The following is a 144,179-nucleotide window of genomic DNA, read 5'->3' on the forward strand; positions in this document are numbered from 1 at the left end:
TGAGTAGATTGAAGAACGACAGCTTGTGCAGAGGTAAAGCACATATATGCTAAATAAGTATATACGCTAAATAAGTATAATGGTGGCAGGATGCCTCATATCTCCGGGTAAGTAGTATTTTTCGCACCAAATATCTATTCTACTATTGAAACAGTCTAAAACACGCAACATGTTAAAAGTAATTATCTTCACAAACTGTACGATTTCTAGAGTCGCATATTTTTCTCGATATCATGAAGACCGATTTTGAGAATCCTCCTTAAGAAACTATACCTCCCTTATTGCGCAGTGATGCGTTCTTGCCTTGTAATCGAGGGGTCCCGGGTTCGATACATGGGTGGAGGTACAAAGTGGTCCGAATGTTACTTTAAACTGTAGGTCCATTCCCGATTAGCCTTACTGTGCATAAAGTGGACTTAGAAACACCAACTCAACTCTACTCCTTAACAAACTTTTCGAAGTATCGAAAATTTAAAGAAGAACAAGTAAATACATTTTTGTAACTTTGAAGTAAATTATTATTATTGTTGTTATTATTTTGGGTATTTTTGGTTCCTATGAATCTGCCTCACACAGTAAGCTTATTTTGTTGAGTCAAGTGCAATAACAAACCCTTGCAATAAGTCACTGGAAAGACATGTGAGGATGCAGATATATTTAAGCACCTATAAAGAAATAATAACCCGTGGTTCGACAGCCCTGGAACACCTTGGCCTATCTCCCGAATGCCAGTCTCCCTCCCACAATCCTGTCTAGAGGTGTGGAGATCTTTAACCAGTAATGGGGTGACATGGGGGTCAGCACGACGAAAATTCCACTGCCAGTGGTCTTTGGTAATATAGCTAGCTCCCCCAACCGGGGTGGTAAGATAGCTAGCTCCCCCAACCGGGGAGGTAAGAAACAGGGGAATCTAACATCCAGCAAAGCACAATACAATAAGCATATACACTTACATGCAATAATAACATAAAAGTACACTCATGGAAACATATTACTTAACCCTACATCTTGTAGCTGGTCAGCAATTAATTATTACAATATACCAAAACCAGTAATGGTCAATCCGACCGTAACACAACTTAACGAAGGCACGTTGATTGCTAAATGACGCATTTTCCTTGTGTTGCAGAGCAGGTTCAGTTATTTATTGGAGTATTGCTATGTTTTACACAGTCCGTTCGAAGAATTTTGAGAATATTGATGTTTTGTCAAAGGGACCACCCCAGAATAAATATCTGTGGATGTTTTACAGGTTTCATCATATTTAAGAAGGTAATTTTTCCGGTGCAACTTTCCTCCGTACAACATGTCTTTTGCCACTCAAGCTGAAGAGCCGATTCATAGGTGTAACGACCTTGGCAGATAGAAACTCTGATTGGCACCATGTTGACAAAAGACTCAAGAAGTTCCGCAACAGACAGAACTCGAAGCGCTCGGATCTTACGGTGACATATACTTTTGTTGAACACAAACGGATGCAATGGTAGGAAATGCAGTGATTTTATGGGCCGTCCCTTTCTTGGAAGTCTGGGAACTTTTGAAAACACACTTTCCCTTCATGCACACTAGGGGGCCTAAGCCAGGTCACCCTCTTCATCCGGCTCTGGTTATCGGCCGCGCCGAAACGCACTGCAGGTAGCTAGGACTTAATGGGTTAATTACTTTATGATTCAGCATGGACATAGGCTTTTCAAATTACAAGAGATAACATTCTACTGTTCGTCCCTTTTCTGGCGGGAGATGAATGACAAAGATGTCGCGGTTCGTTCAGGTTTCCACACTCAACCCTTGTGCTTATAACCTACAATGAAGGGAAAGGCCATAATAAGCCTTTGTAATGTATCGACTTATATCCTTCCTTGGTAAGTTTCCACTCATTTTCAAGAAACATCTGCTTCTTTCTGCCCTACTGTGTTGATTGGTCGACAATTGATGACTGTCAGCTAGTTTGAAGAACAGTTTGATCCAAGAAGTGGTTTCATAGTTAGCTTCTGTAAACGTGAGATTCCGGTAGGATCACGGAGTGCTTGAGATCTCATTTTCATGCATTGCGAGTGAAATTTCGATCGATTTGGTTCATTTTACTTTGCTCTTCTGCCACATTTGCTTATTGCGAAGATGGAGATGAGTGATGATATGATTAAATTGATCAATGGACATAACAAACACCCATGCTCAGTCCGGAATTCTAACCCGACACACCTGGCATCGTAGCACGATGTGCTAACCACTCCGCCACGGGGGTAGACGAAGTGAAATTTCGAGTGTGAAGCTGCCAGCTTCTTTTCATCTCGAAAAAATTGAAGTAGGATTGACTGATCGACCAAATGTCCAACACATTGACTTTCTAAATTTTTGTCCGACTACCACACAGGAGACCGGGTTTGACTCCCAGGGTGGTGGATCTCACATGTGATGAAGAATAAGTCACATTTCAATTAAGGATTCAAACGAGGTATGTAGTCAACATTTTATAGTACATGTACATGCTTTAGAAATAATACGTTTTAAAATTCTGCATATTTTGTGATTTCTCTTCATTTAGCCTCGAAAAGGGCCGTTGCAGGAGCGGAACCTTTCTTGTCGCACAATTTAAATTCGGTCCTAGTAGTGTATTGATCCATTAAGAAAAGGTTATTGGATCGTATTTAAATTGATCCGGAAAATATTCCTGCACCGAATTTTAATTGATCCTGGTAAAAATGTTCTTGGACAGTGTTTAAAATCAGCCGCAAGACAAGGTTCCTGGACCGAATTTCAATTTTACCGAAAAAAGAGTTCCTGCACCGTATTTAAATTCATACGGAAAAAAAGTTCCTGGACCAAATTGAGGCCTAGAACCCATTTACACTTGTTGATTTTCTCTCCCGGATGTGAAATGAATTTATTTACAATACCTGGACCATTATCAACCCTGGGATTGTTAAAGATTAGGGAACGCATACATTCTAATTTGTTCCGTTATAGAATCGCAACCTTTTCTCTCGCACAACCTACTAAATTGGTACCAAGTTCCGAATTGTTTCATTTCAATACGGAACTTTGACCCTATTTAAACTGATACGGAAAAAAAAAGTTCGTTGACAGTATTTAAATTCTTGAGGAGATAAGGTTCCTGGACCGAAATTCAATTCATCTGGAAAAAAAATCATGGACCGAATTGAAAACGTTACAGATGAAGAGGTTCCTTACGGTCCAGAACCCATTTACGCTTTCTGATTTTCTCTCCTGGATGGGAATTGAATTTATATAAAATTCCTGGGCCTTTAGCAACTCTGGCCTCCACCCGCAAATGCAGACGCTGTGGCTGCTGCTTAGGCGGGAAAGTTGACTAGACATACAAATAAAATTAATCCAAAGTTATATAGCGAATAATAGTTACTTCCATAATAATATCATGAAATATGGAGAGCCAAATTACTTATCAAGCATTTTCTGTTATTTGTCTATCCTAGTGGGAGCGAAAATATTTTGCCCTTGCTGGTGAACTCGTTTCCTGGAAATTCAAGACGGCATTTTCTAATTTTGATTTCTATTTGGGCCGACAACTCCGTGGTGGAGTGGTTAGCATGTTAGGCTACGAAGCAGAATGTCCCGTGTTCGAATCCCGGCCAGAGAATGTGTCTTCTTTGTGATGGTCCTTTCATCAAGTTAATCTTAACTCATTCTCATCTCCACGATTAGCCAAGAAATGTCAGAAAAGTGAAGTAAAATGAACCAAGTCAATCAATAATTTCTATTTCGTTATTTTACGCCGCTTTTCTACCTCTTGGGTTAAATGCGACGAAGAGATTGATTGATGATCCGAAGGAATAGCGATGCAAGACATGATGCAACCGCACCTGTCCAAGGCCCGAACCTTGGACCTCTGGTTTCGTAGTGCGCCATGCTCATGCTTCGGGAGTGGAATCCTTTGAATGAAAAACTATAAAAGGGTGAAAGAAAACAACATTGTACTGTGCAAAAAAAAGCCGTGTTTAGGTCCTCTAAAGAAAACTACAGTTATTCAGTAAAATTAATTTTGAAGGACAAAACCTCAGAAATGTTTTTCCATTCGGTGACGCGTGGTCATCACATCGAGTCCCATCTAGTTTTGAGAGTGGAATTCGCTTACATATTGATTTCAAGTAGCTTCTCAATTGTCCTCACGATGTTACGCCATCTCAGAAATTTTGGAGTTTCTACCAGGGATCGAACCTTGAAAGACTAGAAGAACGCAGTAATTTGAGCGCGCGGGAATTTTGTTGTTTCTATTGCCATCATATATTCAGTTTTGCACGCGCAAGGAAGATTACTTTTAAGAAACTAGATGTGTGCATAAAATGTCATATATATCGTCATCATTCTCCAATGTGTACAGTACGACGCCACAAATGACTTGTGCATGTCCCATAGAATAGTGGTTAATGGTGTCGCCTTGCACTAAAGGCGGCCGGATTCGATTCTGGTATAAACAATATACATGGGATGCCTATCTTGAACTCATTACACAATCATTTCATTTTTGAACCGTTGTCATACTTGTGCACCTGATTCCAGCACCTTGTTATATCTAAACAGACGGAAGAGGGTTTTCTCTACTTCTCAATTTTCTTCGAGCAAATTTACAAATCTAAGGAGTAAGGACTAGTGTTGCACACGAGACGAGACGAGACGAGACTTTGGTCTGTCCCGTCCCGTCTCGTGAAAATGCTGTCTCGTCTCGTGTCTCGTCTCGAAAATATTCGTTTGTCCCGTCTCGTGTCCCGTCTCGAAGGGTTCTGTCCCTTCTCGTCCCGTCCCGTCTCGTTTTGTCTCGTCTCGTCTCGTAAAAGTGATCCGGGATATCATGCCAACAAAAGTCAAAAGTAGCAGAAACACGAAATATTTTTCCGGAAAGTGGAATAAAGCTCCAAACATTTTACCCATTGCGTGTTGAGAATAAATAAGGTTCGTTAATCATAAGGACATTAATATTAAAAATGCAGTTTGTTGGTTACTGATTGCTAGGTATCTTATGAAATCTACCTTGTGGTTTTTCTGGCTTCCATACAAGAGTGCTCTTTTCATTACTGCTATACCTTTTGGAAGTTTTGAAATTTTCCACTAGACCTTCTTTCTTACTGAATGTCGAACTTCCGTGCACTATGAAAATGTACATTTCTTCTTTAAATTCTAAGCTTGGCGCTCGGGAGCAACAAAAAAGTTTTTGAATGTGTAGTACGAACACAAAAGACTATTTAAAATTTCAATACTTAGTATATTACAAATAGAAAGCATTTATTGTTTTTAATATTGTTAAACATCTTCTATGACATAAGTTTTCAAAAAGTGTTTCTTTGTGATATTGTACAGTTTCTTATGCTCAGCTTATGACGTACATATTTCTTTGTTTTCTCTTCAGCCTCTAAGTCAGATACCACCACCGCTTGATCTAATTTATCCTTCGGCAGACACGCATCTAGAAATATATGTCGGGGAAGGTGTCCGAGCCAAGTGTTTCAGAAAAAATAATAATAATAACATTAACGACAACAATTAAGCAAATGTTTAAATTAATACATTAATATAATTCATAGGTCTATTCACTTGAATATGTAAATTAATCAATTATATTATTGTTATTACATGAAATGTTACAAAGTTTGTAGAAGAATAGTAATATAACAGCACGAATATTAGCTAATATCTAGCTTACGTGTAGTTAAGATCGCCTAAATTTGCATAAAAACAACTGTCCTGGCAAGAAGTTTAATGTCAAAAAAGGTGATGAATTGAATATTTGCTAAATAACAAAAAAGGATGTTAAGTCCACTTGACGAAAAATAAAATTCCTGATTAATATTTTATTCTCACTATTATAAGTAGTAGTGTACAAAAATCTTCATTGATACTGTCATTCAAAGCCGTATAATCGCAATAAAATCCTTGTTCGGCATAAAAAAGTAACCCTCGATTATGCTAAAGAAATATATTTTTGTTTAGCTAGAGCAAGGCCTCAGGAGGATGCAAGAAGCCGTTCCTGCAAAAGTGTATGTTGTACGAAGCGAAGAAACGTGACAAAACCACCACGTATGGAAGGCAAACCTGCATATATTTTATATCGCACATTTACAGAGCCGTGCCTCCTGAAGTTATAAAAATCCCAACTTCAATGATTCTTTTAGACATGCTATAGTTGAAAAAAATATGTTTAGATGCACCAAAAGTGCATCATTATCAGATTATACATATAACGTGTTATTGGAATCAACATATTTGTGTAAATTGGGTGCCTCCCCGATTACGTAGTAATAACGTCGAGGTCTTGTAATCAAGGGTCCCCGCGTTCGATACCCAATGGAGGCACAAAGTGGATCGGATCGCACTTTAAACTGTAGGTCGGTTCGCGATTTAGCCTATTTGTGAATCAAGTGGACTTAAAACCCAATATCAACCTTAAGAATATTAGAACCCACTAATTCACCCGCAGCTAAGTCAAATTTCACATATCCCTCTTCATCCTCGTTCATAGACTTCCTGCAATACTCTTGTGCATGTGGGTTGCATCCCACCAAGTGCGAGAAATGTGAAGAGTTATTCTTTCCCTGTACTGCGTTATTTCTTTTCATAAGAGTAAGGCTAAATTCTCGTTTTATCTGAACTTTTAAAAAATGTGCAAAATACGTCTCTATCTTTAAACAACCACCCTTTCTCATGTATGTGTAAAATAATCCCATTCTGTCTCAGAAAACCTCTTCCTACGATCAAATGAAGGAAACAACTCTCAAGTCTTAACAATTATAACTTTTTGCTTAAATTTCCTATAATTTATACAAACAGTAGCACACATCACGTACTTTGGTGCAACACTGTCAACAGCTAATGTTACTTTCCTTGTCCTAATAAATTTACTTCCAACTAGTGACGGCGCCAGGGAAATGTGACTGGGGGGGCGGGCGGAAGGCTGGCAACAAAATATTGTAAGGGGGCAGTCACATTAAAACGCCCGAAAACACTACATATATATATATACATATATAATAATACTTATAATAATAATAATTATTATTATTATTATATTCATGTATGGTGTTTTGTGTTTGTCTTTTATTTAGAGTGGACGTTTACTGCCTAAATTTACTTCTTGATTACGAGTTTATCTCCACATGATTCGTTTTAATAAAGACATTAATTCTTTTTTATTGATATTGATAAGTTGCGTTGTCTCTAGTGGCCTATTTCAGTATTAAAAGACATTCATAATTTTATAATTCATCGTCTTTCTTGAGATGAAACTACTGATATAAATATTTTAGTTATAAGATAATAATATAAATGACGAAAAAATGCTTCGAAGAGTTTAATTTTCTTGCAAAATAAACGTGACGTTGGAAGAAATGAATCTCCTTAAGTATTAGAAACAATATGAGGCACTTCTCCTATAGGAGAATTCTGCTCTATGTGCTTTGGAGAACACATTGCCCACCTTTGGTACGTCCAGGACTTGACATTTCTTCTCAATGGCAAGAACAGCCAAATGAGGGAGGCAGTTTGCATCCAGCATCCTGTTTCGAGCAAGCCTTTTCAAAGATTTTAAGGACAATCATCTTCGTTATGCTGAAGAGTTTTGGGCAAAATTTGTGTTTCACCTTTTAGGGAAATGTTATCACAGGATTAAAAAATCAGACAAAGGTTACAGTTATCTCATAATTCAAGAAATATTCTGACCCTGGCATTATTTACTCTTACTCTACAACTCCAACGTATGTCTGTGCTACACAATTACAGGCACCTATGGGGTTCGTGGGAAGACGTTCTTCGATTTTGATATGTACGAGAAAGAGCGAACCTGCATCCAATGATTGAAGAGTGGCAAATCCTAATAAGCATTCTTTTACCTGCCCGCGATGTTTTGAATCGAATTTTAAGTGTAATTTGCATTTTAAGGTTCACGTTCAATACATTTCCAAATAATATCCCCTCATTAACTTAAAGAGTATCGAAGAAATTCCCTTTGTTACGGTTTCCTCAATTCAATTCCCTGAATAGTAAGAAACCGCGATGAATCCACAACAACTGACATGGAGTGACGGGTTTTCTTCGATCACCTTTGGTCCTGGGTTTGATACCCAGTGGAGGCACTTTAAACTATAAGTCCAATCCCGATTGGCTTTTTCTGTGCATAAAGTGGACTTAAAACATCAAATCAACCAACCAACCAAATCTTGAATCAACTTTGAATGTCTTTTAATAATTAGCGTTGTCACTAACGACCACGATTAGAATAATTTGCCCGTACTACAGATGATGTCTTGTGGTCCTGAAAATATTCGTGATGTTTTAAAACCATCCACATTCAACACTTTTTCCCAGTTCTTAAGACTGGTTAAAACTTAGGTTAATCTCGGCTATTACAGGACATAAATGAATGAGAAATCACCTATGCCCAGGTCGGTGCTCGAATCTTGAACGAAAGTCAGATCACATACACATAGCTATATATATACTAAATAAATTAATATTTGTTAATCAAGTTGGTATTATAAGCAGGAAAGTGATATCATGCAGAATAAACCACTTTGAAAAGGTGAAAATCGTCATACTATTATTAATGAACTCTCTTATTATTCGATATTTAATTAACTTCAGTTGGAGGGCCCGGAAGGGGGGTGTGGCGAAGTGTCTGACATGGGGCGTCCCCCTGCCTCCTCTGGCGTCGTCACTGCTTCCAACCCTCTAATAACTTCGCTGCTGATAGCCTCACCTTCGAAATGGAAGCTTGTGCTGTTTTCATTTTCAGCTTTTCCTGCAAAACTTCCTGTCAGCAAGCAAAGCAAATTACAGAATTTTTATTGCCCCTCCCTTGCATCAACCTTCATTCCTACTTTAGGCCTGCATTTATGGTACTTACCCGCTACTGCAGGTCAACCTCGCCCTATGTTTGGTGTTTGCCCCCTGAAGCAACGGTGTCCATTCTTCAAAGCGAAACCTCTGTCAGTGAGGAACGGCGAGAAATAGTCTCGGAATACACCCTGGCCGTAAACAGGCTCCCGCCACCCTGACATTGGTATCAGCTTCCCTCTGAAGTTTGATAAAACTACTTTGTGAAATTTGTTTAGTAACGATTGAAAATGTAGACAGTAGATACTACATGTATTTTGCTCATAAACTTGAAGGCTAAATTCACAGAATAAAAAGAACAGCTACAACATTCCTTCGTCTGATTTACAGAAAGGCTAATCGGGACTGGACCCACACTTTAAAGTGGGATTCAAATCACTATGTTCCTTCACCGGGTATCGAACCCGGCACCCCTTGATTACAAGGTGACGACGCTACGACTGTACCATCGGGGAGTCCCCATAGAACAACGTTTCCTTCTACGACGATTATACAGAACTTAGTGCACTTCCTTCATTTGAAATTTATTCTATATCAGGCTCAGTATTTCGTTATTACAATCCAAGGAATGGTATTCTCCTTAAATAAGAAATAATGAAATAAAAAAAACATTCGAAATAATCTTCAAACGGACGTAAAAAATCGAATCCAACCACCTGTAGAATGCCTGAGGGAAACAACAAGAATCTTCTCAACAAAGACATTTCCGAAATTTCCATAACATTCTAAAAATTTCGCAACCCGTGCAAATAATCACGTGGTAAAATCTTGTCTGTAAACACTAAAATCACCAAATTACTTCTTTCCATAATACCCGTATTTTCTCCTCCTCTTTAGCTCTCAGCTGTTCGGAGTGGGATAATGCAAGATTATTTGTCCCTAATTATCTCTTTCTCTTATTCTTGCTAATATCTTGGACTCCTTAATAACTTTCCCAACAACTCCTTATCAATTTGTACTGCCATGTTTCCCACAATGTTTTTCCTACTTCCTAATAACATTCACTTCTGTACACCCTTTGATGTAAAAATTAAATAATAATAATTAACCCTATCCGTCGGTCCGTTTATCTTTCCAACCTATAGAGCTGAGACTATATTTACAAGATAAATCTCGGACTCAGATACTCCACGATCTTTTGGCCCCTCCTTCCACCATCTCTACCTTCTCTTTACTTGATGTTATTCAGAATTGTATTAGTATCTGGAGTACTATCGTAACATAAAATTATTAACCTGGAATGAATTGAAAAATAAAAATGGGGAGTAACCCTGTGTTTCGAAAGAGTATTGAAAATAAGTTTAGGTATTCATTCATTCATTCCTCTCTCTAGAATAGTCTTATTTTGATTTAACACGCGCTTATCAACGTTTCTAATTCAAATACCTTTTTCCGAGCAAACAAGTATTTGCAACTGATTAAATATTTTGCTTTTATTTTTTCGAGTCATTCGAGACGAGACGAGACTTTTTAAAAGCCGTCCCGTCCCGTCTCGTGTCTCGTCTCGTTTTCGAGACGAGAAAGGCATTCCGTCTCGTCCCGTCTCGAATTTCAAAAGGCTTGTCCCGTCCAGTGAGCAACACTAGTAAGGACTAATGAAATTCTTCTTGGTGCCTCAAAAATCTGACACAAGAGAAAATACATGGATTTTTAAAGACTGTCTCGAAATTTTGGGGGGTACAGGAGAAAATAATGTTCTCTTCCAACAAGATTATATATATACACTGTACATATACTTATGTAGGCCTATATGGTATATTAATAGTTTCTTAGTTTTTAATGGTTTGATAGAAAAAAAATCTTAAATTTTGGGCCCCCCCGAACTGATCAACCTAGCTACGTCCCTGTTGACTACCATGACTTTCTTGACTGGTAGACACCCTGAATAACTTTGTTCTCTATAACCCTGCTCTACAATCAAATTATATTGAATAAACATGGTAACACCTTGTTCCATCAGTATAATCCATAAGGCAAGAGATACTGCTCAGGCATTGAACAGTGACGTTATCAGAAAGTGGTCCCAAAAGTTTGTTTATTAAGTGCTTCCGTTTTTCCGTATTTTTAATAGCAGGACAAACTTTTTTCTTTTTGGGCAATGACTGAATCAAAATTGAGTTTGGAAGCCCAGTCCATAGACTTGTAACTTGCACGATTTTTTTCTGTTACCTACTTTCCTCATTAATATTATGTGACGCTCAAAATGTAGGACATTTATTATATTTTTCAAATTCCTCCCAGACGCCGGATATAAGGCTAAAATGTACGACATGTCCGGGAAAATCCGGACGTCTGGTAACCCACAAAAACAATAAGGAAGATCACAGTGTAACATACCCAACAGGATATCCTCCCATAGTGAAAGTCACGAGTGAAAGTGAAAGTGTATTGTGCAAGTGCCTTCTGTTTATGTAATGGTGTCATCCAAGACTACTACAAGGAAAGGCTGGGGTCAGACACGCCTCTTTTCGCGACTGCCGCGGGTGTGACGTCATGGACGGACAAAACCCAGCTGAGTCTTTACCCCATATGGAAAGAAACGTGGAAAGGCTGATCTGTTTTGTTCTTTTCGCTCCATTTTTCTTGTATTTCTCGATTGTTGGGTTCAGGGTGCGAAATCCTGCAGGGGACGAGGGGGATTTCCACCCACCAACAATCTTGGCCACAAAAAAAAAACACCAAAAATTTCCCGGGGGAAAGAGTTTTTGTTATAACAATGAAAAGATAAGCAATTACTTTAAATTTCAAATATACTTTACTAAGAATAATATTGAAAACACACACAAATTAGTGTAGTGAGTGTTGAATGCTTTCTGTCTCAAGAGATCATTAACAAATCTACATCAATATGTATGAAAGTAACAAATTAATTTCTAATTAATAATCACAATAATTATTTTAATTGAGTAATTTATTTTTACTTTTAATAACATTACAAATATGCACATCGTATAATTCACACATATGTTTGTGGGGAGGGGGGTTGTAGGTTACGAACTTTCTCCCCCTCACCAGTTTTCAATGATTTCGCACAATGGTGGGTTGTGAGGTGTTGCAGTTCACAATGCCTTCAGTGAGGTGTTGCGACGTGTCGTGATCTCCGATGAAAAAAAAAACAGCGGGCGACAATATATAACTGAACACATCGCATCTAACGAGACTTGTTAGTGGATTGCAATACCAGTAGTATCATTACACAACATCAGGCTACCATACACTTCAAAATACACAACTTGCTATTTATATACGAGTGATGCTTAAATGACAACGTAGTTCAACTTCCGTCCTCCATTGTTCTATTATTTATTTAGGCAAATTTTCATCACAATCCCCCCCCCCCAAAGTTAAGTGGACTGAACCAGCTTTCAAATACCCGCCTGTAGGCACCCCTGTTCGACATTTCACTGATTATATATACGTATAAGTATATAAAGTGACCCTCGACTTTCTTCAGTTCTATGTCTCAAGTTTTCGTTCAGTGAAAAATTTTTTAAAGTGTGTGTTACATAATACACACGGAACTTCCTCACATTCCTCCCTGTGTAGTTCAAAGATTCATAAGACTCAGAATTGTAATCTGAATAAGGAAATTTAATTAAGAAATAAATACCAATAGTCGAAGCAAAGTTAACAAATTTGAAGAAGTTAAGTGAAAACAGCTCCTCTCTCACTCCTAAAAGAGAGCAATAGAGGAGATTGTTTTCTTTTACATATTCAACTTATCCATAATTTTGGCTTTCTGCCTTTCTTTATTTAACAAAATTATTTTACGCATTCAACATATATATTTTTCTTTCTGCCCTAACAAAATGCGTTACTAAGCCAAGCGTCAGGTCAACCTTGCAGCAGGTTTTAGCATATGTAGATCCAAACGTGCGCGCAAGAATATAGTTCCACTGAGACGGGTTCTATTCCGACACAACTGCATACTTGCAAGAAAACAGTTATTTAATTTGTAATATACAGACAAAATAATACATTGATTAGCAGGTATGGACTTAATTGGTTGCAATCACTGTGCAGACGAACTTAGAACCGCAGATTCTCCAACTCGAATCTGTATTGCGTTGAAGAGACATTGAAACTTTAGAGCGAGTCGAGCGAGACTGAATGCGTTGCAGAGCGCGTGAAATCGCTGATACCAGTGTTGCACATCCCACTATTTTAACCCTATGTTTATTGTAGAGCGGCGAGAATGGCTGAATCTCCTGTTCAGCGCGCGGTTTTACCCGAATGTTATTTTGGGCTTCATCCGAAAGGAAATGTTCTTCAAAGTCAAGCAAGTTGTTTTAAATGCATAATCCTCCTTGCGGCAACAAGATCAAAGTAAAACAGGGCGTGAGGTGATTTGCCGTCAATGTGCACACGAATTGTATCACGGGTGTTGAATGATTTGCGGTTTGAGTTTAGCAAGAGGAAACGATTGTTTGTTGTTTGACGACAAAAGAATCTCCGCGGTATTAAAATATATCGCAGTGAGAAGAAACATGTTTATTATTTGGACGAGACGTCCTTCAACTCGGTGAGTGGGGGAAGGGGGAATAAACCATGGAAGGATACCACCATGCAAAACCACCGCCAGGGCTGAAGAAACCGACGATGAGGGGAAGGGGGAGGCTTATTGTTTCACCCACTGGCGGCAATGAAAGCTTTGTTGAAGGCGCATATTTACTGTTCCGCGCAAAGAAAGGGAAGGGTGATTATCAGCAACAAATAGACAGACCAAGATTTGAATCCTGGTTTAGTGAAGTGATTCATAAATTGAAACCAGAGTAATAGCGACAGACAATGCACCTGATTGTATATATCACCAATAACAAATCATGCTTTTTTGGTGGTACAACTTGAAGTGCGTGTGTCTTACAGTAACGGATGTATTGCGAACGAAGCAACCAAGTTTTTCATAAATCTATTTCTTTCTAAACCAAAAACAATAATTTGTCATTAAATTCAAGAGGGGCCTATCGTTGTTTACTTTTATCTTTGTTTATTTTTATTTTTGCGTGCTCGAAATATACACACATGCTCTCATGTTTAGAAGTTGTTTCGCTCTTATATTAATGACACATTTATTAAATAATATATGCGCAGAAAGTACTTTTAAAATGTTATGTTTAAGGAGACAAAGAGAAGCAAAAATACAATCCACTTGACATGCATGCGGGTTTTGATGTGTTGTGCGGTTGGCAATACTGTAGATTTTCTCAGTGTCTCCGATGTAAGCAGCTCGGCGGTTGAGGAAAGACTGGCACGGAAGATTCTGAGCTCAGTTCTCGCGCGGATTGATACATAAAACCTGCTGCAAGGTTAACCTGACGCTTGGCTTAGGTGTATTAACCGCAATTTTACATGAAACTAATGTTTCACAGAGGAATGTGACGACTTATAAACTACCGATAAAATGTGTGCGTAAATGGCTGTGTAATCCAACTGTAAGGACATACGTTATGTCGGATCCTAAGTAAGTCTGTGTATTCACTCCCAATTAGCTTCTGGGCATAATTACGGCTCTTTTTTGTTCATAATTACTGCTTTGATTCGGCTGCGAAACCGGAGCGTAGAGCGATCTGTCCGCGCGTGACGTCACGCCTGACGTCAAGGACCACGTGATCAGGTATGGCCCCAGCCTTCTACTCTAGTAGTCTTGGGTGTCATCCCATATTGAACACTGTAATTGGGCATGCGCCTGTTGTGTTTCAATTAAATAAATAAATAACTAAATAAGGAATAACGACTAGACAAGAAGAAGTAGGATCAAATGAAGCAGTCCCGATGGCTAGAAACCGCAAAGGACAGGCGGTGTGAGCCACGACAAAGCAAGCAAGCAAGCGACTTAGGCCGCGTCCGAATCGGCAGCAGATGTCACCTAGAGCACCGTTCCATCCGGGGACTCAGCCAAACTCCGTTGTCCGAATTCGCGACAGACGTGGAGTCGGAGGGAAGAGCAGAGAGGCGCGACAGATGCACGCTTGAACTCGCTGTGACGCTGCGCTTGGCAGCCATATTCTAACTTTCACTTTGTACAGGCAACATATACTGATTAGAGGATGTAAAACTCAGTTATATTTTAACATTTTATCAATAATAGTAAATGTAGAAAAATTGTAAATGATGAAATAGCGTGTTACATTTTTAATATGAGTAGTAAATAGGTGGAAATCATTGTCATGTTTGTTTCGCGTCTGCCTTCTGCTTCCGTGCGATGCGCCTGCGCGCCAGAGCGCGGTGGGTGAAGTTCGGACTGACACCTAGCGGGAAAAGTGACAACCGTACTACAAGGGGACATGTAGATTCGGACGACTTGGACGTCACTTCGACGGCACGCGAGAGCAACGGGAGAGAACGGGAGGGAGCGCTTGCCAATCCGGACACGGCCTTAGACGGCAGACGAGAGCAACGGGAGAGAGAACTGGACGGAGCGCTTGCCAATCCGGACACGCCCCTTGTGAGGCAAAAGCTAGCAGTCCAGCGTCAACTAGAGCATTCCTACTGGAAATCCAGTTCCGTTTGATTCAGGCTTAACGTAGCATTACATATGGTAAATGAACACGCCCCAGTACATAAAAAGGTCAGGCCCATTGAAATCCTAGAAAACATGAACGTTGGCTAGAGTAGACAGTGTTTTGTTTGATAGAGTCAGAGAAAGAAAGAAGAAGAAGATATGGCCAGGCAACACTGCATCTGCGATGATCTGTGGAACCTCAGCAAGTTCCAGTTCCCGACCAACAAACAATCTACAAATCACTCCTGGACCTCATAACAACCTTATGGGCATCAGTGCTCCAAATATCAAACATACGCGAACAAAAGATTCTCATACAGCAAATACAAGCTCTCACGACCCAACTGTTATCCATAATAGAAGGCTGATTACCTATCCATTTTTGTTTCTCTTTCCTCCTCGTCTTTTCTTCCCCCTTTTTATTTTTTCTCCTTTCCTCCCCCTCCATGTCATTTCCTGTTATAATTCAATGGAACGTCCGCAGCTTTTCGGCCCGAAAATGTGAATTACAGAAACTTGCATCTCCTTAGCCTACAAGAGGTGAAAGGAACTCGATACGAGAACTACAGACTTCCACATTTCATCTCTTACGGTCCCCCTTTCCCCGCAACACAACGAGGTGTTGCTATTTACGTTCATGAAAATATTCCACATTCCCCCCTCTCTCTCCCCTCCTCCCTTCCTCTAATTCATCAGTTTAATGTCGAACTGGTTGCCGTACGCATTCAGTTTCATCAACACCTATTCACACTCCTCTCTCTCTATATTCCTCCCCATCACTTTTCGCAGAACATCCCCTTATCCACCCTCACTGACCTCCTCGCCTTCCTCCCAGGACCCTATCTCATAACCGGTGATTTCAATAGCCATCACAAGCTGTGGGGCAACGTCCTGACCGATAGATTAGGTTACACCATAGAAAATTGGATCCTTGAGAACGACTTCATTATAATGAATGACGGTACCCCCACCCACTATCCCCACAATGGTTCCCGTCCGACTGCTATCGATTTAACATTAGTGTCTCCAAACCTATTTTCCCATATTAACTGGACCAACGATATTGACTTACGAGGGAGTGATCACACGCCGATATTTATTTGTTTACCCAATACCTTTTCGAAAACAGGCGTGACTGACATTCCTGTCCGTCGATGGACACGTGAGTCTATTAATTGGAAAACTTTTCTTAAATTATACTATACGGATGATATACCCTCCCACCGGACGATGACATACACCAAATTCCTCCATATGATAACGCTAGCACTTGACCGGAGCGGTACGCGCCAAAAATACTTTTCCAACGATCGATTTCCTAAGATTCATTGGTGGAACAATCAGTGTGCCGCCATCAAAAAAAAAAAAAAAAAAAAATAGCACTCACAAAACTCTATGCTAAACACCCCACGCCCGAAACATGGCTGGAGCTCCACAAACTTCAGACGCTCGCAAAAAATACATTTACCAAAGCCAAACGACTGGCATGGAAACTTTTCTGTCAGTCCCTTGATGTGACTCTCCCCTTAGGAGTCATATGGCGCAAATTTAACTCATTACGACACCCCTATGTTTCCCGCCCCCGACCGATTAATAATGCCTGGGAAGTCGAATTTATGGACCTCCTAACACCTCCTACGGTCACCCTACCTCCCCCATCCCTAGCCCAGACAAACACTTCATTCACAGCAGATTTTCCCGCTGTCACAATATCGGAACTTCAACATATCCTAGAGAATACCCCCTCTACTGCCCCAGGATATGATGGCATCACTTACGACACCCTCAAACACCTCCCAGAACAAGGACTTAATATCCTCACGGCAATCTTCAACTCTGTTTATCGTAGGGGTAAAATCCCGCGAGGTTGGACTCAACATGTTGTCGTTCCAATATTAAAACCGACTAAACCAGCTACCCATGCCACGTCCTACCGCCCCATTGTTCTTATACCAGTAATGGCGAAATTATTCGAAAAAACTTTACAACACCGAATAACGTGGAATTTAGAGAAACGAAATTTTTTTCCTCCCTCTCAAATGGGATTCCGTCCCGGGCTTGGAAGCCAAGACGCAATATGTACCCTCACAGTGGCACTTCAGAATAGCCAACTCTTGCGACAATACTGCTTTAGCTTATTCATAGATGTTGCTCACGCCTACGATTCGGTCCAAATTCCCATATTATACCAAATTCTAGCTCATCTTCACATTCATCCGGTGGTAGCTCACTTAATATGGCACTTATATCAAGAACGAATATTGGTTTTTTGGTTCCCCCATAACGTTACGGGACCACGACTAATCCGGAGTGGTGTCCCCCAAGGCTCCCCACTCAGCCCAATTCTTTTCAATATATATACACAATACTTGCATCAAACACCAAATTCTACTCATCATATCCTTCAATACGCTGACGATTTTTGTTTTTATAACAGCACATCAGATGCAACTCGAGGCATCTTAGACCTACGCAAATTTATCATTCAATTACGCGATCAATTAGCGCTCCGCGGCTTAACATTTTCCCCGGAGAAATCCCAGATTATTATTTTCAATCCGTATATGCTTACTCGCTACCCCAATACCTTAACTCATTTACATCACATCCCGGTGGTCCAAACCTGTAAATACTTAGGTATTCATTTCGACCGTAAATTAACTTGGCAACCACATCTTCAATATTTGATCACAAGAGGGAAAAAATTGATTAACATTCTGAAAGGGCTTGCCACTACCAAATGGGGGGGCCACCCCTCCATTATGCTAATATTTTATAAGAATTGCTTTCGCTCACTTTTTGATTATTCGGCGCCCGTATTGGGAGGGATGCCTGATCGCTGGCTCCAAAAAATGGATATCTTACAACGTCAGGCACTCCGCCTTTACCTCGGATTAATGGCATCTAGTCCCAATGTAAGCGTTTATGGAGAGAGTACTGAACCGCCTCTCTCATTCCGATATCAATACGCTACCACGAAATACATCTTGAAAACATGGGAACGACACCCTCATCCCTTCAATACCGAGTTCGCTATTCAACGCCAACTGGAAGCAAATCTAACTCTCGATCGCTCTCGCCCTCGGCTTTTCTTTATATCTTGTTATAATATTGATCGCGACGCCTACCATCTCAGCTTTACATTTACATCCCCTTTGACATACACTTTACCAATACTCACCGCCCCTCTCCCTAATATTAACTTTACTGATTTCGGTCGACACGAATATTACAAAGAACTCTGGCCCGACCATACTTTTATTTACACAGACGGGTCCAAAAATGCCGACCGCGTTGGATGTGCCTTTTATATCCCTCAATACAATGTCGTACGACAATTTTCCTTATCGCCAGAAGCGTCTATTTACTCGGCAGAGTGCTATGCCATTTATCAGGCCTTGATCCATGCTCGTGAAGCACAATACACGCAAACCCTAATTCTCACAGATGCCCTCAGCGTACTATTCACGATCGCTCGTTGTGGCAAGGATGCTTACCGGTTGCAACTCTTTCCCATCTTAATTTTACAAGAGTATTTTCACCTCCAAAACAAAGCCCAACGCGTACAGTTTACCTATGTCAAAGCACATAGCAATCTTAATCCCCATCAAGACCTTGTGGATCATTATGCCAAAACAGCTGTGGACGTTCCTCTCCCCTCTCCTATCCGACTTGCCTATACTGATCTTCTCCCACGGGTCAAAAAAAAAATTCACTCTCAGTGGGAAAATTGGGTTCATGACGCAGTGACAAAAACCACTACTTACAAATGGTTCTATGATAAACTCCCTATTCGACCCTGGTTCCATCACTTAAAAATCCCTCGTGAAGTGATCACCTGTATCCTACGCCTTCGCACGGGACACGTGACCACAAACGAGCATCTGGCACGCATTCATCAAACTCCCTCTCCCAATTGTACCTGCGGAGAACATAAACAAACCCCCAACCACTTATTTTTCCAATGCCCGCTATGGAACACACAACGACAGGCACTCCTCCACAGACTCCTTCGACAAAAGGTTGCTTTCCCCTTCTCCTTGCCCACTCTACTTTCATCTCCTTCCCCCTCTATAATGTGGATTCTCTATGGATTTGCCCGACAGTGCGACCTTCGCTTTTGATTCCATCCCTCATCATTCTTGTATTATAGTGACAGTGAAGTGAAGTGTAAACCAATATTGTGCTGTTTATATTAGTGCGCGAACTTCTAACCCTCAACGTTCTCAGACCGTTGCCCAAGACTGCTACCATTTAAGCGGTGAGGGGCATGAAGAAGAAGAAGAAGCGAAAGCGATGATCTGTGATCTGCGCTTCGTCTGTTGTTTTTGTCAGGTCAGCAAGCTTGTTGTTTATGCATTTCAAGCAGGATGGATAAAAACCACAATTTTTATTTCAATCAGAGTTTTAACATTTCAATCACAGTTTATGATTTGTGAAATCATAACGTTGGTTGTATGTTTTGCGGCACAGTAAGTAAATATATGTACTCTTTTTTTCTATGTAGAAACTTTTCAGCGAAAGATACAGGCTCGACCAGGACTCGAACCCTGGTGTCTGGCATGCCTGCATTTTTCGCTGAAAACATTCTACGTAGTGCATCTCCTGTGTGTGCCTAATCTGCAGTCGTTTTTATATGTTTAAGGCGTATTCTTTTCTATGGTCTTTACATAGTAGGCTATTACGACTTTCTTGACTAAAATAATGAATTTCTAACTACTTACTGTAATAAGTTCCTGTAGCATTGTCGAACATCGGGAAGGTGTTTTGTGTGATGTGGGAATGTTTCATAGCTGAAATTCATGTTGTTCGTTGAAAATTAATTCTCCGACGGAGATTAGCTAGCCCCACGAACCATTGGCACGTGGATAGGTTAGTTCTGTTAGGTTAGGAAACATAGTTAAAATTTGGTGTCGTGTTAGTATCAGGATCTAGAAATTGGAAATAATTGCGAACCATTGGCACTAGCCCCACGAACCATTGGTGCGTGGTTAGGTTAATTCTGTTAGGTTAGGAAACATAGTTAAAATTTGGTGTCGTGTTAGTATCAGGATCTAGAAATTGGAAATAATTGCGAACCATTGGTGCGTGGTTAGGTTAGTTCGTCTCGGGCAAGCGAAAAGGCCTATCAGAAAGACATACTGGTAATGTGAAAAATTGCAATTAATTTCATCAAAACAACGTTGATACACCTTCAGGAATGTTCTGCGAAGCAGATACTTAAGTACGAATGTCAAAAATTGACGAAACGAAAAAATTAGAGGTGTCCGAAGGATAGTAAATTTTTAACCCTATTTCCCACAAACCATCCATGGGTAGCCCCAAAAACCACTGACGTTAGCCCAAAAAATCACGATAGCCCCACGAACCATCACGGGGATGAGGTATGCCTTCTAGGTTAGGTTAGGCCTGTTAGGTTAGGTTCCATTAGCACACTTTTCGTTCAATTTAGCACATACGGACAACATCGGCTTGTAGCACAGCAATAGCGCGTCAGACATAGATTTTCGTAGAAAACCACATGCATTCGCATTAAAATGGATCAAAACTACATTCCCGAACATCAACAACGGTACAGAAAATGATTTGCGTAAGTACTTTCTCCTGTAAATTTGAAGAAATCCATCTCCGGTATAGTAAAGTGATACTGAAAGTATGAAACAGGCTGCAGAGTGTAATGTTTCCTGAAATGTTTCAGATACAAAAATTTTGAACTAACCATAAATTTCTCCAAATTTGGAGCATTGATTAGGGTAACGGTTCCGATTGTTTTATGATTTCTCCTAGCACAAAGACTAATTATCGTAGAATTTTGGAAATCATTGTCACACGAAATTTGAACCTTCCTTAAAGTAATGAGCACTGTTTGGACTCGAAAAGATGTTATTTATGTTGAAAAAAACAACTTGAAAATTACCTTACGCACTTCTCATGGACAAGATATTCTCCGTCGACAAGTGACAGTAAATATCGTAGAAGCGTGGGAATGAATGTAGAAGTAAATCGGAACCTCAGTAGAATGCATTTAGGGACTTTATTTTAATGCTAAGGGAACCAAACGTAACCTGCCTAACCTAACCACGAAAGCATATATTGATCAAAACCTTAAGTAATCGCTAAAACTCCGCAGTATGTGTTAACAGACGTACATCGAAATCGAACCATGTAAAAATTGCATTCGTAGCATGATGAAATCGTAATAAAACAAAAGGAACTTGGGCCTTGATGGGAGTTATCACCTTTGCAAGTGTTCATTCATGATCGAGTTCGAGTTGGTGTTTTAAGTCCACTTTATGCACACTAAGGGTAATCGGGACTGGACCTATGGTTTAAAGTGGGATCCGAACCACTATGTGCCTCCACTGGGTATCGAACCTGGGACACCTTGATTATAAGACGACAACGCTACCACTGTGCCATCAGGGAGGCCAGAGTGTTCATTGATCAGTATCACCAGGCCTGTAGCGACTAGGGGCTCCTGAAACCTACAGCACCATGCACAGAGAGCGTGCTCAAAGAAATTGCAAAAATGTTCAATTGATGATTGATAATGTCAATTAATAGACAATTTTTGCTTCATTAAAAGCAATTTTAATTAGAATAATGTGTAATACATAATTTATAGGGATGTTTTTTTTTTTCAAGCAGAGCTGAGTAATTTTATATTACAAAATTTTCTACTGAAAATAAACAACATGCTGTATTATTTACTTTAATTATTATTCTTAACTTCATTCCTCTTATTCTGTTAAAACACTGCTTGAATGATTCCAAAAGTAATAGTAATAGTACTTTTTGAAAAATATTCTTCAGACACTGATGCATAACTCAAATATTATTAAATATCCTAGACTCCTTCTTTTTCTTTTAAATCAGAAATGCAAACTACAAATCTTGAAATTTGTGTTTCAAAATGATGTGAACGATTTCAACTCGTTATATTTTATTCATAATTTGTCAAAAGAAGATTGTAAAAGTTTCAAAGCCGGGAAACTGATTTCTTCAAATTTACAGGCGAAAGTACTTACGTAATTGAGTTTCTGTAGACTTGTGATAAGTCGTACAAGTGTTCTCTCACTTCAGTCAAGTTATTTCACCATTAATTCATGTTTGTATGTGAGTGTGCTAATGGAACCTAACAGGCCTAACATAACCTCGTAGGCATACCTCGTCCCCGTGATGGTTCATGGAGCTATCGTGAATTTTTGGGGCTAACGTCAATGTTTTTTGGGGCTACCCGTGGATGGTTTTTGGCGCTAACATCAAAGTGCTAATGAAACCTAACCTAACCTCGTATGCATACCTCGTCCCCGTGATGGTTCATGGAGCTAACGTCAACCATCCACAGGTAGCCCCAAAAACCATTGACGTTAGCCCCAAAAATTCACGATAGGCCCACGAACCATCATGGGGACGAGGTATGCTTACGAGGTTAGTTAGGTTAGGTTCCATTAGCACTCAGTTTCACCGAAAAATACCTACGGAAGGGGACAAACAAGGAAAATTACTTACTCGATATCACGAAAATGAAAATTATTTTCGTTAAAAAAAGCTAAATCCCTTGTTAAACAATCTTTCGCAATGCAGAATAGGTAAGTACGTGGATGGTCATACGATCCCGAATGGTTTTTGGGGTTATGCAGGAATAGTTTTCGGGGCTATGCGGGAATTTTTCTGTTAAGATGGTTGAATCACTGCTTTGCCATTTGAAACACAGCATATCGATAATGCTAGTCAAGATTTGCCTGCCATTTTGCGTGTTCAGGAAGCGATAAAAGAATGAACAATAATTACTTGATATGTCGACAATAGATACTAATTTAGTTAAGAAGAAGAACTGAAATCCCTTGTTAAACAATCTTTCGCAATACATAATAGGTAAGTATGAATGTCAACAATTACAGAATAAACGAGTTACAGACGTTTCCCAGCTTTGATAGTTTTACCTAAATCTTTAAATTTGTGTTTCAGAATGATGTGAATGATTTCAACTAGTTATATTTTATTCATAATTTGTCAAAAGAAGATTCAATTTAACATGTAATGTAACTGCCAACGGTTATTGTGAAGTTAACTCACAAATGGTCAATGTGAGCACCCTTCATTACTCTGCACTCTGCACATGACAGTCCGGGAATATATCTTCATCCAGGCACGTTTCAACATGTTCTTCTCAATGGTTTGCAACGCAGTGTTAATGCGATCTAGTTCTTTGCTGGTAGATCTTCATGAAATTGTGTACAAAACTGACGCACACTCACGACCGACCTACTCTTGCAAAGTGCTTTCTTCTCACCAGTGGCAGCCATTTTACAACTGGTCAGCCTGGCACCTGACGGCAGAATTTAGAACTACTGCAACGTAAAAAAAGAAGGACGAGTTTGAATGTATTTCATTGGATATTCAATCAGTGATTACGTTGTATTATTCATGGAACATGTTATTGTCACTCAAATCATCTTGATACACCTTGTCTAACCTATATTATTTTTTTAAAGCACTTTTGTTTCATCATTTCAAAATTTGTAGCATATAAATGTCACAAACGATGGTATAAGAAGAAAATATCGAAGGAGGAACATAAAACGTCTGTGCTTGTTAGGGGAGGGGGTGCCAAACCACAATCTTGCCTAGGGTGCCAAAATATCCAGCTGTGGTGCTGATATCATCTAATCACCATTCACCCTCATTACTGTGATTAGTTAAGAGTGGTAGAAATTTTTTGTAAGCTCATCCATAGCATTTATTAACCCTTCGTCATCCACTTTCTCATAGTAGCACAAATGTCCTGTGCACCGCACTCAGTGCCGCTGTTTCACAACCAACGTTATTTACATGAATTATTGATGCAGATCGATGTTGAATTACACTAGCATTTACTGGAAATCAAGCAAAATGTATATGAATGCAATCTTGTCCATTTCAGACAATTTTATTAGCTATTAAAAGAAATAAACTTTTAAAAATTAGAAAAAGTATCTCATAGAATTACAGGCTTAGACGTTTGAAGCAAATGCAACAAAATATTATTCTAAAAATAATTAGAAGTTTGCCATATAATGAAGGACCAAAGAAAAGAACGCACCATTCACAATATTTTCAATGTATTTTTTAAAACAAATTGCAATTGTACGATTTAAAGCGGCTTGGAGAGGAACTATTTGTGCCAAATTCTCAGTCAAAATCTTACTGACTCACTGAAAAAGCAATCAAATATACAAAATACAACTCGAAAAACTTACAAAATACTTTTAAAATGTTCAAATCTCAATTTTTTTATGAGATCTATGTAAAAAGACACATATTGACTCAAATAAAAGGAGCCAAATGTTGCCACTTTTCTATATCGTTATTTTGACAACTCTGGCATTTTATATGGGTACTGCAATGGTTTCTTCATACAAATAGTTTGTATTCTGAACAACCTACCATCAATTTATTATTCTTATTTCCACTAAATTCATGGCTTATGTGCTATGATTTAAGGTAGGAAACGTTCCTGTGCACGATACTGACTGCTGCCTAATAGTGACCGGTCACTTCAGATGCGTGTAAGCAACTAAAGGTGCGAACACCTCTGTGTTTCCATGGAAATAGTGTAGATAGGTTACCGAGCACTTTTCTGGTCATTATTGCGCTGGTAAGGAACATAATTCAAAATTTTAAAAAAGGGAGCTTTGAGTGCTGCCACGTGGGTTACGGAGGGTTAATGTTAATTGTGAAGCAAAGAACTTACTGTAACAATCTCTAAAAATTCATGTTATTAACATTTAATTTTACGATTGCATAATTTTTTAGTCTTCTTATAGCATTTATTGTGATGTATTTCATGCAATGTTTTGTTTTTACTTTCAGTTTTTAGTATTAAGCAGTCAACACTATCAAGAGAGGGAAGACAATTTCATCAGTATTCCAGGTAGTGGATGAATCGTAATTTGTAAAAACTGAAATATTTAACCATGGATACACAAGACATATTAAATGTTTTGGGTTTGTCAGATGAAAATATGGACACGGATTTTGAAATTGTGATAAAAATGGAAGTAGGACTAAAGTGTGATGCAAGTCAAGATTCAGTACAGGTTGAATCTGCTCCAAATCAGCCTGTAGAGATTGATAATACATTTACAATTCCCCTAAGTCCAAATGATATGAGTGTGGAAAATGCATGCCTTTCAGAGAAAGTTACCGACGCAATAAAAGCTAATATCATAGCTCAGTTGGCTTCCATGGTGGAAAATGCAAAAACGCTAAAACAGAAAGGTTCAAAGGCTCAAGATTCAGAAAGTGAAAGTTTTTGTAGTAATAAAAAGGATGTCTGTGGGATCATGTCTGACAATGTGAATTCGAATGGTGACGATTCTTGGTTTAGCATAAAAAGAGAACAATTGATGGACATGATCTGTAATGAGCTTGACACAGTGTTAAATGCAGCAGATAATAGTGAAAATATCTCAATTATACAGCAAGTGAAGCAGGAAAATATAGAGGACAGTGAGACAGAGAATGAAGATCAAAGTAGCTTCTTTCCTGCAGAATCATCAATAGTCATCAGTAAACATGGCTACAATACGAGAAGCAGGAAGGCGTCAACAATTCAGACTTGCACTGTGAAAGAAGAGTAAGTACTTCAATCTATTTATGAAAAGTTATTTCCATTGTTACTAAAATTTACAGTAGAAATTCAATTTTTATTCAAAATATTTGTAAGTAGTTCCTTTAATAAGTAATGTACAGTATATCGTAGCTACTCTATGACCCAATTAGAATTAAGCATAATTCCCAGTTTTCAAGGTGAATTTTCGAAAAGTTCAATACTTGGTGCAATGAACATTTTATGCTAAACATTTACAAATTGTTCCTGATGCATCTTAATTTAGGAACCCCTCCTCCCAAACATGTTACATAAGTGTTAATGGAAATTGTTATCTTTCTTCCAATGGTCCTTGACTTCCACAATTAAACAATCGTGCAAACCAAGTCATTTGAAAAAAACAAAATGTAGTCAATGGAAGTGTTAATGACCATCAAAAGTTCTAAAGTTTTAAAAGACAAACCAGAATTAACAGATTATGGTAATAATAAGTTGCTGATTAATATAAGAGAAATTAGTGATTAACCCCTCCCCCTTCCTTTTTATACCTCTAAAATATAGAGTCTGCTCTGGAGTATGGCTCAAAGTAAATCCAATAAGTAGGGACACAAATTTATGGTAAATAAAAACTGAGGAGAGCGGTAAATAAAATGTTAGATCAGCGGTATATACCAGCGGTGAAAAAAAATTGCACACACTTTTTCATTATGAGAGGAAACAACATACAAAAGAGCTATAAATTGATAAACTACTTAATTTTTATATACTGTACACATGCACAAGTACTTAGCTGTACAACCAAAAAGAAAACATCGACACAAAATCACTTCATTTCTAAATTGCATATCTCAAGTGATTTATTCATTGTATGTATTTAAAGGATATCCTTGCTGTCCAACAAATAAAATAATCACATCACTACTGCACATACACAAACACATGTTGAAAATCACATGATGATAAACAAAATTTATTCATGACTGAACACAAATGATACTATTGTATCCCTTGATGTGCGGGAACAGACTAATGTTATCGCTGCTACAGCTAGCAAGTTCAATGAAACTGGAAGTTGAGTAGACATTCGGGGGAAGAAAGGAATGCAGCTTGACAGGGAGAAGTTTTCGAACTGAGATTATGTGCATGGGAAATCCCAATTTGCACCATCTTCCGGATGTGATCGAAGATAAAACGGTCTTCAGCTGCAAGTGCTAGGAAACTTTAGGCAAACATTTCGTTACAAATGGACAGTTTGCGTGCACAACCTCGATTGCCGGGTTTTGCGTGTTTTCTACATAATTTGATGATATTTCACGGTTATTTCCCGAAAAAGCTTTCATTTCGTGGAAAAGCACACATTTCGCATTACTTCGCGAATAAAGCTCATGAATATTTCATCATTGGGGGTGTAGTTACATGCAGAAAGTTCAAAATTGCATCTTTTTTCCACATTTCGCGATTTCGCGCATCGCGAAAATTCATTGTCCCTATCACTAAGTAAATGTGACCTTGTTTCTCACCTGTGAAAAAAGTTTCCAGAATTCCAACTTGTCCAGGGAGGATTCGTCGTCACATAGCAGAATCTGATGAATGCTCGCACCTTAAGAGTAATTTTCAGATGGGAAAGAAAAGATCCTGATCCAAGTTGTAAAGTCAAAACTTGCGCAGATTGTACTGTAGATGTTATTATCAGAAACAAACAGAATTAGTTAGTAACTACGGTTATTTACCTAAACATCACTCATATGGCACTTAGAATAGAGCTGTAAAATATGTCTTTTGGATGATTAGCTGTAGTTATTTTATAGTGCACGAGTAAGTGTTTGGATCAACTCTCTCTTCTAAATCTCTTAATTTTGTAAACGTCAAGGAATATCATTTGATCCGGTTGCAGGAGTTAATACTAAGAATTAAAAAAAAAAAACTTCTTTCAACTAAAATTATCGACCAAAATTGCTTTCTAGTAGTGTTCATATAAAAAGAAAACACTCTATTTGGCGACTATATAATTCATAAACATGATGGAAAGTTTGCCTGTTTTTTTTTTACCTAGGAATGTGGATTATTTGATTTCTATGTTGTTGGAAAATGATTAATTTAATTTATTTTTGTTTGGACAGTTAATTGTATAGTTCTCCAGCTTAATCGTGAGCTAAATTAGAAATTGATAAATTTTGTGACATAAGGGAGAGACTTTCGTATGTTGTGTTGTAAATTAGTCCCATCCTGGGTATAACTGAAGTGTGAGTGTGACGTATCCACAGACTTTTGACATGTTTTGAAATAAATCACTTGGCCATGTTCCCCTGTGAAAATCAAGAGACAATTGAAATAAGTGTATAATTTTTCCTTCTCTAAGTAACCTCTAAAAGCGCAGAAATACAGGTTTCCCATTAGCACCATATGTTTTTACATCTGAATGTTTGCTATTGATTTGAACATTGGCGGTTTTCGAAATTACATATTATACATCGATGGCCAAAATAAACTGAAATATCAAAATCTACTTTCGAATCTTGCTGCACTTCACTGTTTATCACGTCAATAAAGAGAAGAAAAAAATTCTGATCCTGACAGGGTTCGAACTCGTGACCCTTGCAGTTTGTTAATTTATACCAAAGCAAAATGAAGTGTTTCTGTTTCTCGGTCGCAGAGAAGAAACAGCTGGATTGGCAGGTTCACGTGACTACATGACTGGTGCTTATCTTACCCGAACATGGCGAATACTTGACGTTGGGAGACTAAAGCAGCTCCCGCGAAAGCTAACAGACAAGAGGAAGCTTTTATTCAGGTAGTTCGTAACAAGGAAACAAACATTCCATGGAATGTAACGTCGAATTTACTTAAAACCAATTCATACGATAAGTAACCCCAGACGTTGCCTGCGTAGTATGGAATGTGAATGGAAACTACATATTTGTCCCTTTCATCTCTCTATGCTGCAATGGTTGTATTGCTATTAATATTAGATTGCAGTCTTGATTCAGCTGTTTCGCTTAACATTGCACCTTGAAAGCAGAAGTATAATAAGTATAATATAAGAAGAATAATTCAAACAGCTAATTATCCAAAATACATATTTTACAGCTCGATTCGAAGTGCCATATGAATGATGTTTAGGTAAATAATTGTAGTTTCTGATTAATTCTCTGTTTGTGTCTGATAATAACATCTACAATCTGTGCACGTCTTGGACCAGGATTCTTTCTGTCCCATCTGAAAATTACTCTTAAGGTGCGAGCATTCATCGAGTGGGTCACTTGTAAATAACTATCTATATATAAAACCAGGAGAGTGACATGTGAAAGATGGAACATCTTAATATACATCTGCTGATGTTCCTCACAACTTACTAATTTAATTTCAGTGATTTTCTTTTTGAGAATATTAACTGTATGTTTTACCACACAACAATTTTCAATTTTAGCACTTGTAAATATCGAGGCTTAGCAGCAACTGAAAAAATCTCAATTTCAAGTACTCTCAAAAAACAGTCACATTCTCTGAATAAGTAATAGTTTCAATACATATTTTCTTATTGGCACGCAAACAATAAAAAATTTCAGGCTGCAATTGGTGTGACGAGAATAAAATACATTATGTAGCACCCATTTGGTAAGAAAAAATATTTTGGAGACACGGGGATTCGAACCTAGGATTTCAGCTTACAGAGCTGGCCTTTAACCGACATGGCCACAAGCCACGGTGAAGAAACCAAGCTATTCGACTAATATATCCATAAGATTGCATCTTTTCTTCTCCAGCTCAAATCTTTTGATGTCGCTTCTCGCTAGATACATTCATTTGAAAGCAATAGGCTTCATCAGATAGGGTTCATATGCTGTACACATTATGACAAAATACAAGTAAAGCTTTTACATGAAAATTAATGAAGACATTGGGAAGTTGTGCTTAAATGGAAGGTTAGTGTTTCCAAGCTTAAATGATTACCGTTCTCTAGTTTCCGTCAACATGGCAGATTCTGCTATGTGACGACGCATCTCATTAACCAACGGCACATAAATTACATTATTTTGAACTATTTATTTCAAAAAGAAGAGTCATTATTCTGGAATCTATGGACAGGGTTCCCATGCAAACTCCAAATCCATTTTCCCTGAGTTTTCCAGAATCCTCATATTTTATCCAGACTATTGAATGCACAGTAAAAGACTACTATAATTTTACAATGGCCTCCTCCATTTCCCCTCATAGCCATACCATCATCTTCTTTATTACTGTTGTTTCCTGATGGAAATAACAAAGCTAGTTCAATAATAAAATAAAATTACACTTCTTTGCATGTAATTAAGAACAAAGATGACCAGTTTTCTAGAACTTTAAACAACTCTGAAACAATTTCTAACATATCTGATGTAGAACATTGAAATATTTTCACTCTTTTCATAGATGTTTATAAATAGATACAATATCAATTAATCTGTAATGCGTACAATAATAGTTAAGACAAACAAATTATTTGAATTGTTAAAACATATTAAAATGAAGTGACAATTATTAGTACCGATGTAAAAAGGAATAATAAGTTACAGAGACTGATATATAAAACAAGAAATGTACTTAATGTCTGATGCAGCTAATTAAGAAACTTTACTTCTCAGAAGCTTCAAGTTTTTTTTAATTGTTCTGCGATAGCCTTTCCTTCTCCTTGCATCTTTTGTTGTTTGGCTTGTAAAGCACGGATCTCACTTGCTTTACGTTTCATTTCTTTCCTTTTGTCTTCTTTGTGATCACATTTCTTTCTCATCTTCTGCAATGCTTCTTCGCATCTAATACGTGCACCTTTAACACTCTGGATCATATCTTGGCTTACTTCTACATTTGACACTCCTCCTACCGCTTTCACTGCATCATAAACGTGCCGAATAGCCACAACAGACTCTTCTTTTAAGTTTTCTATTAAAACCTGCTTATTTACAGAAAACCTACTTTCATATGCATTGTCATGTGAAACCAACTTAACAGTGCTCCATAACTCAGAGAAGTCATTCTTGCCTTTCATGACACCTGTAAAAAAAGAATCTAGTGCATCAGTTTTGATTGAAAAGTTACAAAACTTCTTTTTTATTTCCTTTTTACTACAGACATTGTGCACGGATGATCTGGTGAATTACTTTATCACCAGTTACAGCCTTCATTCTCTTTCTCCTGAGAAGTTCCTGTATCAGGTCTTCCATGCGCTGAGCACATAACATATATTTTACATCATGTAAAAGATCGAAATCGGCTAATTAAACTTTAAAAAGCGCAAAATTTATGAGGGTATACACTTGGTCACCAGCCCTGGAATCACATTTAAAAACAAGAAACAGACGAAGAAATAGATATGAGTTCCTTGCTGAAAGAGAAATACCACAACAGCTTGGATTATCCACAGACAGGAGCATATTATAATCCCTCAGTTTTGCTTCATTGGGAACCATTAATCAATTACAAGATTTTCCCTGAGATTTGTATTTTTTCAAATTCCCTGAGATTTCCAGGTTTTCCTGGTGCTGTATGGAGGCATTCTTTCATTTGGTAAGAATTTTACAAGAGTCACAATTCTATTTTTGTGCTCCATTACGATACCAACGTGCACGTGTAAAAAAAGTAAAGCCCGACAATTTTTATTTTACAAAAATTCCATTTACTCTTAAAGTTAAATGAGAGGACAACCATTGACTTATTTTTAATAGCCTGGATAACTGATGTGGTTGGGGGGATATCTCCTCTGATGTTGTCATGTGCCAGTTTCAGATGACACAATGAAAGGTGCAAGGAACAAATGTTTCCCGAGAGTGACGATAGATGGCAGCATGCCATTTAAAGAGGAGCAGAGTTAATTGTAGAAAATAGGAGCGGAGAAGAGCAATTATATATATTATAGCAAATGATAAATATATAAAGGAAGCGTATAAAAATTATAGAAGGAGTGAATAAAATGTTGTATATAGCAAATTAAGATAATTAAGAACATGCTCATATATGAAACAATTAGGAAAGTTATTAAGTGAGCAAATGAATTCAGAAATGTATCTCTTTTTTGATTCTCTGACGAGGAGAACATCGTCAGCTTTTGTATTTGTCGGTCCCTCGGTGGCGCTGTGTTCAATTAGACACCCCGAAGCACTTATGGTTGCGCTTCTTATTAGACGCACTGAGCCATAGGCAGCGCTTGCTGTTAGCGATCCTGGGCTATTCCCCTTTGGTCGTTACATAGGAGGTGGCGCTATTGTCAGTTTAGTCGACCCTACTCTTTCTATAAGTATAGCTTGTATCGTTTACCAAAGAAGCGGGGAAAGCGAGCGCATATATATATAATAAATAAGATTAAGCTTTAAAAAGAAAGACAATAAATTAGAAGAAGGAAAAGAAGAAGAAGCCTTTTCCTAAAATAGAAGGAAGAAAAGAAGAAGAAGCCTATTCTATAATCAAAAAAGAAAAGAAGAAGAAGCCTTTTCCCAAATCAAAGATAGGAAGGAAGAAGAAGCCTTTTCCCAGAAATTACGAGAAGAAAGAAGAAGAAGATTTCCTTTCAAGAAGAATATAACCGACGTAAATTTGAAATCAGCATATATATATATATATATATATATATATATATATATATATATATATATTTCAATGTATATACAAGTTTTGCTTTATATTTTCTCTATATTTTAGATCCGCATTTATCTATATCCTCTTGGCTATAAAACGCTTTCTTATTTGGAATTCTCGAATAAAGAACCTATCCTCTGAGATTAAGATATTTCTGTAGCCGTGTTAAATAACATTTAAGTACGTACCCCCAAAGGGCGAAGCAATGTGCCCCCCTGGCTGTGACACAAACTCTTCTTCCTTTCGGATTTCTATTATTATTCCCATTGCATATTCAGTGCCAACTTTGTGAATCTGTGTGCCAAAATGTATGGGGAAGGAGTTTTTTTTTTTATTCTTCAATCCTTCTCCTGGATTAGGATAACACTATTTCTGAAAGATTTCTTTTTCAATCATTTTCAGGAATTACAACAGCACTATTTCCGTGTCACTTATTCTATTGGCATTTTTTTTCTTTTCGTTATTTAGTGTTGCTTTTCTTCCATTATTTGCTACTCGCGATGATGAAGGCCAAATTCGAACCCGGAGCCCTTGCATTCTAATGTATTGTGATAACTACTTCATCACGAACGTCAAAAATGTATTTTTTTTAAAATATATTTTTCACAAATTTTTCACATTTACATTACTTTGATTGTAGACGTGGACAGTTCAGTTAATTAATATTTACACTGCAATCTTTCCGTTAGCCCTTTTCTTTGAGTCTGAGAGACACAAAATTCCCTGCTTGTGGTTAACACATTGGGGTCTCATGACGGGTATAGTCCGCAGTGCACAGTCAATGTGGACGAAAGACGGGCATAGCTTGTCAGTCACTTTGCCGATTGAACTACGGGCTATGTTCGTCTCATGTGCGTGTTCTTCCTTCAAGCCTTTTGGTTGAAATTCCGACCGCTAGGTGACTCATGTCCTATTTTTATCTCGCACCTGGTACTGTTTGTTGTCTGTTGATGTATGTTGCATTGCTTATAATGATGTTGTTAGATCCAGACCGCATAGCGGAAATTCTGCATTCCATTTGTTCATTAGGTCAGTGGTGAATACGTATGTAATTTATAAGAAAGTAAACAGGGAAAATCATAATATGTCTCTGGAAGAGTTCATCATCCAAGTAGGGGAAACACTACTCTTCAAAGCGGGCGAAGATATTCAAGGTCAAACATCAATGTCAACTACAGCAGATAGGCTAATAGGCTGCCATTTTCCAAGGAAAATCCCCCCTAAAGAGAAAAAGTCAAGGCCCTGTAGGTCATGTAAAGTTTGTGTAGACAGGCACAAAAAAGGAACTGGCAATTGGGCAAGAAAAGACACAACATTTTACTGCCCCAGCTCTGACGTTGCTCTCTGCATTCCTGAATGTTTTGAACTTTTTCATACAAAAGCTAATTACCTGTAATTTGTAATTATTTTTTGTTATGTGCACATAAGAAGTATTCTTATGCAAGATTCAAAAGATGTAAAGTAAAAAAAGTAAAGTGTTCCCCTGTGTTCAGCACAACACCATGAAGGCGTATAGGGGGTGTGGGGGTAACGCCCCACACTTTCTTGATCCAGTCGTAAGTGGGGGTGATGTGATCAGCACCACGCCCCTGACCGCCTTTACCCCCCAGGTTTCCCCAGGTACCCATGTTATTCGATGCTGGGTGGGCACCGGGGCCGCTTCCATCGTTAGAAAAGTTCCCGGATTTGAACTGGCCGGGGATCAAACCCGGGACCTTTAGCATGGCAGTCAGACGCATTACCGACTGAGCCACCTGATAGTTTATGTAGCTTTTGCTTTGTTAATTATTGAAATTTCCAGATTATGAACTTAAAATATCTCTATATTAACATTTGTTACAATGTTGTACTTTTTCTTTTTTCACAAAACATTGCTGAAAAAAATATTCAAAAATGTCTGAAAATGGAAAGAAAATTTAACAAATTTTTGTTCATTGAAAAGAGGAAGTTTTGTAGATTTAAGAAATGTGTGGTAAATAAAAACAAATTAAAAATATTTTTTTCTATGATTGTTTGAAAAACAACCAAAAACCGCAGGCCAGAGGTAAAAATGCTGTATTATGAGGCCAGACCCGAATGTGTTCAAATGATTGATGATAGTAAGCAACACTGCTGCTTTCCAAACAGTTACTTCAGCTGTACTGCCAGATACGAGGCTGGACTTCAACTCAAACGAGTGTGCCACTTTCTCTGAACAGAAGTGTACAAGGCCTGCCAAGTGGTTTTCCATTTGGTGACGCGTGTTCACATTGACTCCCATTTAGTTTTTAGAACGGATTTCTCTTCTATGTTGCTTTCAAGTAGCTCCCCAATTGTCCTCATGATGTTCAGCCAGCACAGAAGTTTTGGGGCTCCTGCTAGGGATTGAACCTTGAACCTGTCGTACCAAAGATAAAAGCACAATCATTTGAGCGCATGGACATTTTATTTCCATTGCCATCATATATCCACTTTTTCACACACAAATTAGATAAATTTTAAGAAATTAGATATGTGCATAAAATTACTTATGTATCATCGTCATTCTCCATTGTGTACAATCCAATGGCACAAAAGACTCTGGCCTGTCCCTTAGGATAGTGGTTAACGTGATTGCCTTGCACTAAAGGGTGCTGGATTCGATTCTGGTATAAATTATATATATATATTTTTTTAAATTTATTTGAAAAGTCCTGAATACAGAAAAATCCATTTTACATCAGGATATCAACCGGAAAAGAAATAAACAAAATAATAAGATGGACACATACACACACATATACATATATAACAAGAATAATAACAACTAGATCAAGAATAATATTATTTATACTTCAGCTGCTTTATGCACACCGTTCTGTAAGTCTGCTTTGATAAATGGAAGCCCGGAGCGTCTTTTAATGAGTTGTAAATGGTTTGTAGCCTGTAGAGAAGTGATCTTTGTTCTAAGGATAGCCTTGAAGATTTAATGTAAAAGAAGTTGTTGCATTTACTGTTGGGACGTGGGATTCTGATATTAAGAAGTGGCAAGAGTTCGCTGGTGAAAAGTTGTCCATTAATGATTCTGAAGAGTAGTGTTAAATCTGAGAGTTGACGGCGAAGAGAAAGGTCATGAATTTGTAGAGTGGATAGAATTTCTTGTTTGGAGAAGTTTGCAAGGGCTGGGCATCTGTGTTTGACTATTCTGACGAAGAAACTTACTACTTTGTTTGTTTTCTTTAAATTGCTTTCACATGCCATTGACCAAATACAGGAGCCATATTCAAGAATAGGAACAACACACATTGTAAAGTAGGTTTTGAGGGCAGAAACGTGAGTTATGTCTGTAAATCTGTAAATTAGCCCAAGTGTTTTCATCGCTTTCGAAGTTATGTAGTCTATGTGATGGTTGAAAGTCAGTTTGCTATCAAAAATGACACCAAGATCCTTGTGCTGTCGTACAAACGGAATAACCTGGTTGCATAACTTGTAGGATGGCACTGTGTTATTGGATTTTAGGGTAAACCTCATGACAACAGATTTATCCGGATTTAATTTGAGATTCCAGTCTTGACACCAGCGTTCAATGTGTTTGAGATTGTCTTGGATGTAGCATGTGTCCTGAGGTGAGGTAATGTTTCGGAATAATTTGCAGTCATCAGCATACAATAATACTGAACATTCGGAAGAAATATATTCGTGAATGTCATCCATGAAGAGAGAGAAACACAGGGGCCCCAGAGAACTTCCTTGGGGCACACCGGAAACTACAGGGAGCCACGACGAAGAGCAACCAGATACGATAACCTTTTGCTTTCTATTGTGCAAGTAAGATGAAAGTAGTTTAAGAAGAGCTCCGTGAATATTGAATCTATTCGATAATTTGTGGATGAGTTGCGTGTGAGAGATAGAGTCAAAGGCTTTGGAAAAGTCTAAGTATACGACATCCATGTCTTGGTTGGCATTCAGGCAGTTAACTGCTTTGGTAAGCAAGCAAGCAAGGTTTGTATCACAGGAAGCATGAGGGAGAAAACCGTGTTGAGTGGGAGAGAGAAACGGAGAAACATGTGCAAGGATACGATTAGAAATGATTTTTTCAGCTAGCAGTGCAAGTGCAGGAAGTAAGGAAATCGGCCGATAGGAAGTGACATGAGTTTTGTTTCCGTGTTTGAGGATAGGGACTATATTTGCTTGCTTCCATGTACAAGGAAACACACCTTCGGAGAAGCATTTATTAAAGATTGTGCTTATTGGTTTGGATAAAATATGGGCTAAATGTTTCAGAAATATCGCAGGAATATCATTAGGAGTGGTAGCTTTGGAACTTGAAACAGATTTTAATAATTCTTGAACTTCATTGCAGTTAGTTGAGATTTGAAAGAGTGTGTAAGGAATAATGGACCTGACTTCCGGTAGTGTGGTAGCAGCATTCTTTGTAAAGTTACTATGGAAGTACGAGTTAAAAAGTGATGAACGCTCATCCTTTGTAGCAAGACTTACCGTTCCAGGAGACTTGAAGGGGAATACGGTCATGTTGCCGGCGTGAGTTAATTAGCGTCCAGAATGTTTTGGGATTTTTAGCAGCACTTTCTGTTACACTTTGAATATAATTATTATAGTCCCTTTGAATTAAGTTTTTGCTATACTTCCTTAAGTAAGTAAAAGTGTTCAGTGTATGAACGTTCGATCTACATGAGATAGCTTACATAAACATTTCATTTTCGATCTGTTGTCATACTGGTACACCTCATTCCAACACCCTAGATACCATTAAGTTAATGAGTTCATTCTGCATTTAGATTCCCAAATAATGGCCATGAAGTTTGTGATTCTGTATTCCTTGATTTTTGGTGGCTGCAGGAGAAAATAGCCAGCCTCCGTGGTGGAGTGGTTAGCACCTTGCGCTATGATGCCAGGGGTACTGGTTGAATCCCGGCCTGAGCATGGATATTTCTGAGTGTCCGTTCATCAATTTCATCATATTATCACTCATCCACATCTACGCAATTAGTCAAAACTGGCAGAAAAGGAAAGTAAATTAAACCAACTCAATCAATACAGCAGAAAATAATGCTCTTTTCCAACAAGATTTATATGTGAAGCGATGAAACATTAGCGATGAAACATGGCGGCTCTTATTCCATCTCCCACCGCGTGTGAGGTTCGTTCGGTGATCAAGTTCTTGAATGCACAAAACATACAGCCGATCGAAATTCGTCAGCCCATACACCTGGCCAGACATCATGAACAAGCAGATGGTGCGTCGTCGGTGCAGGACATTTACTGAAGACTGGCAAACCCACTCGTGTGCATGACCACGAGCGCAGTGGGCAGCTGTTACGGACGAGCTTGTGGAGCAGGTGCAGCTGCGCATATTGGAGGATCGTTGTGTCACGATCACAGAACTCAGCAGCCATTTCCTGCAGATTTCTCGGTCATTGTTGCATGACATTGTAACCAAACTCCTCTTGTTCCGGAAATTGTGTGCCCGGTGGGTGCCAAATCAACTTACACCCAAACACAAAGGAAAATGCATGGGCATGGCACTGACATTTCTGCAGCGTTACCATGATGATGATGATTTTCTCAACCGGATCATCACAGGGGATGAAACATGGGTTGTATACAGCACCCCAGAAAGCAAGCTGCAGTTCATGCATGGCATCACAGTGCATCTCCATGCAGGACGAAGTTCAAACAGACTGTGTCGGTGCAAAAAGTGGTGTACACGGTGTTCTGGGACAGACAAGGCATTCTGCCCAGAGGTGAGACTGTGAACGCTAACCATTACTGGGTACATTGTGACGAGCCATTCAGAATAAGTAACGCGGTAAGCTCAGTGCCGATGTGATCTTGCTGCATGACAATGTGAAGCCGCATATGACTAGATGCACTTCAGCCCTCCTAAACAGGTTCGGTTGGGAGGTGTTCGATCATCCATCGTACAGCCCGGATCTCGCTCCCAGTGATTACCACCTGTTCTTGCACCCGAAATAGTTCCTGTCCGGTTAACATTTTCACAGCAATGAAGAGGTTCAGGTGGCTGTCACACACAGTGGTTTGGCGCCCAGGCGGCAGACTTCTACGATGCAGGTGCCTGAATTCCGGCGAGAATTATGTTTAGAAGTAACTGGACAAGTGCTGTATCAGTGGCAATAAATCATTGAATGAAATAATGTTTCCTTTTTGTGCACGACCCCAGGGAAACTTACTTTCTGGATGCACCTAGTTTGTTAATTGTTAATGGTTTGATAGAAGAAAATCTTACGTTTTAGTTCCCCCCCTCCTCACCCAAACTGATCTACCTAGCTACATTAATCTTAAACAACTTAGTGAAATTGATAAAACACTTCTTAGGTCGAGACTACAGATGGATGACTTAGAGACAATATGCAAATGTCAATCAAAAAAGGTCTTCTTAAATATAATTTTTATTTGGTTAAGTACACTGTGATCTTCTGAAATACCAATCAGTGAAAAAAGGTAAGTTAGCGAATTTTTGAAATTAGGTCAAGGGATATTTCCCCATAAAAATGAAGGGTGCAAAATGATGCATCCAAGAATTTTAATCAATCAAATTGCATCACATGGCAAAACCAAAATAGTGTCATGTAAGTCTGATACCAGATAAATCAACATACAGTAAAATTTTCATCTCTGGAGAATGTGCCTCACATAAATGTCAGAAAGGAAATGATGTATTTGTGCTAATTCAAGAAACACTGAAGGAAATGGATAAAGTCTCTTCAGTTTTCCGAAGTATGTTCAGGAGGTTGATTGCAGAAAAATTCTAAAAAACTCTTACTCACAAAACTATTTGCATCATACAGTACAAGGAGTGCAAAGGAAACTGATAAATTGTGTTCCAGAATGTATTAGAACTAAAGAAAAGGTAGGCAAGTGTGACAATCTTTTGCGTGGACAGTACAATCATTTAATTGAAATATCAAAAAGAAAAATGTAAATTAGCAAAAACTAATGGTGAAAAGGTCAGAATCATCAGATTGATTACTACCACTTGATCATGAAAAAATATACGTGATGAACTGGTGGTTTCTGATCATTTAGTGAAAGGACCAAGGAATTCTGCGTGAATTGACAAAGAGAATGGATAGGAAACTGGAGTTAGCAACCAATTGGACGTGGGTACCGAATAAATCAAACCCTTTGCGAGGAGATTTTGTAGATCTTCACTTGTCATACCTTGTAATTTTAATTTCTGTTAAGTATTAAAAGCCTGTTACTATTTTTTTCTGAGGCTTTTTGAACCCAATTTTAAAAAAGAAAAAGAAAAGACTTCATTATTCTAGGTATACATGTAGATTAACCTCACACAAATGAGGCCACATACGTTACCTGATATTGACCAAACGAGTTGAATCTAAAAGTTGAGATTTTTACCGTGAGTTAGGTTCATGCAGGGTTCCTCCATGTCAAATTTGAGAATTTTTAAAGATGACCCATCTGGGATATTTAACCCAGAAAACTGTCAAAATTCCATAAACGACCATGTTTGAGTCGATGCTGCAAAAAAGGGTTGCATTTGTAAACACTAATATTTTATTTGCAGACACCCTGCAGGTAGGTCTACATATGAGAAAAATTTCAAGCCTTAGACTAAACCCCTTCATTAAGAAAATCTGGTTTAAAAATCCAATTTTTTAACTATTGTTACCTTCCACGTAGGTGCCCAAATGTCAACCTCACTTCCACGTAGTGCACCCTGGACTAAGGACTAACGAGGCTCTGGCGACTGGCCCCATGACCAGTATAATTTTGTTTGTATTGTCCTGTTCTTTTGTCCTTATGTGTGCTGAGTGCCCGTTTACAGCCTCAGCTTTTAACAGAAGTCAGAACATTTTAAGATTTTTAGTTACGCAACGTTAGAGTTGTTATTTGTCATGATAAGGGGCTGGCCCCCGTATAATGTGACGGGAGCAAAATAGCCTAAGTGCTGACGCTCCCAAAATTTTAAATTCAAATTCAAATTCACCATAATTTTCCTCCTTAGAATGCAATTTTCAGCAAAACATACTTGAATATCATAGAAAGTATGCTTCATTATCTACAAACTGAATTTTGTTTCAAGTCTCGAGCTCCAATGGTTTTTGAGGTTTCTGTAAATGCTGCATGAGCAAGAAAGCCTGCACCATGTTGGAAAAATGCCTCCCCCATAAGAACTAAAGACAATACATTTTTTGGAGCATTGGATTTGATATCTAGAAACATGTGCAAACGTATGTACTAAAAATGACATTTTTCTAAAATAGTCATGCATTCAGTTATTTTAAAATTGATTGATTTGACATGGTATGACCCCCACTAGTGTCTGTAAGAACATTGGCATTGGTGTCAGTTTAATAAACTTTAATTAATATGGGTCATTAAAAATTTGTCATTCCTTTGCTTCTTTACTCTTTATCTCCATTATGTGTTAATATTTGTTTATTTGCATCTGTTGGCAAAGTTAACTGAGAGTGCAGAGCAGCTGATAATGTTACTTACATGTGGCTACCTTTTTCCTTGTTATACATAATTGTTATATTGATTAAGTATACAGGGTGTCCGAAGTGGGACTGACTGTTAAAAGTGTGTTATTTCAACATGGTAAGGAGTAGCTAGAAACAAAACCATACATTTTAAAGCCAAACTCACCAAGTTTTATTGAAGCAGTTATAGCTCAGTGTAGCTCAGTATAGCTCCACTTGAGCTCCGTTTGCTGCACGGAGAATAAACAACCTGTATTCAATCTTGCACTGCGTGTTCTGTAGCATCTGGGGGTTTTCAGAAGCAAGAGCATTCCAAATTATGGCCCTGCAGTACTTCTATAGTTCAAATCACAAACCCTGACACCTTCTGCAAACAAAACCACCTGCATGCAGAAAGCATTGCAAACTCATAGAAGTAAAATAATCCACACGAAAATCCAGCGTTGTTACAGGATTCATTACGTAAGGTAAAACAATGGCAAATTTGTAGTATGGGATACGCTGCCGCAAATGACGTCTCACTTTAAACCCAATGCTCTTTCTTTTTTTACTTATTGCTTCACCTTTATGGTTAACTCTTTGCACCAGTAATCATTTCCCATAAATTTGGCTTCTTTCTTTGAATATATTTTACTTGCATTTTTTAGACAAAATGATATAACATGGTAATGTATATTTCTAAGGTTTGATATAGATAGGAGTGTATTTGAAATTTGTTTGTACATTTTATGTAAATTGTATCTTATGTAAATAAAATATATAATGGGCATAAACAGCCATATGCATTGCTGTAAGTCCAATAAATATATTGATGATGATCATAACAAGACAAAAAGTTCGTAAATTTATTGCGGTTGGAAACTTTGACAAGCATCCTAATAACGATTTTTGTTCCGTCAAATATAGTGCACTTCGTAAAATAACTTGGTGACATGGCAAGGCAAGATAAGTGTGAACATTTTGTAGTAATATAACTTTCAATGAGCTTAGAGATTTGTGTACATAATGATATTTTATAACATTGGTTATTTTCTAAAAATAATCATGTGAACAGCAAGGAAGTAGTGCAACTTAGTAATATTGCCTGACTTAGCCTTAGAAAAATAACATGCCGAGTTCTATCCGTGAGGGAAAGTCTCCGTTTACTCTGAGCTTGTTTTCAAAACACCAGCAAGGACAGCCTTTGAAAAGGGGTGAGAAACAGATTCTACTCAATATTTATGTAACGTTCTGTCAGTAGTATCCTGAGAAACCAGTAAATGAAGTGGTTAAGTTGGTATCCCAGTGCAGTGGTGTGTCAGTGTCTGCAGTTTTAAGGGTTATGAAAGAGAGAATGACCGGGAGAGTAACAATGTATGCGGCTGCATATTCGTCTGATGTTTTGAGAACGGGTTCTCACATTCAGAGGCTCTTATATAAAATTAATAGGTGCGGCGAACTGAGTGTAACAGCAGATGATTGCGGTCATGGATCAGCTGACGCGGAGTGATACATCGAATCGGTGACACCGTTTGTTTACAGAAGGTCTCAGGGATGGTGAATTAGACCTTAGATCATCTATCTTTTGGCGAGAGTCCCTCATGTATTTAATGTATTCCCAAAGAAAGAAGTTCAGAAGGGTAACATGAATCTTCTACAGACTGTCAATGGCAAATGCATGTCTTTTCAGCTTGTTATCTGCCTTAATTTTGTGTAACTACTGCACCTTTTGTGCACAACTTCGTGAACAGTGGTCCTTGGAATTCCTAGCTGCCTGCTCGCCTCCCCTATTGACTTCCATGGGCTAAGCATGTTTTTTCGTGTACCGACACCATTTTTTTTTGTTTGAGTGACACTAGCACCACCACCACTAGTTGTACATGTGTGAAAATTTGCCGAACCAAACTCACAAATGTACTATTGCTTTTGCAATGTTTTGTTAATAAAAAGCTCAGCTTGTTGAAGTGTAATAACTGTTTAAAAACTGTCAGTTACAATCTGGACATCCTGTATTTGAAACTACATAGTAGTATATTATTCTTATTTATTTATTGATATCCAAAATTTTTGGAATGATTCAAAGAACTTATTTAATGAAACGCTTTGGTTCGAACATTTTTATATTAACTCCATAACCCATGTATATAAAAAATCAACAACCAGTAACTATAACAATAATAATATATATGGCTGTTTCAGCCCATGGCTTCATATCTTAAACTAATATATAACAATATTCCCCTTGGTTACAAAAATGAAACATAATAACAACAATAATCTTAACATTTCTAATCTGGTTCATATCTGCACGGTGGTTTATGTATCCTTGCAGACCTTCGTGGAAATGATGCTGCTGTAGTGGACTCTTGTTTCGAACATCCTGGCTTCTCCAGACCCTCCATACCTCCTTGTCTCTGCTACTCCATTTCTTCATTGTGAGCCACAGAAGGTAATTCCATATAGTCCAAGTTAGCAAATTGATTTTGCTCACCACCAAACTCTTCAGTACATCGTGTCGAGCGTTCACCATTACCATATCTTCCACTCTCGTTCCTTCTGGAAATCTCTGGCTTCAAAAATGAAAAAGGAACATTTCTTGTGTAATTGTCCCTCTTAACTTTGAAAATTGAGTGCGATAATTGTCCTACTATCTCGCCTTTTTCATACTGCTTTCTTTCTGGACAATAATAATATACTCCAGATCCTTTCTTATAATGCTCTGCCTCATAAATAACCCTTGTTCTATCATTATGAATTAATTTATTGGCGTTTACTTTGTATGAAAATAAAATTTCATTTGGTGATTTCCCCATAATCACATTTACAGTATTGTTGTGATAGAACAACATTCTCTTTAAGAATTTATCCACAGAAGCATTGCGTCTGTGGACGTTGCCTTTTGTTATCTCTCCTGTTAAAGTCATGTACCTTTTGATGATTTGTACGTGCCTTTCAACTTCTCCATTTGCACATGGTCTATACGGTGGACTGTGAATTAATTTTATTCCATGATTGATACAAAATCTCTGGAAATCCCTGCTGGCAAATGGAGGGCCACCATCAGAACATATGGTATTTGGTATTCCAAATATGGAAAAATGATTTGTCAACTTCTCAACAGTTTCTTCAGCCGTTAAATGAACAACTTGCCAAACATTTACGTATTTACTAAATGCATCCACTAAAATAAGAAATTTATATCCATGGAAGAAAAAATGATCTATGTGTACTCTGTGAAATGGTTCATTTTCGGGCTTCCATGAAACATACTCTTGTTTACTTGGTGCTCTTGAATGTCTTCTGCACACATTGCACGACAGAACATAATTCTCTATATCCTGGTTCATGCTCGGCCACCAAAAGTACTTTCTTGCAACATGTTTGGACTTCACAACTCCAGAATGAAATTTGTGCAAATCTTGTAGAACCTTATTTCTCAATAATTTTGGCACTACAATTCGCTCACCATGGCATAACATTCCATTATTGCAATTTAAGACATTTTTATTCTGAGAATAATTTTTCAATTCTCCATCAGCTTCCATACGTGCTATATTCCTCCAATTCTTCTCTGTGTATTCATATGCTAGTAACAATGTTTCATCCTGTTTCATTGCTTCAATTACTTCCTCAACTCTTAAAGGATCTTCACTCATCAATGTCTCATTATCCAAAAAATAAATAGGTAAATCCTCTTCTTCATTCACTAAACATGACACAGGTAATCTGGACAAGACATGAGCTATCCCTACATTCTTCGTGTAATGAATGGAATAATCATAATTTGCTAGAAGTAACCTCCATCTTTGCCATCTCATAGATACTGCAGGAGAAATTGCTTTGTCCGGATCTAATATCGATTTACCTGTTGAAGAATCTGTTAGAATTTTAAATTTGTTTCCTGCCAAATATATATGAAAATGTTTTATACCTTCCACTACTGCCAAACTTTCCTTGTCAGCTTGAGAGTAACTTTTTTGACTATCTGTTAAAGTAGCTGAAAAACATGCAATAGGTTTCAGCACTCCTTCTATTTCATGTGTCAACTGACAACCTATCCCATAGCCACTTGCATCCGTGACTAAAACTAATGGCAATCGAGTGTCAAATGCTACTAAAACAGGTGCAGAAACTAATAGCTGCTTAACTAGCTGAAACTCCCTCTCACATTCTTCGTTCCAAAACCATTGTACACTCTTCCTTTGCAATAAATAAAGATTAGGTATCCTAGAACTCAAATTAGGCAAAAATCGTGCATGATACGCCACTAAACCCATGAATGTCGCCAATTCCTTTTTATTCTCAGGCACCTTACATTTTAACACTGCCTGAACATGTTCATTTGTAGGTAAAATTCCATATTCCGTGAATTTCCTTCCTAGAAAATTTACTTCATGAACAAAAAATTCAGACTTCTGCAAATTTACTTTTACATTGTACTGCATCAATCTTTCCAAAACTAATACAGTTAGTTTGTAACAGTCATACAATGTATCTGCTCCTAAAAGAATGTCATCAATAAATGATACCACTCCATCAATACCACCAAGTATTGTGTCCATGGCTCTTTGAAATACTTGAGAACTTATTTTAGTTCCAAACGGTAAACGTTTATGTACATACAAATGATCTTCATTTACAATGGTAAGAACATGTTGAGACTTTTCTTCGACTAATAACACTGATCGGCATGAAAATCCTCCCACGAGGATGAAAGGGTGTACCTTATAGATTTCGAGTCGCTGATTACGAATATCGCATTGAAAAAGTTCCAGCACGTAAGGTTTTTTTTAGGGGGCATTTTCCATAAAAAATTACCGAAAAATTGTATTTTTGTAATGAAATTGTATTTTTTATGCTTGGAATGCATAATTGTGTATTTTTACCTCAATCCAAGAATTGTTGTTATATCCTAGGAACATTCTTTCCCCTGCTCCCACAACCCCCCCCCCCCTTCCCGAAATAGAAAAAAATTCCAAATACACCCCACCCACTCCAAAAAAACAGTGAATTCTGCCACAACACACATTTTTTTGAGAATTCCAGATAAATGTCAAAACAAAAATGTGAATAATATTGCATTTTAACATTACTACTGGACGAAATATTTTCACGATGTCCCATGAGCCATAAGTGACTGGCTCTAAAATGAATGGTATCTTACAGTTTTTAACTATGTGTGACAGGCTTATTTGTGTACATTGGAGTTCAACGTTTTATTTTCGTTACACTCTTCCTACACTGTCACCTCGGCTTCCTTCAAGGTAAAAGGATTCGTAATCAACTTGTGGTCATTCGTTGGCACCCCCTTGTCTAGACGACAAACAGGATGTGGCTGGAAAAAGGTGCCAAGACATCCACTTAGTTGTCCCATGAAGCAGATATTTTACTTCCGAGGTGATCGTTGTGTAAGAGAGTCGCGTTACTCTGTCTCTGTGTATACCGTTAAGGAAAAATATTTCTGCGTGAAATATTGACATTTGTGTTAAACCAAAATGCCACGAACTTGCAAAAACTCGGTAGATTCATTCTGCTACATATGTGGGGAAGTGGTCTTCAAGGGGCAAAGTAGGGCATTGTCACCGTTCCTAAAGACAGCGTACCACCTGTACTTTGGGTGTAAAGTCGGCGACCAGGATCGCGATTGGGCTCCCAAACAAAGTTGTAACTCGTGTGCGCGTACTCTAAAAGGATGGTTAAAAGGTACACATAAATCGATACCAATCGAAACCTATGGTTTGGCGCGAGCCCCGGGATCATGTTGCAGACTGTTACTTCTGCCTGACCAATTTTACAGGTTTCTGAAAAGGCACGAAGCATAAAATACAGTATCCTGACTTGGATTCCGCGAGGAGACCTGTCCCACATGATGTTGTTCTGCCTGTACCCGTACCACCAGACTCATACACGCTGAGCAGTGTTTCATCCGACGAAGAACCTGCGACTTGTCAGGATGTTGAACAATCTTCGAGTACGCATTCAGATCCCAATTACGCCCCAGTGTCTGACACTAAGGAACCACATGTGATAAGTCAGGAAGAACTGAATGATCTGATGAGAGACTAAAACCTTCCGAAGACCAAGGCCCTGTTGCTTGCATCACGACTTCAACAATGGAATCTACTTGACCGAAATGTGAATATATCGATGTACAGAAAAGGAGAGGTGAGCCTAGTTCCTAATTTTACAAAGGATGGTGATTTGGTGTATTGCAGTGACATTCCGTCGCTTATGGAACAACTGAAATTTGACTACATCACTGAAGAATTATCTCGGGAATCATAAGTCACCTAATTACAAAGACATTGTGGGCAGGTTAATTACTTCATTTCGTACCATGGGATTTAATATGTCCCTCAAGTTACATTTCCTTCATTGTCACTTGGACTTCTTCCCTCAACAGTACAGCTTGGGTGAGGTCTCCGATGAACACGGTGAAAGGTTTCATCAACAAATAGCTACCATGGAGAGGCGCTACAGTGGGAAATGGAGTGTGAATATGCTGGCCGTCTTCTGTTGGAATGCGACATGCGAGACACCCTGTACAAATTACAAGAGGAGATGGAACACCAATTGACATGCAAATGTTGAACTTTTACTCTTTATGTAGTTGTATCTGCTTGTTTTATATTAAAATTCTGATGATAGCATGCAATTTTATATGGGGGGAGAATAGCACCTTTGCGTGGTAATTGAAACCCGCCCCCACCCCGTCCCTCAAAACTGGTACGTCTTGGAGAAAAACTGGTTGCGGATTCGAACTCAGGAGTTCCAAATCTATAAGAATCACCTAATTTGGTTCATGGGAGCGACAAAAAGTTTAATTTTGCCGAACAGTGTAATTGATGAAAAGCTGAACGTAGATCAATCTTCGTATACCACTTATGTGAACCTAACTTATGATAAAGCTGGAAGTGGATATTGTAAAGTATCTACATTTGGATTTACAGTTTTGCTATAGTCAGTACATACACGAATACTTCCATCTGCTTTTCGCACAGGAACTACAGGACTACTCCAATCAGAACTTTCTATTTCTTCTAAGATTCCTTGCTGGCACAAATCTTTTATTGCCTTGCCTACTTCATCATGCATAAAGTAAGGTAGATTGTAACCTTTCCTTTTCACAGGTACAAATCCAGGCTTCAATGGAATTCTAACATTAATATTTCTTATAGGTTCTGAAATGTCATTATTGAACAAAATTTTAAATTTTACTAAAATATCAGATTTCAACTTCGCTGATTCCCCATTCGATGTGTCTGTGTACAAGCTCCTTGTAATACTATTCCAAAATATTTTGTCCATTTGCCCTTGTATAGTATCAATTACCAAACTTCTTCTCCAATCGCCAAAGAGAATACGCAATCCTGCTCGACCAAGTATAGGTTTTAAATCATTTAAATCTCCTACTATAAACGGCATTTCATAACTCAGTGAGTTATACTTTACAGGTAAGGAAATTTGACCCTCAAACTTCAACTTTTCTCCTGTGATAGTACCATAGCCATTTTTGAGTGGATTCAACCGTAAAACGTCGCTGCTTTTCCATACACTACTCTTAGGTAGAATATTAGCATAACTTCCTGTATCCACTATGAACTTAACTGGTTCATTGCAGATATATAGCTGAACATGTAAGGGTTGAATCTCATTGCATAATATTTCCTCAACATGCTTGCTACTTTCTTCACTTTTATGCTGTACAGTATTTATTACATTTATACTGAATATATTGTGCTGGCTTCTACTGTAGTCAAAATTATTACCTCGGGTTTTATTTATCGCATCTTCCTCCTCAGAGGGTGTGGAAAAAGATGATCTTACATTAGATGTAGTCTTATTTAAATATTGCACAGCCCTTGAGGTGTAGTTAGGTTGTTTTTGATGCATGAAATCTGCCTTCTTCCCAGATGATCTTTTATCTACATCTTTTATTTCATTCTTGTATCTACAAACATTAGAAAGATGATTTATCTTGCCACAAAATCTGCAAGCTTTCCCCATAGCTGGACAACCTTCAGCTCCATGTTTTGTTTTTGAACCACATCTATAGCAAATCCAGTTAAAATTCCGTGGACTATCTTGTTGCAATTGTCCTTTATAACATTTCTTTACCTCTAATTTGTTCTTGTACATACTTCTTGCTGTGTATGTGTTAACTTTGTGGATGTTTGAGTCTTGCTGAATATGGCTACCAAATCTGTCTAGTACTTCATGATTCCTAATGTAATCACAAACATCTTTGTATGTCTTTGGAGTCTCCATAATTAACTTCCTTTTTAATGTACCTTCCTCAAGTCCAAAAATTCTTTGTTGCCTTCATTCATTATCAAACTCTTCTGGCTTAAACCCACATGTTAATGACAACTTTTTAATTCGTGATATATAGTCATCCATTGATTCACCATGCTCTTTTTTAGCATTTTTAAATTTATATATCTCAAGCAACTTGTTTGTTTTAGGTTCATAAATATCAACGAGTTCTGTCAGCAAAACCTCGACAGGAAAACTACTAGGATCATTTGGAGCTAATTTAATATACAATGCCTCATAAGCATTATTTCCAATCACTGATAACAATAAATTAACCTTTTTATCTTCTTTAACTTCTTGTGCTTTTAAAAATGAATCAAATCTTCGCACATAAGCTTTAATATTACTTCCTACCTCATAGGACTCGAAGAATGGCAACGTATTCATTTTTCAAACTTCTTACAGTAGATTTGAATCTTCTATTCAACTACAATAATCTTATTAATTGTTCAACTCACAAATGTATCCAATCCATCGTCGCCACTTATCATGTATTGATTCAAAGAACTTATTTAATAAAACGCTTTGGTTCGAACATTTTTATATTAACTCCATAACCCATGTATATAAAAAATCAACAACCAGTAACTATAACAATAATAATATATATGGCTGTTTCAGCCCATGGCTTCATAACTTAAACTAATATATAATAGTGAACAGTGGTCCTTGGAATTCCTAGCTGCCTGCTCGCCTCCCCTATTGACTTCCATGGGCTAAGCATGTTTTTTTTCGTGTACCGACACCATTTTTTTTTGTTTGAGCGACACTAGCACCACCACCACTAGTTGTACATGTGTGAAAATTTGCCGAACCAAACTCACAAATGTACTATTGCTTTTGCAATGTTTTGTTAATGAAAAGCTCAGCTTGTTGAAGTGTAATAACTGTTTAAAAACTGTCAGTTACAATCTGGACATCCTGTATTTGAAACTACATAGTAGTATATTATTCTTATTCATTTATTGATATCCAAAATTTTCAGAACTGGTTCTACCATCTGGTTAAAAACCCACCTTGGGCCTCATCATTCTCGAAATAGTCACCTGTCTCTGGTTCCAGTGATTCTTCCATTTTCTTAAAGAATCCTGGAAATTGTGTTCTTTAAGGAGGTCCAGCACTCGCTGCATTTCTACTTGGTCCCTGGTGAACAAGGTGAATGCACTGGATTATCATGATGCAAAAGACAGTTCTTTTGTCACTAAAAGCCAAGGTGACACCTTCACACATTTTCACGCTGCCACCGCAGTACGCCATGTTACTAGGTGGAATTGATGATTTGCCCTGCTGGGACTAATTGTTTGTACACAATATTGATGTCAGAGAGAGTGATGAGCATGCTTGTCATTTGTCTTCTTTTTTATTATTTTTGTTTTTGTTTTGATGAGTTTGGACTTAACCATTGGGAGTATTGTTGCTTTCTCTCAGGGCTATAACAGTAAATCCATATCTCATCATAAGTTATAACTAGTGTTGGTGATATATGGTCCAGACAATATATCACGATATTAAAAAAAAATAATATCCAGGCAATATGAACTAGATAATATATCATAATGATATTTGGCAATATATCATCACAATATTTTACTTGGATATGATATATCGTCACAATATTTTAGCAATATATCATCATGATATTTGGTGATATATATTGTGTCAGCTATATATCATCACAATATTTGGCCATATATATCGTAGACACGATATATCGCTGATATGGCAATTTGCAAAAAAATGTTGTATTGTATCGCCTGTGACAATATTTTCTTGATGATATATCATGATATCAAATTTTCGATATCGTTCATTGTAGTGATAACCCTGGACAAGAAGGTTGCATCGTCGGAGGCAAGCTGAGCAAAGTTACTTGCAGACGTCAACATGCATCTGCTTCTGATCAGCTGTCAGGATCCTCAGCATGAATTTGACACTGGTATGATGCATGTCCAATTCAACAGTCAAAATTCATTAGCATGATTTTTTTTTTCCTTTCATCAGCAAGGTGATGATGAATGGTTTGAAGCTGGTCCTTGTGAGTGAGCTGTTGAAGTTGGGCAGCAATGTAGGTCATTTTGCAGCTGGGAGGTCTCCCTGTGTGTTCTTCATTGTCAACAGATGTCCAACCAGCTTGAAGCAAGCTTACCATTAAAACACCCAGGAATTCCATGCTTTCTTCTCCTTACACCTGTTTAACTCTTTCGATGCAGGTTTTTGGCACACTGGCATAGTTATTTGTGGAAATTTTCAGAATTGCATAAATTTGTAAAAAAAAAAAAAGTTCTGGTGTACTAATATGATTTCTTCCCCTATTCTTTTAAAAAAGGCAATAGCATGGAGTTACCCTTGGTGTTAGATTTTCATTGTTATTGAAGTGGATACAGTGTTGGGCCGAAGGGAGGCAGTGGGGAGGGGGGGGGTTTGGTGGGGCTCATAACACTTCCTTTTTTTACATCATTCCTAAAAAAAGAATGTTAAAAGCATGAAAGATAGTGAAATGAGGGCTGACTACTAAAAAAAAGTGTATCTACCCTCACCTCCTTTAAAAATCTTGGGCATGCCACTGAACAGACAAATTATCCTTGTTACCATCGTTGTTTACATACACACTTTTAATTTGTTCAGAAACAAAGCGAGTTATTTCCTTCGAAAATAGTTCAAATTACAGAGACTAGATGGCAGCATGTTCTGGTATTGCTTTTTTCTTATGGGGCGACTTCGCTCGACACCAGCAGCAAGGAGAATATTCGAAATCGACTGCAGTCACTTTCCTTAAGTTACGCATATTGAAGCAAATTAACTGAAGTCGCTTGCCACCGCGAAGGAGTTTATCCAATTTATACACTGATTCCCAAGATATTGCAGTACTACCATCTATAATTGCTTTACATTTTCTGCTGTCTACATGGTACCATCAGTCCAAAACTTATGGATAATACAGTATGACCCAAAAAAAACTGGCCCCATTTTTTGATAGGCTTCATGTCTTCATTTTTTGTCGGGATTAAACTAAAGTTATAACTAGTTTATTGTGTTTAGAACATCAAATTAAAACATGAAAGCCTTTGACCTTTTCGTCTTCATTCTAGAGCATGTGTTCGAGATGACCTCCATTTAGCTCTGTGCATTTCTTGAGGCGCAGCACAAAGTTGTCCAAGACATCCTTACAAACAGACCGAGGAATGGCTCTTATCACCTCCCTGATGGTTTCCTGGAGTTCAGTGATGGTCCTGGGTCTTCCTGCATACACTCGGTCCTTGAGATAGTCCCCCTGGCATCATCATCCCCCCTTGACATCATCATCAGTCCCCCCTTGCATTGTCATTAGCACCCAGTCATTAGGGAAAACTATTGTATAATTTGTTTGTAGTGACAAGTGAAAATGTAGACAGTGAATATTATTTATTTATTTATTTGCCTTCTACAGAGAAAGGATATCTATAATTACAGAGGCATTAATATAACATAAATAATATGAATATGAATGAATATAAGTGAGATTAAATAGCATGCATACATATTACATAGTTATTAACTATAGCATAAGTATATATATATATATATATATATATATATATATTACACAACACACATAAATTATCCACATATCCACAACCAATATTATCACATTTCTCATGAATGTACAGAATAAATATGACCATAATAGGGTAGAAACAATAATGAAATAAATACATACACATATTAATGGACACATATCCATAAACTTATCCACATACATAACAGTTGGGCTGAAAAGTTCGTAGGCTAACATAGTAAAAAATATTTTTTGGACAAAATTCGATTTTATTATTCAATATAATTGCCTTCGAGGGCGATAGAACAATTATAGCGGTCATACAATTTTTCGATGCCATTGTTATAGTATGATTTCTCTTTAGCCTCAAAATAGGCCTCAGTTTCGGCAATTACCTCTTCATCAGTGCTAAATTTCTTTCCAGCGAGCATTCTTTTAAGGTCTGCAAACAGGAAAAAGTCACTGGGGGCCAGATCTGGAGAATATGGTGGATGGGGAAGCAATTCGTAGTCTAATTCATATAATTTTGCCATCGTTTTCATTGATTTGTGACACGGTGCATTGTCTTGATGAAACAGCACTTTTTTGCACAGCTTTCGCATGTTCAAATATTCATGCACAACATGTCCAACACGTTCCTTTGATATTTTTAAAGTCTCAGCTATCTCGATCAACTTCACTTTACGATCATTTAAAATTATTTTGTGGACTTTTTTGATGTTTTCGTCGGTAACAGCCTCTTTGGGGCATCCACTGCGTGCATCGTCTTCGATGCTCATTTCGCCTCGTTTATATTTAGCAAACCACTTCTCAACGGTTGATTTTCCTGGTGCAGAGTCCGAATAATGTTTATCAAGCCAAGCCTTGGCTTCAACAGTATTTTTTTTCGCCAAAAAGCAATGCTTTATTAACACACAAAATTCTTTTTTATCCATTTTTTTCACAATAACAAAAGCTGCTTTACTCACAATGCTATATCTCACGAACTAATTATCCGGCAGCTTTGAAATTTATACACGTATCTTTTGAAGGTTAGTACTAAGTAAAAATCACATGGATTTAATTCTAGTAACGCCATCTATGAGTCAGCCTATGAACTTTTCAACCCAACTGTTATATTTACATTATATATACACACACACACACACATATTTTTGTGGATATAGGGATACATATAGAACATATTTACAATAAATAATAAACACAATAGATAATCAATCATTTGTGAAAGTATCTTTGTTAAGTGTGGCTTTTATAGCATTTTTATATTCCAAAATGTTAAGATTAAAATCGATATTTGGATTTGTGGATGTTATTCTATTATACATACTACTCATTCTAATTAACACATTCGGTCAGGCCTCATAATACAGCATTGTTACCTCTGGTCTGCAGTTTTTGGTTGTTTTTAAAAAAATCATAGAAAAATATTTTTAATTTGTTTTTATTTCCCACATATTTCTTAAATCAACAAAACTTCCTCTTTTCAATTAACAAAAATGTGTTAAATTTTATTTTCATTTTCAGACGTTTTTTAATATTTTTTTCAGCAATGTTTTGTGAAGAAGAAAAAAAGTACAACATTGTAACAAATGTTAATGTAGAGATATTTTAAGTTCATAATCTGGAAATTTCAATAATAAACTATCAATACATCTTTTGAATCTTGCATAAGAATACTTCTTATGTGCACATAACAAAAAATAATTACAAATTACAAGTAATTATCTTTTGTATGAGAAAGTGGCTGCAGGACAGGACGAGACGATGTATCAGTTGGTTCTGCGTTATCTGTAAAAATTAAACAAATAAATAAATAAAATAAATAAATAAAATAAATTTTCCTTTTACATACACTATACAAAATAATAAATGGAAAAACTAAAAATACATCAGTGCATGTAGGAGAATCAAGCAAGAGTCAAGATGAATAGACCCAAAAAAATTACCTCTTCTCACTTCATTCATAAAATACTAGAGTTTGCAATACTGTTTATATTGTCGACAATAATTATTACGAATATAACCTACCTTCCAAATATTCCAATTCATCTGCATCATGAAAATCGTCGCTAACTTCAAACTCTGAGGCGGAATCCTCTATGCAGTCTGGATCTAACGAAGCCATTCTAAACAATGCACAGTACATCAACTCGACAACAAACAGTCACAGGTGCGAGATAAAAATAGCAAATGAGTCACCTAGTGGTCGGAATTTCAACAGAGGGGCTTGAATGAACACGTGCATGAGACGAAGTACGAGCATAGCCCGTCATTCAATCGGCAAAGCGATTGCATACCACAGGACGGGCTATGCCCGTCGTTCGTCCACATTGACTTTAAGTGCACTGCGGACTATGCCCGTCGTGAGACCCCAATGTGTTAATGGTGATTCTTTGTACTTCTCACTTTTAGGGACCTTATATAGCAATAAATTTCTTATTCTTAAATTACATGTACTAGCATTGAAACATATTTGGTAAAGAAACTCTCTATTTGTTTTATGTTGGTTTTGTAAATTTGCGACCAAACAAAGATGCATATTCTAGTTTGCTTCTAACTAAGGCACTATAAAGAAGCTTGATAGAAGTAGTACTGCTAAAATTGAGACAGTTTCTTATTAGTAAACCCAAAGATCTATACTCATTATTTATTATATGAGATATATGTTCATGAAACGCTAGTTTACAATCAATTATTACTCCCAGATATTTAATACTTTTCACTTGTTTCAGTTTTTCCTGATTAATGAAGTACTCATAATGTGTGGTATGTTCTCTATTTGATGTTATAATAAAACAGCATTTCTTGATATTGAGTCCAAGGTTACTTTTAACACTCCACTCACATAAGCACTTTAAATCTGTTTGTAGTTTTATAACATCCTTGGGCTCGTTAATTTGTTTATCTAACTTTACATCATCAGCATACATTAAACAATATGAATGTTTAACATGTAACTGTAAATCATTTATGAAAAGAATTAAAAACAATGGTCGTAAGTTGGATCCTTGGGATACATATCCCAGTATACATATATGACTTAGCCTTTTTATATGTTACATACTGTTTGCTATGATTCAAGTACGACTCAAAAATTTGTGTGTCAACCCAAAGCTTTTTTTTACAAGACATCAGGATTAATTTTATCAAATGCTTTGGAGAAATCAGTGTAAGTTACATGCATACTTGAACGATCATGCAATATGTTGTGTGCATGTTGGACACAATTAATTAGATTTGTTGTTGTCGACCTACCAGTAAAAAATCCATGTTGACTTTCACTTATAAAACTCTTTACATGATTAAATATTCGCATATATATAATATTTTCAAACACTTTTGCTGGTGCACTTAAAATTGGAATGGATCTATAATTTTCTATCTTTCTAGAATCTTCTATTTTTAAAATGGGGCAGACTTGCGTTAATTTCCATAGATTAGGAAAGTATTGATTTTTTATTATTAAATTAAATATTGAAGACAAAGATTTTTCTAATATTTCTGCACATGCTTTTAATACGTAAGGAGGGATTCCATCCAGCCCAGTTGATTTTTTGGTTTTAATTTTTAATTGCTTCACAATATTCTTTTGATTGATAGTTCATAAGGGATTTCCATTTTAGAATATTCTGATGGATTATGTACACCAGTATTATCTACATACACTGATTTAAAATAGGACGCAAAGCCATTAACAATATTTTGACTTGTGTCAAGTAATTTATTTCCAAAGACCATTGTAGGATTATAATTTGCTCTCCTGCCCCATTTACTTTGCACAAATTCCGAGAATCCTTTGGTACCTTTTTGTATATTTTGTTCTATTTCTTGGATGTAGATTTTGTAGTATGCTCTTTCTATCAATATTTTAGTTATTTTTCTAAGCTTTTTATATTCTACCTTGCTATATGCACTATCTTTCTTTCGTTTTCTATGATATTCCTTTAGTTTTAATTTATTAATAATTTCTACGGTAAACCATCGTGGATATTTGTTGTGCATACTAGTTTTCTTATATGGGACTGTTTCATCAAATACCTTATTAATTAAATTATAAAAATAAGCTGTGGCCTCTTCTACATTACCTACTTTGTATAAATACGCTCAGTCTATAAAAAAAAAGGTAAAGTGCTCCCCTGTGCTTAGCACCATGCCATGTAGGCGTATAGGGGATGTGGGGGTAATGCTCAGTCTATATCTCATAATAATTCATACATGCACATAAAGTTTGCTTTACAAAAGTTCCTTTTAAGCATGATATTATTTTTAATATTCCTGGCCTTTATTTCCATAGACATATTTATAATTAATGCAGGATGATGTATATCCTCCTTAACAAGAGGATATTCATCTCTAGATGCTGTAATGTTACTATCTATACACATTAGTAAGTATAAGATCTAAGGTTCTGTTATTGCCATTCTTAACATTGTTTATTGAATGTAAATCATAGAAACTTAAAAAGTTTGGCAACAATTTATAACAGGGCCCACTTTCTTGTAGATTGTATGAAGAGTCAGATATCAACAGTAAATTAAAGTCCCCCAACTATAAATAGATTATTTTGTAACTCTTCTTTGCATTCAAACAAATTGTAAAATGATTTATAGATATCAATCTTGGAAGCAGGAGAGGTAAAGATCCCGATTATATAATGCAATTGGTTACATATAGAGACTTGAATACATAACATATAAAGATTACTTTCTAGTGCAACAACATCTGAAGGTATTTTATTTTTAACTGCAATAAGAACACCACCTCCTTTATGATTACCAGTTTTTTCATGATGAAAAACCTTTTTTCATGACGAAAAACCCTATAATTATCATGAAATAATTCACTGCTTAAGACAATGATATCATATCCACTTGCTATATTATTTACATAAAATTCATAAGTTTTTGTATTGAGACCCCTTACATTTTGATAGTAAATCATAACATCAGATGAAGCCATTTATTGTTTCAAGTTATCTATATCATCAGTTGTTCGTAGTACATATACATCCTTGTCACCTCTCTTCCTCAACCTTATATTTACAGAATTATCAACCCATACAGAGGCATAATTTCTTTCCCGTTTAATTGCCTGGCCTTCTAAGGGGGGTGAGACTTTGGTTAATGTATATTGTTATTGTAACCCAAATGAAGACAATTTAGATTTCTTTGTACCTTTCTTCTTTCCATAAATTTATCCTTCTACTCACCTAACAAATTTAACAATGATGGCTGCAGATTTTTGTTGAAGAGGTTTCTTTAATCTATGACAGGTGTCTATCATTTGATTATCTACTTCAATATCTAACACTCACCCTACATTTTTTACAACTTCAAACAGATTTTCATTCTGGTTAACAGGAACACCACATGTTTCAAATGTGTTTCTTCTCCCATATTGCTCTAATTCGTCTAATTGCAATTGTGACTCATTTAATTATTTTTTTTTTTAGAAATATATTCTCTTGTTTTAACTGTTCTATTTGAAGCAAACACATTGAGATGGTTTCAGATTGTTTTTTCACCAACTCTACATTTTTGTCAAGTTTTCGTGTGCGAGATCAAGCGACTTTCCTAATTTGCATTCGGTGGTTTCTTGGTTCCTCAGATTTTCCACTTTCTTTTCCAAACCCTGTAATAGCTCTTACACATCTGTAATAGACAGTTTGACATCTCCTGATGGTTTATTTGCACTTTCTTCTTGCAAGCACCATGCCTGGATTTCGGACATTTTATACACCACCATACTTCATTTGTTGATTTAATGTATTTTCCTCATTCTCCTCTAGTTATACATTTGGTGTGATACCAGTTAAAACAGTCCTTACACTGTATTTTTGAAAGTATGTCCTGCCTTGACACAGGCTTTGAACATGCAGAACACGTACTAATTTTCAAGCAGTTCCTACGTTGCCTCCTATCGCGATATATAAAGTAGTTGCACACGTTTGTTTACATTTGGTTCACTTACAAATTTTAGCAATATAGCATTATATATGTTCCTTTACAGCTTTAGTTTAGTACTTACTGCGTTATCCCGTTATATTATTTCAGGCTAAAAAGCATGCAAACAAACTAAATTATCACATTATTTATGGAGCACAAACAACGTACGTCTTACTTCATTTCTTCTTTTTCTTCTCCTGGAGTTATGTGGTCATAATTTGATGAAGGGAGAAATTCACAGAACAAAGATCAGCTATCACATTCCTTCATTTTGTTTATGAACTGAAGTCTAAGTAGCGAAAAGTACAGGGTATCTACAAATGATGGATAGCGGTTTCATGATGTTACTGTACCTGTCTTATTGAACGTGTCACGAAGTAACGTTGCAGTTTGGTAGAGAAACTCAACAAGTTTCGTGACACATTGCAAGTTATGGGAGTTTTCTGTTCGCCGTAGTTCCGTTGAGCATATTTGTGACTTTCTGGAACTCAATGCTTTTTGTGCAATCTCAAAATTTGGAGTTTACGGCCCCTTCTTCAGTGAACAACCATTACAGAATACGGGTTTGGAAATTGGCTCATGCCACAGTTGTAGAGAACTTTATCCACCAGTTGCATGGTGCTCCTCCCCAGCTCCATCACGATGTCCACAAAATCTTAACGACCAGAGTATCAAACTGATGGATCGGTCTGTGTGGAAATGATTATCAACAACTTCTGGCATTGCCTCACGGTGACTTTTTTGTGTGGGGGGTCATGTGAAGGATCTAGTGTTTGTGCCTCCATTACTGAGTGATCTAGCAATGGTTCATCGCGTTTGGGATGGGAAGAACTTGATTATAAAGTTTATGTCTGCAGAATCACGAAGAGGGGCATATCGAACACTTGTAATGTGTCTCAAAACTTGTTGAGTTTCTGTACAAAACTGTAAAGTTACTTCACAATATGTTCAATAATACACGTACAGTAACATTGTGAAACTGCTTCAATCATTTGTGGACACCCTGTATTTAGTAGGTTGTATAGAGTTTAGAAAGTTCTTGCATAGCAGGGCCGTAGCCAGGCTGAGCTCCTCCTTGACATTAGGTAAAATATTTTGTATAATTTGTTTGCAGTGAAGAGTGAAAATGTAGACAATAGATATTATTTTCCTCACAACTTGATGAAGGATAAATTCACAGAACATAAATTTCATCTTGTTTATGAGCTGAAGTTGGAAGTAGTGGCAAGTATTTAGAAGATTCTATAGGCTATAGAATGTTCTTTCACAGAGGAGCTTCGTTATCCGTACCTTTGCTGCCCCTGTTGTGGTCTCCCGTTTAGACAGAGATCTGTGACTTTGACGTCATCATCCACATTCCTTCCATATCTGCAACAAAGGTCAACAGTTCCTAAGTTTTGGGAAGGAAGGGAAGTTTTATTCCTTCAGCTGCAGGTAGAATGTACGGTAGACACTATGATTGAATATTGTGCATTTTTTTTTGTATAATGTAAATATCTGTATCATCAAAATTAATGTGCGGTATGTAATAGTAATTGACGTTCGTACACATAGAGGTGCTGACTGTGCCAGTGACCATTATTTAGTAATTGCTAAATTTAGAGAAAGACTCACAGTGATAAATCATAAGCAACAAAATCTAAAAGTTATAAAATTTAATACAGGAAAATTTGCTGATGAAAGAATTAAGAAAAATTACCAAATTAAACTGTCAAATAGATTTAATGTTTTGCAGGATTTAAATGATGATGAAAATATAAATGAAACAGATGTAAATAAGAATTTGGAACACATACGTAATGCAATAGAATCAGCAGCTAAAGAAAGTATAGGATACCATAAACCAAGAAAAAGTAAGCCATGGTTTGATAATGAATGTCATAATCTAATAGAAATAAGAAATCAGGCTAGACTTAGGTGGTTAAATAACTCTGATGATAAAAATCTAAGCAATTATAATAGAATAAAGCGAGAAGTTAACTGCACGTTTGGAAGTAAAAAAGAGAGATTACTTGAAAAGCAAAATTAATGAAATTGAAACAAACAGCAAAATCAAAAATATCAGAGATTTATATAAAGGTGTAAATGAATTTAGAAAGGGGTGGCAACCTAAAGTAAACTTGATAAAAGATAAACTGTGGTTTTCTAGCTGACCCAAGTGATATTCTAAATGGATGGAAGAACTATTTTAATGACCTTTTAAGTGTTCATGGAGGAGATAAATCAGAAGTAAATGAAGTGCACACAGCAGAACCTTTAGTTCCAGAACCTAACTTGACTGAAGTTAAAAGATGCTATTAAAAGGCTAAAGAATAACAAAGCACCTGGCATTGATTTAATACCAGCTGAGTTAATTAAATATGGTGGAAATTCGTTAATATGTCAAATTCATAAATTAATTTGTTTAATATGGAATAAAGAAGAACTCCCTCAACAGTGAAAAGAACCCATAATTGTTCCTGTGTTTAAAAAAGGTGATAAAATGAACTGCAATAATTATCATGGAATTTCTCTACTCTCAACAACATATAAAATATTATCTAACATTCTTTTAGCAAGACTAACCCCGTATGCTAATGAAATTATAGGTGATTTAAACGTAACAGATCAACTACAGATCAAATTTTTTACATAAGACAGACACTTGAAAAAAAGTGGGAATATAATCAAAATGTCCATCAGCTATTCATTGATTTCAAAAAAGCATATGATTCGGTCAAAAGAGAGAAATTATATAATATATTAGTAGAGTTTGGAATACCTAAGAAGCTTGTTAGTATGATAAAAGTATGCACCAGTGAAACAGAAAGTAAAATTCGTGTGGGTATTAATGTGTCTGACAAATTTACAATTCATGATGGGTTAAAACAAGGAGATGCATTATCTCCATTGCTCTTTAATTTTGCCTTAGAATATGTTGTTAGGAAGGTGAAAGAAACTAACGAAGGACTAAAATTAAAAGGTGTGACTCAGTTGTTAGCATATGCAGATGATGTAGACTTATTAGGGGATGATATAAATACAATTAAGAATAATGCTAAAATATTTTTCAAAACTGCTAAAGAGATAGGTTTGGAAGTTAACAAAGAGAAAACTAAATATATGCTTACAGGCCAAAACCAAGTGTTAGGTAATAATCAAAATCTAATTATTGATAACAACTCGTTTGAACCAGTTTCCAAATTCAAATACTTAGGAGTAATATTAACAAGTGAAAATGATATTAAAGAGGAAATAAAAGGTAGGCTTAATTCAGGAAATGCATGTTACTTCTCTCTTCATAAACTTTTGTCTTCTCATTTAATATCTAAGAAACTAAAAGTTAAAATATACAAAACATTAATTTTGCCTGTAGTATTATATGGGTGTGAAACTTTGTCCCTTACATTAAAAGAGGAACATAAATTGAGAGTATTTGAAAATAAGATCCTTAGGAAAATATTTCGACCTAAAAAGGATGAGGAGACAGTTGAGTGGAGAAGGTTACATAATTTAGAACTACATAATTTGTATTCATGTCCAGATATTATTAGAATGATTAAATCAAGAAGACTTAGGTGGGCAGGCCATGTGGCACGAATGGGAGAGGAAAGAGGAGTTTACAAGATTCTTGTTGGGAAACCTGATGGTAAGAGACCTGTAGGAAGGCCAAGACGAAGACTGAGGGACAACGTTGAGATAGACCTAAAGGAAATTGGTAGAGATGGAAAAGAGTATATAGATCTTGCTCAAGATAGGGACAGATGGAAGGCTTGTGTTGCTGCAGCCATGACCCTTTAGGTTTAAGAAGGCTAGAGAGTTAGTTACTTAGTAATTTACACTTCAAGAGGTGTTTTAGCTGATACCTATAGAAAAATGTTATTTGTGTGTTATTTCTAAATTTTATATTAACTTCATACCCCCCCCCCCCCAACACACCCAAAAACAATTTACCTTCATTAACACTATTAAACTCTTTTGAAAAATGGACTTTGTTTACAAAGCCCCCCCTGATAACCCATGAGCCCGCCTGGAGATCAATTCTAGCTAAGGGCCTGTTGAGATTGGGTGAATATGATGGGTGGATAAGCTGGGTCATGCTGTTTTTGGTTAAAAATTTTGTCACCATCAAGGCTTTTTGCACCTGGACGTTGTCGTGGTGAAGCCATCACTCTCCACTTTGTCACAACTCGGGATGTTTTCATTTCAACGCATCAAGCAAACGTTTCAGAACTTGTAGGTAAAATGCCTCATTAACAGGTTAACCATTAGGAACGAATTCTGCGTGAACAATGCCGTTTGCGTCAGAGAAAGGAATTGGCAACGACTTGACTTGTCACCCTGAACGAGGTTGGTCTGAATGTGACGATTTACCATTCATGAAGTGGGAAAACCACTTGTAAGCTGTTTCAAGCATTACAACTGTTCCCCTTGCCATTTTCCCTAACAGAAATAATAATTTCACACCCTCACGTTTTTCTAACTTTTCCGCCATCACAAATATAGACGAACAAGTGAGAGGCACTTAACATAAAAATTTGCTACATGGCACCACGGCCGATGCAGAAGACATCTAGCGGCGAAAGGATGTACTACAATGGACCTGCCCACCAGAGAACAATTCAGTTTTCTTTTGGGTCCCCCCATATACTTCAAACACAAGATTGTGTGTTATTTGAGCCTGCATTTCAAAACAATCACTCCTTGGTGATGATCGGATTGGAAAATGTGATTATGTTTCCCTGTATCCAACCAAGTTATAGGATACCCACGTGGAGGGATATTGTACTTAAGCATTGCTTTATTGCAGGAAAAATAGTTGTATTTATCTTAGGAAAAAAACAATTTGAAATTCATTGTATCGGAAAGTATCAGTTGGAATTCATCTACCGATACCAGCTGATACTTTTCTGACATTTTGGTCTTTCACGGGCTCCGCAAGATTGCCACACAACACTATCTTAATATCCTGATGAATTTTTTGAATATTTTTTTAGCAGATTTCTAGGTAAATGGATTCATACAATTGCAGAAGAATATTTACACATCAATATTGATCAATATTTTGAACAAATTTTAATTACTGCAATGTACTAGTATCGTTGGGAATTGCTGAGGGTATCTGTATCGGTTGAAAGTGGTATTGGCTCAGCCCTAATTACAACATATTATGAGCTGGACCCTGTGGCCGAGTGGTTAGCACATCGAACTGCGATGCCAAGGGTCCTGGGTTTGAATCCTGCTCGGGGCTTGGTTGTTTGTGAATGTCCATTCATCAATTCCATCATTTCATCACTCATCCCCATCTTCGTAAATTAGGCAAGAGGCACAAAATGTGAAGTAAAATAAACTAAATCAATTAATCAATCAATAAGGTATTATGAATGTGGGTATTTAAGTTCAATTGAAAATTTATTTATCTTTTGCACAAATGTAATTAAAGTATAATCCGATTAAACTTTTGTTTGCTTGTTTTGTTGCAGACCAAAAGAATCGGTTTCTACCTCAGCCAAGAGATCCAAATCAAAATGTACATCTTCAGGTAATGAAAAAAATATTGATTCTACAAATGTTTCGAAAACCAATGATCAGAGTTTCAGTGGTTCTTCAAGTAAGATTGAACTAACTCAAGAGTCCTCAGAGGGTCCTAATAAACTTTGGACACAAATGTAAGTGTGTGCACCATTATTTTTAAGTTGTAGAAATTAGATTAATTTTTTTAAAAATACTCAATGTAGTGTATATTCAGGTTTTAGGTTTAGCTGTGTCCCCAAAAAGAAAACATGTTCTACTCATCAAAGCATTATATCTGACACACACAATCAGTAACTTGCATAATGAGAGTTATGCATTTCAGTTCTGTGGCTACTGAAAAAAAAGACATTTCGTTCATATTTGGAAGAAATAAGTAAATTTCCGTTCTTTTCTTCTAAGTACATTTTAAAAATTAATTAACATAAGATACCTAAGTAAGTAGGATCCCAAACTTTTTTCTTTCACGACACCCTTAGAGCTTCAAGAGTTTTCCAGTGTCAAAGTCCGAATGTAGCCCTATCTAACACTTGCAATGCTCAGTTCGTGTGGTTAGGTTGCTTGTCTTAAATTTAAAAAATAAACACATATTTCAAATTCAGAAACTTTTTATATGTAACAAGTGTCATTTCAGTGAAAATATTGGAACCACCCTTGTAAGCTAGCCAGGGTGCCTGTAGTAGAAATCAATGAACTTTTTAATACAGAATCAGAAAATGACAATTATTTTGTTCAGTTCATAAAAAATGTTCCGCACCAATGACAATGAAAATTCTCAAACTTAAGTACATTCAGCACAGTCAAAATGTATTAGTTGAAAAAAGCTTCAGATTCAAATATTTATCTGTTTTGTATTTCTGGTACAGTTCTTCCATTAATTTCACCCCTTGTTCGGCACAAATATTTGTCCGTGGTATATCTACAACGGATCTTTCAACATTCCAGTAAGGTACAGAGCACTTCATGGCCGCAGAGCAATTTAATTCGGAAATTCCATCCATCAGTTTCTGGTGAATCTCTGCGTTGAACATTTGGTTAGAAAACCAGGCTTCCTGCCATGTATTTGAGATGAAAGCGCAGGGTATTTCCAGTGATATTCTCCATTTAGGAATGAGGAGTACGAAATAAGAGCATATATAGCACGTGAATTCCAGCTGGCATTGTGAAGAGACAGTAATTTTCTCCATGTAATTACTGGGTATGCACCAGTATCTGTAAGGAAACGGAATGCTCTACATAACTCATACAGAAATCTAAAACCATCTCACCAACCTGGATTTTGAACAGTTATCATTTCACTTTCTGGCTTGTAGGACTGCTGCAAGACATTGTATTGTTTTATCACTTCGTCCACGAATTCATAGTTGAGAGTTGGTTTGGTAGAAGAAATCAGATTAAAGAAGTCAAACACATGCTTTGCGATTCTATCAAGAATATGATGCTGGCAGTCAATGTACTGTGGCTGATCAAATCCTCTTATGGTCATTTCACTTTTTAATTTTTTAACAATTCCATTCACTCGGTCAGTATTTACTGCTGTTGTGTTACATATGATCATTTTGAAGTTCTTCCATGCATCAAATTCATTCAGCAAACTTTGCAGTGCATTAAAAATATCCTTTGATGATCTGCTTTCACATTTTACTATACCTAATTCCAATTCTCTTAAGTGAACTCTTCGAGATTACCACTTGATACTCGTGATTTGCAATTCACTTACCGTCAAAATGAAGGCAGAAATGTTTCTCTTCTTACAAAATAGATTTTATTTTACGCTTCGCATCTTCGCCACTTCTTATAACAGCTTGCCAAACACCTGACTGTGATGGTGTTGGAACACTGATTCCATATTCGGCTAGACTGGAGCACACTACAGCAGCTTTATTACTTGAAAGAGATTTTTTTGTCACTAACTTAGCTGCATGTGATGTTGAAAAACGCACGGCTCGTTTTCTTTTGTCATTATCATTTTCACTTTCTTCAGATACAGATGCTGTGTTAGAAAAGATTTTATCACTACTTACTTCTGCTGATGATGCATCGTCTACATCAGTGGCAAAGACAGCGTTTGGTTTAGATTGTGAAGCCGATTTTCTTGCTTAGAGGGATGGATGGACGATTGTGCAGCAACTGTGCTTGTTACATATCCAATTTTACCTTGTGATTTAACTTGTAACTTGTATAGTTCTTTATCTTCTTGGCCCAGCCAATTTCCGTCTGTTTCTGTTATGTCAAATATATTTTCTATTTCATCTTGAAATGAATCCTTTTTCCTCTTTCTATTTTTATCGTTCTCTTCAATCAATTTAACTACTTTTGACATAATTGTTTGTTTTGATAAAATTGGAAAGCTAAATATTTCCCAGAGAACGGTAAGCTCACCAGTTATCATAGCCATTCTTTCTTTCTTACCTTTCGCTGTTTCCAGAAGTGTATGATAGCGACCAATAATTTATTTCTTTTGCGGAAGTCTAGTAAAAGAACTAAGTGTTTCAATTATAGGTACATCTCGTCTTTTTTTGCTTCAGTGGCTACATTCTGCGTCCATGATTCCGCATTTTTCTTAATCGCTGCACTTGATTTATAATATACCATTATAATACTAATATTGAACTACCAAACCTGAAAATAGAGAAAATATACACAATTAGTCACTTAATAAATAATCATTTAATAATTACTACATTAATTTACTAATTGTTACATTAATAATGCCCTTTTCAAATGTTGTTTGTGGTATTTTTCGAAATATATTTTTCAAACATAGTTGTTATTAATAATGTAGGGTTATGAAAATATTAAATTTATTGTGAAGTTCTTTCCGAAGAATCCCCGTAGTTTGAACCCACCAACAGTCACACACACTGTGTAATTAGCATAATCTGTAACTAAATACAGACACAAATACACATATCATTTTAAATAATGTTTTAGTAAAAATATCAACACATTTTATTAGATATTTTATCGTGAGCGATATTATAAAGATCTTCTTTTTTATTAGCTACAGGCTACAACACCGTACATACAGTTCTCGTGACACACACTGAAACTGAAACGGGTTGGTGGGAAGTTTTTTTAAGAGCCACCTGCAATATTTATTTTTTAGTAATCAAGTAATCAGGTTACAAAAGTTCTTGATTTGCGACCACAGGAGATACAAAATTTTGGAATAAAATTTTTAGTCATAACCCTAGTCCACACTTTGGGAACCACTGACCTAAGTAGTTCCTTTGCTTCTTTCTTTTACAAAATTTTAGTGTTTTTTCTTAATATTCCTTCAGCAATTTCATCACTAGGGAAATGGATTTTCAGGTGCAAAATTATGCTCTAGGATGGGAAGAAGAGGATCTGAAAATATTTTCGATAAGGTGCTGATAAAATGCCTTTGTTCAATGCTCTCTTTTTGTGCGCCTTCTTTATGTAATGCTCGTGGACCGCATACAGAACTGTGGATCTGCCAAATAGGTTTTGTTGAAGTTTGTGTTTTCTCTCCTGGGTTTTGCTAGATTATCTTGGGAACTAATGGGGCTGCAATGATTTTATTATACCATTTTATAGATCTCATTCTCCTCTACAAAATGAGATTATAGGATTTTATGTAGCTGTACAAGAAGAGTGTAAAATAAATTATTTTTCTGTCCAATTTTTTAACAAAACATGAAAGGAAGGTAAAAGATGCTGAATCATCAAAAAGGGGGTAAAAGTGGATAAATGTGCTAATCTCACAAAAAGATGCTACAAATTGTGTTCATTTTACTTGATTTCATGTCCTAAAATACATATCTCAAATGATCTGTATGAAAACAGCTATATTTTGGGAAAAGTGCTGCACCTTAAAATCCGTTCCGTAATCATCACTAATGCTCACCTATGTTATTATCCAATAGTGGCAGAAAAACGAAGTAGAATTAACTAAATTAATATTTTAGAATATTATGAAATAAGTGACTATAATTAATCAAGTACAGGTCATTCAACACCATTTCAGCCAACCCTTGTTGCTTCAAAATTGTTAAAAGTACAGTGCATTCGAAAAGTCCCCACACTGAAAGCTTGATAACTTTTTGCTTATAATTTATTGAACTTGTCAACGTAATGAATACATACATTTGTTAACTATATCTTGAAATTCATAAAAAAATCATTTGTAAACTTAATGTCAGTAATACTGCAAACTCTGTGGTCAGTAACACACTGACAAGACAGAAAACTACTTTCTGCACGTTGAAATACACAAAGAATGTTGAAATTAAAATTTGAATCAATGATTAATTGCAGTTTTAGCTGGTGCCGGATCATCAGGGAAATAGACTTCTCCATTTCTCCACACATCTTTCATGTGGCATTCTCAAAATATGCTTCCAACATAGCGATTCGCTATGTGCGCATAAAGATTAACGCCCACTGAGATGTGGAGCAACAGAAAGCAACAGATTAATTTTCGGGGTCTCAGTTGGCAATAACCTTTAAGATAACTTGCAGACTTTTGTCACAGAAATTCCTGTTCAGTTCTGCGTGTTTCACTGTAGTGGGCATTACACTATTTGATTTCAATAGAAGCAGACAATAGAAGTTCTGTTGCCACATTTCTCCACGTCTCAGTGGGCGACATGCTTAAAAGGCATTGCTTACAAACTGTGATTGTAAGTCTCACACCGAGGACTGTAAGAACGACAGTGCTCTAAATATAACCTAAGCTAGTACTTCAGGGTCATACCAACCCCTACTGGCAGCCTTGCCAACTCATCCACAAGAATGCCTTAGTAGTTTTTTTATAAAATATGAGTTTTTGAATGTTTAACCACCTATTTCTGTATTCTTTAATTGTTTGAATTGGCATTGAAAGCTTTTCAGTGTTGCATTTGGTTCCGGCGGTCATTTTTATTTACCTCTATGCCATGATTTTGGCATTTTCATATGTTAATGAAAATACAGGATGTATCAGAAGTCCCTTACCACCCCTTGTAAAATCCACAGTGATGTATTTTCATGGAATTTGATATGGGCGATACAAAATAGGCCTAGGGGGACACCTTTTGGAGTATGTCAAAACAGGTAAACATCACTTTCAGTTGCCAATAACTTTTCACCAAATGAAGTTATATGAAATCTGATTTCAGATTTGACATCCTGACGAAATTCTATCTTATGGTCATGCCTCACATGACCCACCTATCATTTTAAATAAAAAAGTTGTATTCATGTCCAGATATTATTAGAATGATTAAATCAAGAAGACTTAGGTGGGCAGGCCATGTGGCACGAATGGGAGAGGAAAGAGGAGTTTACAAGATTCTTGTTGGGAAACCTGATGGTAAGAGACCTGTAGGAAGGCCAAGACGAAGATGGAGGGACAACGTTGAGATAGACCTAAAGGAAATTGGTAGAGATGGAAAAGAGTATATAGATCTTGCTCAAGATAGGGACAGATGGAAGGCTTGTGTTGCTGCAGCCATGACCCTTTAGGTTTAAGAAGGCTAGAGAGTTAGTTACTTAGTAATTTACACTTCAAGAGGTGTTTTAGCTGATACCTATAGAAAAATGTTATTTGTGTGTTATTTCTAAATTTTATATTAACTTCATGCCCCCCCACCCCACACACACAAAAATAATTTACCGTCATTAACACTGTTAAACTTTTGAAAAATGGACTTTGTTTACGAAGCCCCCCCTGATAACCCATGAGCCCGCCTGGAGATCAATTCTAGCTAAGGGCCTGTTGAGATTGGGTGAATATGATGGGTGGATAAGCTGGGTCATGCTGTTTTTGGTTAAAAATTTTGTCACCATCAAGGCTTTTTGCACTTGGACGTTGTCGTGGTGAAGCCATCACTCTCCACTTTGTCACAACTCGGGATGTTTTCATATCAACGCATCAAGCAAATGTTTCAGAACTTGTAGTTAAAATGCCTCATTAACAGGTTAACCATTAGGAACGAATTCTGCGTGAACAATGCCTTTTGCGTCAGAGAAAGGAATTGGCAACGACTTGACTTGTCACCCTGAACGAGGTTGGTCTGAATGTGACAATTTACCATTCCTGAAGTGGGAAAACCACTTGTAAGCTGTTTCAAGCATTACAATTGTTCCCCTTGCCATTTTCCCTAACAAAAAATAAATTCACAACCTCAAGTTTTTCTAACTTTTCCACCATCACAAATATAGACAAACATGTGAGAGGCACTTGACATAAAAATTTGCTACGTGGCACCACGACCGATGCAGAAGACATCTAGCGGCGAAAGGATGTACTACAATTTACCTGCCCACCAGAGAACAATTCAGTTTTCTTTTGGGTCCCCCCATGTACAGTCATGGAAAATAGTTCTTGGGCCACGAGACCTATGATATCGTAACATCTTAAAGCCTGTTGTCTATGCAACCCAAATAACAAAATTGTTGCTTGGGTTTGCCTGGCGGACCTGGATTCTCGGAAATGATTGAGTATTGACAGCAGCGTGAGTCATACCCCCAGGCCCAGCCATAACAAACAACAGCTATTCGTAAGAAAATGTTCTCTTTACTGATATTAGAGTCATTGTCAAGAAAGTTCACTGAAATGGTGGTTTTCGTCAAATCATCATCGCACAACACACATGCTGTCAACCCAGAAGTCCTTGAAAAAGATTGGAGTTAAAAACAACTACTTGACAAATGATAAGACGAATCGATATTCATTAGTCCCAACTTAGAATTTTGTGTAAGACATGGATCATCATGTTCTATCATCCATTTCATAACTTCATTAATCATCCTCATCGCTTTTGTTGACGCCAAGTGCTAGAAAAGCAATATAAAATAAGCAAAATTAATAAATTAATAAATGACATTTTCAGTGATTTCACGCAGCGACTCAGTTGCATGTAGACAAAGTTTCATTAATCGGGAACCAAGAGCCCCCTCGTTGTGCTTCATTGTCATTTTCCCTCCACTTTGCCTGCCGCGATTAACCTGATGTTGATTAATGCACAATCCACAAAGTGCACCAAAGTGGCGCATATTATGAATAGGTAAACTATGTGATATTATGCTAATTTACAATTTAGTAATAAAATGTGAATTTTGGGGGCTTCAGTTAAGTGGCTGCACATCCATTACGTAATCGCGATATCATCACATTGTAGGAAGCGTGTCTACACCTACGTCAAGTGTCAGTCCCCGTCATAGGCGTGCGCAGACCCTCTGATTAGAGGGGGATAGCCTTGATTATATTTCAGGCCGGAAAAGAATAACGTAATTTCATCTCACTTGTTTAAATTTTATTGCATTGATGGGTGTGTTTATATATAGTACACCCCTCCCCCCACCCCACACACACATATAAATACATACATACATATATATATACAACACACACTCACACACACACACATATATATATATATATATACCAACAGTAAAAATCATATAAATTGTCTTTCAAATCTGCGCGTTCCTTTTCCTCCAAACAATTGTTCATGCACTTAAGAGAAAAACTTTTAGCAGCAGTACTTCTCTCCTCGATATAAAATGCATTACAGAAAACAAATTGCGAGCAAAGCGACCAATAAATTTTCAGATCCAAATTTTTGCAAAATGAAAACAATGTCGATTTAATATGGGGAAAAATTCATGGAGTGCCATATTATTCTCTTTTACAATTTTTTTGATTTAGATTGTTTGGCGTCCAGGGTTAACTCCCGCCGACCCCTAGCTACGGCTCTGAACTTGACTAGACTGCAAGAAAAGCAGACATTGCGAGCGAAGCGAACAAGAACATTTTACAAAAGGTATTTATATTTGTATAAAATTTGAAATCAAGGGGGCAATTGCAGCTCTGTCCCTCCCCCCCTCCCCCCGCAGGTGCTCTTGGCAGTCAGGAAGAAATAATGCACGAAAGACGTGAAAACAAAATCCATCTTGAGTATCCTTTTGTCCTGCTACTCTTAGATTTTGCTACTCTTGCTTTCCTTTACTTCCATGTTTGACCCCTAAAATTGATTTCCGTTCAAGGTTGTGGGGGGCTGTGGTTTCGCCACTGCACCCCTTCCCCCGTAGTTGCCTTTAGTGTTGCCCACGAGACGAGACTTTGGCCTGTCTCGTCTCGTGGAAATGCTGGGAAATGCTGTCTCGTCTCGAAAATATTCATTTGTCTCTGGAAACATGATCAATCTCGTCTCGAATTTTTAAAAGCCTGTCCCGTCTTGTCCCGTGGGCAACACTAGTTGCCTTGAACTTTCATCGGCTTGAAAATACTTAATTTTCTTTAAGAGTATAATATAGTTTAATTTCTAGGTGAAAATATAATAATATAGGGGCATAGATGTCTGAAAGGGATGCAAGGATTGCCACATCTTCCCCTTAGAAAACGAATGTCAACCAAAAAGTACGTTTTCACATGTATAATTTTATTTCAGTCATAATAATTTACATTAATTATTATAATGAGGATGCTGGAATGCGATAATGCAACACTATTATCGGGGTAATATGCCCCATGGAAAAATACCTTGCTTGTCTCTTCGTGGAAAAAATCTGCAGACGTCCATGATTAGGTGTGTATTTGCCCTCCCCATGGGCGCACGACTATGATCCCCGTGATGGAATATGTAGCGCAAAGCCAGGGCTTTAAGATCAAATTTGTTTTGTTATTGTTTTTATTAGTAATTACCTCAGTTTTCTTCCTCTGAAGTTAAATTATTCATGACGACGATTTATGATTACATTAAAGACATGAATGAACATACACAATGAATCCATTTCGGTCGGAACTCGAACTCGGAACCTTGTTCGGCAAGAAATAAACATATCCATAAGGCATGAGTGTTTCATTGGAGATGTTCCTCTACTTCCGTCATTTTATCACTAATATATTTCTTTAATATACAATAATAAGTCACAACTACCTAAAAATAAATATTATTTTGCATTTTCACATGCATATGTTTTTTTACGGTTAGAGTGTGAACTGGCACCTGTTTATTTAGATTATTCATTATGTTTCGTGTGTAGTTAAAGATAGGAAATATGCTTGAGGAACGATTAGGGCTATAAGAATTCCGTCCGTGACGGAGTGGTTAGCACAATGCGCTACGATGTCTAATGTCCTGGGTTCGAATCCCGTCGTGCATATTGGTGTTCTTTGTGAGTGCCCCTTCATCAATTTCATCATATCACTCATCCTCGTCATCGCGATTAGCAAGAGGTGAAAGAAAAACGATGCTAAATAAGAAAATAAAAAACTTATAAGAATCAATCTTATTTCCGGATGTGTCCTGTATTTTATAGTTGTGCCTGGCCTCCGGAAGGAATTTGAAAGAAATCTCAAATGTCTTATACGTATTTTGAGCATCACGTAACTTCAAATTAGATGGAGAAACAGAAAAACTGAGGGAAGTCTAAGATAACGTGGTTCCTTGGAGAACTATGCTTAAATCAAAGAGTGTGCATGGTTGCTACTGGATGTTCGGAAAAACAATTACAATTCCTAGCTCAGAAATTACTTCACGATTTTCTAGATCCGAAAACGTCCGGATATATGTACTTTGTGAAGTTTTATCGATATAAGTGTCGGTAATTTGTTCGAAGTAACAAGTAATTTTTCTCGTTATTGGAGAAATAAGGCACACAATTCTGTTTTTTTCCCAGTGTATAGTAGTTTGTTTTTTTCACATATTAATAAACAAGAACTTCCAGACTTTGTTTACGAAATTGTGAATTTTTTCCTTCCTGAATTCATGGATTGTTTTCTCTTCCTGGACCCACATCGACAAACAACATTCTGTCTTACATACACAAGTTGAAATCACATACAGCCGTGCTATTAATTAGCAGTTAAGGAATTTTGAACTCAACCGTTCACTTCAACATTAATTTTTCAGCTGAAGATGTGTCATATTCTCGTTATATGCTAAGATGTCTTAGTAACCTATTATAGTTACTGCAAATACGATCGTGTTCAACATTTTGAGACAATTTGTCCTACTTTCCGCTGAAGAGTAATGTGATAGCCCTATGTGTGATGAGAACTGTTTTTACTGTATTTCTGATATAATTTATTCCAGCATTTCCTTCAACTTCTATTACCTTGTTATTACCTCCAATGCTTACACGAATTTTCCTTCGTGCTCGACCTTTGGGTTCAGAAATGTTTACAACACCCCCATCTCCCGCGTGTAAATAGCAGGCAACAACACTCTGGAAGACCATAATGTATACAACTTGTTTACTACATATTTTACGAAAATATTAGAATGTTAGCTTGATATAACTGTGGATTGGAACGAACAAAATAAAATACCTGTTTTATACGCACACTGGAACGAGCGCAGGCCTGCTGTGAGTCACTCTGCAGTGAAGGTCACTGATCGAAGCAGTTGGTGCTTGCTTACTACAAGCAGGCGCCTTATCTTTCCTCAAGGAAACACGGACATCTTAGTTACTTTCTTTCGCCAGACTAATGGTGAACATTTACAGAAACGTAAGGAGTAGTATCGTATTCTATTGGAATTAGATTTCGTGGTGTTTAAAAGATATCATAACAATATGTAAATCTCTTTTGTGACCTACACTGAACTTATTTTAAAGTTTCATTGACATGTGAAAGCGGAAATTTATAGATCTTTTTCCTTACGATTTCTAAACAACCGAAGAGTGTGGTGAACGTGAAACTACTTATTGTTCGCATCAACGATATGCATTATACAAATGGTCCTTAATCAAAAACCCTATTACATCACAGGAAGTGATATTTAAAACAATTCTACCATGTATCCAACGCAACCAATATTCAGATTGATTCCAAGCTTCTGTTTGGGTTATTTTGTGTCGCATTTTTACCTCTTGCGATAATCGCGACGACGAAGTTGATGGGTAATGATACGAATGCAATGCTACATCTAAGCCTCAACAGCTTTCAAAAATGGATCCTCTGGCTTTGTAGAGAGTTACGGTGATTTTTATTTTTATTTTCATTTGCTATTTTAAGTCTACTTTATGCACACAAAGGCTAATCGAGACTGCATCTACAGTTTAAAGTGGGATCCTAACCACTGTGTCTGCACCGGGTATCGAACAGGGGACTCCTTGATTACAATGTGACTCCTCTACTACAGCGCCATCGGGAAGGATGAGAGAGAGAGAGAGAGAGTGAGTGAGAGAGAGAGAGAGAGAGAGAGAGAGAGAGAGAGAGAGAGTGAGTGAGAGTGTGTGTGTGTGTGTGTGAGTGTTTTACGGTGAAAGTAGCAGAACGCCTAAGCTATTCTTTTGTCAATATTGGAATCGTTAATGAATGTTATGAATGTCAGTTCAAATTGGAAAAAATAAACTACAGTAGAGCGTCGATTATCCGAAGTAATTGGGGGACATGGGTGTTCGGAAAACTGGTTTGTTCGGATAATCGAACTGTACATGTTTATTTGCCAAAAAGAAGTACTGAACAGTAAATTTATTCATAAAAACAGGCATCTCTTTAAGTATGTATTACAAAGTAACGTACAAAGGCAACTTTAGTAGGAATATATAGTATGTGGTACAGTTTATTAAACAAAAATATGTACATATTACATACGCATTTTGCATGAACAATACACACAGTACACAAAATTAACGTTTAAAAAAATCCTTTATTTTGGTCTGTCTAAGCAAGCCTACACGCTTACGAGCAGCTAAGTCACATACTTTTTTCAATACAGATATCTGAAAGTGAGTGAGTACACAGTTAGCCTGCATTTCAAAACAATCACTCCTTGGTGATGATCGGATTGGAAAATGTGATTATGTTTCCCTGTATCCCACCAAGTTATAGGATACCCACGTGGAGGGATATTGTACTTAAGCATTGCTTTGTTGCAGGAAAAATAGTTGTATTTATCTTAGGAAAAAAACAATTTGAAATTCATTGTATCGGAAAGTATCAGTTGGAATTCATCTACCGATACCAGCTGATACTTTTCTGACATTTTGGTCTTTCACGGGCTCCGCAAGATTGCCACACAACACTATCTTAATATCCTGATGTATTTTTTGAATATTTTTTTAGCAGATTTCTAGGTAAATGGATTCATACAATTGCAGAAGAATATTTACACATCAATATTGATCAATATTTTGAACAAATTTTAATTACTGCAATGTACTAGTATTGTTGGGAATTGCTGAGGGTATCTGTATCGGTTGAAAGTGGTATTGGCTCAGCCCTAATTACAACATATTATGAGCTGGACCCTGTGGCCGAGTGGTTAGCACATCGCACTGCGATGCCAAGGGTCCTGGGTTTGAATCCCGCTCGGGGCTTGGTTGTTTGTGAATGTCCATTCATCAATTCCATCATTTCATCACTCATCCCCATCTTAGTAAATTAGGCAAGAGGCACAAAATGTGAAGTAAAATAAACTAAATCAATTAATCAATCAATAAGATATTATGAATGTGGGTATTTAAGTTCAATTGAAAATTTATTTATCTTTTGCACAAATGTAATTAAAGTATAATCCGATTAAACATTTGTTTGTTTGTTTTGTTGCAGACCAAAAGAATCGGTTTCTCCCTCAGCCAAGAGATCCAAATCAAAATGTACATCTTCAGGTAATGAAAAAAATATTGATTCTACAAATGTTTCGAAAACCAATGACCAGAGTTTCAGTGGTTCTTCAAGTAAGACTGAACTAACTCAAGAGTCTTCAGAGGGTCCTAATAAACTTTGGACACAAATGTAAGTGTGTGCACCATTATTTTTAAGTTGTAGAAATTAGATTAATTTTTTTAAAAAATACTCAATGTAGTGTATATTCAGGTTTTAGGTTTAGCTGTGTCCCCAAAAAGAAAACATGTTCTACTCATCAAAGCATTATATCTGACACACACAATCAGTAACTTGCATAATGAAAGGTATGCATTTCAGTTCTGTGGCTACTGAAAAAAAAATACATTTGGTTCATATTTTGAAGAAATAAATAAATTTCCTTTCTTTTCTTCTAAGTACATTTTAAAAATTAATTAACATAAGATACCTAAGTAAGTAGGATCCCAAACTTTTTTCTTTCACGACACCCTTAGAGCTTCAAGAGTTTTCCAGTGTCAAAGTCCGAATGTAGCCCTATCTAACACTTGCAATGCTCAGTTCGTGTGGTTAGGTTGCTTGTCTTAAATTTAAAAAATAAACACATATTTCAAATTCAGAAACTTTTTATATGTAACAAGTGTCATTTCAGTGAAAATATTGGAACCACCCTTGTAAGCTAGCCAGGGTGCCTGTAGTAGAAATCAATGAACTTTTTAATACAGAATCAGAAAATGACAATTATTTTGTTCAGTTCATAAAAAATGTTCCGCACCAATGACAATGAAAATTCTCAAACTTAAGTACATTCAGCACAGTCAAAATGTATTAGTTGAAAAAAGCTTCAGATTCAAATATTTATCTGTTTTGTATTTCTGGTACAGTTCTTCCATTAATTTCACCCCTTGTTCGGCACAAATATTTGTCCGTGGTATATCTACAACGGATCTTTCAACATTCCAGTAAGGTACAGAGCACTTCATGGCCGCAGAGCAATTTAATTCGGAAATTCCATCCATCAGTTTCTGGTGAATCTCTGCGTTGAACATTTGGTTAGAAAACCAGGCTTCCTGCCATGTATTTGAGATGAAAGCGCAGGGTATTTCCAGTGATATTCTCCATTTAGGAATGAGGAGTACGAAATAAGAGCATATATAGCACGTGAATTCCAGCTGGCATTGTGAAGAGACAGTAATTTTCTCCATGTAATTACTGGGTATGCACCAGTATCTGTAAGGAAACGGAATGCTCTACATAACTCATACAGAAATCTAAAACCATCTCACCAACCTGGATTTTGAACAGTTATCATTTCACTTTCTGGCTTGTAGGACTGCTGCAAGACATTGTATTGTTTTATCACTTCGTCCACGAATTCATAGTTGAGAGTTGGTTTGGTAGAAGAAATCAGATTAAAGAAGTCAAACACATGCTTTGCGATTCTATCAAGAATATGATGCTGGCAGTCAATGTACTGTGGCTGATCAAATCCTCTTATGGTCATTTCACTTTTTAATTTTTTAACAATTCCATTCACTCGGTCAGTATTTACTGCTGTTGTGTTACATATGATCATTTTGAAGTTCTTCCATGCATCAAATTCATTCAGCAAACTTTGCAGTGCATTAAAAATATCCTTTGATGATCTGCTTTCACATTTTACTATACCTAATTCCAATTCTCTTAAGTGAACTCTTCGAGATTACCACTTGATACTCGTGATTTGCAATTCACTTACCGTCAAAATGAAGGCAGAAATGTTTCTCTTCTTACAAAATAGATTTTATTTTACGCTTCGCATCTTCGCCACTTCTTATAACAGCTTGCCAAACACCTGACTGTGATGGTGTTGGAACACTGATTCCATATTCGGCTAGACTGGAGCACACTACAGCAGCTTTATTACTTGAAAGAGATTTTTTTGTCACTAACTTAGCTGCATGTGATGTTGAAAAACGCACGGCTCGTTTTCTTTTGTCATTATCATTTTCACTTTCTTCAGATACAGATGCTGTGTTAGAAAAGATTTTATCACTACTTACTTCTGCTGATGATGCATCGTCTACATCAGTGGCAAAGACAGCGTTTGGTTTAGATTGTGAAGCCGATTTTCTTGCTTAGAGGGATGGATGGACGATTGTGCAGCAACTGTGCTTGTTACATATCCAATTTTACCTTGTGATTTAACTTGTAACTTGTATAGTTCTTTATCTTCTTGGCCCAGCCAATTTCCGTCTGTTTCTGTTATGTCAAATATATTTTCTATTTCATCTTGAAATGAATCCTTTTTCCTCTTTCTATTTTTATCGTTCTCTTCAATCAATTTAACTACTTTTGACATAATTGTTTGTTTTGATAAAATTGGAAAGCTAAATATTTCCCAGAGAACGGTAAGCTCACCAGTTATCATAGCCATTCTTTCTTTCTTACCTTTCGCTGTTTCCAGAAGTGTATGATAGCGACCAATAATTTATTTCTTTTGCGGAAGTCTAGTAAAAGAACTAAGTGTTTCAATTATAGGTACATCTCGTCTTTTTTTGCTTCAGTGGCTACATTCTGCGTCCATGATTCCGCATTTTTCTTAATCGCTGCACTTGATTTATAATATACCATTATAATACTAATATTGAACTACCAAACCTGAAAATAGAGAAAATATACACAATTAGTCACTTAATAAATAATCATTTAATAATTACTACATTAATTTACTAATTGTTACATTAATAATGCCCTTTTCAAATGTTGTTTGTGGTATTTTTCGAAATATATTTTTCAAACATAGTTGTTATTAATAATGTAGGGTTATGAAAATATTAAATTTATTGTGAAGTTCTTTCCGAAGAATCCCCGTAGTTTGAACCCACCAACAGTCACACACACTGTGTAATTAGCATAATCTGTAACTAAATACAGACACAAATACACATATCATTTTAAATAATGTTTTAGTAAAAATATCAACACATTTTATTAGATATTTTATCGTGAGCGATATTATAAAGATCTTCTTTTTTATTAGCTACAGGCTACAACACCGTACATACAGTTCTCGTGACACACACTGAAACTGAAACGGGTTGGTGGGAAGTTTTTTTAAGAGCCACCTGCAATATTTATTTTTTAGTAATCAAGTAATCAGGTTACAAAAGTTCTTGATTTGCGACCACAGGAGATACAAAATTTTGGAATAAAATTTTTAGTCATAACCCTAGTCCACACTTTGGGAACCACTGACCTAAGTAGTTCCTTTGCTTCTTTCTTTTACAAAATTTTAGTGTTTTTTCTTAATATTCCTTCAGCAATTTCATCACTAGGGAAATGGATTTTCAGGTGCAAAATTATGCTCTAGGATGGGAAGAAGAGGATCTGAAAATATTTTCGATAAGGTGCTGATAAAATGCCTTTGTTCAATGCTCTCTTTTTGTGCGCCTTCTTTATGTAATGCTCGTGGACCGCATACAGAACTGTGGATCTGCCAAATAGGTTTTGTTGAAGTTTGTGTTTTCTCTCCTGGGTTTTGCTAGATTATCTTGGGAACTAATGGGGCTGCAATGATTTTATTATACCATTTTATAGATCTCATTCTCCTCTACAAAATGAGATTATAGGATTTTATGTAGCTGTACAAGAAGAGTGTAAAATAAATTATTTTTCTGTCCAATTTTTTAACAAAACATGAAAGGAAGGTAAAAGATGCTGAATCATCAAAAAGGGGGTAAAAGTGGATAAATGTGCTAATCTCACAAAAAGATGCTACAAATTGTGTTCATTTTACTTGATTTCATGTCCTAAAATACATATCTCAAATGATCTGTATGAAAACAGCTATATTTTGGGAAAAGTGCTGCACCTTAAAATCCGTTCCGTAATCATCACTAATGCTCACCTATGTTATTATCCAATAGTGGCAGAAAAACGAAGTAGAATTAACTAAATTAATATTTTAGAATATTATGAAATAAGTGACTATAATTAATCAAGTACAGGTCATTCAACACCATTTCAGCCAACCCTTGTTGCTTCAAAATTGTTAAAAGTACAGTGCATTCGAAAAGTCCCCACACTGAAAGCTTGATAACTTTTTGCTTATAATTTATTGAACTTGTCAACGTAATGAATACATACATTTGTTAACTATATCTTGAAATTCATAAAAAAATCATTTGTAAACTTAATGTCAGTAATACTGCAAACTCTGTGGTCAGTAACACACTGACAAGACAGAAAACTACTTTCTGCACGTTGAAATACACAAAGAATGTTGAAATTAAAATTTGAATCAATGATTAATTGCAGTTTTAGCTGGTGCCGGATCATCAGGGAAATAGACTTCTCCATTTCTCCACACATCTTTCATGTGGCATTCTCAAAATATGCTTCCAACATAGCGATTCGCTATGTGCGCATAAAGATTAACGCCCACTGAGATGTGGAGCAACAGAAAGCAACAGATTAATTTTCGGGGTCTCAGTTGGCAATAACCTTTAAGATAACTTGCAGACTTTTGTCACAGAAATTCCTGTTCAGTTCTGCGTGTTTCACTGTAGTGGGCATTACACTATTTGATTTCAATAGAAGCAGACAATAGAAGTTCTGTTGCCACATTTCTCCACGTCTCAGTGGGCGACATGCTTAAAAGGCATTGCTTACAAACTGTGATTGTAAGTCTCACACCGAGGACTGTAAGAACGACAGTGCTCTAAATATAACCTAAGCTAGTACTTCAGGGTCATACCAACCCCTACTGGCAGCCTTGCCAACTCATCCACAAGAATGCCTTAGTAGTTTTTTTATAAAATATGAGTTTTTGAATGTTTAACCACCTATTTCTGTATTCTTTAATTGTTTGAATTGGCATTGAAAGCTTTTCAGTGTTGCATTTGGTTCCGGCGGTCATTTTTATTTACCTCTATGCCATGATTTTGGCATTTTCATATGTTAATGAAAATACAGGATGTATCAGAAGTCCCTTACCACCCCTTGTAAAATCCACAGTGATGTATTTTCATGGAATTTGATATGGGCGATACAAAATAGGCCTAGGGGGACACCTTTTGGAGTATGTCAAAACAGGTAAACATCACTTTCAGTTGCCAATAACTTTTCACCAAATGAAGTTATATGAAATCTGATTTCAGATTTGACATCCTGACGAAATTCTATCTTATGGTCATGCCTCACATGACCCACCTATCATTTTAAATAAAAAAGTTGTATTCATGTCCAGATATTATTAGAATGATTAAATCAAGAAGACTTAGGTGGGCAGGCCATGTGGCACGAATGGGAGAGGAAAGAGGAGTTTACAAGATTCTTGTTGGGAAACCTGATGGTAAGAGACCTGTAGGAAGGCCAAGACGAAGATGGAGGGACAACGTTGAGATAGACCTAAAGGAAATTGGTAGAGATGGAAAAGAGTATATAGATCTTGCTCAAGATAGGGACAGATGGAAGGCTTGTGTTGCTGCAGCCATGACCCTTTAGGTTTAAGAAGGCTAGAGAGTTAGTTACTTAGTAATTTACACTTCAAGAGGTGTTTTAGCTGATACCTATAGAAAAATGTTATTTGTGTGTTATTTCTAAATTTTATATTAACTTCATGCCCCCCCACCCCACACACACAAAAATAATTTACCGTCATTAACACTGTTAAACTTTTGAAAAATGGACTTTGTTTACGAAGCCCCCCCTGATAACCCATGAGCCCGCCTGGAGATCAATTCTAGCTAAGGGCCTGTTGGGATTGGGTGAATATGATGGGTGGATAAGCTGGGTCATGCTGTTTTTGGTTAAAAATTTTGTCACCATCAAGGCTTTTTGCACTGGGACGTTGTCGTGGTGAAGCCATCACTCTCCACTTTGTCACAACTCGGGATGTTTTCATATCAACGCATCAAGCAAATGTTTCAGAACTTGTAGTTAAAATGCCTCATTAACAGGTTAACCATTAGGAACGAATTCTGCGTGAACAATGCCGTTTGCGTCAGAGAAAGGAATTGGCAACGACTTGACTTGTCACCCTGAACGAGGTTGGTCTGAATGTGACAATTTACCATTCCTGAAGTGGGAAAACCACTTGTAAGCTGTTTCAAGCATTACAATTGTTCCCCTTGCCATTTTCCCTAACAAAAAATAAATTCACAACCTCAAGTTTTTCTAACTTTTCCACCATCACAAATATAGACAAACATGTGAGAGGCACTTGACATAAAAATTTGCTACGTGGCACCACGACCGATGCAGAAGACATCTAGCGGCGAAAGGATGTACTACAATTTACCTGCCCACCAGAGAACAATTCAGTTTTCTTTTGGGTCCCCCCATGTACAGTCATGGAAAATAGTTCTTGGGCCACGAGACCTATGATATCGTAACATCTTAAAGCCTGTTGTCTATGCAACCCAAATAACAAAATTGTTGCTTGGGTTTGCCTGGCGGACCTGGATTCTCGGAAATGATTGAGTATTGACAGCAGCGTGAGTCATACCCCCAGGCCCAGCCATAACAAACAACAGCTATTCGTAAGAAAATGTTCTCTTTACTGATATTAGAGTCATTGTCAAGAAAGTTCACTGAAATGGTGGTTTTCGTCAAATCATCATCGCACAACACACATGCTGTCAACCCAGAAGTCCTTGAAAAAGATTGGAGTTAAAAACAACTACTTGACAAATGATAAGACGAATCGATATTCATTAGTCCCAACTTAGAATTTTGTGTAAGACATGGATCATCATGTTCTATCATCCATTTCATAACTTCATTAATCATCCTCATCGCTTTTGTTGACGCCAAGTGCTAGAAAAGCAATATAAAATAAGCAAAATTAATAAATTAATAAATGACATTTTCAGTGATTTCACGCAGCGACTCAGTTGCATGTAGACAAAGTTTCATTAATCGGGAACCAAGAGCCCCCTCGTTGTGCTTCATTGTCATTTTCCCTCCACTTTGCCTGCCGCGATTAACCTGATGTTGATTAATGCACAATCCACAAAGTGCACCAAAGTGGCGCATATTATGAATAGGTAAACTATGTGATATTATGCTAATTTACAATTTAGTAATAAAATGTGAATTTTGGGGGCTTCAGTTAAGTGGCTGCACATCCATTACGTAATCGCGATATCATCACATTGTAGGAAGCGTGTCTACACCTACGTCAAGTGTCAGTCCCCGTCATAGGCGTGCGCAGACCCTCTGATTAGAGGGGGATAGCCTTGATTATATTTCAGGCCGGAAAAGAATAACGTAATTTCATCTCACTTGTTTAAATTTTATTGCATTGATGGGTGTGTTTATATATAGTACACCCCTCCCCCCACCCCACACACACATATAAATACATACATACATATATATATACAACACACACTCACACACACACACATATATATATATATATATACCAACAGTAAAAATCATATAAATTGTCTTTCAAATCTGCGCGTTCCTTTTCCTCCAAACAATTGTTCATGCACTTAAGAGAAAAACTTTTAGCAGCAGTACTTCTCTCCTCGATATAAAATGCATTACAGAAAACAAATTGCGAGCAAAGCGACCAATAAATTTTCAGATCCAAATTTTTGCAAAATGAAAACAATGTCGATTTAATATGGGGAAAAATTCATGGAGTGCCATATTATTCTCTTTTACAATTTTTTTGATTTAGATTGTTTGGCGTCCAGGGTTAACTCCCGCCGACCCCTAGCTACGGCTCTGAACTTGACTAGACTGCAAGAAAAGCAGACATTGCGAGCGAAGCGAACAAGAACATTTTACAAAAGGTATTTATATTTGTATAAAATTTGAAATCAAGGGGGCAATTGCAGCTCTGTCCCTCCCCCCCCTCCCCCCGCAGGTGCTCTTGGCAGTCAGGAAGAAATAATGCACGAAAGACGTGAAAACAAAATCCATCTTGAGTATCCTTTTGTCCTGCTACTCTTAGATTTTGCTACTCTTGCTTTCCTTTACTTCCATGTTTGACCCCTAAAATTGATTTCCGTTCAAGGTTGTGGGGGGCTGTGGTTTCGCCACTGCACCCCTTCCCCCGTAGTTGCCTTTAGTGTTGCCCACGAGACGAGACTTTGGCCTGTCTCGTCTCGTGGAAATGCTGGGAAATGCTGTCTCGTCTCGAAAATATTCATTTGTCTCTGGAAACATGATCAATCTCGTCTCGAATTTTTAAAAGCCTGTCCCGTCTTGTCCCGTGGGCAACACTAGTTGCCTTGAACTTTCATCGGCTTGAAAATACTTAATTTTCTTTAAGAGTATAATATAGTTTAATTTCTAGGTGAAAATATAATAATATAGGGGCATAGATGTCTGAAAGGGAGGCAAGGATTGCCACATCTTCCCCTTAGAAAACGAATGTCAACCAAAAAGTACGTTTTCACATGTATAATTTTATTTCAGTCATAATAATTTACATTAATTATTATAATGAGGATGCAGGAATGCGATAATGCAACACTATTATCGGGGTAATATGCCCCATGGAAAAATACCTTGCTTGTCTCTTCGTGGAAAAAATCTGCAGACGTCCATGATTAGGGGTGTATTTGCCCTCCCCATGGGCGCACGACTATGATCCCCGTGATGGAATATGTAGCGCAAAGCCAGGGCTTTAAGATCAAATTTGTTTTGTTATTGTTTTTATTAGTAATTACCTCAGTTTTCTTCCTCTGAAGTTAAATTATTCATGACGACGATTTATGATTACATTAAAGACATGAATGAACATACACAATGAATCCATTTCGGTCGGAACTCGAACTCGGAACCTTGTTCGGCAAGAAATAAACATATCCATAAGGCATGAGTGTTTCATTGGAGATGTTCCTCTACTTCCGTCATTTTATCACTAATATATTTCTTTAATATACAATAATAAGTCACAACTACCTAAAAATAAATATTATTTTGCATTTTCACATGCATATGTTTTTTTACGGTTAGAGTGTGAACTGGCACCTGTTTATTTAGAAACCAGTTTTACCTTGGGAAGCGCGGAAAAAAAGAAATTACTTAAGGGGGTTAAGGAAGGGAATATTCCTACGGCCTTTGGGATACCTAAGACCCATAAGGAGGGGATACCCCTCAGACCCATCATCCCCATGTATGCACATCCAGGATATGGTTTAGCTAAAGAAATGATTAAGAGAATGGGAAAAATGAATATGGACACTCCGTATAGCGTCAAAAACTCTCTTATGGTCAAAGAAACTATTGAGAAACTCACCATAGGAGAACGGGACGTAATCTGTAGTTTCGACGTTATTAATCTGTACCCCAGTGTCCCCCGGGACAAAGCTGGGGATTGTTTGTGTAGATGGTTGATTGACCAAAACGTTGAAATCTTGGTCGCCTGGGAGTATGTCCGGTGGTTTTTTCTCATTACGGGGTACAATTACTTCTACGTTAACGATAAAATCTTCCGACAAAAAGAAGGGTTGGCCATGGGCAATCCCATCTCTGGCCTTGTGGCCAACATCTTCATGCACTACGTCGAAAAAGCCGCTATGGAGCATGTAGGGGGGAGGGGGGAGGTAAAATATTATGGGAGATACGTAGATGACATCCTCATCATAGGGAATGAAATCAAACTTGACAGCATTTTCGACCAATTGGGGAAGCAGGACCCCAGGATTGGGTTTACTAGGGAAGATATGGCCAACGGAAAGATCCACTTTCTTGACTTGTGCCTTACAAAAACCGGACAACAGATCGTAACCGGGGTCTTCCATAAACCGTTAGCTGGAGAGCTGTACCTCCATAAGAGATCCCAACATTCGAATAGGACTAAATTAAATGTTTTTCTTAACTTTTTCATTCGCGCCGAAAGACTGTGCAATGACGAAAAAGAGAAAGAGAAAGAAGGGGAATGGATAAGGAAGGTGGGGGTAAAGAATGGGTATACTATCCGCGACCTGGAAAAAGTAGCTAGGAAAGCCAAAAGGATTGTTAGGCAAGAAACATCGCAAAATGACAAAGAGGAGGAAAAAACTGAGATAGGAAACGGTGAAAAGAACACATATTTTGTCGGGATCCCGTATTTTAAGGGGGTCTCAGAGAAAATTGAAAAGTCCGTGAGGGGTTACGGAATAAAGTGTGGGGTAAGAGCGCCCCGGAGTATTGAAAAGCACTTTACATCCTATAAGAAAGGGAGGGGGGATAGACGCAATAACCCTGAAGAGCGGAAGGGAGTGTACAGGATAGTGTGTGAATGCGGAAAGGAATATGTGGGACAAACCGGGAGAAGTATGCAAGTTAGGTGGGGAGAGCATGATAAGGACGTAAAGGAGGGCATACCCAAAACAGGATTATCCGAACACATATTGGTTAACCGACATAAGATTGCTAAAAGGGAAGTTATTAGGGAGGTTAACAATAAATTGGACAGAAACGTATATGAAGCTGCCTATATATGCGCGAAAAATTGGAACAAACTTAATAGGGACGATGGGAATTTAGAAGACGGCTGGGTTAATTTCTTTAAAAAATGGGATAAAGCCGCAGTGAATAGGGACGAGATGGGCTTCCGTGTTACTCCTGAGGTTAGGAAAGCCGCCGAGGTGGAGGTCGACTTCTCCTTGGATTGGTGACTCCCGAGCCCCAGTTTGGAAGGATTGAGGAGGGGAAGTTTTCTTTCCCCAGGTACGGGCTGACACCGTGCATTCGCCTACCCCGAGCACTGGTCGGCAGTTCGCCGACTTCAGCCTTGGACGTTCTTTTGTTTTTTTATAGTATTGCGCGGTTTTAGATGTGTAATTTATATTCTTTTTTAGAAAGTGTCCTTCAAGCAACTTTTTAACCTAAATCCTTAACCTTCACTTTCACGACGAGGCACCATGTCAGGTGTCTGAATAACATCGTTTCAACCTGAAGAAGGAGGTAGTGTAACCTCCGAAACGTAGTACGAAAAATCTCATACTCACACACGTAAGTTGCCGATTTTTAATCTTTTAGCCTAAAGTGTATAAAATTTGAAATCAAGGGGGCAATTGCAGCTCTTTCCCTCCCCCCCTCCCCCCGCAGGTGCTCTTGGCAGTCAGGAAGAAATAATGCACGAAAGACGTGAAAACAAAATCCATCTTGAGTATCCTTTTGTCCTGCTACTCTTAGATTTTGCTACTCTTGCTTTCCTTTACTTCCATGTTTGACCCCTAAAATTGATTTCCGTTCAAGGTTGTGGGGGGCTGTGGTTTCGCCACTGCACCCCTTCCCCCGTAGTTGCCTTTAGTGTTGCCCACGAGACGAGACTTTGGCCTGTCTCGTCTCGTGGAAATGCTGGGAAATGCTGTCTCGTCTCGAAAATATTCATTTGTCTCTGGAAACATGATCAATCTCGTCTCGAATTTTTAAAAGCCTGTCCCGTCTTGTCCCGTGGGCAACACTAGTTGCCTTGAACTTTCATCGGCTTGAAAATACTTAATTTTCTTTAAGAGTATAATATAGTTTAATTTCTAGGTGAAAATATAATAATATAGGGGCATAGATGTCTGAAAGGGAGGCAAGGATTGCCACATCTTCCCCTTAGAAAACGAATGTCAACCAAAAAGTACGTTTTCACATGTATAATTTTATTTCAGTCATAATAATTTACATTAATTATTATAATGAGGATGCAGGAATGCGATAATGCAACACTATTATCGGGGTAATATGCCCCATGGAAAAATACCTTGCTTGTCTCTTCGTGGAAAAAATCTGCAGACGTCCATGATTAGGGGTGTATTTGCCCTCCCCATGGGCGCACGACTATGATCCCCGTGATGGAATATGTAGCGCAAAGCCAGGGCTTTAAGATCAAATTTGTTTTGTTATTGTTTTTATTAGTAATTACCTCAGTTTTCTTCCTCTGAAGTTAAATTATTCATGACGACGATTTATGATTACATTAAAGACATGAATGAACATACACAATGAATCCATTTCGGTCGGAACTCGAACTCGGAACCTTGTTCGGCAAGAAATAAACATATCCATAAGGCATGAGTGTTTCATTGGAGATGTTCCTCTACTTCCGTCATTTTATCACTAATATATTTCTTTAATATACAATAATAAGTCACAACTACCTAAAAATAAATATTATTTTGCATTTTCACATGCATATGTTTTTTTACGGTTAGAGTGTGAACTGGCACCTGTTTATTTAGATTATTCATTATGTTTCGTGTGTAGTTAAAGATAGGAAATATGCTTGAGGAACGATTAGGGCTATAAGAATTCCGTCTGTGACGGAGTGGTTAGCACAATGCGCTACGATGTCTAATGTCCTGGGTTCGAATCCCGTCGTGCATATTGGTGTTCTTTGTGAGTGCCCCTTCATCAATTTCATCATATCACTCATCCTCGTCATCGCGATTAGCAAGAGGTGAAAGAAAAACGATGCTAAATAAGAAAATAAAAAACTTATAAGAATCAATCTTATTTCCGGATGTGTCCTGTATTTTATAGTTGTGTCTGGCCTCCGGAAGGAATTTGAAAGAAATCTCAAATGTCTTATACGTATTTTGAGCATCACGTAACTTCAAATTAGATGGAGAAACAGAAAAACTGAGGGAAGTCTAAGATAACGTGGTTCCTTGGAGAACTATGCTTAAATCAAAGAGTGTGCATGGTTGCTACTGGATGTTCGGAAAAACAATTACAATTCCTAGCTCAGAAATTACTTCACGATTTTCTAGATCCGAAAACGTCCGGATATATGTACTTTGTGAAGTTTTATCGATATAAGTGTCGGTAATTTGTTCGAAGTAACAAGTAATTTTTCTCGTTATTGGAGAAATAAGGCACACAATTCTGTTTTTTTCCCAGTGTATAGTAGTTTTTTTTTTTTTTACATATTAATAAACAAGAACTTCCAGACTTTGTTTACGAAATTGTGAATTTTTTCCTTCCCGAATTCATGGATTGTTTTCTCTTCCTGGACCCACATCGACAAACAACGTTCTGTCTTACATACACAAGTTGAAATCACATACAGCCGTGCTATTAATTAGCAGTTGAGGAATTTTGAACTCAACCGTTCACTTCAACATTAATTTTTCAGCTGAAGATGTGTCATATTCTCGTTATATGCTAAGATGTCTTAGTAACCTATTATAGTTACTGCAAATACGATCGTGTTCAACATTTTGAGACAATTTGTCCTACTTTCCGCTGAAGAGTAATGTGATAGCCCTATGTGTGATGAGAACTGTTTTTACTGTATTTCTGATATAATTTATTCCAGCATTTCCTTCAACTTCTATTACCTTGTTATTACCTCCAATGCTTACACGAATTTTCCTTCGTGCTCGACCTTTGGGTTCAGAAATGTTTACAACACCCCCATCTCCCGCGTGTAAATAGCAGGCAACAACACTCTGGAAGACCATAATGTATACAACTTGTTTACTACATATTTTACGAAAATATTAGAATGTTAGCTTGATATAACTGTGGATTGGAACGAACAAAATAAAATACCTGTTTTATACGCACACTGGAACGAGCGCAGGCCTGCTGTGAGTCACTCTGCAGTGAAGGTCACTGATCGAAGCAGTTGGTGCTTGCTTACTACAAGCAGGCGCCTTATCTTTCCTCAAGGAAACACGGACATCTTAGTTACTTTCTTTCGCCAGACTAATGGTGAACATTTACAGGAACGTAAGGAGTAGTATCGTATTCTATTGGAATTAGATTTCGTGGTGTTTAAAAGATATCATAACAATATGTAAATCTCTTTTGTGACCTACACTGAACTTATTTTAAAGTTTCATTGACATGTGAAAGCGGAAATTTAGAGATCTTTTTCCTTACGATTTCTAAACAACCGAAGAGTGTGGTGAACGTGAAACTACTTATTGTTCGCATCAACGATATGCATTATACAAATGGTCCTTAATCAAAAACCCTATTACATCACAGGAAGTGATATTTAAAACAATTCTACCATGTATCCAACGCAACCAATATTCAGATTGATTCCAAGCTTCTGTTTGGGTTATTTTGTGTCGCATTTTTACCTCTTGCGATAATCGCGACGACGAAGTTGATGGGTAATGATACGAATGCAATGCTACATCTAAGCCTCAACAGCTTTCAAAAATGGATCCTCTGGCTTTGTAGAGAGTTACGGTGATTTTTATTTTTATTTTCATTTGCTATTTTAAGTCTACTTTATGCACACAAAGGCTAATCGAGACTGCATCTACAGTTTAAAGTGGGATCCTAACCACTGTGTCTGCACCGGGTATCGAACAGGGGACTCCTTGATTACAATGTGACTTCTCTACTACAGCGCCATCGGGAAGGATGAGAGAGAGAGAGAGAGAGAGAGAGAGAGAGAGAGAGAGAGAGAGAGAGAGAGAGAGAGTGAGTGAGAGTGTGTGTGTGTGTGTGTGTGAGTGTTTTACGGTGAAAGTAGCAGAACGCCTAAGCTATTCTTTTGTCAATATTGGAATCGTTAATGAATGTTATGAATGTCAGTTCAAATTGAAAAAAATAAACTACAGTAGAGCGTCGATTATCCGAAGTAATTGGGGGACATGGGTGTTCGGAAAACTGGTTTGTTCGGATAATCGAACTGTACATGTTTATTTGCCAAAAAGAAGTACTGAACAGTAAATTTATTCATAAAAACAGGCATCTCTTTAAGTATGTATTACAAAGTAACGTACAAAGGCAACTTTAGTAGGAATATATAGTATGTGGTACAGTTTATTAAACAAAAATATGTACATATTACATACGCATTTTGCATGAACAATACACACAGTACACAAAATTAACGTTTAAAAAAATCCTTTATTTTGGTCTGTCTAAGCAAGCCTACACGCTTACGAGCAGCTAAGTCACATACTTTTTTCAATACAGATATCTGAAAGTGAGTGAGTACACAGTTAGCCTGCATTTCAAAACAATCACTCCTTGGTGATGATCGGATTGGAAAATGTGATTATGTTTCCCTGTATCCCACCAAGTTATAGGATACCCACGTGGAGGGATATTGTACTTAAGCATTGCTTTGTTGCAGGAAAAATAGTTGTATTTATCTTAGGAAAAAAACAATTTGAAATTCATTGTATCGGAAAGTATCAGTTGGAATTCATCTACCGATACCAGCTGATACTTTTCTGACATTTTGGTCTTTCACGGGCTCCGCAAGATTGCCACACAACACTATCTTAATATCCTGATGTATTTTTTGAATATTTTTTTAGCAGATTTCTAGGTAAATGGATTCATACAATTGCAGAAGAATATTTACACATCAATATTGATCAATATTTTGAACAAATTTTAATTACTGCAATGTACTAGTATTGTTGGGAATTGCTGAGGGTATCTGTATCGGTTGAAAGTGGTATTGGCTCAGCCCTAATTACAACATATTATGAGCTGGACCCTGTGGCCGAGTGGTTAGCACATCGCACTGCGATGCCAAGGGTCCTGGGTTTGAATCCCGCTCGGGGCTTGGTTGTTTGTGAATGTCCATTCATCAATTCCATCATTTCATCACTCATCCCCATCTTAGTAAATTAGGCAAGAGGCACAAAATGTGAAGTAAAATAAACTAAATCAATTAATCAATCAATAAGATATTATGAATGTGGGTATTTAAGTTCAATTGAAAATTTATTTATCTTTTGCACAAATGTAATTAAAGTATAATCCGATTAAACATTTGTTTGTTTGTTTTGTTGCAGACCAAAAGAATCGGTTTCTCCCTCAGCCAAGAGATCCAAATCAAAATGTACATCTTCAGGTAATGAAAAAAATATTGATTCTACAAATGTTTCGAAAACCAATGACCAGAGTTTCAGTGGTTCTTCAAGTAAGACTGAACTAACTCAAGAGTCTTCAGAGGGTCCTAATAAACTTTGGACACAAATGTAAGTGTGTGCACCATTATTTTTAAGTTGTAGAAATTAGATTAATTTTTTTAAAAAATACTCAATGTAGTGTATATTCAGGTTTTAGGTTTAGCTGTGTCCCCAAAAAGAAAACATGTTCTACTCATCAAAGCATTATATCTGACACACACAATCAGTAACTTGCATAATGAAAGGTATGCATTTCAGTTCTGTGGCTACTGAAAAAAAAATACATTTGGTTCATATTTTGAAGAAATAAATAAATTTCCTTTCTTTTCTTCTAAGTACATTTTAAAAATTAATTAACATAAGATACCTAAGTAAGTAGGATCCCAAACTTTTTTCTTTCACGACACCCTTAGAGCTTCAAGAGTTTTCCAGTGTCAAAGTCCGAATGTAGCCCTATCTAACACTTGCAATGCTCAGTTCGTGTGGTTAGGTTGCTTGTCTTAAATTTAAAAAATAAACACATATTTCAAATTCAGAAACTTTTTATATGTAACAAGTGTCATTTCAGTGAAAATATTGGAACCACCCTTGTAAGCTAGCCAGGGTGCCTGTAGTAGAAATCAATGAACTTTTTAATACAGAATCAGAAAATGACAATTATTTTGTTCAGTTCATAAAAAATGTTCCGCACCAATGACAATGAAAATTCTCAAACTTAAGTACATTCAGCACAGTCAAAATGTATTAGTTGAAAAAAGCTTCAGATTCAAATATTTATCTGTTTTGTATTTCTGGTACAGTTCTTCCATTAATTTCACCCCTTGTTCGGCACAAATATTTGTCCGTGGTATATCTACAACGGATCTTTCAACATTCCAGTAAGGTACAGAGCACTTCATGGCCGCAGAGCAATTTAATTCGGAAATTCCATCCATCAGTTTCTGGTGAATCTCTGCGTTGAACATTTGGTTAGAAAACCAGGCTTCCTGCCATGTATTTGAGATGAAAGCGCAGGGTATTTCCAGTGATATTCTCCATTTAGGAATGAGGAGTACGAAATAAGAGCATATATAGCACGTGAATTCCAGCTGGCATTGTGAAGAGACAGTAATTTTCTCCATGTAATTACTGGGTATGCACCAGTATCTGTAAGGAAACGGAATGCTCTACATAACTCATACAGAAATCTAAAACCATCTCACCAACCTGGATTTTGAACAGTTATCATTTCACTTTCTGGCTTGTAGGACTGCTGCAAGACATTGTATTGTTTTATCACTTCGTCCACGAATTCATAGTTGAGAGTTGGTTTGGTAGAAGAAATCAGATTAAAGAAGTCAAACACATGCTTTGCGATTCTATCAAGAATATGATGCTGGCAGTCAATGTACTGTGGCTGATCAAATCCTCTTATGGTCATTTCACTTTTTAATTTTTTAACAATTCCATTCACTCGGTCAGTATTTACTGCTGTTGTGTTACATATGATCATTTTGAAGTTCTTCCATGCATCAAATTCATTCAGCAAACTTTGCAGTGCATTAAAAATATCCTTTGATGATCTGCTTTCACATTTTACTATACCTAATTCCAATTCTCTTAAGTGAACTCTTCGAGATTACCACTTGATACTCGTGATTTGCAATTCACTTACCGTCAAAATGAAGGCAGAAATGTTTCTCTTCTTACAAAATAGATTTTATTTTACGCTTCGCATCTTCGCCACTTCTTATAACAGCTTGCCAAACACCTGACTGTGATGGTGTTGGAACACTGATTCCATATTCGGCTAGACTGGAGCACACTACAGCAGCTTTATTACTTGAAAGAGATTTTTTTGTCACTAACTTAGCTGCATGTGATGTTGAAAAACGCACGGCTCGTTTTCTTTTGTCATTATCATTTTCACTTTCTTCAGATACAGATGCTGTGTTAGAAAAGATTTTATCACTACTTACTTCTGCTGATGATGCATCGTCTACATCAGTGGCAAAGACAGCGTTTGGTTTAGATTGTGAAGCCGATTTTCTTGCTTAGAGGGATGGATGGACGATTGTGCAGCAACTGTGCTTGTTACATATCCAATTTTACCTTGTGATTTAACTTGTAACTTGTATAGTTCTTTATCTTCTTGGCCCAGCCAATTTCCGTCTGTTTCTGTTATGTCAAATATATTTTCTATTTCATCTTGAAATGAATCCTTTTTCCTCTTTCTATTTTTATCGTTCTCTTCAATCAATTTAACTACTTTTGACATAATTGTTTGTTTTGATAAAATTGGAAAGCTAAATATTTCCCAGAGAACGGTAAGCTCACCAGTTATCATAGCCATTCTTTCTTTCTTACCTTTCGCTGTTTCCAGAAGTGTATGATAGCGACCAATAATTTATTTCTTTTGCGGAAGTCTAGTAAAAGAACTAAGTGTTTCAATTATAGGTACATCTCGTCTTTTTTTGCTTCAGTGGCTACATTCTGCGTCCATGATTCCGCATTTTTCTTAATCGCTGCACTTGATTTATAATATACCATTATAATGCTAATATTGAACTACCAAACCTGAAAATAGAGAAAATATACACAATTAGTCACTTAATAAATAATCATTTAATAATTACTACATTAATTTACTAATTGTTACATTAATAATGCCCTTTTCAAATGTTGTTTGTGGTATTTTTCGAAATATATTTTTCAAACATAGTTGTTATTAATAATGTAGGGTTATGAAAATATTAAATTTATTGTGAAGTTCTTTCCGAAGAATCCCCGTAGTTTGAACCCACCAACAGTCACACACACTGTGTAATTAGCATAATCTGTAACTAAATACAGACACAAATACACATATCATTTTAAATAATGTTTTAGTAAAAATATCAACACATTTTATTAGATATTTTATCGTGAGCGATATTATAAAGATCTTCTTTTTTATTAGCTACAGGCTACAACACCGTACATACAGTTCTCGTGACACACACTGAAACTGAAACGGGTTGGTGGGAAGTTTTTTTAAGAGCCACCTGCAATATTTATTTTTTAGTAATCAAGTAATCAGGTTACAAAAGTTCTTGATATGCGACCACAGGAGATACAAAATTTTGGAATAAAATTTTTAGTCATAACCCTAGTCCACACTTTGGGAACCACTGACCTAAGTAGTTCCTTTGCTTCTTTCTTTTACAAAATTTTAGTGTTTTTTCTTAATATTCCTTCAGCAATTTCATCACTAGGGAAATGGATTTTCAGGTGCAAAATTATGCTCTAGGATGGGAAGAAGAGGATCTGAAAATATTTTCGATAAGGTGCTGATAAAATGCCTTTGTTCAATGCTCTCTTTTTGTGCGCCTTCTTTATGTAATGCTCGTGGACCGCATACAGAACTGTGGATCTGCCAAATAGGTTTTGTTGAAGTTTGTGTTTTCTCTCCTGGGTTTTGCTAGATTATCTTGGGAACTAATGGGGCTGCAATGATTTTATTATACCATTTTATAGATCTCATTCTCCTCTACAAAATGAGATTATAGGATTTTATGTAGCTGTACAAGAAGAGTGTAAAATAAATTATTTTTCTGTCCAATTTTTTAACAAAACATGAAAGGAAGGTAAAAGATGCTGAATCATCAAAAAGGGGGTAAAAGTGGATAAATGTGCTAATCTCACAAAAAGATGCTACAAATTGTGTTCATTTTACTTGATTTCATGTCCTAAAATACATATCTCAAATGATCTGTATGAAAACAGCTATATTTTGGGAAAAGTGCTGCACCTTAAAATCCGTTCCGTAATCATCACTAATGCTCACCTATGTTATTATCCAATAGTGGCAGAAAAACGAAGTAGAATTAACTAAATTAATATTTCAGAAAATTATGAAATAAATGACTATAATTAATCAAGTACAGGTCATTCGACACCATTTCAGTACAGTGCATTCGAAAAGTCCCCACACTCAAAGTTTGATAATTTTTTGCTGATAATTTATTGAACTTGTCGATGTAATGAATACATACATTTGTTAACTATATCGTGAAATTCACAAAAAAATAATTTGTAAACTTAATGTCAGTAATACTGCAATCTCTGTGGTTGGTAACACACAGACAAGACAGAAAACTACTTTCTGCACGTTGAAATACACAAAGAATGTTGAAACTAAATTTGAATCAATGATTAATTGCGGTTTTAGCTGGTGCCGGATCATCGGGAAAATAGACTTCTCCATTTCTCCACATATCTTTCATGTGGCATTCTCAAAATATGCTTCCAACATAGCGATTCGCTATGTGCGCATAAAGATTAACGCCCACTGAGATGTGGAGCAACAGAAAGCAACAGATTAATTTTCGGGGTCTCAGTTGGCAATAACCTTTAAGATAAGCTGCAGACTTTTGGCACAGAATTTCCGTTTGGTTCTGCGTGTTCCACTGTAGTGGGCATTACACTATTTGATTTCAATAGAAGCAGACAATAGAAGTTCTGTTGCCACATTTCTCCGTGTCTCAGTGGGCGACATGCTTAAAAGGCATTGCTGACAAACTGTGATTGTAAGTCTCACACCGAGGACTGTAAGAACGACAGTGCTCTAAATATAACCTAAACTAGTACTTCAGGGTCATACCAATCCCTACTGGCAACCTTGCCAACTCATCCAGATGATTGCCTTAGTAGTTTTTTTCATAAAGTATGAGTTTTTGAATGTTTAACCACCTTTTTCTGTATTCTTTAATTGTTTGAATTGACATTGAAAGCTTTTCAGTGTTGCATTTGGTTCTGACGGTCATTTTTATTTACCTCTATGCCATGATTTTGGCATTTTCATATGTTAATGAAAATACAGGGTGTATCAGAAGTCCCTTACCACCCCTTGTAAAATCCACAGTGATGTATTTTCATGGAATTTGATATGGGCGATTCAAAATAGGCCTAGGGGGACACCTTTTGGAGTATGTCAAAACAGGTAAACATCAGGCAACAAACAGGTAAACATCACTTTCAGTTGCCAATAACTTTTCACCAAATGAAATTACATGAAATCTGATTTCAGATTTGACATCCTGACGAAATTCTAGCCTATGTTCATGTATCACAACCCACCTATCATTTTAAATAAAAAAGTTGAATTCAAGATGGCGGAACCAAGATGGCGGCTGTCCCCGTGACATACTACAAAATTAATCCCCCTAGGACTATTTTGTATCGCCCATTTCAAATTCCATGAAAATACATCACTGGATTTTACAAGGGGGTGGTAAGCGACTTCTGATACACTCTGTAGTTGTAGCTTCTGTTCTGTAACTCAAATTTCTAATGATTCTTCATAAATAAATGCTCTTTCTTTTTGTTTATTATGATGTTTTCTCTGATTAGTAATTTTCATGCTATACCACAATGGATCTGGTAGGTGAGTTTCAATAATGTATCATCTTGGGTGCACAACACAATCATGAAGAAAACAGAACACCTTAATCATATTTTGCCGGCCCCCATGGCAGAGTGGTTAGCACATTGCAATACGATGCCAGGGGTCCCGGATTCAAATCCCGGCCTGGCCATGGATGTTTGTAAGGGTCCATTCATCAATATCATCACTCATCCCCATTTTTGCAAATTAGCCAAAAGTGGCACAAAAGCCAAGTAAAATAAAGCAAATCAATCAATCAATCAAAACCTTAATCATATTTCTTCTATTTGCTGTGAGGTGCCAGGTAAGTCCAAAAATTATTAAACATCTCACATGTTTAATAATTTTTGGACTTACCTGGCACCTCACAGCAAATAGAAGAAATATGATTAAGGTTTTGATTGATTGATGCCTGAGATTTCCTTTTTCTACCCTCTTAAGAATTACAAAATTAAAAAAAAAGTCAAAAGTTTTACACACTGTTGCCAAAATGAGGAATAGATGGAAAATCTTTAATATCACCACAGTGAACTTATAGGGGTTTTACATAAAATTTGGAGAAAGTTTTTATTTTAAAATAAGAAAGATATTTAAGATTAAATGTATCCAAAATTATCCCCTTTACAATACTAAATAAAAGTAAAACACATTTCGAATTTGGAAATGAAGAAATTGCAAGAAACATCTAATGGATGGATTTTCACTCCATGAGTTTTAAAGATATTTCGGCAGATCACGATTTTAACTTGCCCTCTAGCTACGTATAATATATGCGTGCATAGTTTCAGATTTAATTCACAAGGATCATTTTTTTAAAAAAGTGATTACTCAACAATATGTCCATTGTTTACCACTGATAGCAACAATGAATTGTGGAATTAGATAACGGCTAAGTTCCTGCCCCTACACATAACATGTTGTAGAACCATAGATCAACCTGTCGCGGTGGCACTGCACGGACTGTAGCCTTATTGAGCATTGTGCACTAAAACAATGTTATCAAAAAAGAACAAATTACTTTCATCGAAATTCAAGTTGCGCATGGAAGAAATGCTGTAAGGTGTCACAGAGGACTTGGTGCAAGCATGTGGTGTTGAGGAACTTCCATATTCAGTGGTGTTTCGATGGTGGTGTGTTTTGTAATGGCTGTTCCTGTTCTAATCGGCAGAATGGGTCATCCTGTTAATGCCATCAATTGAGCACATCTCAGCAAAGTAAAGATACTTCTCAGTGCAGATTGGTGGATGTGTTGTGAGGAATTAGCAAATGGAATGGATATTTTTCCTGTGTGTGTGTTGATGATCCTTACAAGTGATTGAAAATTGCGTAAAGTATGTACCTCATGATTTGACTGAAGTCCAAGAGTGACCAATATGATGTTGCAAGCTACAAAGAGGAACTTTTATGGAATAGCAGCAATAGATGAGTTGTGGGCATGAAGTTAAGAGCCCAAGAGAAAAATCCAATGGATGATATTGAATATGAAATCAGTGGCGCAGAGCATGATGGGAAATGTGGCCAAAACGCACATGGTCCGGCACACAGTCCAACAAGCATGAATAAAAGGTAAATGCTGCATGCATGAAAATGACCTTCCATTGTATTATTGGAGATTTTCAAATGAAGTTTTCCTTTGGTGAATTAATGCGTTGTTTGTGTGTGTTGGGTGTATGCCATTTTTTATGTACACCTTCATACTGTTTGGTCGTTGGTTAAGATGGTGTGATTTTTCCAATCCGGTTGGAAATATGAATCGTATTTGAAAGGCAAGTGCTGTTTTATGGTTAGCACTATGTGAATGTTATGCTATTATTTTCATCCTGATGTTTTGCAATGCGTCTGGTTGCTGTATGATCTCTAATAATGTTCACAAAGAAAGTTGAAATGCTGCTTATCAATCTGCAGATGCGTTCGTAGTATGCGTATATTTGCATACACTTTTATCTTCAATGCCTGTCCCAATACACATATTCAAAAAGTGACAATGATACGTTACAGCCTTAACACATTCGCTGTCACCTAAAATATGACATACTTTTGTCAGGAGCTAATTGAGGTTCTTATGTAATTTTGCCTTTTTTTCTAGCATAAAATGAGTTGATCTACATAAAATACATTGTAAATTTGCAATTTTGATGTAAATTTTACAATGATGCACATGTGCGTCGCTGGCATATAATATGAATTTTTGTTACTTGTGCCTCATGACGTGCAAATTTCTAGGTTAAAATATAATAATATAGGGGCATGGAACATCTGGAAGGGGGGCAAGGATGACCACATATCCCCCTTCGAAAACGAAGGTCAACCTATAAGTATATACTACATCACATGTATAATTTGATTTCAGTCAAAGTAATTTACGTTAATTATAATGTAATGGGGATGCAGAAATGCAAGATTTTCAAATTCAAGTGGGGTGTTTTGAGGGGACCGCACTAGTATCGGGTTAATATGCCCCAAGAAAAAATCCCTTGCTTGTCCCTTTGTGGAAATAATCTGCATACTTTCGTGGTTAGGGGGGGGGGGTAATTGCCCCATTGCCTCATTGCCCCCTGTGTGCATGCCTGTGGCACAGTGTGCGATATTTTCACAATATTCTTTTTTCCTTTATTTGCATGTTCCTTCTATTGAGACTTGCTATACTATTACAATGTAATAGTGTTATTATTATACAAATGTACACATCTATTACATGTATACATACATATTTATTATATAATGCAGTATAATACAGCGGTTCCTCATCTGTGGTCCACGAAACCCTCCCAGTGTTCCACATAGGTTTGGAAAAATACTAAGACAAGAGCATTTACTCTTTAATGCTAAGAATGAATTATGAGAGAATGAAAAGTATACAAATTTACGGTGTCTATTTACTGAGGTAAAAGAATAAGCCGGAAACATAGACATGAATAAGCATCACCAGTTCACACAGCAACAGCATGCATGTTTAGGCTGAGAACTGCCTGGGCTGATGCTTGTGGGGGTGGGGGTGCTTGATTGTTTGGCTCAGATTGCTTCGCAAGTGACTTTGCTCCATGGAGCGAACAAACAAAACCTGCCTTCACAGTGTAACGGTTGTTATGGGCTGCTATCGATTTACCCCAGTTAATATTAGATGACATAAAGGAAGCGCGTGTAAAGGATACCCATATTGATAACTACTCATAACATAACCCATACAAGCGATACAAACAATCAAACAATGTGATGTTCTTGCTTCGCGCAAGTTCCAGGAACTACTCCGCTAACATGGAGGTCGCATTAGGTTCTAATTACTAGAAACCAGAAGAACGGGGCTAATCCTATCGTGTAAGGACAAAAGATTAGTTATTTATAATAATATCAGTTTATGATACTCCTTCTTAGTGCTGTTATCTTTCCACACCTGAAAAGCAATCATGCACATATATATTATACCAGCTGCTGTCAACAAGACTATTGTAACGTCACAAAGGTGTACCAATGACAATCGCGATCGCCTTGCTATTCATGTCAACTATGTAATCCTTTTTCTTTTCTAAACAGATTCATAAAACAACTAAAGGGGAATGTGTATTACCATAAAGATATCGATATTTACTAGAAGGACCTACTTAGGTTCAATTAATTAGCCTCAGTTCAATATTCACAAATTTAACAATTCCTTTTTATTTAGGTTTCTCACTGCTAACCAATTGAACACTACATTAACAACGACACCACAAAGGCATCCCTTCAAACATATGTATAACTATCTATTCAGGAATTACATTGTGCTAATATCGCACTATTCATATTCACACATATATCAAGCAAATGTTTTCGCAGTTAAGTTTGCATACAATAAATACTCTGAAAAATGACGCTGTTTTCAAACAGCCGCAGAATTCATTAATTCTCATCCAACAATTATTGCTAATAGCAACGTTACAACAGCAAGGATCAATTATAATTATCAGTCAAATTTTTATCAATAATGTAAGTAGTTTAAAATTGGTTCAATTACTGCGTTATTTGCTTTTCTTACTTTCTATTCAATACACTTTGTTGGTGCTTAAGCCTTTGTTCACAGATTGATGCTACTAGACAGGACTAGGAATGCAAGGTTCGTTTTTCCTCTTTATCGTTTTTGTGCAATCTGGAGGAAGGATTTTTCTCTTTCTACTAAGCGATCAAATCGTATAGAACGATAATCAGGGATAGGTAGACAAGCTCCTTATCCATCGGTCTTGGATATGCAAGTCAAAAAGGCAATTTCACCATAGTTTGAATTGGGAAGCACATTATTTTGTTTAAACTTATGTATGCATGTATAAATCATTTTAAGTGCCACGATTATTCGCCGTGTTGGCTTAGCGTCAAATTCACTTATTATGGTCGAATAACGACTAGTCGAACAAACACATAGTTCTCGCCAATTTTAACGTTAAAGTTAACTTCGCAGACAATAGGTTGTATCGTAGAACTAATAACGGAAATTATTATAAAGTCACTGGTTTACCTTATATTCCTTTTATAACCGTACGGGTACCCACTTTTACGGCTGGATGTTGCAATAGGAATACGAAGCACTCGGCGACAGGAAAAGGATTCCGTTACAGCTTTCTGGCGAGGCGTGCCGAGAGAGTACTGCGACAACGTCCGACTGCCACTTGCTTCCGATCGTAGTAAGGGGGGAGGAGGAAGTTAGTTTAATTTTGTTCCGCTTGATGGCAACTAAAGTCAAGGTGCAGAGATGCTGCCATCTGAATGCGGATCTGAGAACTTAAATAAACAAATAAGTTCTGTTTTCGTATGTACTCATACGTGTAACTATCACAAAAAGTCATAAAGGCTTTGTGATGTTACAACAGCTGTTCAGAATCTTGTGATGTTTGCATCCTTGGAATGTCTTGTATTACTTCTAAGAATTTTTCTCATCCTTTGAAGAAAGCCACGTATAAAGGATTGCGGCGTTCGCATCTTAGTCAGTTTACCATTGTTAGCGAAGACTTCTCAGTAATTGCGAGGTGTTTCTGTTTAGGCCTTTGCATATTGTCGGGTATCAGTAAAGTTACTTCTCGATATTTCCATGGTGAATTTTATGCTTGTGACTTCTGACCTAAGATGGACAACTGGCTGAATTTGAAACGAAAAAGTGCAGATTCCAATGATGAGTGTGCGTCGAGTTCGAAGCAATGTGAACCTATCAGTCTTCTTAGAATGTGCCACCTTTATGGCAAGGAATATCTGCCCATGGGTTTCACGTGTTCAGTGACAAGACAAGCAACTTCCACAGTGTGTGTTATGTTATGACGTATCGTTTGATGAAGTCATGAAACCATCAAAACTGTGAAGGCATCTTGAAACTAAACACAAAGAACATATTACAAAGAGCATTGACTATTTTAGAAGTAAAGAGCAGGAGCTTCGCGAAAGCAAGAAAATTATGAAATGGTCTACAAGTGGGTGCAACAATGAGAATGTCGTGAGAGCATTATTTGGTCTTTCTCTCTCTCTCTTTCTTTCTCAGGCCTCCCTGATTGTGCAATGGTAGCGTTGTCTCCTTGTAATCAAGGAGTCCCGGGTTCGATACCCGGTGGAGGCACAAGTGGTTCAGATCTCACTTTATACTGTAGGTCCAGTCCCGATTAGCTTTACTCTGCATAAAGTGAACTTAAAACACCGATCAACCAATCTCTTGCTTTCTTCTTCTCGACAGAGGGGGGGGATTGGAGAAAGGAGAGACTGGAAAACCTCACACAATTAAGCAATTTCATCTCAGCGATCGTTTGAATGTTTTTTCCTGGTTAGTCAAGTTAGCATACTTATTAGGTATCTTCATCCATTTAAATAATCTGAACTTAAGTCTTTAAGTAGAAAAAATAACCATCTTTTTAGTTGAAGACAATATCGAAGCAATGATCAAAAATTTGGAGTTGTGGCGTCAGCCTATACTGAATGGAAAATATGAGGAGACTTCTAAAATTTTCTTCGTTCCACGGAAAAAGTGTTGTCAGAGAACGACAAGTCACTCTTCGCACAACATTTGAAGCACTTGCAGCAGTCGTTCAGAGAATATTTTCCTATGCCTGATGCAAGCAAAAATTCGATGGGTTCCATTTTCAGTTAGCGTGCATGAAGTAAAAGGGCTTACAGAAGCAGAAGAAGACCAACTCATGGAGGTAACAACGGACGGTGCTCTGAAAATGCAGTTCAAAGAAAAGACACTTGCAAACTTTTGGGCTTGCTTACAGGATGATTTTCCTGGACTATCAAAGCAGCCATGAAAGTATTAATGACTTTCGTAACAACCTACTTATGTGAAAAATCATTCTCTGCTCTCATCTATCTTTAAAGCAAGTACAGAAACCATTTGGAAAATGTAGAATCAGAACTTAGGATTCAGGTGTCTACCATTAAGCCTGATATATCACGACTTGTCAGTGAAATGCAGCATCATCCATCTCCCAGGAAATAAGATTAACAAGTAGTGTTGTGTCATCTCTTGTTAGTATTCATTATTAATACAAAAATTGGTTTTATATATTTTTGATTAATTGATGTAATTGTTACAATTAACTTTACAATAAAATGCAAATAAATATAAAACGTGTGCGTCCATTTAATTTTCCCTTCTTTAAATGGTGAAAATCATTGATGAAACACTAGAAATAAATATGTATGATTCAAATTCCGGGCTTTAAACTTTGAGTTATGACGGTGTGTGATGATGTGATGAAATTGATGAAGGGATGAAAATGAACACTAATGCACAGGCTGGGATTCGAGCTCGCAACCCCTAACATCATAGCATGCTGTGCTAACCACTCTGCCACGGATGCCAGAAATACTTTGTTAGATATTGATGAAACATAACAGAATCACTTGTAAAAACAATGTTACATTTATATGTTTGTAATTTTCAAAAGTTCCCATACATTTACTTCACTTGTGGTAAAGAGGGAAACAAGATTCATTGCAAAGTCCTGGCTCTCCTGGACATGCTAAACAACAGAATGCAGCATTTTTCTCTATTGGTACAGGAAATAGAAATTGTAATGTTTCAGACTAGCAATGTTACCAAGAAAAAATTAAGAAACAATTTCTTTGCTGTGCAATGATGCCTTGATGCATGACAAAGGAACTATAATACCATAATGCCTTTTGATGCAACAATGCTAAGAGAAATGCGAAAATGAGAAACCAAGCAAGCTAATGTTTATTTCAAACAATCCTTCATCAATATGCCATGAAAGATTTAAAAGCCTGCTGTGCAGTTCCGTTGAAGGGCAAGCATTCAAAGAAGGTAATACATATGACGCACATGCATCAAAGGCACACAGCTACAACCCCACATGATGCACTGGCAGTGAATGTGTTAAAGAAAATAGTGCACAATTTTGGACTTCGGAGCATTTCTATAAACTATCATTTTCACGAGACAAAGTTTGTTTCTAATTCATTTTACGCTCACACAGCTTTATACAGTGTTCTTTTGTGCCAAATAACATATTTTTAGATACTCTGGTCATTGTTACGAGACTAAGCAAAATGTGGAATATATTTATCTTATAATAGTTAAATTTGTAGTTTGAATCACCGTCATTTACACCGTAAATGAAATGCTTATCAACTATGTTTACAACACACTCTGAAACGGTTGCCGGAATCATGGCAGCGGGCGTGTTTCACGCAATAAATTGTGGGTTAAGTTGTTCGCTGAATATCATCTATTGGCAGAGTGACACATACTGATTTGCCAAGACTGCAAGAGTTCCAAATATCCTACATTAAAGTGATGCTTATTGTTGCCTACATCTACAAGATCGTTCTCCTTTGTCACACAGTGCTGAAGGGAGTTACTGTAAACAGGGAGTATCAGTAACTTTCTCGAGAAACACCTTCATCCAGTGATTTACCAGAAACTACTAGGGGATGGACAATATGCATGATATAGTATATTGCCAAATATTGTGACTATATATATTGCTGACATGATATATGTGGCCAAATTATCTTCATGATATATTGATGACACGAAATATATTGCTAATTATCATGATGATATATTGCCAACATGATATATATCGACAAATATTGTGACGATATATTGCCGACATGATATATACGTCCAAAATATCATGACGGGAACAGATGTTAAGGTGCTGCACCTTTCTAAAATATAGCTGTTTTCATACCGATCGATGAGATATGTATTTTAGCACATGATATCAGGTAAATGAACACACTTTGTTGCACCTTTTTGCACTTTTTTTTGGGAGATTTTCACATTTATCCCCTTTTTACCCCCTCTTTGATGCTTCAGCACCTTTATCCTTCCTTCCTTTTCTTTCATGCTTTGTTAAAAAATTGGACAGAAAAATATATGATTTTCACCCTTCTTGAGCAGCTATAGTATAATTTTGTATAGCAGAACGAGAGTAAAATGGTATTATATAATCATTGCAGCCCCAATAGTTCCTGCAAGAGAAAACACAAACTTCAAAAAACCTATTTGACAGAACCACTGTTCTCTATGCGGTCTCTGTTATATGCAGAAGGCGCATGTAAAGAGAGCATTGAATAAAGGCATTTTATCAGCACCTTTGTTTGCAGTTTTTTAAAAACATTTCAGAAAATTTTTCCTTTCCTGACCATAATGTTGCACCTTAAAATCGTTCCCCTAATCATGATGATAGTTGATATTGTCTGGATGATGTATCGCCCAACACTAGAAACGACCAACACCTCTGGCTAGACATCCACTTGTGTTGCACGACGACGCAAGATGCCATGCTGTAGATACAGTTGGGCAACTGCTACAGTGATGAGCAGGGAAGTACTAGGGTACCCCTCCCCCTGTAGTCTGGACGTAAGTCCTGTTGACTGACTTGTTCTAGAAACTAAGAGATCCACTACGAAGTCGTGCCTTGAAAACAGTCAACGACATGGTGCAGGCCATACTACAGTCCCCCAGTTATATACAGAAACATGATTCTGCTGATGTGAGAAGATTGCCAGAAATTTGGCATCATGTGCTACACTCAGCCAGAGACTATTACAAAAGATAGCAGTAACTTCATCCTCCACAATAACATAAGTAGATAGTTATGAACATGTAATAGCTTTTTTAAAAGAAATCTTCCTTGTACATTCTTAGGTCTATGTTTCAAATATATTTACAACTATCCTGTGTATTGCAATTTTTTCATTTCCCAATACCACATGTGTTTAGTATTGTAATGGGGCTCATTTATTATTAAATATGTTCACCAAATTTTTGTATGATGATGAACCTCAAGGGATATCAATGTGGTGCAAATTGCAGACTTTTCTTCTGTCTGCCATTTGAGTTACAGAGCATCTAACTTTTGATTTTGCAACATTTTTCTTTTTGGAGGGGAGGGATTCAGGCACCTCTCAATAATTATTTGACTGAGCACAAACATATGGAATATGGTTAAGGTGTTTTGCCCCCTACATGGTTATTTTGTGCCCTGAGAAAAGAAATGTAATAAACGAAAAGAAAGATTTTTATTTATGAAGGATATAGTTTTTGAATCATTACATTTAGAATTACAGAACAGAATTTTCATGAAGGTCTGAAAAAGTTTAAATTATCCATGTGGCTAGTGGCTAAATGAAAATGGCAGCCAAAACCAAATGCAAGGCTGAAGAAAATTTGAATGCTTGTTTTTTGTTGTTGAGGTGACAAACTAATTCAAAATTGGTTGAAATGGTGTAGAATGATCTATCTATACTTGAGACAGGTAATTTTTCAAAAAAATACTGTTAATATTTTTCAAAATAACTAGTTCTTTTACAGTAATGTGCCAGGATCAGCATTCCAATAAGGCAGCTTGTCTCCATTTAATTTTAATCTCAGACTTACATTGAAAAAATGTTAATGAATTATATGTGGTCATTTAACTTCTTTAATTGATCTCCATGTTATAAGATGTAAAGCTCCCACAGAACGGGATGGTTAGCATTGTCGTCTTTGATGTGAGAAGTTACAAAATTGATCCCAAGGGGAACTTCAAAATTTTGGTTGTGTTGATCCAGTATTGTGAGGAGAAGTGGGTAGCTACTTGAAAGCATTAGTAGCAGACTGTCATCTCAAAAGGTAGAAAACACTTGCCCTTGGTAGGCCTTGCACATTAAACATCTGTTCCAGAACAGATCTTAGATTAGTAGTTAGAAGATTCAAGAGATTCAAGGTCTGTCCCAAAAGTAATGAGACTAATTTAGTAAAAATCGGTTGAAATACACTAGGTTGAACTACACTTAATATTCTTCAAAGCAGGACCCTTGATCACAAATACAGTGGTTCCAGTGTTCCTGCTTGACTGAGATGCCTTTCAGAGCACTCGTCATGGCTGCTTGGATCTTTCCAGTAGTAGCACAATGGTGTTCTTTCTGGCCAAATTTGAGCCTCGGGAAGGAAAAGAAATTGACCAGGGCCAGGTACTGGATGTATGGTGGGTGCGGAAGCGGTGCCATACTTGTCCAGAAATTCCCTCACGTGCAGGGATGAGTGAGATGGCACTTTGTCGTGGTGGAGAAACCAGGTGTTTGCGATCTCAGGGTGGAAGCACACGATTTTTTCCTCAAGCGATCGAAAATTAAAATTTTGCAGTCCAACCTTATCTGCGATTAACCTCATAATCAAACGTCGGTCAGTCAAAAACAGACATCACTTCAGTCACATGATCGGCAGCTGTGGATGTTGATGGGTGCCCTGAGTGCTGTTCGTCCTCCATATCTTGTCTTCCTTTTTGAACACCTTGTGCCACCTGCACACTTGGTCTTTCGACGAAGTCTCCTACCCGCAGGCTTGTCTTAACATTTCAAGCGTCTCTGCAGTGAATTTACCAAGTTTGACGCAAAATTTTATCGTCTACAGCTGCGCTACACTTTCAACCGATCTAAACGCTGGAACAGCTCAGAGAAAACTGAGTTGCATCAGATTGTATGCTCAACATCCCCCACCAAACACCCCACCCAATAGATCAATTACCAGACCATTCTGACTGGCTCGCTAAAAATAGTCTCATTTCTTTTGAGACAGACCTTGTATGTTGTGAGCTAAAGTCGTGTTATCCACAAGTAATTATTAAATGTTATTGTAGAAGTAATCTTGAATACTCTCTCTACATATATCTATTTTTGTTACAGTGATGTTCGATCTTCCATACTTCAAACAGGAACCAACAAGTGCAAAATATGTGGAAAATGCTTCAAAAGCACTTCACTAAGACAATTGGACCCTCATTTGAGATTCCACGACATCAAACGGTTTTTTTGTAACATCTGCTGCAAAGGATTTAGTTCCAGTAACCATATAAAAGATCATGTGAGAAAACATATTGGGAAGAAGCAGTTTGCCTGCACCATATGTGGTGTGAAGTTTACCACAAAATACAATCTGAAGAGTCATGTCGAGCGGTGCCATTCAAATCCCTCTGAGCAAAAAAAGTACATGAAGTGTGGGGAGTGTGGAAAAACATTCTCAAAAAAACTGATGTGGAGACATAAGAGAATCCATAGCCGTGAAATACATTATGAGTGTGATTACTGTGGAAAGAGTTTTAGGACGAGATGTAGTTTAATTAATCACATCGAAATTCACATGGACATATCTTACGTCTGTGACGTATGTGGTCAGATATTCAGAATGGAGAATTCGTTGAAGAAGCACATGATATGCCACCAAGAGGAGTTTCGGTGCGAGACATGTGGTGCTACATTAGACAGCTTTGATTCCTTTCAACACCACCTAAAGCAACACAAGCAGAAACATGTTTGTGATATCTGTGGTGCACAATTATCAAACAGTATATCATTGAATTTTCACATGACAGTGCACAGTGGAGAGAAAGCATTCATTTGTGACACATGTGGAAGAAGTTTTGCTCGTAGACAAAATATGGAAACACACATAAAACTTCATTTAGGAATTTATAAATATGAATGTAATATTTGTAGAAAGAAATTTTCTCAAAAGTGGAACCTTCGTAAGCACACTGAATCTTGCCACAAAGACATTGTGAACGCATGAGGTTTCCCTATTCATGTTCATCAAAGTTAGTTTTGTTGAATTCATAACTATTTCTGAAATGAAATATGAGCCGGCCCCTTTAGCAGAGTGGTTAGCACATCACACTACAACACCAGGAGTCCCGGGTTCGAATCCTGCCCTGGGCATGGATGTTTTTGAGTGTCCATTCATCAATTTCATCACATCGTCACTCATTCCCATCTTCGCAAATTAGCCAAAAATGGCAAAAGTAAAGTAAAATAAAACAAATCAATGAAATGTATTTATACTCTGTGTAATTACACTATTTACAAACAAGTATAATTTTTGTTCGTGATTTTTCAGGTTGCACGTACTTTCAACCAAATGATTAGTTATATTTAGATTTAAATAAATTATGGGTTTATGTTATGTCTGAACCAAGTGAGAAACATAAGTGCATGTATTTTCCTCAGCAAAACTTTGTAATGAATAAAATTTACCTTTATCCAGCTATGAAATGAACAAGGCTCAGATTTTTTAGTCAAAACGTGCAAAATACGAGGGGCATGTCCAAAAGAAGGGCTGATTGTTTTTTACAGAAAATAAAATCAAGCGAGAACATTTTTTATTTTGATGCTATACAAGTACATACCCTGCTTATTTTTCTCCATAGTTGCCATGACACTCCAAGCATTTTTGGTACCATGGAACAAGTTTACGTAGACCCCCTGTGTAGAAATCTGCTGTTCGGGATCTCAGCCAGTCGAGAACTGATGTCATGAGAACTTCACTATCATCGAAACGTTGCAAAGCAAGCCACTTTTTGAGGTGAAGTAACAGAAATTAATCACTTGGGGAAGGTCAGTACTGTATGTTGGGTGAATAAAACGTTCCCATCGGAATTTTTGAATTGTCGCAGCAGTATGGTCAGCTGTGGGTGGGTGGGCGTTGTCATGAATAAGCAGAATTCCAGACCGTAACATTCCTCTTTGCTGGTTTTGAATGGCACGTCGCAGATTAGACAGTGTTTGGCAATACACATGTGCTGTGATGGTTGGTCCCGGTTCCAGGAATTCCAAGAAGATTACACCATATTTGGTTGCAAAACATGTTTGTCATGATTTTGCGATGTGATGGTGTTTGCTTGAATTTCTTTGATTTCGGTGAACCGGAGTGACACCAATGCATGGATTGCTGCTTCGACTCACCAGTGATGTACGATATCCTGATTTCGTCTCCAGTCAGTATGTGAGAAAACAAGTCATCTCCATCCTTCTCCCAGCAGGTCAAAAAATCATGTGCTGATTTAATTTTTCCATCTTTGTGTTTGTCAACATTTTTGGCACCCACCTCACACACAGTTTGCAATAACCCAGTTTGTCCATTACAATTTGGTCCAATGTTTTATCAGACACTTCAGGAAACTCCTTGCCTAAATCAGTAATGGTGAAATGGCGATTGGATCGCACTTTCTCATCAACATGTTTCACAAGGTCGTCCGTCTGAACACTAGGCCTGCCATTCGTCATTATGAACATTTGAACGTCCTTCCCAAAAAGCATGGCACCATTGTCTTAACCTTTCCTTCACTCATTACTGTTGGTTCGTAAATGGCACACAATTCCCGATGAATGTCAGCTGCACTCAGTCCTTTTGCAATGAGAAATCTAATCATCCACCTCACCTCGCATTTGGCGGGATTTTCCATTACAGCAGCCGCTTAAACTTCCTGCTACTCGCATGTACGCACCTCCACACTGAGAAATATATCTCTGTTGCAGGCACAGAATACTAAAGCATGCTTCCGTGCATGCACAGCTTCGTCAGTGTTGCCAATCTCAAGTAAAAAATTATCGGCCCTTTTTTTTTTTTTTGGCGTTTCTCGTACATAAGTAAATGTGTGGAGTCATTAAGGATGGGCAGGCCCTTTTCTTTTGCCTCAATACCTAATGAAATTCAGTGACACTTTTTTTAAATTATGAATGGTAGAGTTACAAATCATACCTTATTTTGTTCAGAAAAGATCAAGCTATAATTATTACATGGTCATAAGAAGAAATTGTTTATTAGTAATTAGATATAGCAGATTATATTTAAAAACAACAACAATTTTTTGCCACAAATTTAAAGTTTGCATCCCCCCCCCTCCCACATTGTTATATATAAGATGAGAAACAGTGAACACTTACCACGAATAGAAGTAGTAGTTCGATATATTGCAGCCTTGCTATATGTTCACAGTAGAATCAAAGAATAGTGAAGATAGTGGTTTTACAGCAGTGTAGCCAGAAAGAAGTGATAGATCACAGGCATTGCCAATAAAGTTTTTTTTACCAGTGTTTACTACATGGTTGGTGGTGGGTGAAGTTTGGAAGGCAAAGAAATGGGTGGTGGGTAATTATTGGGTGGCTAGGTTGAGTCTAGGGGGTATGGTAGTGTACTTACCCTATATGTAGGCCCTTTCCCATCGCCTGCAGAAGGAGGTGTCTGTGTGTGGGGTAATAAATGGATAATAGCTATGTGGAAACAGTTGTTAAAGAAGGTGGTGTGGATAGCAACACTGAAGTTGGAGTTTTGGGTTTAAGATTGGTGGTTTTTGATTCTGAGGTTCAGGGGAGAGTGTATGAATGGGTGGAAAGATTTAAAAACTGAAGACAAAATGTCAGTGATGAACACCGGAGTGGGAGACCAGTTTGCGTGGCAAATGAGGCAGTGAAACAATAGATCTACCACTGAATACGTTGTCAGCAATTGTCTCTGTACTGAACCTTCAGTCTGCTGTAGATTTCAGGTTTCACTCCCTCTGACCATTAAAAATGGAGAACATTCCGTTGCTCTTCTACGATGCAAGTCAACAGTGGAGTGGCCATGTTGTATGAGCTACTGTAGGCAGGCACATTCTGCTCAATTATCACAACATCTTTATGGTGTGTTGCTAAGGAATCATTTTGAGTCCCAAAATACAAATTTTTGTTGTGCATAAATCTCAATGAAGTTTAGAATAAAATTCCTCTTTGTAATGACTTACCCTCTTATATTTAACCATGCTTCACTACATATGTATGCATATATTTCAAGAGATAAAAATACAAAAATACTGGGCTGAAGTGATATGCTCTTGTTTATCGAATGCAGCTGCTGTTTAGTGGCCAAAATGATCTGAGTCAACTCGCCAGTAGAGGCAGCTTGGGAGACGTTACGTAGGTGAAAAATCAAATATTCTTGTTCCATTTCATGACTGCTGATTTCAAACATGTCACATATTAGTTTCATTTTCAACCATATTAGGTACTCTGTTTGTAGGAAATGTAAACAGCAAACTTGAAATAACATTCAATTGAAGTTGTCGCTTGAAATTATTTGTTGTGCTTGCATCACCTGAGACCTGTGTTAGATTCCCAGTAGAAATATTGCATAGAGAGGTGCGACAGCAGCCAATAAGTGTAGTACCTCCTGTTCATGAGAATACACAGAGAGCAGTGGCAGGCACGTATCCAGGAATTGCTTTCAGTGGGAGGGGTGCTGAATGCCATCTTATTAAGGGTGGGGATTGGGTTCCAAATAGCTGGGGGGGGGGGTTGCAAAGAAAGTTTACTTTCTCTTAGTAGACAAGGCTTAGCACGCACATTGCACCAGCATTAACATTGTGTGCCGGAACCATCTGAGTATGTGTGTTTGTCCATTTCTTCTCATCAAGCATCAAAATATCTATGGTGTGTTTGAGTGTTTTTACACGTAAAACCAGCCATGGGGGTGGGAGTAATATTTTCTTTGCCTGCCTTTCCAAAAATCATTTCAATATTTGAAATTCTGAAAACAAAAATTGTTTTTAAGGAGCGTTAAGAATATATTTAATGGTTTGTAATGTATGATATTTTAACTGTTTTTGCTATCATTTAGTTACGATTCCGAGACTAACTTAACATTACAAAAACTGGCTGTTTACCGATGATAGTGTAGTGGCTAATGCAATCGTCTTATCATTAAAGGGACATGGTTCGATTCCTGGAGAGAGGGGACAATTTCAATGCTTGGGAACTATGTATCCTGCTCGAAATAGCATATAAAGTTGATTATAATTGACAATAGTAAGCGAGATTCTTGAAAATTCATGACAGTTTTGAAACGTTGTCCCTATCGTCACATATTTATAAAGTTTGATTAAATGCAACGACGATTGGAAAGCAGTAATTCCCCGGTACGAGTGAGGGGGTGGTAGGGAATGAGCGAGACTATAGGGAGGGTGCAGATTCCAATTTTACGTAGCACATACTCCTACATATAATATGCAAATTTCTCATTTACAGGCAAAAGTTCATTAAACTACCAGGTTATTTACTACTGGAGTTTTGGCCTCCCGATGGCGCAGTGGTAGCGTAGTTGACTTGTAATCAAGGGGTCCCGGGTTCGATACCCGGTGGAGGCACAAGTGGTTCGGATCCCACTTTAAACTGTAGGTCCAGTCCCGATTAGCCTTAGTGTGCATAAAGTGGACTTAAAACACCAAATCAACCAACCAACTACTGGAGTTTTCACTGTTGAAAAATCGTCAATAAAACGGGAGAGAAATGTTCCCATCTATTAATTACACTGGTCTACATATGAATTTTTTTTTCTGCTGACTTAGATATTTTAACTGATTCTATATAATTTGAGGTCACTGATTCCAAATATTTAGTCAGAAAAAGTGTATCACGTCACAATTTTCCATAAAGATATCTGCACATAATGAAATTTATTTTTCTGCTGACTTAGATATTTTAACTGATTCTATGTAATTTGAGGTCGCTGATTCCAAATATGTAGTCAATAAAAGTGTATCACGTCACAATTTTTGAGAAATCACCTTTGAAAATTTTCACAATATTATAATACTGGGCTAAACTCCAACAATTTTCCATATAGATATCTGCACATAATGAAATTATAGGACTATACATAGGTGGCGTAGCTGATAACAGGTATTAAGTTGCATTGTTCCACAAGTCCCATTTCAAAATTTTTAGGAAATTATATCCGGCTACATTCCAACAGCACTTGCAAAGAGAATGCAACGTAGACAGATGTCCATCCTGAGTATCACGTCACGTTGTTTAATGAACATACCTTTCTATTTTCTCAATTAGGAGTTCTTAATGGATAAAAAGTTTAGGCAATTCTGGCAAATTGATCAATTTGTTTCACGAGCACATACAGTCAACACCTGATGCCTGTACTTATGCTAAACTTAACATACACCACAGAATAGCACAACATGCATACCTACTTAGGCAAAAATTTCCGTTTCTTTGATTTTCTGGAGTAGGTGGCCTCAGGAACGTCACTCTGCAAGCACCAGCAATAGTCGGCCATCATGTTTTCATTCCATCTCCCCTGATATCGGTGCTCCATGGTTTTTATGTCTTAGTGGAAGCGTTCGCCCTGTTCTTCACTTACGGCACCAAGATTGGACGGAAATACATCTAAGTGGCTGTGCAGGAAGTGAAGCTTGACACTCATATTTACTCCTAACTTTTGAAACGTCACCAAGAAATTTTCAACTAGAACCTCGTAGTTGTGCACCCTGAAGTTTCCAAGAAAGTTTGTATTAACATCAGAAAAGGCACACCATGCATCTTTCTCTATGCGGTTCATTGTTTGTAAGAATTCTTCATCTTTCATTAGCATCCTTATATGAGGACCATCAAAAATACCTGCTTTTACTTTCTCATTTGTCAATGCAGGAAATTTTGAGTAAATGTATTTAAAGCAAGCCCCATTCTTATCCAGAGCTTTTACATACTGCTTCATTAATCCCAACGTAATGTGCAGTGGAGGAAGTAACACTTTCTTAGGATCAACAAGCGGCTTGTTCTGGATGCCTAGACTTCAAAGCTTTTCCTGGCAGGCCACAGTCTTCGTACCCAATGTTCGTTCCTTGCTCGACTGTCCCATAAGCACAAAAAGCATGGATATTTCGTGAAACCTGCTTGTTGATCAAGTAACATTGAAATGACCTTGAGATCTCCGCACACAAGCCAACTGTCATTTGCATACTTTATCTTTCGAAGCAGTTCTTTCATTGTTTCGTAGCTTTCCTTCAAATGTACGGAGTGGACAACAGGAATGGATGCTAACTTATTGCCATTATGCAGCAACACACACTGGAAACTCCTCTTCGAGCTATCAATAAAAAGCCTCCATTCTTCTGCATTATACGTACATCCCATATCTTCAATTAGTCCCTTCACATCTGTACAATAGACAATTTCTTCGTCCCTTTGAAAATATCTTAATAGATGCCTCTCTCTGTCCCGATACATGTTCCAGATGCTAAAATATTTCTTTCCTTTAGTCTACACAGGATTTATCTTGGTCACCCAATTTAATTCCAAAATATGCACTATATGCTTTCCTTACAAAGTCAGTAATATTTGTCCTTTGTTTTGGGATTAACAATGTTCGAATAACTGATTGAAATAATATTCATTATAATATTCCATGTGCTGCCATCTTGTGACCTCTTTACGGACTATGTTGTTTCTATACATCCCTAATATTAGATAATTTTCTATTTTCCTCCGAAACCTGACGTGATAGAAAAAAAACGGATTTCGGTTTTGGATTTACCACCCTCGACTTACTAAAGAACAACCATCAGCCTCCAGTCAGCAAAATGTCACCTTACAGGAATGAGAACTGTAAGAAATGTGATACAATGGATGGTTACTGGATTTGAATCTGCGACCCCAAGATTTTTTGTTCCTTGTACATATACTAGTGTTACAACATGAAATGTTCACGAGATACAATGTCTCTTACTAGGTGTGCCAGTTAATAATTCTTAATTTCGTCGCTGGAAGCAAGGGTTGGTGCACAGTCTCAACTGTTACGTCAGTGCGTTGCCAGGACAGTACCTGTCCAAATGCGGGGGATGTGCAATCGAGTGCGAGTGATCGTGATATTGGGTTTGTATGGTAAACATGTCGACCTTCAAACCAAATAAGGAACATGTGCGGCACGTCCTGCTTTTCTTGTTCAATGAAAAGAAAAACGCAATTGAAAGCCATCGTATCCTTGTGGAAACGTACGGTGACATTGTCCTAATGCAAGATGCATGTGTGCGTTGGTTTTGACGATTCAGAAGTAGTGATTTCGACTTGAAAGACAAAGATTGCCCGGGCCAGCTGAGAAAATTCCAAGACGCCGAATTGCAAGCACTGTTGGACGAAGGCGATACGCAAACACAACAACAACTGGCAGAGAAGTTAAATGTTCGTCGCCAAACCATATCTGATCGTCTTCATGCCATGAGAAAGATTCAGATTATGCGACAAGACACGGAAATGTGATTTTGCAGCACGACAACGCCTCATCACACACAGCGAAAGGCGTCAGAGTCACCATTTCTGCACTTGGCTGGGAATTCTTGCCCCACCCACCATATGCACCAGACTTAGCCCCTTCGGACTACCACTTGTTTTCATCGATGTCTCCACTTTCCCAGCAACACTTCAACAATTACGAAGATGTCGAACAATGGCTTGCTGTCTGGATCACCTCAAAATGTGCACGATTTTTCTGGTAGGCCATCCACAATTTGATGGACAGATGGGTAAAATATATAGCTAGCGATGGCGCCTACTTTGAATAAAGCATTTGTTACCTTTCTCCCCAGATACATTTGATTTCTTTCGGATCAAATAAGAATTATTAACTGGCACACCTGGTACATTGCTTTAATTAATTAGTTCACGGCCACCCAAACTATTGCTTGCGTTCCAAATCTGGTTCGTATTTGTTCATAACAAAAATTAGTACATTATCAATATATTTAGCATAAGTAAGGTGCAATATCCTGCAAACAATCACTCAAATAGTTACTTGCTCTGCACATAAAAAGTTTGCGAGTCAGTGGATACGTCTGGGCCACCTCTTTTTCTGGATATTTATACATAGTATGCATGTGTGATCCCTCAAAACATCAGGGGTGAGGCAGTTTTAGGCTCCAATCCTAGGCAACGCATGGATGTGTCGTCGTGTTAGCGTTATCTACTTAATATAATCATTATTTATTCATAACATCATGATTAACTCAAGAAATATAAATGTGACAAAAATTTAATAAAAAGAGTTTGTGACTTTAAGAGAATTTCTGTGGATGTAGACCCGGCTAAATAACTATCTCTATTCTAATTTCGAATGCTTTATATCCCAAGAGAATCTTCATCATTCAGCAGCATAAAACTTCAAGACGTATTTTAGATAATTCCTTTCATTATACTGGACTCCCCCAGCATTTCTTTATTCATTTTAATTCAATAGTCAGTATGAATGTTACAGTTTGAAATTGGAATATTATATCTCACTGACATATTCTTTCACCCAAGTTGAACCAGGTTATAGCTGTGAGGTACCCACATGGAAGGTCAACAATGTCACTTAACAGCCCTAAAACAATGGGGGGGGGGGGCTGTAGAGCAACCACAAGGAAAAGAACCTTAGTTCGGCCAAAAGTCTCTCCATCGCTTCAACTCAGGCCATAAGGAAGCATGCTTCATTCTGCCCCTCTCCTCCATGCGGGAGCTCTTTTGCCTGTGGTACTACTGTACGTTTCCCATCAGGGCTCTGGCACCTGGACCCGCAGCCAGTATAATCCTCTGTGGGGTTTTATGGGTCTTAGTCTTGGTAGGGAGCTCACTTCCGATAAACGTGTTGAAATCAGAACAGCATATTTTATATGCGATGCAAGGTCTTCTCAAAAGGTTGCTTTCTATTCTTAGTCATTACGTTCTTCTAATTTTGTTCTAGCCATTGGTAATTTTCTATATTTAAATTACATGATTAAAAAGTCTTGAACAATTAAGAACTTTGATATATTAAGGAGCCCCTCTTCTAGATCGTGATGTGACCTCAATGAAGCTGGTATTGCCCCAATGTATACATACCATTACAGTTTAGCTAACAGTAAGAATAAATGGAATTGAATATGTCAAGAGAGCATCGATTGGCTGGTTAATGTATTTATCACAGCTTGTTTGTGCATTTATATTACCTAGAGCGGAGAGGACGATAGGAGCAGCATCTCTAATTTAATCTAAAATGTAATATAAATTACATGAATATATAAAAAATAAAATATATAATTATATATATGAAAAGATATTTAGAAAAAAATGTTGGTGGATTGAAGAACTTGCCCACCACTCCGATATAAGTTCCGACATCCCTGCCAACACATCTAATGTTTCTTCTCCCAATATGATCAAATGCTTAATCATTTATCTCCAATGACGTACCCAAGGGAGGGTTGGTGGACTCATAACCCCATTTGACCAAGTATTTCTTAAAAAAAGAACACAAAAGACAGGAAAGATGGCAAAATGAGGACTGACCATAAAAAATAGTATGCATAACCCATCTCCCTTCCAAAAATCCTGAGCACGCTACTATTTATCTCTGACAGATTTGTTTTTTTTAAAAATTCAACTCACCAGAAGTTATCATCATTTCATATTGGAGACTTAAGTAAGATGCGTTCTTCTTGCAGGTTTGGATGTTATCCTTTAGGGTGCTGTCGCCTGCCTTCGCACCTAACCTTAACAAAACCCTAATTTTTCATCCTTGTGACTTGGATCTTCAAGACTTAGGGAAGTTTCAGACTGAAGAAACACGCTATACATGTCGTTTGGAATGAGCCAATCAACAGCAACGTTTCACACCGTAGCAACACAAAAGGCTGCACAAACCTACGTTCGATTTGTGAAATCCTCAGGTGACTGACTCCCTTAGTAGGCCAATGTCATCGTCACCTTGAAGCGGCAGCTTGTGTTAACTACAGAAGTAAAATGTCTTCTCAACTGGTGGGAATGCCCCACGGTATTCATCTTTCTCCTTTATTTTCTGTGCTTGTTCATTATATGATTTGACATACACAGGACATGTACTATGTAGATATTTTAGCGAAAAATCAGTCGAAGTCAAGGGTGGCTCGGTGGCTCAGTTGTTAGAGCAATGGCATGGTATGCCAGAGCCCTGATTCGTAGATGTAGAGCCTGCAGTTTCCGCCAAAATGTCTACATATCCAACATCTTCTTGCTTTCTCTTCTCAACATTCATAAAATTTTCGGCTGTCACTTTATGGTACTTAAGTGTTCGAAAGTGTGTCGAATTCAGTAGGCTTAAACCAAAGTATTTTTATGCCGTGAAATTCTCGGACTGCATACACGAAATTTGGTTCTGGCACAACTAAATCATCCCTCGAAACTTCGATTTGATTTGATCTGTGCAGCTTATTTATTTTTTAATAAACCGCTCCAATACCCGGTTCTGCTGAAATATTCACTTTAGAGAGGGAGACCTTCGATCTATTCGGCCCTCGACCCGAATTATAAACACTACACTGAGGCTCCGGAAGTTCCACTGTCATCCATATCTTCACACACTTACCCCTAAAGTCTCATTAACCGATTCTTTGTACAGATCAACCAGGAAATTGAATCTGCATATTTATATCCTCATTATATTCTAGAACAATCCTCAGATAAATTTGTTAATATTGCCAGTAGTTTGACTCCTCCTCCTCTTATTCAAGAACGTTCCCTCTCGTGCTTTCCAGAGATTAAAAATTACAACAAATCATCCTACTTGTGGCTCTACCTTTTTTGTGCAGCTTCCAAATGCTGACAAGCCTTTACGTAGTGCTCACGTCCGCTGTGGCAACACTGAAAGTACAAGAAAAGTTTACATGCAATATTATCGACAACAGGGTTATAGAACATTCTCAATCTTGCCTTGATAATTATTTCTCTCCTTAAATTATCATAACATTATTGAAGAAGACAAAAACCTAATTTTACATAATGTAAACTGAAAAAAAAAATATCCTGGGGTGCTCCAACCCCCTGTACCCATTTTGGATACGTGCTATTAACAATAAGGTTATAGAACGTTGTCCATGTTATCTAATTATTTCTCTCAAATTATCGTCACATTATTCAAGAAGACAAAAACCTAATTTTATGTAGTGTAAACTGAAAAAATCCTCGGCGGAGGGGTTCCAACCCCCTGTTCCCCATTTTGGATACGTGCTATTAACAATAACGAGGTTATAGAACATTGACCATCTTGTCTCGATAATTATTTCTCTCAAATTATCGTCACATTATTCAAGAAGCCAAAAACCTTATTTTATCTAGCGCAAACAGAAAAAATTCCTGAAGGGGGCTCTAGCTCCCTGATCGCCATCTTGGATATGTACTATTAATAATATCAAGTTCCTCGATGATTATTTATCTCTCTAAATTATTGTCACATTGTTCAAGAAGCCAAAAAACCTAATTTTATATAGTATAAACTGAAAAATTTCTTAAGGGGGAGCTTGAGTCCCCTGATCACCACCTTGTATATGCGCTATTAACAATAACAGGGTTATAGAACATTTTCCGACTTGCCTCAATAATCTCTCCTTAAATTATTGTCACATTATTCAAGAAGCCAAAAATCTAATTATATCTAATATAAACTGAAAATTTTCCATGGGGTCAAGTCCCCCGTACCCCAACTTGGATACGTGCTATTATCAATAACAGGATTACAGAACATTCTCTCCTTAAATTATCATCACATAATTTTATTTCATACCAAACGAAACCAAAAGCCTAATTTTATCTAGTGTAAACCGAAAATTTTCGGGGGGGGACTAAGCCCCGCCCCCCTTGGATACCTGCCTGAGCAGTGGGGATGGGAATGTGTAACATATAGCAGAAGACTATAGCTTAGTCTTTGCTGTTTCTCATTTAGTTCTTGGTTTTTCCTTCAAAATAAATTACTCATATTAGTCTATTTAAAAAATGAAAGAATTATTCCTAATTAAAATATATTGATATGTAAACTTAATAACCCTATCAAATTATATTGATGTACAGTGGGATCCATCAGTATTACCATGCAAATTGTCTATGACTATTTTCATTAATTTTTCTCTTACATCCTGTGTGTTTTTAAGCCATGGATTCTTATGTATGCTGGTGCAGAAGTTGTCAACAGCTTGTTTTCAGTTTTCTTTTAATTCTTGAAGCTCTTATTGGGTCAAGTAAAGAGCACGAACATGGTGATGGACAATTTGCACGGTAATACTCGTGGATCCCACTGTACAGTTATAAACAGTCAGGTATACAGATATTTTTTCAGGGGGTTTCAAAACATATTTTTATGGTGAGGGCTACAAATAGAACCCTCCTGTGAAATCTGGACTTCTTTTTATTACCACTTGACTCCACTGCTGTAATGCATGGGCACGTGTCAGCCTCCTAGATGGCGCAGTGGTAGCTTCATCACCTTGTAATCAAGGGGTCCCAGTTCGATAGCCGGTGGAGACACATAGTGGTTCAGATCCCACTTTCAATTGTAGGTCCAGTCCCGATTAACCTTACTGTGCATAAAGTAAACTTAAAACACCAAATCAACCAACATGAACATGTGTGTGTGTGTGTGAAAGTTTCTGAAATAAAACAAAGAATACTCTTTGTGTAATTACTAGGAATGTGAAATTTTCATTTTATTTTCCCCTAAATTTCGATTTTATTTTTTACTGCAATTCGGTGTTAGTTTTCACGGTTTAGGGCAAAATTCGGTGTTATTAATTTAAAATTTGTGTTTACTGTTCCTTCTATTCTTAAAATTTTCACATTGTTTTAGTTCTGGAAAATTGAGGCAAGTTTAAATGACAAAAATATTAAATTTATGAGTTACCTTTGTGGAAAATGGCCAAATTTCTTTCATTTGAAAAACTATTTCAACTCCCCCAGCAAATTCTATTACAGGACGAGGTTAAACACTGTCAGTCATGTCTGCGCCAAAATTCAATAAATTAATTGTTACAATCTCTTTTGAATCGAACTTTCACCACCTAGACTACAAATGACAGATCTAATAGTGCTTTAGGTAGTTCTTTTTCAACAGAAGAAATGTTATATTTTGCAGTGTTTTTCGTGTTGAAGTGACAAATTTGGTGTTATTCTGAAAATTTGCAAAATTCGCGTTATTTCGTGATGATAAAACACCGAAAACTTGCCTCCTTAACCTACCCAAACACATTTTAAACACTTTATTTCGCTTTCCTCAACTTTTCGGTGTTATCGTTAAAACGAAAATTTCACGTCCATAGTAATGACACTATTTTAGAAACAAATATAATTTTTGTTCGTGATTTTTTCAGATTACACGTATTTCAAGTGATCAGTTTAAGAGTTATATGCAGGGTTACTAGATCACTATAAGGGAGGAGTAAAACATAATATCCCAAAATGTAGGACACACAACATTTGGAATAAATAATAAACCCGGTAGAAAGTAATTTAAAATCGACACTTTTCAGTTTTTAAAAATATGATTTCTTAATCAATTCTTAAATGCAAAATATCCAAACTTTTAATCAATACTAAACAATGCACTTCTTACTACATGTTTTAACTGGTACTTCTCGGAGGAGCCAATTTTTCTCAAAATATAGTTATGCGAGTTTGAACAGTCAAATTCTTTAAAAATTTTACTGAACCAGCACTTAACTATTTACAGACTTTATGGGGAAAAAATGATTTATCTCGTGAGCCCGTTGTGCTGTTGGCAGGGCCGGCTATGTGGGTGTGAGGCCTAGGACATACAATATTCATATGGTCTATAACCAAAATATTTCTAAAGCCTGAAGAAATCATACGTATTTTTGTTCCTTAAATATTCTGAATTACAGGTATCCTATACACCGATGAGCCATTACATTATGACCACTCTGACCTGGGAATATTCAGTGCAACTGGAGCGCGGAGAGTAACACGTGACATGCTGGCAACATGGTAAGTATTGGGCTGGTCTATAGGTTCGCTGTTAATAGTGTCTCCGGCGTCAGAGTGGGAAAAGCGGCCGATCTCTCCCAGTTTGATAGAGGTCAAATTGTGATGGTACGGCACTTTAGTACCAGGATCTCTGAAACAGCGTGGCTTGTTGGCTGCTCTCGTGCCCCTGTTTTGAGTCCGTATCGAAAGTAGTGCAACAATGGGCAAACAACGACACGTCGTCCAGAAGTGTGTCGACATCGGCTGATTGATACCAGAGGCCAGCGGAGGCTGTCGCGCATTTGTTCGGAGTGACCGCAGGACCACAGTGCGAGAAATCGCCCACAGGTACAACAGAACAGTGGTGACCAGGACAATTTTTCACAGCACACGGTTCATCGAACACTGCTTCATATGGGACTGCGGACATAATGTGATAGCTCGTTAGGTAGGTGGTCATAATGTAATGGTTCATCAGTGTATAATCATAATAGAAACGTTATTAAATTTAATTTTATGCATTTCATATTATTATCTAAGAGGAATAAGTAGTACATGTTGAAGGTTAAAACTGAGAAATATGAGAGGCTAAGAAAACTTTAAAAATCAGCATTTCTTTTAATTTCTGATGTGCCACTGGTGCAATGTTCATTATATTTCAATATAAAACCGGGTGTGTTGATATTTTTTACGAGCCACAGGGGTTTAATTACACTGATGAACAAATTCAAACTTTTTTAGCTCCTTTGAACGAAAATAGGTGATTATTTATAATTCGACTCCGCTGAATCCAAATCTGAAAGTAGAAATGCTGTATCACCGATCTTTTTCCCTGGATTTTCATTTTTTGTTTTTAATAAAAACTTAATTCCCTTTGTAATAATACATCGAAATTTGAAATTATTTTTGTTTGCTCATGAAATAAGATTTAAATATTGAAGTGAATAACTATGAAATATAAAAAAAATATATAGGACCGATTTTGACTGTTCAATGAAGAAATTTCTTGCAAAAAAAAGGAAAAAAATGCATTTTTACTCACATTTTCAAAATTTCGTTCTTGAACTCTGCCGTTGTAACTGCCACCAGAAACCTCTTGCTTGAGGTTCCAACAGTAGTCTGCTAACATGTTCTGTACCGATTTTTCTGCATATCGTTTTTCCATGACAGATATATCCTGGTGAAATATCTCGCCGCATTCGTCACTAACCGCGCCCAAGTTAGGGGGGAAAAAGTCCAAATGCGAATGTAAGAAGTGAATTTTCAAGGACATATTGCACCCCATGCGCTGAAAACACTTCAACAAGTTCTTAACAAGTTCCTTGTAGTAGTCAGCTTTCACATTTCCAAGAAAATTACAGCATTCTTGTCTGAAAGCTAACCATGCACATTTCTCTTTTTCTGTTAGCAATTCCACAAAGTTGTCATCATTAATGATCTCACGGATTTGCGGCCCAATAAATATGCCTTCTTTTAACTTACTATCACTGAGTTTAGGAAATGTTTTTCTAAAGTATCCAAAACCCTCAAGGTGTTTATCCAAAGCCTTAACAAAATTTTTCATCAGCCCTAACTTTATATGCAACGGTGGTAACAAAATCTTGTCTTTCTCAAGTAGAGTGTGATTCCTAACACACTTCTCTCCATGAATTAAGTTTCTTCGTATGGGCCAATCCACAATGTTGTAATGTTTATCTTTTGCCCGGCTGTCCCATTCGCAAAGAAAGCAACAAAATTTTGTAAACCCAGACTGCATGTCTAACAGTATACCAATCATTTTGAGGTCTCCGCATATCTGCCAACCATATTTTACATAATTTATCACTTTTAATATTGTATCCATATTTTCATATGTTTCCTTGATGGTCGAATAATAGGCAAGGGGTACTGATGGGTATATATTCCCATTATGCAACAATACTACTTTTAAACTATAATTAGATGAATCTAAAAATAGTCTCCACTCATTTAGGTTGTGACTCCTTCCAAGTTCTTGCAGAAGGCCTTCTACATCATTGCAGTAAGTTAACTCATTACTAACAGAAAAGAAATGTGTCAGTGATTGTTGGCGTTTCCGATATGACACAGTAACACCATCTTGTAATAAATTCCACCCTCCGAGACGAGAACCTAATAATTCCGCTTGAACTTTAGAAAGGTTGAGGTCTCTGACTAGATTATTTAGTTCGGATTGGGAAATAAAGTGAGGTATAATTGGGTCAGGAAAATTTGGATCGGTGTTTGAATATAAGGGTCCAGGTTCATCATCTGGAGAAGCACTGCTTGGTTCTGTTTCATCCACTGTCCATTCTTTAGGAGGCTTAGGAATTGGTATAAAATCATGACTCATAAGTTTCTTGGCTGAAGGAACATCAGGATAAAATATAGAATGTTTTGATTTAGAACTATATCCCACTATGTTTGTTAAACAGAAGTAACAATCCGTAGTATGATCTTTCTGTTCTGTCCATATTACAGGGTTTCCGAAGGGCATTGATTTGTGAGTGCCATGAAGCCAACCACGTAAAGTTCACGAACAATTACAACAAATTTTACCTGGTGCCCAGCTTTTTCCCTCATCTACTTTACTTCCAAAATACAACTCATATGCTTTTTTCACTATAGGAATGATAGTATTTCTCTGTGACTTCGGAGTAAATTCCCCGCAAACATAACAAAACAAATTCAGGTTCGTGACATGGCAAACTCATTAATTGAGTTATAATATATTTCTTTAAAAAAACAATTATGAATGCTCTTATCGTTTTGTTAAAATACAACTTACACTTCACTTCACTATACACAATATTACATTCACAATTTCACGAACATATACCAACATAAAATACGGCTACTCGGAAAGGAAAGACTAGACTAACCCACAAAAGAACAAATTTTAACAGAGAAACAGGAAATTACTCTACTGCCAGATGTTTCCTCCATGAAATATTAAGTCATAAACAAACAAGGTCGCTAAAAGGTTCTTATCCATTTGCTAGGAACCAAACGTTAAGCAGGATGCGGAACAGGGTGCAGAGACCTGAAACCATAAAACTATAAAATGTGGGTGTTCTGCAAAAAATTTAGGTGATACAGGAAAACGAATGCGATATTCGTTATGAGCACATCTGAATACATAAGGATCACTTAGTTTTATTTAAAGGAGTATTTCATTGTTTATCAGTGTTATCGGACTCCGTGGCAGAGTGGTGACCGTGGAGCTCTACAATGCCATGGATCCCGGATTCGAATCCCAGTTCAGACATCGGTGTTTCTGTTTGTCCTGAATGAGAAATACCAATAAATTAGTAAAAATTGAGATATGTGACGACTAGAGAAAGTGAATATAGGGAATCCTGCAGCTTAGGGGATTCCTTTATTTAAAAAAATTAAAAAGAGTGGTTATCACAGCATGCTTCAATGCCAGGGGTCCCAGGTAAGACATTGATGTTTGTACAGTGTCTCTCAAAAGTTTTAGGACAACGACATTTTACACTAGGCAACCCAATTTACACAAGGCGTTGGTGGGTTATGTGTAGAGTTAGGCTCAATTTCAGGGTTGCCACATCCACAATATATATTTATGAAATACGCGAAAGAAATAAATGTAAGTATTATTGTATAAAACCAGGAAAAAAATATCAGTATTACATTTGTTGCAAATGAAAAATACTTTCTGAAAGAAAATCGATTTCAAGTACTTCATAGCTGATGAGTCTACACAAAGAAAACAGGAGAGAGGAAACGGAAGGGGACAAAAGGGACCAGAACAGAGAAAGGGGAAGAGGAAAAGTAAAGGAGGAGAGGAGAACAAAAAGAAGAGGAGAATAGTGCAGTGGAGTCGGAAATTGAATAGAGGAGAGGAGATAAGTGGAGAAGAGGGGGATGGAGACAAGATGCGAGAAAAGTAGGGAAGGGGATATGAGACAAAGGCAGAGGAGAAGGAGGGGAGAGAAGAACAGAAGGGACTGGAGACAGTCTTATGAAATGTATTAGCTGTTGCGTAAGGTAACATGAAATAATTACACCGCTTGCGAACTGCCAAATGTGCAAAACGTTATACAGGCGGAAAATTGTATTCATAAAATCACATCACGTTTGACAGTGTTAGTCGAGAGGTAGATGAAGCTGACCAATGTAAAATGTAGATGCAGACTGTTCTGGACACGAGACTGTGTCAGTAAACAAGCATTTCGTCTGTTGCTGTATCACAGGAAGATAACATCGTCCTGCAATGTTCAAGCTTCTACATATATTCCATTAATAATGTCTAATCACAATTATAAGTTAGAAGAAATAACTCGTATTTTCACAACTTCCAATATTCTTGTTTTTCTTCATCACTTCGAAAATTATTTCTCGAAGATAGCTGCTATACTACAAGAAAGCAATTCAAAACTAAAGTAGAAATTCAACTACATGTATATCCAACGACAGTTACAATATTGGAGGGACAGAATACTTAAATATTGTTATTACAACGAAAGGAAAGGGCGTGGTGTAGTGGTTATAGAGTTCTCGATTGGTCTGCTAGTGGTCCCAGGTTCGATTCTTCTTAAAAGATTTTCTCTTTTTTTTAATTATCTTTTTATTAATGAAGAGCATGGTGAAAATATTTGTAATAGCAGAGTAAAGTCGTTACATTGTTCTGCATCTGGAATTTATATATATAAGAGAAATGAATTGACACACATTCAAAGGGATATTTTCATGTATACGTTCGTGAATTATGATACTAACTAACTAACTAACTCCCTAGCCTTCTTAAACCCGAAGGTTCATGGCTGCAGCAACACAGGCCTTCCATCTTTCCCTATCTTGAGCAAGTTCTATATACTGTTTTCCATCCCTACCGACTTCCCTTAGGTCCATCTCAACGTTGTCCCTCCATCTTCTTCTTGGCCTTCCTACAGGTCTCTTACCATCAGGTTTCCCAACAAGAATCCTGTAAACTCCTCTTTCCTCTCCCATTCGTGCTACATGGCCGGCCCACCTAAGGCTTCTTGATTTAATTATTCTAATAATATCTGGACATGAATACAAATTATGTAGTTCTAAATTATGTAACCTTCTCCACTCACCTGTCTCCTCATCCCTTTTAGGTCCAAAGATTTTCCTAAGGATCTTATTTTCAAATACTCTCAATTTATGTTCCTCTTTCAATGTAAGGGACCAATGTATATAATATAAGGGACCAAGTTTCACATCCATATAATACTACAGGCAAAATTACTGTTTTGTATATTTTAACTTTTACTTTCTTAGATATTAAATGAGAAGACAAAAGTTTATGAAGAGAGAAGTAACATGCATTTCCTGAATTAAGCCTACTTTTTATTTCCTCTTTAATATAATTTTCATTTGTTAATATTACTTCAATTTGGAAACTGGTTCGAATGAGTTGTTATCAATAATTAGATTTTGATTATTACCTAACACTTGGTTTCGGCCTGTAAGCATATATTTAGTTTTCTCTTTGTTAACTTCCAAACCTATCTCTTTAGCAGTTTTGAAAAATATTTTAGCATTATTCTTAATTGTATTCACATCATCCCCCAGTAAGTCTACATCATCTGCATATGCTAACAACTGAGTCACACCATTTAATTTTAGTCCTTCTTTAGTTTCTTTTACCTTCCTAACAGCATATTCTAAGGCAAAATTAAAGAGCAATGGAGATAATGCATCTCCTTGTTTTAACCCATCATGAATTGTAAATTTGTCAGACATATTAATACCCACACGAATTTTACTTTCTGTTTCACTGGTGCATATTATCATACTAACAAGCTTCTTAGGTATTCCAAACTCTACTAATATATTATATAATTTATCTCTTTTGACGCCTTCATGGTGTGGTGCTATGCACAGGGGAGTACTTTACCTTTTTTTTATCTCTTTTGACCGGATCATATGCTTTTTTGAAATCAATGAATAGCTGATGGACATTTTGATTATATTCCCACTTTTTTTCAAGTGTCTGTCTGATGTGAAAAATTTGATCTGTAGTTGATCTGTCACGTTTAAATCCACATTGATAATCACCTATAATTTCATTAGCATATGGGGTTAGTCTTGTTAAAAGAATGTTAGATAATATTTTATATGTTGTTGAGAGTAGAGAAATTCCACGGTAATTATTGCAGTTCATTTTATCACCTTTTTTAAACACAGGAACAATTACGGATTCTTTCCACTGTTGAGGGATTTCTTATTTATTCCATATTAAACAAATTAATTTATGAATTTGACATATTAATGAATTTCCACCATATTTAATTAACTCAGCTGGTATTAAATCAATGCCAGGTGCTATGTTATTCTTTAACCTTTTAATAGCATCTTTAACTTCAGTCAAGTTAGGTTCTGGAACTAAAGGTTCTGCTGTGTGTACTTCATTTACTTCTGATTTATATCCTACATGGACATTTAAAAGGTCATTAAAGTAGTTCTTCCATTTATTTAGAATATCGCTTGGGTCAGCTAGAAAATCACCGTCTTTATCTTTTATCAAGTTTACTTTAGGTTGCCACCCCTTTCTAAACTCATTTACACCTTTATATAAATCTCTGATATTTTTATTTTTGTTGTTTGTTTCAAGTTCGTTAATTTTGCTTTTCAAGTAATCTCTTTTTTTACTTCTAAACGTGCGGTTAACTTCTCGCTTTATTCTATTATAATTGTTTAGATTTGTATCATCAGAGTTATTTAACCACCTAAGTCTAGCCTGATTTCTTATTTCTATTAGATTATGACATTCATTATCAAACCATGGCTTACTTTTTCTCGGTTTATGGTATCCTATACTTTCTTTAGCTGCTGATTCTATTGCATTACGTATGTGCTCCCTATTCTTATTTACATCTGTTTCATTTATATTTTCATCATCATTTAAATCCTGCAAAACATCAAATCTATTTGACAGTTTAATTTGGTAATCTTTCTTAATTCTTTCATCAGTAAACTTTCTTGTATCAAATTTTAGAACTTTTAGATTTTGTTGCTTATGATTTATCACTGAGAGTCTTTCTCTTAATTTAGCAATTACTAAATAATGGTCACTGGCACAGTCAGCACCTCTATGTGTACGAACGTCAATTATACTAGTATGCCTTCTCTTATCAATGAGAATATGATCTATCTGATTATGAGTTTTACCATCTGGAGAAGACCAGGTATATTTATGGATATCTTTATGTTTAAAAGTGGTACTTTTCACAATTAAATTCTTTGAGGTTGCAAAAGTAATCAATCTTATACCATTATCATTACTTAATTCATGAAGACTTTCTTTACCAATCGTGGGTTTAAATGTCTCTTCTTTGCCAATCTGTGCATTACAATCACCTAACAGAATTTTCATATCATACTGACAAAATTTATCAAAGACCTGTTCTAACTCTGTATAAAAATCATCTTTAGTATTATCATCTTTATCTTCCGTTGGTGCATGTATGTTTATTAAAATAATTTTACACCACCTACCCTGTAAAACTGCATATGATATCCTATCATTAATGAATTCTACTGTTTTAAGCGCCGAGATAATTCTATTATTTATGAAAAAGCCTGTTCCAAAATTATGATTTTCAGTACCACCATAGAAAAAAGTATAATTTTTAGTTTTACAATTCCCTTCTCCTGGCCACCTAACTTCCTGGACAGCTACTACATCTAATTTATACTTAACTATCTCATTAACTGTACACTGAAATGCCCCAGGCCGGTAAAGGCTCAGAACATTCCAGGTGCCTAATTTAATATCCTTATTCCTAACGTAGATCTTTTCCTTAGTCCAGGGACCTCCCAAAGTAGTCCCCACCCGGAGATCCGAACAGGGGACTATTTTACCTCCGGAATATTTTACCTTGGGAACATCCATGGCCTTATATTGCTGTTTCTTGACATGTCTTTTTACAGTGTAGAGTTGTCAGCTCTACGCTTAACCCCCAATATGAATGGAGGAACTACTACACAAGACAAACACAAACACATTAGATAGCACAACTACTACACAAGACACACACATCACAACTATAACACAATATAAACACAAACACACCACAACTACTACACAAGACAAACACAAACAAATTAGACATCACAACTACTACGCAAGACAAAACAAACATACTAGACAGCACAACTACTACACAAACATACTAGACAGCACAATTACAACACAAGACACATACATACACACCACTGATACTACACAAGACAAACAGAAACACATTAGACAGCATAACTACTACACAGAAACATAAAGTAAAATAAATTAATTCACTCCATCAATCAATAAACATTTTCTTTTATAAACTTTTGGAAAAAGAAAAGTTTCAAAAGTTGAATTGCCAACCATTTTTTAATTAATATATTCAACATATTCCATTCCTTCTTTGACAACATTCCATATTTCAAAATTGCCATCTCTGATATTCTGAATGTCCTTAGGATTTTTTATCATCATGATCATCCATAGCCTACTTACTTTCAGAAATTAGTGTTTCATTAGAGCAAGTTTCATTCACATTCGTATAATATTATTGCTTATTCCATTGCATATATAATGTCTTTTTACTTAATCTCCTTCGCACAAAAAATTAAACAACTTCCAATTTGTCTCTTTTCTTTGGCATATTCATTCTAAATTTCATTTTTCATATATGCTCGGCCCATTAATATAATATGAACCTACATGAAGGTGAAATCACGTTAGGTAAGAAACACAGTCTGTGTTGATTAGTAAACTTAGAACAAACACAGTTTATCGCAATTGATCATTTCTAATTGCAGATGAAATTAATAACGAATTCCTTTTGTATTGTAAATACAAGTATTTTATGTGTGTTTCATATAGTTTTGACAACCACAAATGCTATAAACGGAATGTTCCTATATTTTGGATGTACGGTTAAAACTGTTTCACCTAAACCAGGCCGAAGCCTCTCATGGCAAGATTTGTGTAAACAAATATTTGTCCACATAGTCTAATCGGTATCACGCCGTAGGCGTGAGTCGAACCTAGGACACGGGCAGCATAAGTAAATAAGCTAATCATGTTATAAAAAAGGGTTACGCTGAAGCATTGGAAAAACTACGCTGACATTGCATTAGGCCAGCTCAATATGAAAATCAGCGTTTTTCCTCATAATCGCCGTTCCAAAGGACGCGATCGAGTCAACTGTGTTAACGGCCCATAGTTCGAATTTCATTTAAATAGATCGCCAGAGAAATCTTTCTTAGTTGTTTCCCGTTTTTCATCCAAGTCAGTAGTTGCGAAGGAACTCAGTTGCTTTCAGTTATCGCGAGAGAACTCCTTAGTTGTCGTTAGTTAAGGAAGAACGAACGATCGGAAAGTTGAAGTTTATTAATTAGAACATCGGTTTACGCGAGTCTAGAGTTTTGGAGCCCGAGAAGCGCTCCCTCGTCCGTGTGAATTATGATACCCTAACGATAATTGTGTACTGCTTCAAAGATATTGACAAATATTAATGAAATATCTATTTATATTTCTGGCAATTCAGGACATACTAATTTTACCCATTTTCCCACTCGAGTTCAATGCAAAGATACATTCACAAATATCGACTGAAAAGTTTTCATCATGTGCAATTCTCCATTAAATGTTTTCGCCGATTCATATTACGCGTGCCTTCGTTTGCTTTGTTACAAACAAGTATTCTTTGCACATTACATGTAGGAGGAGAGTTGCATCTACATTTCACATTGGGCAGCTCTTCAGGAGCGAAAGCTTGTAGGGTAGTGGTTGCCGTTAAGAATTGTCAACCTGATGGTCGTAGGTTCAAACCCCTCTGGTGGCAGAAAATTTTCGTAAGTTTTAGACATATTACTCTGTGTTCATTCTCCATGCCGTGTGAAACGGAATGATTCAGTTAGGAATCAATGATGGGGGAGGGGAAATTTCATATCGCCTTCCCTACTTTTCTCGCATCTTGTCTCCATCCCACTCTTTTTATCTCCTCTCCTGTCTACGATTTCAGACTCCATTGCACTCTTCTCTTCTTTTCGTTCTCTTTTTCTTTATTTTACTCTACTCTCCATTCCCCTCTTCTCGTTTCCTCCCCTCCTCTCCTCTCGTTTTCCTCCTCTCTTCTCTTCTTTGCTCCATTTTTCTCATCTCTCCTCGAATCTTTTTCCTTTCTTCTCACTATTTCTTCTCTCCTCGTCTATCCTCTCTTTCTTCTCACCTCTACTTTTCCCCTTCTCCTTTCGCTTTCCCTTTCTCCTCTCCTTTGTCACCTTTCGTTTCCTCTCACCTCTTTTCCTTTCTGTAGACTCAGCAGCGATGAAATAATAAAAAACCTTTTTTTTTCTTTCAGAAAGAATTTTGTCATTTGCGATATAATAGTGATATTTTTATATTTTTATACAATAATACTTGTTCTTTTTCTTTCGCGTATTTCATAAATATGTGTTGTGCATTTGGCAACCCTGAAATTGAGCCTAACACTACACGCAACCCACCAACACCTTGTGTAAATTGGGTTGCCTAGTTTACTGTAAAATGTCGTTGTCCTAAGACTTTTAAGAGACACTGTACAAAGTATATGGGGAATTTTACTTACTACTTTATTTCACCTATCAAAGTTGCAATTTTTAATCATATCCAATAACATAATTCTGTTTCGTTTACCTTTCATTGAATTTGACGCTCTAGTGAATATACATATTAACTATTTTTGATGGAAATATTTGAACATGATTTTCGGTAGTTCTTTATTTTGAATATGATTTCAGCAGTGGTTTGGATATTTTAAAGTATGTCATTACAATCCAAAACTCAGGAAAACTCGGATTTGTTGCTATATATATATTTCCAATTCAGAAATATTTCTTATGTGAAAAATAGATAAGCACATATTTGGAACAATCATATCATTTCAGTGAAAAAATTGCAACTTTTCGCAGCACGCACTTTGGGAACCACTGGTGTAGTGTGTTAATGCATGATGTCTATTTCCCCTGTTTCTTGCACATTTTTGGATGTTTCTCACTTTTTCTCTTTTCTTTAATCTTCGGCTTCAAAATTCCTCATACCTGGTAAAATTCCCTCTGTCCCTCTCGCGCCTAGAGCTTGATGCCCACTGAGCTGCGGAGAAACTCGGCAACAGGTGGGTTTCCAGCGATAACACTTAAGATAACCTGCATGTCTGCTATGGAAATTCCACGTGTTTCCCTGTATTGTGCGTTGCACCATTTGATTTTAGGTCGGGTAAAAATGCTGTACTGCCCTACCTCCGTGGTTGGCGGAGTTCGGTACAACAGCTGGGGTCTCTAGTTCGAATCCGGACCTGAGCATGGGTGTTCTTTGTGAGTGTCCCTTCACCAATTTCATCATATCATCTCTCATCCTCATCTTCGCGATTAGCCAAAAGTGGCAGAAAATCGAGGTAAGATAACCTAATTCAATAAATCCATCAAAATTGGTGTACTTTCTGTGTGCAGCACTATAAATACTGTTTTAAATAAATTAATAACAATAAAACTTTTATATTTTCAATATTCCAGCATTTACTATGTACTTTACCACAAATCAATGAGGATAAGTGAAATAATATGATAATTACTTAAATTGACTGGAATTTAACATATTGTAGTGCAAGGTGTGCTGTTTCGAAGTATTTTCTAACAGCTGTAGCTCCGGTAATATAGCTCTGCTCGCTGAAAACTCAAAACCAAATTTTTAGGGAATACGATAAAATTTCCTAAAATGTGAGAAAACACCCATATAGGGAACACCTACTTTTGATTGATTTATTGAATTAGGTTATCTTACCTCGTTTTTCTGCCACTTTTGGCTAATCGCGAAGATGAGGAGAGATGATATGATGAAATTGGTGAAGGGACTCAAAGAACACCCATGCTCATGCCCAGATTCGAACAAGATACCACCACTGTCGTACCGAGCTCTGCTAATTCTGCTCTGCTAAATGTGAACGGGAGTATAAAATAATTAATGTTAAACTCAAATGTTAAATAAAACAAAATCCAAACAAAATACGTATACATTCAGTTATTCTTATTGAGATTACATTGAGTTATTATATTACGTAGAAACTATTTCTTCCTGTTATATTTATGCATTATTCTTGTTCGAATATTGGTATTTTTACTCCCATTTTCATATAAATATTGTAGCATGATATTTTGCCAGTCAAAATATCATCCACAAATTTGATTTCGAGTATGTATACGTCTCCTATCTGACAATAACTTAAGGTTCATTATATGTAATACATTTTAATAGTCATAATAGACATGAGAAAATTTAGATTGAACATAAAGAAACCTAACTAATGATTGTTGTACACTCCCCAGAAAATAAACATAACACTTTGTGCAATTCCAGTTCCATATAAGAGTTGCCAATTCTAATAAAGGTCACAATTATAATTACGAAATTCTTCACTGCTGCCAATACTTCGAAAGAAAAAGACTAAAGTTTTCATCTGAGAAATTTATTTGCTGATCCAGGAAGAGTACAGTAATTTCCGACAGTGGTATTCTCCAGCCCATCTCGATGTCTTCTAAGAACTCCTGTCTGATTGGCTTCCTCCATGTCCCAGCTACTGCGCATGCTCATGCGCACCTCGCAGAAACAGAGAAGATACAAGTTAATTATCAGATACGTTGTTATTCTTAACTGAACCTTATTTATTTAGGCAACATGAATTAATATGACAATGAACCAACGCTACCTCTTGTTACGATTGCAGGCTTACGAGGTCATTGCGGCTGTAATGTTGCCTAAGATCGCATCTGGATCGTTGTATTTAGTATTTAATCACACACGTCCGAGGCCTTCGACTACAAGCAATTGCATTTTGTTAAGGGACTTAATAACAAAAGTAATGTGCCTTAAACCTTCTTACATGGAAATAATTAGGGTTATTATTCTTAAAGGGGTATATGCAATACAATCATGGGATTTAAACCTGGACACTAATAACATTTGTTAGTTTATGTTTATTTTCAAAGATGTGCCACTTCAGTGTAGACACTCCTCTTTACATAAAGGAATATCCTTCGAATACTATGTAGGAAATACAGGGTGATTCAGAATTCCTATTGCACACTTCTAGTAGTTGTAGAGGGCACTTAGTAGATGAAGTTTTGATAAGGAATCCATGTCCGGAAACGTACCGTTTTGTTACTGCACAGATTACAAGATCACATAATTTCACATCTCTCGCTTTACCTGTGTCACTACAAGAGCTGCTCGATGTGGCGACCCTGAAGTTCGTTGCAAACAGTGTACCTCCAAAGGATGTTTGTATACACACGCTCAAAAATACCTGCTGTGATCTGAATCGTGTCTGCTGCAGCCAGATCTCGTGCAACCAGATCTTCCTCCGACACTACAGGAGTCTCATATGGCCCCTTACAAAAAAATCAAACCAAGGAGTTGGTCCACCGCGACCTATCCACCTGTCCCCGTATGTTTGATTGAGATGTCGGACGTCATGGGAAAAGTGTGCTGGTGCGGCATCATGTTGGAACCACATGTACTGGTGAATGTGCCGTGGCACATTGTCCAAGAACTGAGCCAATACTTCTTGCAGGAAGGTCAGTACCTCGGACCTGTTAGGCGGCCCGGAAGAAGGTACGACCCAATCAGACGACCATCGATGATACCAGCCCATACATTGATGCCAAACCGTTGCTGAAATCCATGAGAATGTATGGCACGAGGATTTTCTTCATCCCACATGTGGCTGTTCTGACTGTTGAAAACACCTTCCCTGGTGAAATTCGCTTCATCCGTAAAAAGAACAAGCCGAAGAAACTCGGGAACTTCCGCACAATGGTGTAGAAACCATGCACAGTAATTGACACGTGGTACAAAATCTGCCAGACCCATTGCCTGTACCCTCTGGAGGTGGTACGGGTCAAGCTGCTGGCCATGAAGAATACGCCAGACGCTACTCTGAGACAAATTCATGTGACGTGCAATGGTGTGAATACTCGTCAGTTCGATGAAGGACCTCGTCTTCAACGTCGAGGGTGTGACATGTCTGTGGATAACCACAGTCGGCTCTGCTAACTTGTTTCTCGCAGCTGTTGCTCTAATCAGGCAAAAATGGTATGTGATGGAGTGACACGATGCGGAAAACGCTCTGCATACAGACGTTGCCCGGCTCTACGATTACTTCCAGCTTCACCGTAAATTAACAACATGTCGGTGTTCTCGGCAAACGTGTATTCAACCATACTGTACTGTCTTCCGCAACGACTGAATGGCAACTGACGTGAAGGTCGAAGCACACCTGATTGTAAACAGCAAACTGTCTGCAGCCACAACTGAATAGCAACTGGCGTGAAAGTCGAAGCACACCGGATTGTAAACAGCGAACTGTCTGCGGCCATGACTGAATATAATACAAGTGCTTTCAGTATTGCCTGATGTTAAAAAACGACAGGGGGGACAAGATTGTCTTTTTGCTCCCCCTCCCCCAGACACGCCCTAAAAAATTAGACTCCATATATCAAATTATCTTGGTTGTGAAGAATATATGGAAAAATATTTTTGCACTAGATTTGTGAACGTGCACTCATGTCCGTTAACAACAAGAAGCACGTGACATCGCAGTCAGGTCTCTGCAAATCAAGTATCCCTGTAGTAATTTGCTGCTTCTGTTTCCAGTTTTGCTTTGAAGCCTGCCAGGTTTTGTACCTACATAAGTGCGCTCGCATATAACAATGCACTGGGGAGGGGCACAGACGACAGCTTAACTTTAAATCTTCCGGTGCACTTTCCGAACTCGAGCTTTCTTTAGAGATCCCTTGCTGTCAAAAAGATCATCGGCAATGAGAAAAGGTGCACCCTTAAGTTCGTGGAAATTCAAGCCTACGCTAATCTTCCCCTTCCTTTCCAAATTTACACTTGGTCAGACCCGCTCATTGTTCAGAGTAGAATAACTGCAGAAGGCATGATTCGACATTTGCTCTGCAAATTGTAGCGATGATTTTGGATTTCCTTCCACACCAATCGATATAACTGTACATATATAGTTTATATACATTTAATCATGAAGGAATAGGGAGCATAAAGGTAGAAACATCAATTTTCCTCGAACATCGCTCTGAAGCTCCCAAGTTGAACGCCCATTCACCCCACATTCCATCGGATGCAGAGCCGAGCAACAAGAATTTTCCACTCGGCTCTGCACAGTCAGCAAGGCAACGGCCCTCGCCAGCGGTGAGTGCACCTCCACTGTAAATTTCCATCTGCATCCAGGGATACCCCAGGTGCACAGCTGGAGGTGCAAAGTCCACCAAGTCATGACTCAAATCCAAAGTATAAAACCCCTGGAGACGGTAAAATCATCTCTCACTTCGCTCCAATATCACCACCAAACTGATCGACGAGAAGAGGACGACGGCCTGCTGAGAGATCGTTACGAGGCGGCAACAAGCGAGAAGTCCATAAGCAGTCCGGATTAAGCCAGCCGAAGAATCTGCAATCCATAAAATCAAGTCACCGAATTGCCTGCCGTCTCTTATCGCCATCTTCGATCTCTCCAGCGGGCACCTGTCACCGTGCAACCGTCGCCGACGCCAGAAGCCAAGGGCCAGACTTACAGCAAGGGGTGAGTAGTGTTCAACATCACAGGATTCCAACAATCCTTCATCAGCTTCCTTAAGGGTAGAGATGGTTAGCTAGTCAAACTTAAGACCTATCGTATTTATCTGAACTACGTCCCGGCGTGACTCGATCCCGTACCTTACCCGACGTCACGCTGCATGGTGGAGATAGCCGACTCCACTCCGTGGATTTGCATAATTTTTTTTTTAACGCCACTCAAAACTCCCATAATTTAAAATCCCCGCCGCACACAGCAGGAACCCTAGAAATTTTTCTTTTTCGATAATACAAAAAATTCCCCTCTCCCTAAATTCGCATGAACGAATACCAAATTATTCTTCACGAAGAGCTAGACCGTTCTCTTGACCAGATTCTCTCCTCAGCCTCCGCTATTAATTCCCCCGCTCCTTCCCCCCGAATAACCAGATCCAAGGCTCAACATCCCGATTATCCACAGTTTCTAGGTTGTCTAGAAACACCCAAACGAAAAAAGAAACACCCAGAACCCCAAACCAGTACCCCTGAAACTAACACCCCTACCACAATCAATCCTTCCCCGTCAAGAATGTCAGTAAATATACCCCATGGCTTATACCCCGCCTCCTTCACAGGGAAAAACCCTCAAGAAGTTGAGAAGTTTTTTGAAAAATTCGATAGTATTGCGGGTGCTTTGGCGTTGGAGGAAAATAAAAAACGCGAAATGTTGCCATTGTTCATCGCAGACATAGCGCTCACATTTTTGAACGGTCTCAAGAAGCAGCCAAACTTCAACACCCTTGCCTTTCCGCAAATGAAGTAAGAATTAATTTCATTATTTAAAGGCAGTCAGTCAGCATTCCTATCCAAATTTTATTAGAGACAAAGCAGGAAATTAACCAGCCCATTCATGATTATGTAATTCGTAAGAAAAATCTCGTCCTTCAATTCTTCCCACAAGCGACGAACCCTCAAATCCTTTCCTATGTTGTGTCGGGACTTTGATCTAAACACATCGCTGCGATAGGAGACAAAGAGTTCACCGACACAAGTTCTCTTATTGCACATCTGCAGAATCAAGAAAGGCAAAACATGCTGATTCAAGCTAGACGCAATGAGGAACAAAGTGAAGCGATGAAACTGATAGATGCCTCTAAGTACATGCACTCCATTTACGCAACAGCCTCCCCTCAGTTTCCCAGCTGTACGCAACCACAGGTCAACAACACGATATCCTTACCCCACGCCACAGCCTGCTTCGTCATTCGTGACGTATTCCCCCTCTATCCACCTCCCGCAGATCTCTCAAGCTCCCTATCAAGCAACACCAGCTCTCCCGACCAACTCGTGGCAGGTCCAAACCACGCCCACAGCCCCTTCTTCCCTCTTCTCCAGTCAAGCTCCAAGCACGCAGTCCACTAGTTCTCCCAGCGCTGCCGTTTCATAGTCTTGCAACGCAATTCTGCCACCTGGCGGTCCAACAGCGAACGAACTAGATTCAGTCACAAATCAATTGCAGACCTTAACATTAGAAAATAAGTTGTGGCCGCGGTGGCTCAGTCGGTAACGCGTCTGACTACCATGCTCAAGGTCCCGGGTTCGATCCCCGGCCGGTTCAAATCCGGGAACTTTTCTAACGTTGGAAGCGGCCCCGGCGCCCACCCAGCGTCGAATGACATGGGTACCTGGGGGAAAACCTGGGGGGTAAAGGCGGTCAGGGGCGTGATGCTGATCACATCACCCCCACCCATGACCGGATCAAGAAAGTGTGGGGCGTTACCCCACACCCCCTATACGCCTTCATGGCATGGTGCTAAGCACAGGGGAACACTTTTTTTTCTTTAACATTAGAAAATAAAGTTGAAGCGTTGTGTCACACTGTACAGAACCTGGCGGACCAAATACAATCAAATAACAGTAACCAACTTCAGACCCGGCCTACTTTTTACGGCCAGGGGAATGGCAACCGCAGAGGTTCCACTCGCGGCATGAGACGTAATTTCAGATCTCGAGATGGAAATAATAATCCAGTCGGGGGGCGACAAAATTCACAGTTTTCGCAATGCCAGATTTCTTTCCGTTCAAATCACTCTACCAGGGACTGTTTTTATAACCCAAACAATGAAAACAAGGGCGATTTAAACTGAAAAACCGTGTGAATCGACGGGACGGATCCACACGCAAGACAAAATTTGACACAGTTCCTATCCTTGAAAAAAACAACCTATTCTTCATTCAAGCTCATGTAAATAATACCCCCCTAGAAATTATGATTGACAACGCAAGCCAGATTAGTATTTGTCCTGAGCATTTAATTCCACCCAATGCAAAGAGAATTCAAATGCACAGCATTATTAAAGGCGTCACTGGTAACATACTTCCTATCTCAGAAATTGTAATACTCCACCTTCACATAGGAAGATATAGGTACTCCCACCCTTTTAGAGTTGTGCAATCCAAAGAATTACCTCCCCTCCTTGGCAATGACTTCTTGAAGACACAAAAATGTGACATTTCACTTAGTACTAACCTGTTAACTCTTGGACGCTTAGGCCATATTCCGAACTATAACCTTCCCACAAAATCACACACCTACACCATCCCTGATGTTTTTTTTCTAAACTACACCCTACTAGCAACCAACACAGTTTAGTAACAATCCCAGAAAATCTAACCCTAAAACCTAGAACCCGAACATATGTTCCAGTTTCCATCACTCCCCCCTCCCTCACAATATCCTACTCACACCCTCTCAGGATACACTCCTTACATACAATATCCTCATACCCTATGCTCTCTTTAACACTTCTTCCCCTCTGTTACTAATTCATAACCCCTCAGAAAAACCAATCACACTCAAATCCAACACCCCACTTGGCCAAGCAACCCCCTGTGACATAATAGTAGACATGACAGAGGCATCCAACCCTGATCTGACTACCCCTACCACTACATACGCATGCACAGAAGACAATCCAGAAAACACAAGACTGACGGAAAGTCAGAAAAACTTCGACCCCTCTTGCATCAGTATTAACCCTGACTTATCCGAGGCAGACAAACAAAAAATCATAAAGTTAGTATTTGATTATGCTGATGTTTTAGCTTGGAAAGGCGATAAACTCACCACAACCCCAATTTATGAGTATGACATTGACATTGGAAACAATCAACCTCCATATATGAGACAATACCCCATCCCTTTGAATCTTAGAGAGCAAATGAAAATTGAGCTTAACAAGCTCTTACAAGATGGCATCATTCGCAGGTCAGAAGGCAGTCCATTCCGACACCTAGTTCTCTTAGTGAGCAAGCGAGATAATTGGTTCCGCGTGGTGTCTGACGTTGTGGCGCTGAATAAAATTATTCAGCCCTCTGCTCTCCCCACACCTAACATTCATAACATTCTAGCAGACATGGCAGGCAAGAAATATTACACAACTCTTGACCTTAAGTCAGCATTTTTTCAGGTACAATTAACAGAAAGGTCAAAGAAAATGACCTCATTTGCAATTAGTAATTGTGGAAGTTATGAGTATGAAGTATTGCGAATGGGATTGAAGACAAGTAGTCAGGTCATGAACAATGTAATGTCTATGGCGCTATCTGGCATAGATAGTTCCGAGATATCTGCATATACGGATGACATAATCTGCTACAGAAACTCTGTTGACGCAATGCTACAAGTTTTACATAAAGTCTTTGCTAAATTACGTGCAGCCAATTTGAAACTAAGGCCGAATAAATGTAAATTCTGCTTTGAAGAAATTCCAGTCTTAGGCCATCTTGTGTCGCAAAAGGGATTTCAAATTTCTGATCAAATTCTGCGTGCAATCAAAGAATTCCCTCCACTTAAATCTAAGGAGAATTTGAAATCCTTCCTAGGCATATGCAATTTCATCAGACGATATGTACAAGGGTTTGCGGAACCCGCAGAATGTTTGTTTTAATAACTCAAAAAGAAAGTAAACTTTCATTGGCATGAAGAGCACCAGAAAAGCTTTGAGGCATTAAAAGACAAAATTATTTCCGCACCCATTCTTAGACCTTATGACCCAAAGCAAACTTCATGCGTATACATTGACGCGTCCTACCACGTAATGGGCGGTTCTCTTATGCAGAAAGATACTGATAGAATACTACATCCGATAGCCTTCTGCAGCAGACACTGAGAAAAATGCAGATGTCTTTTCTCTTGAAAATGCTGCTGCCTCTTATGTCTTAAAATCATTCAACTTCTTCTTAATCAACATACCGTTTATAGTTTTCACAGATAACCATGCACTGTCTTACCTTAGAACAACAAAACAGTTGTCCGGGGTCCTTGCTCGTAGATCACTCTTCTTCCAAGAGTTCGACTTCCAAATCCACCATATCCCATCATCACAGAATGGTATTGCTGATGCACTATCGAGGAATCCTGTAGACCCAGCCCCTTCCTTGCCCAACGACACAGCACAAGACACTTCCCCTGACACAGACGAGGAGGACATACTAAATCAAGTCTTCATGTTACAATCCGATGACTTTGACATAGGTACGGCACAAAGAGAGGACCTATACTTACAAGCATTAATCAAAATTCATGAAAGCCACCCAGATGCTGATCACAAATTAGAGAAAACAGCCTACTCATTTGTTCTTGTCAATGGAATCCTTTATAGGCAAACTAAATTTTCACCAGGCTATAGAAGACAGTTATGTATTTCCCAGAAACTACGAAATGAAGT

The 144,179-nt window shown here is 37.4% G+C and overlaps 1 protein-coding gene across 3 annotated transcripts; it reads left to right on the top strand.

Annotated features, from left to right (window-relative positions):
* The first annotated feature begins 19,702 nt into the window (after positions 1–19,702).
* Positions 19,703–110,631, top strand: LOC145989484 (uncharacterized). Of its 3 annotated transcripts, XM_083124832.1 has the most exons (6): positions 19,703–19,836; positions 25,220–25,985; positions 64,252–64,437; positions 76,809–76,994; positions 92,543–92,728; positions 109,209–110,628. In XM_083124832.1, the coding sequence occupies exons 2-6, from the start codon at positions 25,324–25,326 to the stop codon at positions 110,089–110,091; spliced, it is 2,103 nt and encodes a 700-aa protein (XP_082980958.1). In that variant the 5' UTR covers positions 19,703–19,836; positions 25,220–25,323; the 3' UTR covers positions 110,092–110,628. The 3 variants fall into 3 exon arrangements, with proteins under 3 accessions (XP_082980958.1, XP_082980959.1, XP_082980960.1); XM_083124833.1 differs by lacking the exon at positions 64,252–64,437 and having other exon boundaries at positions 109,209–110,630; XM_083124834.1 differs by lacking the exons at positions 76,809–76,994; positions 92,543–92,728 and having other exon boundaries at positions 109,209–110,631.
* The last annotated feature ends 33,548 nt before the right edge of the window (positions 110,632–144,179 follow it).

This window comes from Lepisma saccharinum, chromosome 6, assembly GCF_977018435.1.
Source record: "Lepisma saccharinum chromosome 6, izLepSacc3.1, whole genome shotgun sequence".
NCBI classification, from domain to species: Eukaryota; Metazoa; Arthropoda; class Insecta; order Zygentoma; family Lepismatidae; genus Lepisma; species Lepisma saccharinum.

Coding starts and splice junctions, on each gene's coding strand:
- LOC145989484 (XM_083124832.1), top strand. CDS start 25,324: ATGGATACACAAGACATATTAAATGTTTTGGGTTTGTCAGATGAAAAT. Junction 25,986..64,251: donor ACTTGCACTGTGAAAGAAGA/GTAAGTACTTCA, acceptor GTTTTGTTGCAG/ACCAAAAGAATCGGTTTCTA. Junction 76,995..92,542: donor AATAAACTTTGGACACAAAT/GTAAGTGTGTGC, acceptor GTTTTGTTGCAG/ACCAAAAGAATCGGTTTCTC.